General features: G+C 41.5%; 2 protein-coding genes and 1 long non-coding RNA gene across 3 annotated transcripts in view; 2 read left to right on the forward strand and 1 right to left on the reverse strand.

Moving 5' to 3' along the window:
• Nucleotides 1–11483: 11483 nt before the first annotated feature.
• Nucleotides 11484–49337, forward strand: MED14 (mediator complex subunit 14). Its single transcript, XM_062626056.1, has 31 exons — nucleotides 11484–11823; nucleotides 13905–13931; nucleotides 19430–19535; nucleotides 20210–20383; nucleotides 21156–21285; nucleotides 23103–23231; nucleotides 23600–23707; nucleotides 25176–25308; nucleotides 25839–25989; nucleotides 28210–28321; nucleotides 28951–29076; nucleotides 29925–30003; nucleotides 31569–31728; nucleotides 32132–32326; nucleotides 32903–33037; nucleotides 33429–33505; nucleotides 36235–36395; nucleotides 36670–36816; nucleotides 36904–36995; nucleotides 38141–38293; nucleotides 38516–38785; nucleotides 39810–39965; nucleotides 40526–40637; nucleotides 41276–41407; nucleotides 42417–42599; nucleotides 43250–43485; nucleotides 43975–44154; nucleotides 44355–44462; nucleotides 44900–45025; nucleotides 45628–45817; nucleotides 49188–49337. Exons 1-31 carry the CDS (start codon nucleotides 11642–11644, stop codon nucleotides 49259–49261), a joined length of 4344 nt encoding a protein of 1447 aa, XP_062482040.1. The 5' UTR covers nucleotides 11484–11641; the 3' UTR covers nucleotides 49262–49337.
• A 12887-nt stretch (nucleotides 49338–62224) lies between these two features.
• On the reverse strand, nucleotides 62225–72716 carry ATP6AP2 (ATPase H+ transporting accessory protein 2). Its single transcript, XM_062626057.1, has 9 exons — nucleotides 72587–72716; nucleotides 70083–70213; nucleotides 67697–67825; nucleotides 67473–67568; nucleotides 67153–67290; nucleotides 66863–66916; nucleotides 65351–65500; nucleotides 64168–64284; nucleotides 62225–63308 (listed from the first exon to the last, which is right to left on the reverse strand). Exons 1-9 carry the CDS (start codon nucleotides 72654–72656, stop codon nucleotides 63114–63116), a joined length of 1080 nt encoding a protein of 359 aa, XP_062482041.1. The 5' UTR covers nucleotides 72657–72716; the 3' UTR covers nucleotides 62225–63113.
• A 61597-nt stretch (nucleotides 72717–134313) lies between these two features.
• LOC134167414 (uncharacterized) overlaps nucleotides 134314–144179 on the forward strand; it is a 12502-nt gene continuing 2636 nt past the window's right edge. The window contains exon 1 of the long non-coding RNA XR_009966176.1: nucleotides 134314–134414. This is a non-coding gene — a long non-coding RNA (uncharacterized LOC134167414). The remainder of the gene's footprint in view (nucleotides 134415–144179) is intronic.

Consider the following 144179-nt stretch of genomic DNA (forward strand, 5'->3'; position numbering starts at 1 on the left):
AGTGGTATGTCAAGGGGCCAGTGGCTCAGCTATTTAATTAACTTAGTGGCTAGGGTCTTCCTCGGAGAAAAGGTTGTACCTGAGAGGGTACAACCCATATCAACTCTGAAATTGCACCTCCATCCTTGCTTTTGCAAGAGGGAAGTTTCTCCTGTGTTGCAGCATCTGAAAGACAGCAACTCAGCTGCTCTTGAGGGTCCATTATTTTAAAAGGCTCCACGAAAGATAATTATGAAAAAAAAATCGTTACAGGGGAGAAATCCTCAGGGACCTGCAAACTAAAAAGAAAAAAGGCTGAAAATCACAGGTTTAGGTTGTTGCCCTCTTCTTCCTTCCTTGAGGCCCCTACTGGCAAGGTATGGAAATGCTTTCAATCATCTTCCAAAAGGACAGAACATGAAGACACTCGGCACCTTCCACAATCAGATAGTTAACGTCCTTACCCTCGCCGGGGCTCTGCTGCTGCTAGCAAATGAACTGATAACTCCTGCTGCTCCCACCAGCCTGGTTCTCTGTGTCATCCACCTACACACAGTCACACATTCATTCTCTCCCTCATGATTTATTCATTCCATTTATTTATTTATGTAGGTTATTTTCAGTAGTAGTTTTACAAACAATGGCAGAAGAGAAAAGAGCAAGAGAGAAACAAAGTTAGGAAGAGAGCTAGTGGCACACAGGGAACAGCAAGGGATTCTCTACTGAAAACAAGATGTAAGACAGAGGATTATGCCTTACTTCCTCCTTGGGCAGAGCCTGATCAAATTCCAAGTCACACCAGCTTCACCAGCCTTTGCTCAATACTGACTTCACACAGTCAATTCACCTGATGCTCACGTTCTGGTCTCTGGACTTACATGGTCTTTCAAATGGTACTTGAGGCCTTTTAGAGCTCTCCAAAGACTAATTCTGCATCTAGAAATCATTATTTTGGTTTTCCATGCATTTAGGCATTAACAATGTTTTAAAATTTTAATCCACAGGTGTCTTTACAGTAAAGCATATAAAGACATGCTTATATTGCCTAATCTAATTTAGATTTTTGTTTCCTTTTCAGCCACCCTTTACAGAAACTCCCTTTTCTACATTGACTCCACAGGAACTCTAAGGAAATTATCTTCCTAAAGATGTAATCAGACAAGGTGAGAACAGTTGATCTTAAGGCTATCTGTCATTGAAAGAAGCAATCTTGGTCCTTCACCTTGCATGCTTTCCCCTGTCTTTTTCCTCTTCCTTCCCCTAATTCCACCTCTATGTTGGACACCCATGCTTCCTTACAGAAGCATTGACACCCACCTGACCCCTCACTGAGCTGACTCAGTTCACTGGACTGGCAGAAGATATATCCAGAGAAGTAAAAAAAGGACAGTTTTCTAATGGGTTAATGAGCTGAATCAGCCCAGTGAATATGAAAGTCAGCTCGAGGGTGAGTCAGGATCATGTAGGAGGGAGTGTGAAGAGCAAGGAGGATTGACCCTTTTCACAGCAGAAAGTGATTAAAGGAGCTCAGTTTGTCTCCACTAATGGTATCACTAGTTGGGCATATAGATGCCTGGAAATAGAGAGAATTCATCCTCACTGTTCTAGCTGTGCAATAATGAATATATATTTCATTTTCTTTCCATTCTATGCTCAGCTGGTATGTTCTACCACAATTCATAGCATGAGAGACCTCTTTCAAGCACAGCATCTCTATAAATCTCATAAGTGGAGCCAAGAGCAACACAGTTGTCAACGTGTGAAAGTGATTCCTCTCTGAAACGAAACCATGGCTGCTCCATCTTTTGATATACTCTGACTGAGACTGGACACTTTCTTGAAGATAATGCTTTGTCAAAAACCAGGTATACTTCATTGAACATGTTATTCTCAGTAAAAAGGTTAGTTCAGTGAAAACAAAGGGATGTAATATATAGGAGGTTAAAGGAGCTAATCTTACACTCCATAGATCTGTAAAGTACAGATTACACAAAGGAAAAAAGGAGACTAAAGCAAATCTTTTGGGGTAATGAGCACAACCAATTCCCACTGTTCTTCCAAAACAAAGAGGACTTCTGCCTATGCAGTTTGGATTAGTAGTTTGTCCCTACTGACACTGCCATCCTTCCTTACCTAAAATGAGAGCTCCCTTTCTTTTGATCTATGGACACAAGCACCAAACTAGCAATTATGGAAACTGCAGGTTCTCTCTCTGTTTAGAAGAGTAATTTTTGAATGTACATGCAGCATCTCAGCATTCTCCTAACAATGTACCGGAAATGCTTTTGTCATTTCTGCTTCTTCCATGGCAGTAGGAAATTATATGCTCTGCCCCAGCCTTTCACACTCAGTATGTGACGGAAGCACATTCAGAGTGCACACTCCAAAGGGTGCAAGATTACATACTAAGTGGAGACCTTTGAATCCCACAGAATGTAATCTTTATTCTGATTACGAAGTTTGCGGAAGATACTTTATTTCAGCAAGGCTCTCAGCCTTTCTCCATGTGCAAGCAGAAATACATTCATTTCATATCTTCATTACAACCTTTTACATTCAGAATGCATGCAGAAATATATAGGCTGAACTACAGATATTAAAGCCATAGGTGCCTGCCCTAGCAAAAGGTTTGATAAAAAGCACCTTCTTGTAAGACTCCTTAAACCAGAGACCTCCAGTGGCCTAATCAGTACCCTAGTAAGCTCACATTCCCGTCATTCATGACAAGTTATGGATCACATGTCTCCTGCCTCGATTCAAAAGCAGTCTGGCTGCCTCTGGCTTCCTACACTTGCTTCATTTCTCTAACTTCTTCCCATTTTCCTATAACTAACATTGATTTTTTTTTTTTTCTGAGTCAAAATTTGTCACGTTTCTACCCATGGTCCAGGACTACTGTAAATAGCTTTCTGTAGCAAGTCTGTTTCCTGTTGTAGCATCACACATGTTAAGGCAAACCACATGTGCTCAGAGACAGACCCATTTTAAGAACAGTTATTTGTAGGTTGTAGATTATCAGTCATTGACAGAAAGGGCTTTGATGACTCCTTAAAAAATTAGGGAAGGCCTTTTTACATACTGAGACACTGGAATCAGATAGGAGAAATACCATTTGCAGGTTGCCTCTGCTTAGGGGAGTTAACTTCAATATAATCAGTAACCTCAAGGTAGTTCAAGAGTTTTGTGCCTGAAAAAGAAATGATGCTGTGAAAGGGAGGACTAAACAGATTACTGAATGAAATTTCTCTGGGATAGAAGGCAGGCTTTCCTACTTTGAGGGTGGAAGGGAAGGAAGGATGACTGCCCCCATCTTCAGTGTTCTTTACTACTTCTGCATTTCTTTTATTTTTCTGAATTAATTAAAGAAATAAAGAATTGTTTACTACTTTCTGAGTATTTAAGAGCAAATAATGGCCCTGGTGAGGTTCAGCTCTCATGCTGCTAAGTACTGTGTACACAGTCACCCACCTCCGGTACCTGTGCCTGTGCACGTGCACAGGAGCTCCAGTCACACCAGCTCCTTTGGGCATCAAGACTAAACACAGTTCAGAGTATGCGAAAAGTCTAAGTTCCTCCATGCAGGAGTTGTTCCAGGCAAGTGTTTATCAACTCTAAGTATTTTACAGGCACCCACGTGCAATACTAAGAGTTGATAAACACTTGCCATGTCATTCACCTGTCCTTTTACCTCCCTCTCCAAGAGGAACATATACAAGTTACCAGCACAGTGAAGTCCTAGAAACAATTTCCTCATGTCACATAATGTTACAAACAAAGCAGTGATATAATACAAACATAAGTTGTGAATCTCTTCAAGAAACGTTGGGGTAAAAATGAAGGGAGAGCTCCAGATGAGGGAACTCAGCACTGTCTGGGGAAGTTTTCCTTGTTTTCTTGTCATATTTTAGACCTTTTATGCATAGAGATTTGTTGCTCTTTTCTTACTCAACTAACTGCAATTAAGCTAGCATTTAATTGCATAGACAAATGGGTCTGACCAGCTATCCTGCAGCAGGTATTCTGCACTACGGGATCCTGTGGTCTCTTCACCTTTTAGAAACAGATTAAGCTAAACTGCAAAAGGACATTCAGTACAGAATGAAAGGAACTATGCAGAGAAAGGTGCAGAATGATCATGTTTTAAGTAAATATATGTTGGCTGATTACCCATCAGATATCCCATTTACACAAACCCATTCCTAGAAAGATTGGTTTTCTTTTCATTTACATTCCAGCAAGCTGAAGGAAGAGGAACTGGGTTTGGTTTGTTTCCCTTGTTTTCCTCCAGAAAATGTTCAGTGGGGCATTAGCTGTGCTAAATTCTTACCTCTTGCTATACTGGTATTTTATGTACTGTACCTCTGACTACATCTACAAGATGATGAAGACAGAAAAAGGTTGTTTTGTGTAAGTCTCTAAGTAAGCACATTATACATTTAGAAAAAAAAAAAAATCATTAAAAAGACCTCTGTAAGTCTCTCTCTGGTTCACAGCAGCCTTAACACAAACTACCTGATAAGTCCAGTTTGTATGCTTGTACAGAGAACAGGTTTCCAAAGGCCTGTTCTGGGCAGCCCTGATTAGATAATACATAACAGAGAGAGACCATGGTTTAGAGGACTTTGTTTTCATTTGCAGTTCATTAGAGGCAGCCCAAAGCTAACTGAAGCCTCCTGGCTGGGAAATACTGGATCAAGATAAAACCAGGCACAGACAAAATAGGACTGTTCAACCTTGATACAGCTGTATCCTCTGAGTTTCCACGTGATCAAGAAATAATAACCAATGAAGGAAGAGGCATTATCTTCAAAAGCCTCAAACCCTATACATTCAAATAGCTGTGATCCCATACTTGCAGGGGTACTTTGCACTACAAAACTGGTAGCCCTCTAGCAAAGCGCCCTAAATCTGTGAAGGTGACTTTATTCTCCTACAGTTTCCAATCGCAAGAGGTTCAACCAGACCAAACTCTCTTCCAATTGAGAAGGAGCAGACAGACAAGTGGTGAAGGCAGGGCTTTATCAGTTCCAAAGATTGCAACAAAGGACACTATTTAGCCAAATTTAGAAGGCCACATTAGGGGGAGGAGAAGGAAGAGCATGCATGTTTAACTAATTCCATTTATAAATTCATTTAGTTATATCAGTGTAACTTTTTTTGTGAGCAAGCCTTATTGTCGGAAAACTAATTCTAAATTAAAAAGAGAAATAGAGCAGTGTCAACCATTACAAAGACGACATGGGTTGAAAGTACTGATGAATTGCATACTGGCTTCTAAAAATATCAGAATGCAAGGATTAAGTACAAGTGAGTTAATAAGGTGTTACACTGCATTCTGAAGGCTGCTTAAAATTAGCTGTGAATGTGCTTTTGCTTGTCCTAAATACACAGCAGAAAGATGGCCTTTTTTTATCTGTTCTAGTCTTCCTTTGAGCTGTCATACTCTGAAAAGTCTGGCTGTGTAGGCACTAGAGGGAGAGGGATAGCTTTGCTGCTGCTCTTGTTTCTGATCATGCTCTCAAGCCTGAAGGAACCAATTTTAATACGTGACGTACAGAGGTGAAGCTCAGTCATTTCCCTATGCGATTTACTCACTGTGCATACGACACCATTGTACAGTGCTGTGCTTGCTGGTGTGAAAAGGCATTTTCACAAAAAATGCCCATTTTCAGGATCAGATCATTTGCTCAAACAAACAAAAGACAGAAGAGAAGGGGCTATGGCTTTGCTGGCTGATCCTCCAAATAAAATGTTGCTGGGGTTTACTGAGATTCTACTATGTCTTCTGCATGCTACGGCTGTGCAGAATGGTAACAATTTTTAGCATTCTGCGGATTCCTACAGCATTGCAACAAGCCACAGTCTGCCAGTTACCTTTGCAATCAGTGGGGCTGGGAACCTTCTCCTTCTAAGCTAAAACGTTGAGTTGTATGAATTGTGGGCTATACGCAGATCTCAGTATGTGGTCTGTACTCCACAAAAACCTCTAAACAACTGCTCATCCAGGTGCTGCCTGACCCCACACAAATCCTTCTTGCACAACAGGCTGTATTTAGCTGGGAGTAAGAAGGTTGTGCTTCCAGAAGAACTAGGACCCTTGCACAGAGGTAATTCCACCCTTAACCTACATTGTCTGATCTTCCAAAACTGGCACTGCTGGAATTGCTGCCTGTGTGCATGCCTCTATGACATCTGAGAGCAATCTGCTCCTCTTGCCCATATTTTATAATCCATCAGAGGACCAGTATTCCCGCATTGCTACAGATGTAACATCCTGGCTTTTCACTGTACTTTTCTTTCAATTTTAAAGGACAGTGTGTAGTCACTGGATTTCATTAAGTCAATCCAGTTTGCAATCACACACGAAATCATGTAATCAGCTCTTCAGTTCCTGGAGCCAAACCTACTCTGGCATCCTCTTATGTCAAAGCTGACATCTCAGAGCTTTGTGACCCTAGGTAGGGTTTAGAAAAGGTTCTCCTAACTGCTACAAAAAGTGCTGGTTTATCCTTTCGGGGGGGGGGGGAGATAAATAAATAAACAAATAAAAATAGCATTCCAGAAGCTCTCAAGGAAACTTCTTAGAAATCATCTTAGCCCAGAAACTTCCTTCACACCCAAAGTGCGGTTGGAGAATGGCAGCACAGGAGCAATCCTGTGCGAGCTTACCTCTGAGAGTGAGGGTCGGCATTTAAATGTCCTCTGACCACAGCTGCAGATCGTATACAAAGTGTTTGCAATTAAGCATGTTCTGGTATCCACCCTTGTCTTTCAAAGAGTGTGAGAGTTTGCACTGTCTGAATATATTAGTCAGGAGCAGTTAAATACAATCAAGCTGTCCACTTCTAAGTTTAGGACAGAATACTTCACAGCTGCAGTCCCCTCTCCCACTGGGTATGACTAATCAGATCTACTTCCCTGATATTCTCTCCATCTCTTAGGTGTTTGCACAGATAAATCCTCTTGGCCAAAAGTACTTTGATGTTTTAGTAAGTGCTCACTTAGTATTTTTCCAGCATATGTGTATTTTTTCAAATTCTGAGTAACACTCGGGGACTGTTAGGGAGAAATCACAGGTTAGGGTTGGTGTTGTCAAGTTGTTCAAGTCACTGACTGAACAGTGTCATTCATCACTGCCATACGTTAGATCAGGGGTTCATTTTCCTTTGTTAGCTTTTCAAAGATGTGGGGTGCATAAAGGATGTTACTGTTTTGCTCCTATTTCAGAATTACTTGTGAACAATGCATGGGTTTTTTTTATTCACAGAAAAAAAAAAAATGCAGCTTGTATGGTTGAAATAGTAAATTGAGTTGTAATTAACTGAATCACATTAATAATGAAAGTTCTTTTGATGATAGCAAGGCCTTTAGCTAGCTTTAGTTCCAGTCTGACAGAGACAAACCACTTCAAAATTTACAGTGGATATCAACACAGTTAGTAAAGAAGCCCCAAAGTAACTTCAGACTAATACGGCTATAAACCATTTTGCATTATTATAAGAAAAGGGACTTTTGTAAATTCAAATAAAATCAAAGATTCTATTTTATGACTTGGAGAATGTTTCTTAAGTTGTTCACAACATATAATTAGAACTGTAGTGTACTTTACTACACGCTGCACAAGAGATTCTCTGTCTCACAGTAGCATGCTGTCTCACACACCATGAGTGACTGACAGAGAACTCTCAATCTGTTACTGTATGTTTTCCACCATTCCAAAAAATAGTTGCCAAACTTAATCCTGTGAAGAAAGTAGATCAAAAAAGGGATTTAATGTATCAAGCGATGTATCATTTTAAAACTTATAGGTTGGGTTTTTTTTAAATTGGTTCCCTTTGCAGCCTTTTTAATAAATAGAAAAAAAAAGAGCACTTGTGCAGTAACAAGCTACAACCCCCCTTCCTCTAACACACACGCATACACTTTTGCAAAGAATGCTCTACTGTAGGTACAACAGGCCTGTACAAATCACAAACCTGTGATTTGTGTAATGAAGTACAGAACTACCAACAAATAATCACTAATAAAGATATGGGCCATAAAACCATTTGTGAAGAGAAGGTCAGTGGTATTTTTCAACTGGGCTTGCATCATAACATTACAGAAAAAGTCTTATGTTCATGTGACTGCTACAATGGAAAACTTTAAATATTTTTTTGCTATTGGTATGTGTTTGATGTATAGTGATGCATGGTATCCCATTAGAATTTAAATATATACCTTAACTTTCATTGAATACAAGCTTGAAACTTCCTAAGTTCATAACATGCAGCACTGCAATAACTCATATTATGTGTAGGAGCTCTCCCCCACCATATCTGATTCTCTGATGCCTTCTGAAAAGCATGAATGATATAAAAGTTTTATTACTCATAATTTATATAGGCACTTGGATATAACATTGCAAAGTGTTGCAACACTTCATGGATCAAGTGATTGATAAGGAATCTATACACTATATTTGTGTATTGTTATCTTTTATTATTAAAAGAATGCTTAAATCCCAGGTCCAGGAGATGCCTGTGTTTTTAAACTGTTCTCCAATAAGAAAAAATTGACAGAGAAATGGAAAAAACATGTTCTAAACCACACAAACAGAGGATAGCTAGCAGGCTGTCTTGCAGAGTGCGATACGGTCTACCTCCCTCCCACTGAACATTTGTCCCACGGTTCCAAAGAACAGTAAATGTTTAACTTCTCTGGAAATAGAAAGTCATCTGCTGTCCTTCCCATTAGCTCTATTACACTATTAGCTCCATGGCTAAATATCAACAGGTTTTGATTGACCAACAAATTCCTACCTGAAAGTAAGCTTCCAGGCTCCCCACTACGGTAACAAAGAGGAGCCAGTTTAAAATATTTGGCTTCTTGGGTAAGTACTCATGTATGGAGGGGTGCAATCACTAATATAGCTATTTCACAAGTCAGGAAGCTGAGGCATGTGCCTGGAGTCACAAAGTATATTAACAACGTTAGAAGGAGAAGCTGATGTTTCAATCCTCAGTGCCATCTGCACTGGAAAAATGCAGCAGTACTCCCAGGCTGGGAATGCCCAAGCCTTTCTCAATCTAAACCCTCCTTTAAGCCATACTAAGCAGCACATTACAGCAGTACAGTCCTAACGTAGCAGAATACCGTGCTGCTTGTGCAAGCTGACAGGCATCTACCATAGGGCAGAGGACATGATGCATATGACGTGGAAATTTATGTATTTCCTTTTACACGAGTATTCTATAGGCCAGTCACCTGATTTTTGAACTCCTAATAGCTGTCTCCAGCTTACTGTTAAAACAACTAATCTTGCCAAGTCTCCCAGCAGCATGTTTGTTGTGTGCACACAAGCATAAGCCTTGAGCTTCTAAAACTTCCCTGTGGCTGCTCCTGCTTTCTTTGAAAACAGTATCAAGCACTTCTTCCCTATATAGCCATGTGAGAGGAGAGCTCAGCATGACCCCTGCCATGACTCCAGTTAACCTCTCCTCTCCCAGAGAAGTGGAGAAAAGCAGCCAAGCTGAGGACATCCCTCCTCCCCAGCCAAGGCTAAAAAATTCACCAAGACCAGAGCTTCTCCAATAAAAGACAACTCTAAGAGGAGCAAAGTCACATTCCACCACTATTTCCCACCTGCCTTTCCACCAACAAAACCTGAGCCTGTGCCATTAAAATCAATACGAATTATATTGTCATAGAATCATAGAACAGTTAGGGTTGGAAAGGACCTTAAGATCACCTACCATAGGCAGGAACACCACACACTAAACCACGGATAAGCTAAGAAATGCAGGGTAAGTATGTACTGGTAAGTTCTCAGAATGTTTTCAGAATGACTAAATTATGGACTAGATTGGAAGAGAAGAGATAGGAAGGAGGGAAAAGAACAATAAAAAAGTCTGCATTCTAAGTTAATAGTTCTCATAGATAGCCTAATCCTGTGCATGTAAGTCACTATTTTTTCAACAATGCAACTAGTTGGCCATAAAATGAGTACACTGCATTTATTCATGCGGGGGGGGGAATATTTTCATACATTTGGAAAAAACCATTTTTGCAATGGGGAGGCAAGAATTTACAATACACTAAGCAAATAACTTTTATTCACCTGTTTTGAAAAAAATTCCAGTAACCTAAAAAAAAAAGAGCAAAAATTAGGTCTACAGGTGGTTTCTACTCTCTTCTCTCCTCAGAGGTGAGGCAGTGGCTGGCAGCCCATACAGTAATGTGGGAGCAGCTGTGCCAATGCAGAGTTAACAGTTCATCTTGCTCAATGCACTGTTTTATGCTCCACAGAGGGTACGGAAGAGCCTCTCCTTGTCAGTCAGCTCATAGCCTGGGGCAAGAGACATGCTCCCCGCAGGTATATAACTGACTATTCTTGTTGCTGGCATAGATGCCATTATTATCATTCTACTATTATTGCCATCGTTAAATTGTTGATTCCACACTTCTCAGGTTGAAAAATTTTTTACTTTCCCCTTAGAGCTAAGAGGTTTTAAAAAGTCTACATTTAATACAAAACAAGTAAGACCTTTCCTTTTTTTTATTAAACTTTGAGGAGTTTGGATATTTATTGTCTACAATGTGCTTATTTCAGGGATTTCTTTGTAATCATATGGCAAGTATTTATGATTTAACACTCAAGTGAATCATAAAATTCTCAAGAGCAAAATACTGCTCCTTTCCTTACACAATCCACTTTGCTAACCAGTACACGAAAAAATCCATCTTATTTACAGACCTCCCTTCTCTCGTCAGAAGACAGAATACGCACAAGTTCCCATGGTTATGTGTTTATCACCAGATCCCACCTATCACTCTCCTGCCCACTGCTCCTTTCCCTTGCTTTACCAGAGACTTTAAAGGAGGATGCACAGAAAGCTACCCCTAACCTCGACTGCCCGGCATCGATCTGCACCCTTCACACAAGGCCGGCCCAGCGCCTAACGCAGACCATCGTTCCTTGCAGCCTGAAGAACTGCATCAGCCTCTCTGAGACGCTAAACCAGTCACCTGGTTCTCCTTCGCCCTGTATTTCACCACAACGGGAGAGCCATCCCCGCTGCGTCCCCTCCCTTGTCAATTACTGACACTTCAATCGGGAAGCACTGCAGGAAAGGCACCTTCCAGCCCTTGTCCCGACAGCTCGCTCCCGAGCACGGCGCCATTTCCGCTCCCCGCCGTGCCCTACGAGGAGGCAGCCAGGCTCAGCCCCTTCAGCGTCCCCGCCGCCAGACCGCCACAGGCCGCGCAAACCCGGCCACCTTCCCGCCCCTCGGCCCGCCACCTCAGGGACACTCTGCCGCGACTGACACCCCGCGCGCGCCCTCAGCCGCCGGCGGCGGCAGCGACAAACCCCAGCCCCCCACCCCCCCAGTGAGGCTGTTCCGGAAAGGTTCTCTTTCCGGTCCGCTACAGCTGTTCGCTTCCGGTTCCGTGCGCCGAACATGGCGGCGGCCCCTGCGTCCAGCAGCGGGGTTTGAGTGTTGCGGTTCTCCTCCAGTGCCGCCGCTGCCCGCCCTCGCCGCTGGGCGCCCCGCTCCCTCCGTCCGGGGTGAGTCGGGCTGCGGGCCGGTGCCTCCGGGAGCGCCGGCCGCGCTCCCTCCCCCGCCCCCCGGGCTGTCGAGCGGTTCCTGCCCGGGGTTGAGGCGCTGCCGCCGCCGCCGCCATGGCGCCGGTGCAGCTGGAGAGCAACCAGCTGGTGCCGGCCGGCGGGGGCCCCGCGTCAGCCCCGGCCCCGCCGGCCCCCGGGGCTGTGACAGCCGCCGCCAGTCCCGGCTATCGGCTCAGCACCCTCATCGACTTCCTGCTGCACCGGACCTACGCCGAGCTCACCGTCCTGGCTGACCTGTGAGTGCCCTAAACTACCCCGGCTGGCTCCCGCGCCTCTTCCTGTCTAGCTGCTAGGGCTTACCGGTGCCACCTCCCAGCATCCCAGGGGATGGGAGGCCTCGCAGGGGATCTGTCCCGGTGATGAGGAGCTGGTTGCTCCTTCCCCTTCTCCCACCCCGTGGAAATGCTCTGTTTGTGCAGGCTTGTATCTGTGTTGGGCCATACTCGGGGGGCTTAGTGAAAGTTGCTGACTGGGCTCTCATAAAGAGGGTAAATTCTTCACTGTGAGGATGGTGAAGCACTGGAACAGGTTATGCAGAGAAGTGGTGCGTGCCCCATCCCCTGGCAGTGTTCAAGGCGAGATTGGATGGGACTTGGAACAACCTGGTTCCTGAGGTGTCCCTGCCCATGGCAGGGGGGTTGGAACTGCATGATCTCTAAGGTCCTTTCCAACCCAAACTAAGAAAATGATGAGAGGGAGTGGAAGGCAGCCTGATGCAGGCTGTTATCTTAATAGCTTAACTTTGCCTCCAAGTTACTGTCAGAAAACCCAGTGGTGGTGTTTGTACCGATACCAGAACACACAAAACTGAAACAAGTGAAACAGAGATATTTTCAAATGCTGCAACTCCTTGAGTTACTTGTGTACTTCTGAAAATATCATCTGATTGTTTTGGGGAAATAAGTAAGTTATTTACATTTACTTTGTGATCTACTATGCTGATCTTGTGTTTGAAGTGGCAAAACAAAGGAATGTGTTTGGGCCAAGAAAAGCTTTCCTGAAAGCATCTGTACTTTTAATAAACCTGTTTCCCTTTTACTTTGTTTAACCTTGGATGTTCCTGTGGGGAACCTGTATGTTTTAAGAAGTGACATAGAGAACAAATAGGAAAAAAATAGGTATAGTTATTGTAAAATAACTGTAACGTATCTGGTAAGAAGGCAAACACAGTTTTGCTTGACGTGGGGTTGAGAGTGTTCAAACTCTGGAAAAGATGAGGAGTTTTAGAATTTTAGAATTTTGCTTTGGAAGAACTTCTGAAATGCCATTCAGGAAACATCCTGTGTGCTTGTGGTATGTGCAGACAGTAATTGGTACTGTATGCATTCTTCTAGGAGCGTGTGCCTGTGATGCCATTTATTCTTGTCTTAAGGTGTAGAGGAGGTCCTTTTGACTTCAGTACATAATTAAGGTACAAAATAAAATGGGTGGTGCGAACAACACAGGAATTCCTTGGGCGCTTTGATTCAGCAAGTAGTTTGTAAGCTATGTGATGTCCCCTCCAAAGGCAGAGTAAGCTAGATTTTTCCCGTAAAGCATGGACTTGGCTAGTAGAAAGGCCAGCTGCAAAGTCTTCTCCTTATTTCCAGCAAAATGATTTCTCATTCTTTTACCAGCACCAGCTTATTGCTATTTTAGTCCTACAGTAAAAAAATAACCTTTTTAATGAGATGCCCGTGATACCTGTGGAACATTACAGTAATACAGTACGCTCTCTGCAGTAGAATCAGTCACACAGGTCATTGATATTTCTGAAGGATGACATTTCTCCACTTCTAGATTAGTTCAAAAGAAAAGAGAAACTCATTTCAGACAACTCAGGAAACAGCATATTTTGACACTTGCTGCAGATGTTCTGGGATTACTACCATGAATTATTTAACTCTAGTTATGGATGCTTAGTGAAAGTCATCAGTTACAAAGCATGGACAGTGGTACTGTGTGGCTCATTAGATTAGTACAACTCTTGTGATTTCAGCACACTTCATCAAGCTTTAAAATTAATTTGACCGGTTCCAGCTTGCCTGGCACACAGTAGCAGCAGGTGCCCTGTGGTGCTGTTCTACACCTGATTTTATTTCCCCCTCCCCCCTTTAATGAGGCTGCTTTCTAGAGCTGCCAAACTACTTCCTTTGTCAAACATGTAATTTTACTGCATTTAGGAAACGTTTTCAATCGTAGAAATTTTGACATGCTCTTTATAGGTATGTAGAATTTCTTCTTGTACTTAGTTGAAGGGTACTAACGAGATTTCTAGTAGTCTGAAATGTAATAAACAATTTATAATATGGCTTTTTTTTTTTTTTTCCTTATACAGGTTACCAAGAAAGACTGACATGGAGAGGTGAGTTACAAAAAGACAATCTGTAATGCATGTTAAAATATGGAACTTTCAGGATATTAAGATTAATATAGAGCTGTTTAAATAGAATATTTTTTTCTCCTACTTTTAGACTTTGTGCAAGAAAATAAGCCTTGTATCTGTGGCTGTCACTATACAGGTTCAAGAGTTTTCTCGGCATCGATGCCAATATTAGTTTTTGTTGGGTTATGGTTTTGTTGTTGTTTGGCTTTTTGTTTCTGTTGCACTGTTCAGTAACATACTGTTGCTGTTACAGTAGGTGAGCTCTGTTACAGGCATTTTTCTCTTAATGACTCTTGAAGCAATTAAGTGACAGTTAAATTGATGTGAAAGGGAACTGAAGAACCTAAATAGATATTAGTTAGTGTGATAAAGAAACTTTGTTTGGAGGAAGCAGTTCAACAATGAAAACAAGGTAAAAACCTCTCTTCTGCTTTTTTCCATGTTACCTGATCTTTCTTATCATGAGCACTGTTTTCTACTTCTATGTGGTTTTGGAGTGTGAAGATTATTTGAGAACAAATGCAGGAGACCAAAACAGGCCTTTCCCTCACCCCTCCCAAGACGAAATATCCTGATTTACTTTTTTGTTTATCTGAATAAATTTTATGGAGCTTGTCAGAAAATTGTTTATTTATGTTGACATGCCAATTGACCTAGCTTTCTTCGGAGACATACAGCAGCTATGATATTCTGAGGAATGCTAATGAAGAATATAAAAAATTCTGTGCAGCATAATGATCATTAATACAGTTATCTCAAATCTTCCAGAGCTCTTATAACATGTTATGGAGTTAATCCCATTTTCAGGGAATCATAACCTGGGATTCCTTGTGCCCCTTTTCTTTATGTATCTCTTACAAAGAGAAACAATGTGTGTGGTGTTGTTTGTTTTTAATTATCACACTATTTGCTGAGGAAATTACATTCAACTTGGGTCTAGAGCTCCCTCGTACTGGTGGGGAGGCTTCTCCCATTTGGATGTTTAGCATTTCTTCGTAAAGCTGGAATCTACTTTGTGAGTCACACAGGTCTGAAGCAACAATGTATTACAGATAAAGGAAAAAGGCAACCTTCAGTAATTATGAAGAATGTTCTACAGTTGAGATTGTCTTGAAATTAAATATTCATATGCATGTTAGCTTTGACTTGCAATTCTTCTTCGTGAAGTGGCTTTTCAGCTCTTGGAGGAAATCTGAAAGGAACATAGTTTAATTATCCAGATTATTCTGGTTTTCCTAGCTTTGAGAGCTGTAATGGCAGCAGTAGTTCAAGCCGTTTCTTCAGGCTAGCCTGGTGACATGGCATACATACTTTGGTGAAGATGTGATGGTATTATCCTCTAATAAAGTTCACATAAAATCTAAGTTCATTACTGCAGTGCCTAGCTAAATGCTGTGGGGAGAAAAACTGACAGGAAATTATGCATCGTAGTGTATTTTTTCTCGTCTTTCTAAAGGCACACTTATTAGTTATCAGTGTTAGGAGTAAATAACTCTTGCAACAAGAAGGAAGTGGTTGGGTTAAAAAAAACCATCAGTGCCATTGTGTAAAATCAATAATGCTGAGTCCTGAAGTAAATCCAGGGACTTTTCGATAATGAAGACCTTTTTCTGCTCTGTATTCTTTCTTTCCCTTTTTATTCTCCAATAAAATGTAATATGTGGGAAACTCATATAAATACAGCAATGTATAATATATATATGGTTGGACTTGATGATCTTAAAAGGCTTTTCCAATCTAGTTGATTCTATAATTAAGTAAGATTTAACTGGAATTTGGATTATAACGACTTTGCAAGGCCCTGTCTTCTGTTTTAGGGAAATGTAAGGTAAAACTTTCCACCTGTGTTCCTGAATGAACAGTTCCTGATGAGAAGTATTTAAAAGAGAACTGTGGTTAAAGTACTTCCAAGAACTATATAAGCATACTGTTTTCCTAAAACCAGACAGTTTCCCTGCTGGTTTTGCAGTAGTTAGTTACTTCTCAAACTCACAGTAAGGACCCTATCATCTATGCAAGATTAAAAAGAAAAAAAAAGCATTCAGAGCTGTTATAAAAACATGTTGTTCATGACTTCAGTAACCATGCAATTACAGAGACAGTTTTTGGAAACATTGAGTTCTGTTCTTTTCTAATGACAAAATGACTGTTATTTCACTCCTTCACAGACATGGATAATAATTTTGGTTCGAATAGTACTTTGGAGGTACCTAGTCCAACCCTCTGCTTAAAGTAAAAGACACTTTCAAAGTCAGGGTCGCATCCAGTTGAGTTTTAAGTATCTTCAAGGATGGAAATCATGCAACCTTTCTAGCCAACCTGCTTGAGTCTTTTACTGCATCACTCTGTGTTTCTTTGTTTTCCTCATGTCTAACTGGTTTATTACTGTTTTAGTTTGTGGCTGTTGTCCCTCAGCTCTTTGCACTTCTGAGAAGAGTCTGGTTCTGTCTTCTTTATAATGCCCCTTTTGATATTTGAAGATGGCAGTAGCATCTCACAGTGGCCTTCTGAAGCAGAAGCAAACACAATTTCCTCAGCCCTATCTTGCATATCGTGTGTTCCAGCCCCTGACACACTTCTGTAGGGTGGTATTTTTCTTGGCTAGGGAGTGTAAAACCCTAGCTGTCGTGCTTCAGATGTAGTCTCAAAAATGCTGACTCAAGGCAAATAATTGCCTTCCTTGACTTAGGCTGCACTGGTGCTAATGAAGGCTGTCATTGTTGCAGGGGCACATTGCTGATGCCTGTTCACCTATCCACCAGGATGCCCAGGTCCACTTCTGCAGAGCTGTTGCCCAGCTGCACCTTAGTACCCCTCTTGTGCTGTTACATGAGATTGATTGTTTCCAGATGCAGGACTTTACATGTGGTTTTGCTGAGCATCATGAGGTTCCTGTCAGCCAGTTCCTCCAATCAGCTGAGGATTGTTTTGCTGTTTGCTCCTACCTGCACACTTCCAAGGGGTGCATTCCTTCGCATCATTCAGGTTGTTGATGGAGGTGTTAAACTGTATTAGTCCCAGTATTGACCCTCAAGGAACACCGCTAGTAACCAGCATTAAAGAAACCCAAGTGGCAGCTCTTCACAGCCTTTTGTTTGTGGCAGTCCACATAGTTTTTTACTTACCTGCAGTCCACTTACCCATACCATATCTCACCAGCTTGGCTTGAAGGATGCCACGTGAGGTCTGGTCGAAAACCGTGCAGAAGTCAATACAAATGTGTTTTCTGTTCTCCCCTTGATCATCCTGTTGAAGGTAATTGCGTTGATCAAGGATGGTTTGCCATTGGCAAATCTGTGCTGGCTGTTCCCAGGCTCCTTTAATGTCCATTATTTATGTGGACATAGCTTCTGGAAGGATTTGTTCTATAAATGTTATTAACTGAACTTAGGCCAACTGGCCCATAGGTCCCTAGATCCTTCTTGAAGAAGGACATGGTGTTTGCTTTGTTTGCCTTTTTTCCAGTCATCAAAACCTTAGATCACTGTTGCCTTTTCAAAATGATAGGGAGCAACTTTACAGTGGCATGGGTCAGCTCCCTCAGCACCCTTGGATGCATTCCACCCAGTCTAATGGCCTTTTGTATGTCAAGCTTGCTTAGGTGGTCGTCAACTTGTTATTCTTCTACTGTAGCTAATACTTCTCTCCCCTTGTTTCATATTCCTTGAATAAAACCTTTTGTGCAGCCCAGCATAATGTCCTGTATCTGTAATGAAGGACAAAGGAAGGCAGTAAAATTGATTCTGCAAAGTAGAAGTAACAAATCTTCCATAATTTCATACATGTGGTATTAACAGAACAGTTGCTGAAATACTGTGTATAGTTTTATCAGTCGTTTTCATTATTAAATTGCTATACTTTTTCTGTTTGTTTGGTTTTGTTTTTTTTTAGTGGGGGAGAAAGGAAGATATACTTTTGATTCCTGGTTACAGAACAGCAGTTTGAATTTTTCTTGTTATTGTGCAATTTTCACCACATTGACTGATGTAACTCCTAGAATTTAGCAACTTCTGTATGAAGTTTGTCTGAGAAATTAATGGCTTTCTTAAGTCTCACTGTAGAAGTCTTTCAGATCCCATAAAGTCTTTCTGAATCTGTTGCAGTTCTCAGCATCTTGTTTTCGTAGCTGGTTGAGCAGTATGTACACACAGCGGTGCGTCCACCACTTGAAAATTTAGTATCGGGCTGAATGCCATTTTAAAACTCATGCTGTAGAACACAGAGAAGTTAATGGCTTAATGCCCAAGTTCTTGGATGATGTTTGTAGTATGTAATGCACGAAACTGGACCAGATGGTATTAGTTGTGCTTCTGGCCTAAATGTTCATATGCTACAAACAGATCATGCTTTACTTACTACACAAAACAGTTAACATCATTATACCAAAACTTCCAGCAGAAGCAGGCTCTATCTATGTTACGAATATGTGTTTTCCAGATTCGGATCAGAAGGTGTGACTTCTGTTTGGTAGATGCGAATATCTGTTGCAGTGATTAGTATTATTTTTGCCCACATTTTTGTTAGTGCAGAAAACCCTGTCAGGAAAAAAGCTTCGGTTTGGGTCTTTTTCAAAGTAACTAGAAAACCATGGTGATACTAATAAATTGAGCATGTAGAAAGGGAGGAAAACTTCTATAAACGGTAGATGAAATCGTATTTCAGAGTGTAGGGTATTACAGATCTACATTGTAGATCTGCATGTCTTGTCTAATGCATCTACAATATAGATCTGTAATGAAGGGGAAAAATCTGGGTGTGCTTCCTTCATGTTCTCTTTTATGAAAACTAACTCCTAAGACATGCAAACATACATTGCCTCATTTTGACTGCCTCATAAAAAGCAGGTGGGAGGAATATTGACTTTAAGTGATTCATTCTTACCCAAATTTCTTTGCAAGGTAGGAATGGAAAGAAATATGGTGGAGGTTTTTTTGTGGTCTTCCCTACCACTCCCACCCCCCCACCCCCCCTTTCCTGCCAAAATGGTAGTATATCGTAACATACTGTGTAAAGACATTCTGAAATTACTAGAGTGATATTTTGTACAGTATCTGATTTATTTCTGGGCTTTTTTTGTGTCATTGTAGTATTACTACCAGGTCCGTTAACCCTTAGGTATATTGCTTTGTCTGCTTTAAACTCAACCATAAGCCCTGGTGAAATCCTGTAAAAGGTATAAAAATAATTCAGTTGAATTCACTATGGAATTGTTTCTCTTAAAATTAGTAATTAATTCATGTGAATATGCTTTTTTGTTTCCCCAGACTGTCTTGGTTGGTTAGAATCTATGTATGTTGTTAGCATTTAGATATTCAGAACACTGAGCTTTTTTTCCATGTTCTAATCAAACAAACCATATATTAGTGATGCCTTCATTAACACAATTAGCAGTTATCATTGCAGCTTTTTCTTGACATAGTTTTAGTGCAGCTTTTTGTATAAATTGAGCACTGATTTTACATATGCTTTTTTTCCAGAAAAATAGAAATAGTGCAGTTTGCAAGTCGCACTCGTCAGCTGTTTGTTCGTTTGTTAGCCTTGGTCAAATGGGCTAACAATGCTGGAAAGGTGGAAAAATGTGCGGTAAGTTTGCAGCAGAGCTTGGTATGAAATAATCTCTAAGTCATATGGGATTTTGGTACACCCGAACTTCTGCTCACTATAGAAGTTAAAAAGGAAAAAAAGACGATTTCATAGGCAAGCAAATATTAAATTATAACCAGTTTCTTCCTATTTAAAGCTGTGTAATCTTTTTAACAGTTTGTGTTCCTAAAAACTCATGAGTGGCAAAAAATGAAACGCTTGTCTAGACAGAGTTTCAAGAGTGCTTTGGGGTTAGGTAATAGCACAGGGAAGATGATGATCAGTGTGTTAGTCACTTTCATCCTGTTCTAGGTTAAATAAGAATAAAGTCCAGAATGTTGCAAAAAACAAACCCGTAGTGCTTACAAACAAGTATGGTTGCATTCCAGTAGTAATCATCAGATGAAGAGCTGTGAGGCTTTACAGATCCTCCACAGAATCAATAATGGCATGCAGATTTAAAGTGTCCTTGTATATGAATGTAAGAAATGGCCAGAATGTTAATTCTGTATTTTAAAGGTCCGATTACTTGAATTGGAAGTGGCAGATAAAATCATCTTAGTTAATTGCACTAGATGAACTGAATATAAAGGGGCATTGATTTCTGCATTCTTTTTTACCCACCTACTTTTTTTTTTTTCTTTTAATTTCTTTTTCCTCCTTGCCCTTGATAGATGATATCAAGTTTTTTAGATCAGCAAGCTATTCTGTTTGTGGACACTGCTGATCGTCTGGCATCGCTAGCTAGAGATGCTTTGGTTCATGCTCGTCTACCTAGTTTTGCTATCCCATATGCTATTGATGTTCTGACGACTGGATCATACCCACGTCTGCCTACCTGCATTAGGGTAAATAATGCTACCATACATTGGGGGTGGGGTAGGGAAGTTCCTTGTACAGTATTAAATGCATGTTACTGAAACTAATTATCTATGTGCAAATGGAACTGTAGTTTAATACAGGCCTAGTGCCAAGTCTCTGTAGAGGCAGTTTTCTCATGCAGAGCACTTCCTATTTGAACAAGTTATGCTTTCCCAGTAAAACATTCTCTCCATTTAAACTAGTTCTGCTCTAGGATGAGTAGCAACTTTTCTTCCTTGGTTATTTAAATATTTGCACATGCTAAGCCACCATCCTAGAAAAATGAAGTGTGAAAAGGAGATACAGACATCTGTTGTTCTTAGAGGTTTTGCCTGTATTTAGAGATGTACTGAAATTCTTAAAAGTTCTCTTTAATGCTTCTGTCTTTTGTTACTGTTAAAATGCAGAATGACAAGATTTTGTGAAGTAATATAAGTAGTTGTGCCTGTGACTTAGATCTATAGCTACAGGTAAGGATTGACTTTCAAATCTTAGTATCTGAAAAAAGTTTAGCCTGATGTAAGGCCCTGAATTTATTTAATTGACCCAAGCTGATCAATTTTATTCAGTGGTCAGTCTCAGGTAAAATGTAATCAACTAGAAAACAAATCTGAGTGTAAGATACGAAACATCACTGTGTGTAAGGGCCTGTAGTATTTATATTTTCAGACTTCTAGTCTGGTTAGTTTTCTCCATTGCTGTTGTTGATGTATAGCACATGTTTGAGATATGCAGACTTATTTGTGTTTATTTTAACAGGATAAAATAATCCCTCCTGACCCAATAACAAAGAGTGAGAAACAAACCACACTTCATCAGCTAAACCAGATACTTCGGCATCGACTAGTGACTACAGATCTCCCTCCGCAGCTGGCAAATCTTACAGTTGGTAAGAACTGGAATTACCTTTTGATGAACACATTATTGCAGGCTGATTTAAAATTGTTGCTTTAGTGATAAAACAAATACAGCTTCAATGAGACCATTAGGCATGCTCATCTATTAAGGCTTCAAGCCTGTTTCTATATGACATCAAAATATGTTTTCCTCTTTTGAAAAATAAGAGCACTGATAATACTGCTGAAATATTATTTACTTTCAGGAAGAAATCCTGTGCAGGTAATGGCAAAAGGTTGTAGACATGCTCATGCTCTTTCAGCAGATGTGTTATGGAAGGGTCTTAGGCCTAACAATGTAACTGCTTTATCTTATTTTAAAATACAATTTAATTAAACTGTTAAGTCTTTATTTGAACTTTATCTTAAACATGTCACTCTAGTGTTGCTTTTTAAATCTGTTTCAGTGTTCATCTTCATGCGTAGAATTGTTGGTATTTATGCATGCCTTTTGTTCTGTGCCTCCCTACAGTGCCACATCTCTTAATCTGTTCTCAGATCCCTGTTTTCATTTAGCCCAAGTAGTGATAGACATTAAGATGATCCTTTTTACAGGAAGGATGGCTATGAACCGGACTAGGTTATTGCAGAATCACAGAGAATAGGGCAGGAATGGACCTAGTCCATTGAACTAAGGAAAGGTTAGCCATGTGTAAACTGTATCTCACAGACTTAAATTGATGAATATAGTTTTCATTGGTCCCTATGTGAATGTTTGCAGTACCACCATTAGAGCCATTTTTGTCTAACAAAACCGTAAATGGATATATGTCTGAGCTCTTCAGATTTTTCAGTTGACTAAGTACTTCAATGACTATTAGTTTTTGGTTTGGGCTTTAATTTGTTTTAAAAGCCTGCCTGGGGTGCTTTTGAAAATGAAACTGTGAGTTAAAATGTTTAACATTTCTATAGGAAGATTTCTATATGTCTGTAATTGCAGATGTATATGGCATGTTTTGTTAAGTGACTGAGAAGGCAGCTGGCCCATAGGTTATAATAAGGACTTGTACTAAATAGTTTGCTTTGCCACTCATTCTCTTTATGACCTTGCTCATGTAAATTGGACAAACTTTGTTCCCAGCTCTTGAAACTGGTAGCACTGTCCACAGGTGTGAGGATGTATATATTGATTAGATAGCATGCATAATCTTTGCTTGTGTGCACATATATATGAATTACGCAAAATATTATCTTCCTCACATGAAAATTGAGTTATACTGTTGTAATGTTGAATAAATGGTTTGCAATGAGATGTGCTTCCAGGGCTAGATTTCAGCCTAGGCTGAGATCAGGTTCTGAACATCTTTTGAATAGTGCTTAAAGTATTCATTATTGATGTAGCAAAGAACTGGAAAAATTAAGCCACACATTTTGTTTGTGTAATTTGTCAGGCTGGTACTCAGCTCAGTGTTACTCTGTCTTATAGTAGTACAAGTGTTAACAAGTTATTGTGACTAAAGTACTGCTGTTCAGGACCTTTTGGTACATGTGTCTATGCTGCTTATTGACACAGATTCTGATGCAGAAGCAACTGTGAAATCTTCAGAGTTGCACAGAAACAGGTGCAACAGAGCAGAAACCATAGGGCAGTAATCCATTGTGAGTGCCGGAAACTACCACACTGATGTTCTGAGGCATCTCAAGGCCAGGTTGAACAGGGTTTTGAGCAACCTGGGCTAGTGGAAGGTGTTCCTGCCCATGGCAGGGGGTTGGAACTAGATGATCTTTAAGGTCCCTTCCAACCCAAACCATTCTATGATTCTGTGATCTTAAGAGACTGAGTGAAATAAAGCATTATTTTCTTCCTTAGCCAATGGCCGTGTGAAGTTCCGAGTTGAGGGTGAGTTTGAGGCCACCTTGACAGTGATGGGTGATGACCCTGACATCCCCTGGCGCCTTCTCAAACTGGAAATCTTGGTTGAAGACAAGGAAACTGGTGGTAAAAAAAAAAAAATCAATTGTTAACACTTCCTTTTCAACATGTTCATCTCTGATATTGTATAAATCTTGCTTATACTGGGTCTTTTGCATATCACAACTTAGATAATAAGGCTGTATATACTATTCTTGTTTTAACCTTGTTCTATATGCTTTTAATACCTTAACAAAGGTAGACTGTGTTAGTGTTGTAGTCTGAAATATCTAGAGTAAACCTAGGATTTTGTTATTTTATTAGAAATTCTGGTATGGAAATTGTTGGATTTTTTTCTTTTCAATTTATTAATTCATTTAATTATTTAAAAGCCTAGTTTCCTGATGTCTAATGGTTTGGGGTTTTGTTTGTTGTTTTTTTTTAATTCGTGAAAGATGGTCGAGCCTTGGTTCACAGCATGCAGATCAACTTCATCCATCAGCTGGTCCAGTCAAGGCTGTTTGCTGATGAAAAGCCACTTCAGGACATGTACAACTGTCTGCGTATCCTTCTGAAAGCTGCTTCTGAATAAGCTTTTTAATGTAGCCTTGCTCTTCCTAGTAGCTGGAAGGCAAGGAAGATGGATTCCCTGTTAAGCTAGGGGGAAACATCTGGATGTGGACTAAAAATGATAGCCTTGGAAACAGTTATGCTCAGGTGCCAGCATGTAAAATTTGATTTCACACACTTAAATCAACAAAGGTAGAGGTTTGGTACTCAGGACAGCAGGTTGTGGTAAGTCAGTCCACCAGCAGCTGGCTGGCTGCATGTCTTGTTTCAGAGACAGAGTACAGTACTGACTTGGAGGGCATGGGAGCTGACAATTCTTGCTGCCAAGAACTGCACTGAGGTGATGATGATGAGCTAACTGTGTTGCACCTGTGTGAAAAATAAGGTGAGATGCAGCATGTGCAGGAAGTTATTTGCTACATGCAAAGGGCATATTTTTTGTCAATGAGAAACAGTTTTCAGTGAAACAGCTTCTGCAGAAACAAAACAGAATCATGTTATTCTAGGGTGACCATGGGAGACGGGTTAGTGGTAACTATAGGGTGAATTAAATTTCTTTGTTAGTAATCTTCTTTTCCCTAAAAGATTATCAGAGCTAAAATCTATGAATCAAAACTATTGTGACACTCTTGTCTAACATCCTGCCTTAGATAAGAGATTTGATGTTTACACACACTGGATTAGTATCTCTGGATAAGTACTTTAGTGTGTTTTCAGACAGCATCCTGTCTGACTTTTATGGAATGTCTAGGGTTGGAAAGGACCTAAAGATCATCTAGTTCCAAGCCCCCAGCCATGGGCAGGGACACCTCACACGACTGTCACCTGAAGCCCTGTCCAGCCTGGCCTTGAACACTGCCAGGGGTGAAGCATTTTATACTTCTTTGGGCAACCTGTTCCAGTGCCTCACCATCCTCACAGTAAAGAACTTCTTCTTTATATCTAACCTGAACTTCCCCTGTTTAAGTTTAAACCCAATCTCCTTTGTCCTGTCGCTGCAGTCCCTAATGAAGAGTCCTTCTCCAGCGTTCTTCTAGGCCCCCTTCAGATGTTGGAAGGCTGCTATGAGCTCTCCATACAGCATTCTCCAGGCTGAACAGCCCCAACTCCCTCAGCCTGTCTTCATACAGGAGGTGCTCCAGCCCTTCTCTGGACTTGTTCCAGCAGCTCCATGTCCTTCTTATTTTGGGACACCAGAACTGTGTAGACCCAGTAGGGTCTCCTGAGAGCAGAGGGGCAGGATCACCTCCTTTGACCTGCTGGTCATGCTTCTTTTGATACAGCCCAGCATACAGTTGGCTTTCTGAACTGCGAGCAAACACTATGGCTTATGTTGAGCTTCTTGTCAGCCAACACCCCCAAGTCCTTCTCCACAATGGCTGCTGTCCATTTTTGTGACAAATGGATTTATGTAGTGTACAGACCTTTGGAAAGTCTTACTTTCTTAACACAGTTCATTAGACTCCTTCTGCTTAGCACTTCAGTTGGAAGTCTTGCATTCACAAACACTAATGCTGATTCGGGAGCGCTGGGGCGACCTTGTGCAAGTGGAGCGGTATCATGCAGGGAAATGTCTCTCACTCTCTGTTTGGAAGTAAGTTGATTTTAAAAGGGCTGTTAGCAAACGATAAATTAAATAAAAGGAGGGTTTTCATTTGCTAAGCTTGAGCCTTAATTTCCAGAAATGTACTTTCTTTTTGATGTGAAACTCCTAAATTTTGTAATTAAGTAGCTAAACACGTTGTTTGACTTGCAGAGAAGTGAGTGATGTACATTAACATACAGTAGAAAAAAAGATACACTTACAACTCAGCTTGTATTTACATGAACATCTAAATTAATTAGTTGTCAGTCTTTTACCATTGCTTGATTGCACTTGATAAAAAAAACCACCATAATCCTAATGATCTTCTGACTGTGTTAAATTTGCTGCCATCTAAAACTTCTTTATGTGACTACAGTTTACCAGCAGTTCTGCATTAAAATGTAAAATTAAACAAATTTGGTTTTTTTTTCAGTTCAGTCTTATATTCAACCAGAATTCTCAAAATCAAGTATCAGCTATTGAAAAGCATGTTTTCTACTGTTTCAGTTACATGGTTTAATTATTATCTTTAATTAAAGTCAACAGGTGCTTGGAAGGAAAACAGGGACTGCATCTGTTCATAAGGTCACTATTAAGATTGATGAAACTGATGTCTCAAAACCCTTACAAATATCTCATGAGCCTCCACTGCCAGCCTGTGATTCCAAACTGATGGAAAGAGCCATGAAGGTAAAGCTTTGCTTTGCAGTAGGCATCTAGTTTTAGAAATCAAAACCATAAAAATCCTTTGCACTGTCAGATTGTTTCTCTTTGATTCTATTTAAAGAGGTGTTTCCAAGAGTTCTAGTGAACAGTTCAACTAGGTTGTGTTGGTTAGTGTTTATATTAGGACCTAAAATTGCTGTTACAAATTAATTGGCCTTTACTTAATCTTAAAAATTACACCTACTTCACAGTGTGTTATATACCACTTATGAGACAGAATGCAGAGGCTGGGGGGAAAGAGCAACAAAATTTCACTTATGGTTAGTTTTTGGCTTGAAGTGCTTTATAGACAGAAAAGGGAAGAGCTGGCTCTAATCTCCATCTTCCTGGAGATGCTGCATAAACTTCCTCTGAAAGTCAGCTTCCCCATGTCACTAGAGTTGGCAACCCAGTAGTGCTATTAGCTTTCAAAAATCTTGCATTATGATTTGGAAATCTTATGCGGAAAAGCTTATCATAGTTTGCTTGTTGCAAGTGTTAGGTGAAGGTTGGGTTTACGCTACTACTAACTAGATTACATCATGCGGCCTGTCTTACAGAACTTTCTACTGACAATAGCCTTTACCTGCTGTACATACTTTGTATTTGAGCCTCTTGGCCCATCCTGTTTACCAAGTCTGACAGACAAGTCTCTATATGGTGTATGCAAAAACTTCATATGTTTGGGCTGCAGAGGCATGTGGGAAACTTAGTGGAGCATAGTAGCCTTTTACTATACTTGTAGAGTGGAAATTCTACTATTAGTATAGTAAACATACACTAAATTTACTCATTTAATAACCTAAATTAGCACATTTAGGCTGCTAAATACACAGTTAATTTAGTGAAGATGCTGTATTTATGCCTAAATCTAGGAAAATATGCTTTATCTAGAATATCTGCTGCAGTTCTACTGGAGCTGATGCAATCAATCTAAGTCACCGAATCAGGCCTACAGTCTGTAGTTTAAGATATGAAGCTATTCTAAATTTGAGATTTGTCGAAGTTAATGCTGACTCCCTTTATAACTATTTACTCTGGGCTTAAAAAAAATATCAGTTATGGTATTTACACTTCTGTTCTAGTGTTTGAAATATTATCTCAGCTGTGATGATGTAGATAGCACACTGTTTCTATTTAAGATACTGTATAAAACAGTGACACGAATAAATGTGTTTGTGTAAGGAGGTTATTATACATTAACCTACTGAAAATTGTATATAGCTATAGAACGTGTAGTTGATAGTGAGGAAGATTTAACTCATAGCAGCTGCTGAGTTGAAATGCTCTTGTGGGTGTAAAACCACTCGATTTTTAGGGCCTTGCTTTGGAAAGCTAATCTTCAGGGGAAGATCATTCTGCTATATGCAAAGCATGTACTGAAATTCTGTATGATTCTGTTGTGGTGTAAACTTCTTCTGCATGTATCTTATGCTAGAATAAAATTCAAGTTTAATTCACCTTAAAAAGTTTCCAAAGCAGTGTGATATTAACTAGAAAAGTGTTTTGTAGTAATCTGTAGCTTTGTTTATTCAAAATGTGTAAATAATATGACTGTCATATGAATGGATTTAAATGCAAATGCTTTAATTTAGGTTGCACAAGTAAGCTACAGTGAATATAAGTGGTAGCATAAGCTTCAGCACTGACAGTGCAACAGCCTCTAGATGCAAGCCTTTAGAAACTCCTGGGTTTAGTAGTGGCTGCTGCTGCATCGTTACCTTGTTAGCAGGACTAAGACTAGTGTGTTGTATTTCATGTTACAGCTACATATTTGTTTGTGTAGAGGCAACCATATTCTAATAGAGTGTTGTTTTGGGGGGGTGTGGTTGCTTGGTTCTTTTTCTTTATCTTATAACTGGATAAACAGATGCATGCTAAATTGGAAAATACTCCAGCCTTAATCCAGAACAAGTATGTCTACACATGCAGCTGTAATAGCATAGTTAAATGTCTTTTCTTTTGCATTTTCTTCTAGTCTACTGTAAAAAAGCCTCCCACTGCCTGCTGCACAGACACAATCTTATGTTAGTTTGTTGTATTTTTATAGTGATCCAAATACTCAAGCTAGTAGTTCGCTTGGTTCACCACAGTTCTAAGCAAATTCTTTCTGAAGTGATTCTGAAGTAGCTTTGTTCCAGCATGCTAGTGCATAAAGCCTACACATCAAATTCGAACTTGCTCAAGTGCACTCCTTTTTTACAGATTGACCACCTATCAATAGAAAAACTCCTAATAGACAGTGTCCATGCAAGATCTCATCAAAAACTCCAGGAGCTGAAAGCCATTCTTAAGAGCTACAATATTAATGACAACTGTATGTGCTTTCTACTGAAGTTGTTTCAAGTGTATTTGTGCCTAGGAATGGTTTCCTTTTTTCTTACTGTTTCTTGTTTTCAGAATTTTTTCATGTTTTTTATTTAAACTAAAGGGAGATGTGTTCAGAATAAACAGGACAGCTTTAAATTATTCTGTATTGATAACTGTAAAATAATTATACCTTTAAATGCAATATAATAGATGAACCTGGGAGAGCATTATAGCCTGAGTTGAAGGGTTAAAAGTTGTCTACTGTAAAACTTGTACATGTTCATAATTGAAAGCATATCATGAACTGTCTTCAGCTAGCTTTGGATGAGACTTTGCTTAAACTGTTGTTGGAACTGTTGGGATTTGAGTTGATCTTATATCTTTAGTATCCTTTAACTCTTTGAGTTAAAGGATATTAAAGGATTAATAACCTCCTTCAAATTTTGTCTTTTGTTGGTTTGGTACTAGCACTGTTTTCACTGAAAAATTCTTGTATTATTTATGCTAACAGTGTAATAATGTGCAAGCGAAGATTGCTTCTATAAAAACAAACCGGGTTTGTGATTGTAATGGACTAATTTTTATTATGATGAGCTTGAATCTTGTGTAACCTTATTTGCATAAATTTTTGTTTAGCGTTCATTGAGACGGCTCTTCCAACTCTTGTAATTCCAATTTTGGAACCTTGTGGTCGATCAGAGTGCCTGCATGTATTTGTTGATCTCCACTCTGGAATGTTTCAACTAATGCTGTATGGTGTTGGTAAGTAGGTATAAAGCAGGATGTGTTTAATATCTCACAAAAATTTTTCCTTCTGAAGTAATTTGGTGTGAACAATTCTGTTAATCTGCAAAGTTCTGTAAGTAAATAACAATAATGCAAATGAACATCCCATTGGGGTCATCATCTAGCTATTTGAGTTTAAGGAACCGAGAAGTGAATCTTTATGCTGAAGAGTACCGGTTCAGTTAGGTATGTTTTACAAGAACAACAGGCTAAATATTGTTAGGCATCATTGCAGTGCATATTCTTTGTGACTTGGGATTCCTGGGTTGTGCTGGTAATGAATGCAGTCATTTCATATGGGCCTGATTAAGGATTGTATTATGTGACCTTACACATCTTGAGTTAACTATTGAAGTCTTAACTTCAGGTTTCATATTACTTAAAAAAAAGAAGGAAAGTGAGTTCTTTCAGTTTATTTGCCTAATAACATACTGCTGTGGTTTTACAATCATTATGGGTCATTTGTTTTATATTAGTCTCTCTCTTCACAATGAGCCACATAGAGAAGAGACAACAATTACAAGTTGCACCAGGAGAGGTTTCATCTCAATCTAAAAATTTTTTTACAGTGAAAACTGTCATTCACTGAAACAGCCTCCCCAGGGGTTTGTGGAGTTCCCATCACTAGAGATTGTCAAGGTGTTAGATAATCTCTCATCTAGGCTCACTTTCCCATGAAAGGTTGGACCACATGACCTTTCAAGGACCCTTCCAGCCTGAGCTGTTCTATGATTAATTGTTAAATTAGGTAAGGCACATTAAAAAAGTCAGGTGTTTTTTACCTGCAGATGTTAAGACCGTTCACTTACCTGATGTTCTTGCAGATCAACTGACACTTGATGACATAGAGAAGTCTGTTAATGATGATATGAAACGTATCATTCCTTGTCTCCAGCAGCTCAAGTAAGTGACTTGTTCACTTCGTCTTCATAAAATGACCTACCATATTTGTAATTGGGATGATCACGCTTCCATGGCTTTGCATTTTACACAATAGGGCATATACTTTCTCATTATTCTAAGCAACCTTATCTTCCATCTCTTCTAAGTGGGTGGGGAAATTCTGGTTTTGCTTGGAGGTGATTCCGTAGCCCTCCTTTAGCCCCTTTATGCATAGCCTCATGCATTGGTATGCACATACTCTGCTGAAGTCTTTTCACTTCAAGTCAGTAGCAGATGACTTGCTTTTTGAGGATCTCATTTTGTGTTCATGTTTATTTTCTATCTCCTCTACCCTGTTTCTACCACTGAACTGCTTGTTTCTCAGCAAGAACATCTCCCTTCTCACAATATAGTGGAAAAATAGGAAGTGGCCTAGGATGATTTAAATAATATCTGTTTATCTGCTAATACTTCAGCCCTTGCTGGTTTAAAGCTCTAATCTTCCTTCTATACAGCCCTGAGATTTAAGCAGAAGATACATTTGGCTCCCAAAAGAGGTTGTAGCAAGTAATACTAATACAGTTTGCATCTGCATGAAAACTTAAGTTCCACCTGCTCTGTCATTTTGGAAATTCCCAGCACTCTGAGTTAATTGCAGGGTGAAACCTCTATTTGAAGAATTTGGCTTCTAAAAGAAGCATGATGACGCATGAAGTGCTGGCACCCTGGAGAAACTAATCAACCTCCCTTTGTTATAAATTATGTACTTGAGATAATTGCTTGGGTAGTGCTGCAGTTTTTGAGGAAGCTAGACAGATCCATGAAATGTCTTTTAGGACAGCTATAACGTGTCTACAAGAATAAACATGGTGTGTCATGATGGAGGGATGCTCAGCACCCACACTTCCCCCTGTTGTCTTCAGTGGAAGGTTAACTGAAGAACCAAGCCACACGTTTCTGTGTGCCTTTCAAGCTTAGCTAGGCTTTCTGGCCTTTCATTATAGCCAAAATCCATTAGAATAGAACAAAGTTTAGTTCCAAACGTTAGAATAATTTGGTGTCTTGCATGTGGTTCTTCATGTCCAAACTTACTCAGGTGAATGAGTTTGCTGATAACATAATGCAAAGTGACGTCCAGCTTTAGTTACTTTTTACTGTATTGCTTACCAGTGTATGAGGGCAAAGATTTTCCTTTCCATACCAAAAAGTAATTAAAGATCTCCAATTGTAAAATAACTGTAATCTGCATGGGTTTTAATTTGTCACTTTGTTTTCTATATTGCAATTACATATTGTAGTGTATAAAAATTTATGCATTCTTTCAGCAAAAAAATTCAGGGCTTTTCTTCTTATATTAACAGCTATCTTTTACTCAAACTGAAGACAAGATGTGGACATAGTAATACAAAAATGCAAACTCTTCTTACAAATGATCTGTGTGATTTTTCTGTGTATAACTTATGCAGCAATGACAGATGTTGACTTAGAATATGACTGACTTAATTTGACACTAATGCTCTAAACAGCAGTATACTAGAATAATTTAAAACAGCCTCAGGGTACTAATGCCTTTCTTTCAACGCAAGGTTCTGGCTTGGACAGCAACGTTGCAAGCAGTCTATAAAGCATCTGCCTACAGTGAGCAATGAAACTCTTCAACTAGCTAATTATGCTAGCCATCCAGTGGGAAACCTTTCCAAACACAAATTGTTTATCAAACTCACTCGCCTTCCACAGTACTACATTGTAAGTAGCTGAAAAATGCTTCTGTCTTTTTCTTCCAGTCATGGATATGCCAGACAGTTTGTCTGTTGCACTGTTAACTCTGTCATTAGGAACCAAGTCACCAATGTAATCCTCAGTTCTCCTCTTTCCCTCCCTTCTCTCATTCTGTGGGTTTTTTAAGGAGTCAGGCTTATAGAGAGAAGGGGGCATAAAGTTTAATTACTCAGCAACCTTCTCAGCAACCATTCTCTTTATGTTTCCTGAAAGTTTATCATCTTTCTCTTCTTGGATCCCTTTCCTAGCCACAGTATTAATATCTTGAAAAAAACTTGTGTCTTTTCTCTGACAGGGAAAGGATAGGAACTGATGTAGACACACCCTCAGCTTCAGGGTCTTTTGAATTTGTTGTTCTGTTTTAATATAGGTTGTAGAGATGTTTGATGTTCCTGGCAACCCCACAGAACTAGAGTATAAGTACTATTTTCTCTCTGTGAGCTATGCTGAAGGAGATGACAGTCCTGCTACTGCACTTCTACTACAGCAGTTCAAGCCAAACATTGAAGAGCTGGTATTAGACACAAAAAGTGGGAAACAAATGAAAAGTGGTGTCAAGCGCAAGGTATGTGGTTCAAAAGCCATTGAGCTAGTTGTAGAGCATGAAAGCTAAACGCATGTTCTGAGCATCAGTACCAGCTTTAGTAGTGGTGTTTCAAAAGTTTGTGTGGCTTACATCCTGCTTGTATTACAGCTTTTTTTTCCGGGCTGCTTCCCTAGGGAGACCTTGGGAAACTATTTTGAAACAGTTGTCTTTTAATTCATGCCAGGCCTTGTCAGCTGTTGTAAAGAGCCAAGGCAGAGCACTATGCAGAGGTAGCAAGAGTAGCTTGCATACAGAGTGCTGGTATCTGTGTCATATGCTTTGTGCCATGTAGGTGTAGTCTATGAAAGACTTGCAGGGGCTGATAAGTGTTAACTTCTGGGGTCAGCCTGACATGGGTTAGTGATATGTAAATACTGTTTTAAGGAAGGACATAATTTTAAAATTACTTCAACTGAATTGTTTCTATCCTGAATTACCAGATCCTTTCAGTAGACTGTGTTAAGGGTGTGATTCATTTAAAACTTGGATGAGAGAGATTATTCTCTGGTATCTTTTCTAAATGTGCAAGTACCTTTGTCTTTATTTTAATTCTAGCTATCTGGTGATCCATGTTCCATAGAACCTAAGAAGCCAAAACGGTCGGGAGAAATGTGTGCCTTCAATAAAGTGCTAGCTCATATTGTAGCCATGTGTGATACAAATATGCCATTTATAGGGCTACGTATGGAGGTATGTGTTAAAAGATACCTTGTTTCCTTCTTCCTCTCTACTGCTCCTGGTTCTCTTGTCTAGATGCCACTGTTCAGCAAACTTGTTCACTTTGGTGTTCCCCCACCAGCTGAGCCTGGCTCCTCTGGTCTTGTTAGAGCTAGTTCTCTAATACCAAGCATCATAAAAAGCTTGAAAAACTTAGAGAAAAGGAAAAATGAGAATGAAGGACAGTCGTGGGAGGGGTTGGGAGACAGCTTTATACCAGATTTGCATAGACTCTTTTGGATTTCTAATGCTTGAAAATGTGAAACATCTGTCACCCTTGGTGGTGATGGTGGTCGGGGAATCCTTGAAAAGTTAATTTGTTTGACTTTTTGCTTGGGATAACATTTTTCTTGTTCATTCCTAGTTATCTAATATGGACATTCCTCACCAGGGAGTGCAAGTAGAAGGAGATGGCTTCAGCCATGCAATACGTTTACTAAAGTAAGAGGATATGCTCCTGCGTGTTCATTTTATTACTGTACACATGCTTGAGAGAAGGAAAGGATTGTTTGGAGAGTAACATTAAAAAAAATCAGGCGGGATTTTGGTTTGGGATTTTTTGTTGGTTTTGGGGAGTTTTGTTTTGTGGGTCTTTTTTAATTGTGTGTCTTGCACTCTCATATGAAGCCGTGTTAGAGAAAAGAAAATAAGAGTAGACACAGAGCCAACTATAATTTCTTTTCCTTCATTAGCTTAAACTGGGAAAGTCTAAAAACAGTCTGGCAGTCCTCAATCCTAAAATCAAGGCAGTGCTAAGGAAGATACGGTGATGATTCTTCAACATGTAATTGCAATTTTAGATCAGATCAGAGGCCTACATACTCTATGTTATTTGACAACTACCAGTATGTGATGCTGCCAATGAAAATTCAAGGAATCCAAAAAAAGACATGATCTGGACCAACTTTCTGCTCAAAGCAGGATTGATCAGCTGTGTTTTCCAATCTTCAAGGGTGTTTGTGCCCTCCCTGGCCACAGCAATCTCAAATGCTTACTAGAGGAGAGGTAGTCACTTGATTGCCTGGCTAATACAGCCCAGGATGTATTGGCCTGTTGCAGCTGCAAGGGCATGCTGCAGACTCCTGTTCAGTCTGTATGCCAGGGCCCCAAGTTCCTTTTCTGCAGAGCTGCTGCCCAGCCAGTCAGTCCCCACACCGCTATTGCTCAAGGTTATTTGGGCCCAAGTGCAGGACTTTGCGTTACTTTTGTTGAACTTCATGAGGTTCCTGTTAACTTTTTCTTCCACCCATTTGAGGTCTCTTTGAATGGAAGCCTTATTCTTCAGCATGTTAAGTGCTCCCTTCAGTTTGGCATCATCTACAAACTTGATATTCTTTTGCATTGTGCAGGTTATTGAAATAGTTAAGTATTGGCTTCTGGTAACCCTGAGGAATGCTAGCCACAGCCAGCCACTAATTGCATCTACAACTATTGACCACAGTGCAGTGGACCTTGCTGCCCAGCCAGTTTTTCATATTTCTGTGAGCCTGCGTCAAGCCTCATCACTTAAACTTATTATGTTATGAAGTAAAACAGGCTATATCAGTTTAAAACATATTAAAAAACAAAAAACAAAACTTCAAAGACAACTTCTAGAGTAAAATCCTTTCGTGCTATAGAAATGTATAGTGATATAAAGGCATCAGTCTCTAAATGCACCAGGCCCTACCTTTTTAATTTTGCATATGAACAGAGTAGTACCGAGAATTGTGAGCTGAAGTTAAGGGTGGTATGTGAAGTTTCTGAATAGATTCTCAAGGGACTTGAAAATGTGTGGGATGTTTTTATTTAAGCTTTATTTAGTCTGTCCACTGAGTTTGATTCTCACACTGGGATATGAATAAATTAGTGGGTACTAAGGTAACTGCCAGGTCATTCATTGCACTTGCTTGTTCTAGAAGGCAAACATTCTTGAATTCAGGTTGCCATAGAACTTACTTATTTTAGAATCATAGAATCATAGAATAGTTAGGGTTGAAAAAGACCTTAAGATCATCAAGTTCCAACCCCACTGCCATGGGCAGGGACACCTCACACTAAACCATGTCACCCAAGGCTCTGTCCAGCCCAGCCTTGAACACCGCCAGGGATGGAGCATTTACAGCTTCCCTGGGCAACCCATTCCAGTGCCTCACCACCTTTACAGTAAAAAACTTCTTCCTTCTATCCAATATAAACTTCCCCTGTTTAAGTTTGAACCCATTACCCCTTGTTCTATCACTACAGTCCCTAATGAAGAGTCCCTCCCCAACATCCCTATAGCCCCCCTTCAGATACTGGAAGGCTGTTATGAGGTCTCCACGCAGTCTTCTCTTCTCCAGGCTGAACAGCCCCAACTTTCTCAGCCTGTCTTTATATGGGAGGTGCTCCAGTCCCCTGATCATCCTCGTGGCCCTCCTCTGGACTTGTTCCAGCAGTTTCATGTCCTTTTTATGTTGAGGACACCGGAACTGCACACAGTACTCCAGGTGAGGTCTCACAAGAGCAGAGTAGAGGGGCAGGATCACCTCCTTCGACCTGCTGGTCACGCTCCTTTTGATGCAGCCCAGGATATGGTTGGCTTTCTGGGCTGCAAGTGCACACTGCTGCCTCATGTTCATTTTCTCATTGACCAACGCCCCACATCCTTCTCCACAGAGCTGCTCTGAATCTCTTGTCTGCCCAGCCTGTAGCTGTGCCTGGGATTGCTCCGACCCAGGTGCAGGACCTTGCACTTGTCATGGTTAAAATTCCTAAGGTTGGCATCTGCCCACCTCACAAGTGTGTCAAGGTCCCTCTGGATGGCATTCCTTCCTTCCAGCATATCAACCGAACCGCACAGCTTGGTGTCATTGGCGAATTTGCTGAGGGCGCACTTTTCATCTTTTTTGTCTTGTTTTTCTGTTTAAAAGCTTTATATTGTTGTGCTTTTACTTCACCAGGAGATAAGGGCAATTCAAGAGATCCATATAAAAACTGGTCTTAACTCAGAGTGCTTTCCTAACACGCTTATTGCAGTCATTGAAGAGGAATAGGATATCTCACTATGCAGTCTAGCCGTCTTTGCTGTTGATTTGTTCATTCTCTCATGTCCAGACTTGGAAGTCCTTCAGGAAATGTTGGAGGGTAGTATTTTTGGTTTTGGAACTGTACTGTGTCTAATTGCGCTTTTTTTTTTAAATCATAAATAGAATTCCTCCCTGTAAAGGTGTAAACGAGGAAACACAGAAGGCTCTCGACCGATCTCTTCTTGATTGCACTTTCCGATTACAAGGTAGAAATAATCGCACATGGGTGGCTGAGCTGGTGTTTGCAAACTGTCCACTTAATAGCACTTCATCTCGGGAGCAAGGCAAGTTTTATTTAGGAAAACTGGTACATTTTGCTTCTTTGTAGTTTACGTTGTCTGTTCCAGTAATGTTTTGGAGTTATTGGACAGCTGTCTGCTCCTAAGATTTCTAATAAAACACAATGTACCTGAAAAAAAAAATTTTGACTGCTGAGTTGATGCACTTTCATTATTTAAATATACTTCTTGGTCACTTGCTGCAGTTCACTCGTAGACTATAAACCACAGTTTAGGAATCTCTAGTTTAATCAGTATTTACCATCTCCTCACACTGCAGGACCAACTCGTCATGTTTACCTGACGTATGAAAACCAGTTGTCTGAACCAGTTGGAGGTCGCAAAGTTGTTGAGACATTCCTTAATGACTGGAACAGTATCGCTCGGCTGTATGAATGTGTCCTGGAGTTTGCACGGTCCCTCCCAGGTACAGAAATCACCTTCTGTTTATGAAAATCATGTGTTTACAGATTACTGTGGTTTTCTCATTGTCTTTTGCCTCCTTTCTTCAAAGACATACCCAACCACTTAAACCTGTTTTCAGAAGTTCGTATCTACAATTACCGGAAACTTATCCTTTGTTATGGAACTACCAAGGGGAGCTCAGTAAGTAACTCTTAAGTGCACCTAAAATGTATGTGTGAAAACACAATGGGTAGGGCTAGAGTTCTCAGAATTCTGCTGCAAAATATGTCTTTGTAATATGCGACTGTGGAATTAATATTGATGAATGTAGAAGAGAGCAGGAGAGTGTGCCAGCTTGCTAATTTGCTAGGTTACAACATGTTCAGAATTTTTGAGGGTTTGTGTAAGATGCTTTAAATTGTGGGAAGGACAGTTGTGTGCCCCTGATTGATGAAAGCTGGTGTAGCAGCCCTTTTCTGATAAATTTATGGTGTTGCTGCTGGTCACTGCTGTACTGGGATATATGGATATATATAAGCTGAGTGCCTAATTCTGCTTTAGAAGAAAGGACTTTTAAATGTAGTATTTTGCTTTCAAAAGAGAAGATCCTTCATTATTTTGTAGTGGTGCTGTTCTCTTGTTTAGAACTCTAGCTTACTCTGTAGTATTTGAATTTACAGTTTATTAATTACTTTGTAATTAACTGACTACTTGCTCACACCCTTGCATTGAATGCAAGGAAGAGGAGGAAGTAAATGCAGATGTGTTAGACTAAGGATATATTTTTGTGTGCAACTGACGCAAAGTAGCTGATGCACCTGAAATTTGCTTCCTGGAAGGTTTTTGTGTTCACGTTCTAAGCTGAATTTTTAAGAGTATTTCTGTGTGCATTTTACTGGTACAGTTAATAACTAGAGTAGCAGTGTGGGTTCTGCGTGTGACTTCCTTACATGTTAGCATGTCTAGTTCTGATTTTTGTGTGATATGACTGAGAAAACCTGTCCACTCCCAGCAGCTCATTAATCAGTTCTCTGCAGCATGACTCTCTCAAGTTTAATTTTCTGTATCTTGCCTGTGGCAGAAAAGGCTTTTTTTCTTTCTGTTTGACTTTCTAAAATAGTTCTGCAGTTTTGTGGTTGCCAGCAATCCAGCTAGCTAAATGGTTGTTAAAGCTAACAGCACTGGTTTTTTCCCCATAACTTCAGCAACTTTTGAGGAAGGTAAATTAGAATCTGTTGAGGTTTGATGAAAAATGGGAGGAAAAAAATTAAAGCAGACCAGCTTTCTTGTTATAACCTCATAATTGTTCTGGTTTCCAAGACCATTTTATGTTTTTAATATTGCAGATCAGCATTCAGTGGAATTTCATACTCCAGAAATTCCACATTTCACTGGGAACTGTTGGCCCAAACTCAGGTTGCAGTAACTGTCACAACACGATTCTGCACCAGCTCCAGGAGATGTTTAATAAAACACCAAATGTGATGCAGTTGTTACAGGTAAGGTTTTAAAACTTGTTTCAATCAAAGTGCAATATAATTCAGAGCTGAATTCGGATTAAACTGTTCTCTTTGAAATTACATGTGTGTGTTACTGTTTATGGATCTCACTTGCAGAAGGTGGCGTGGGAAAGATGTATTCCCCCCCCACCATGTCTCCATTTTCCCTGACCTTTACTCAAAAGTAAGCTGCTTGATCTCTCAATATCTGTTCTCTCTCAGGTTTTGTTTGACACTCAGGCTCCATTAAATGCCATCAACAAACTTCCAACTGTGCCCATGCTGGGTCTGACTCAGCGCACCAACACTGCCTATCAGTGTTTCTCCATTCTGCCACAGTCACCCACGCATATCAGGCTGGCGTTTAGGAATATGTACTGCATCGACATCTACTGCCGGAGCCGTGGTGTTGTGGCGATACGTGATGGGGCATACAGTCTCTTTGACAACAGCAAAATAGTTGAAGGATTTTACCCTGCGCCTGGATTAAAGGTGACCGTTTCTGTATTTTCTGGCATATTGTAAGCAAATGAGCTTCCAACAGGAAGTATGGGTCTGATGTGAAGAGCTTTGTGGAACTTTTTTTTGTGAAGAGCTTTGTGGAACTTTTTTTTTGTGAAGAGCTGCAGTCCTAGACAGAAACTTCTCTTTTAAAATAGCTTCTGTCATTGTGTGGCAGGAGCCTGTGGCTTTTCTTCTGAATACACTACTGGTTTGCTTCTCCTGAAAAAAATCCCATTGACAGAATACCTTAACTGGGGACAGCTTTTGTAACAGTGCTGGTTTTACAGGACTATTGGAAAGTGGCACCCATTGTGAAACAGTATAGTTTGCTATTTTTTTTTTGATAACAGTTGCAACTGAATATTCATTCTCTGATAATGCATGTAGCTGATCTTAAACAGCTTTTTGATGAATTCCAAATGGAAGGTTAATGGGAAGAGGAGGGGGATTATAGATACCAGTGGAAAGCATAAGTGAATGAAATTGGGAAAGTAAAGGCAGAAATATTTCAAGAGGATGGGGAAATTCCTCTGGATACAACAGAACACTATGGAGGAGGCACCCTGGACGTTCTTACCCAAACAGGGCAGTTGTAGGTTTGATACAAAAGGTCAGTAGGTTCTGGATACTGCTGAGTTGTTCTGAAACAGCTATTTTTGGGGGTAGGCTTTTCCTTATTTTTCAGGAAAAAATAAAAATGTTGATATATGACTAGAGATAATTCATATTAATGAGCAAGGTGTCTTGGTTGGTGGTGATGCAAGATGGCCCCTTAATTAAAAGAGTAAGGGAATTAAGTTTAAATATCCACTGAGAAGCTCTGTTTATGAACTGTTTTGTAAACTATTCATACTGCATATAATGAATGCCCCCTAGTAGTTAGTTCTAGGGACCTGCCTGTTTCTTACATGCTGTAGCTGATAAAGATAGTATTAAAGCTCATCAAATACTTTGCTCATTTATGTAATAAAATTTAAATGGGGAGTTGCTAACAAAAGTGATTTTTCTGCAGACATTCCTGAACATGTTTGTTGACAGCAATCAGGATGCACGAAGACGATCTGTAAATGAAGATGATAACCCGCCTTCTCCTATTGGAGGAGACATGATGGATTCTTTGATATCGCAGCTTCAACCCCAGCAGCCACTGCAGCAACCACAACAACAGGTACCCTCCAGCCAAAATAAGCAATGTTTGTCTTCCACAACTGCAGGTTTCTAAGAACTTCAGTTCTAAAAAGATTAGGAGTAAAAAACAGAAAGGGAGACTATAAAACTGCTCTGCTGTGGAATTCTGCTTGCGGCAAAACGTATTAATTTATTTTGCTATTTCTCATTCCAGTGTAAATAGCCCATAGCATATGAGCAGCAGCTTTGGAAGGTCACATGAGACTTGTTGCTTTAGAAGAAAAGGACTGAGGGAGGGAAAATGACTGTTTAAAATACAAGATGGGAGGGGGAGTCAGGAGGCTTTGCTGTTATGGGGTGGCAGATAAAAGAAGTGAGGTGTTAGAGGTGTTATGTCTTGAGGAGAAACTGCAAAAATTCACTGGCAAAAATAGTGAGCACTGAACAAGGTGGTGTAGAGAATAAAGCTACTATGTTGATGGACCTGTAAGATTTCATAGGTGGGGACCAAACTCTCATTAGCATTAGTGTGCATGTCCTTAACTTTAGTTGTAGTACAAAATGATCAAAATTTTTGTTGTTCTGTGTTGACAATTTCAGCCATTTGCAAAACAGGCAGGAGCATCAGGAGCATACCCTCTTACTTCACCTCCCACCTCCTATCACAACACAGTAACACCATCTCCATCTATGATGCACACACAGTCACCAGGTAAGGTGGCTGAGAGTTTATATGCTAATCAGGTGCTGGAAATGTAAATGCAGCTCTTTGTGCATGCCTTTTTTGTTATTTGAGCTGTGTTTGGCTCCAAGTTAGCCAAGAGAATGCACCTTATATTGTGGAAAAATAGCAAAGTCTTGCCATACATGTTTTGGAAAGTTATATTTTGAAGCTAAAGCAAACAAAAAAATATCCATGAAACTGTCATCTTTAAATGTGTCATATTTGGGACTGTTTCATTCTTACAGCTTACAACTTGCTCAGATCAAAAGCTGTTAATTTTAAATACGTGCTTCTCCAGAAAAGCTTTTCAACACCAAAGCTTTCTGCTCCCAGCTGTTACACACAACAGCTGAAAATACTTAAATTTGAGGAATGGCTGGGCAGGGGGAAATGCCATTCTTGAAGCCAAATATCTTGGAAGGTTTCCTTTGAGCAGTGAATCAGTCTGGACAATATAACGCTTATGCATGTACAAACTAAAGCCTTTGAGTGCAAACTAAATTCTTGTGAATCATGTTTGCTATCTCCAAAAAAGAAAGGAGATAACTGTGGCAATTGATAGAAAAGAAAAATTACACATTTCCCATTTTTCTGTTCTAATTTGAGTGATATGATGTCTTGGTTAGGAAATTTGCATGCTGCAAGCTCACCTAGTGGAGCTCTAAGAGCACCATCACCAGCATCCTTTGGTCCAACTCCTTCACCTTCCTCTCTTGGAATCACAATGGGACAGACAGCTAACTTCGCCAGCCCACATGGTGAGTTTTTTACTGACATGTTTTTTACTGGCACGTGTATATATTAGTGACAGGGAGCAGATTTGCTTCTTGAAATTAAGTCCTTAAGAGCAGACTTTGGTTTTGTAATTAGCTTAAGTAGTTGTTTTCATATGTGTGGGTGTAAGCCTTAGCAGTAATCAAAAGTGGCTGCGTGGCACATTAAAGTGTTCCTAACAGTTTAAAAATTGACTATCAGTCACTCTTTCCTGCTTACTAAGGTGGGGAAATTCCATGTGATCTTGTAGCAGAGCAATGGCTGCAGCTTTTAATCAGCCTCTTGTTAGATTAGTTAATGTGTTTTCACTGCTTACATTTTCTGGAAAAGTTACTGAAACAGGTTAGAAATTCAAACGCCTTTTGAAAACATTGTCAGAGTCCTGCTGGTTTGACTGTATGTGAGTAACATGCTTTTTGGTTGTCGCCTTTAAGTTTTTTTGGAAAGTTGCCAAAACAATTGTTTGTTATAATCACAGTGCATTGGAAACCGTTCCATAGATCACAATAAACGAACAATTCAGACTGTAATTTTAGAACACCAGTTTAACTGTCAGGGTGAAGAAAGTGAGATAGATGTACAACAGACTGTTTAAGAAGCTTGTTCTGATCAGTCTGTGTAGCAGAGTACAAAACCAAAGCTACTTCTGAGGAGATAACTGCAAGATACTGAATAGATAAGGAATGGTCTAGCTGAGGCTTTCATTTGCCTAAGGAGCAGTTGAAGTTCAGGTCTATAGGCAAGAGCTCTTTTTAGTTTAGAACCTGTTACATGTTGAACAGGCCCATTTGCTGTAACATTCAATTATATTTTACTTTTTAAAAAATACAACCAGAAAAACCTTGACTCTGTATTTTGTGGTTTTTTTTATATCACTTTTTTTATATATATCACTTCCGTGCTTTACAGATTTTGATAAGCCTTTTTTAGATTTCTACATTACAAAACCTTGTAATTTGTTAAAAAATAATAATAGTTTTGTAACATCTGTAGGTACGATAGACCCAAGCTCACCATACACTATGATGTCGCCCAGTCAGCGTGCAGGGAACTGGCCAGGATCTCCTCAGGTCTCTGGTCCATCACCAGCAGCACGGATGCCTGGAATGTCACCAGCCAACCCTTCCCTTCATTCGCCTGTCCCAGATGCCTCTCATTCCCCACGAGCTGGAACAAGTAAGCTTTTTTTATTAGTGTTAAGACTGTGAAACACTAATGTTTAACATTTCTAGTTCTGTTCTTTTTGATCGTTTTGTGCATCAGCCTAACAGCCCTTACTGCCTTGTGCAGTTAAATATCTAATGAAATGAAGCCTTAATTCTGTCCTAATTCAAACTGGAAAACTAATTAAATCATGCAGCAGGATTGATACCTCTTGGTGCACTGCAGAAGTGAGTCTTAAGCTACTGAGCTCTGTGATTAAGAGAAAATTCTTTGGAATAGAAACAATGATAGGCTTATTTGCTTACCCAGATACTGACTTTTCACATCACAGAGTTATGCTGCTTTTGCGTGACTGATTTAGCCATCTTTGCATCTCATTGAGTTTGTTGTACAAGCCTGCTATCTGCTGGCATTTTGCAGAAAGAGGAAAAAGGAGTAGGATTTTTGTGTTACTGAGATTCTCTGCATGGGTGGAGGGTCGAAACACGAATTCTTTGTCTGTCTGTTGGATATCACTAGGCAGCCAAATTCTTAAATAGGAAGGATTAAGCTTTGGCTGAGAGAACTCATTGCTTGTATAGTGATGGCAAATAAAATGAACACTTACCTTATGCTATGGCTGAAATACTTCCTTACTACAAGTACCTTTTCCTTGTCAATAGGTTCCCAAGCTATTCCAACCAGCATGCCTCCACCTCGTAAACTACCTCAGCGCTCTTGGGCTGCATCCATACCTACAATCCTCACCCACAGTGCCTTGAATATTCTGCTATTGCCCTCTCCTACCCCTGGGCTTGTACCGGGACTAGCTGGCAGCTATCTTTGCTCCCCTCTTGAGCGATTCCTTGGATCAGTTATTATGAGGAGGCATCTTCAGAGGATCATACAACAGGAAACGGTATGATTTAGGTTGTTTTAATATTGACCTGTGAGTATGATTTCACAGCTGTTCTTCATGCTTCTGTACTCTGTCTTTCAAATCAGGCACAAACTGAAATGCTTCATATATAATAAGTATTTGCTGTATGTCCATTGGGAGTTAACTAGAGCAGCCACAGGGTTACTGTGGATGACATTACTTAGCAGGAGTGTCAGTGAAATTAGCTACTAGTTGACACTGACTGAACTACTCAGTCATAAATGTTGCTTTTAGGATTTGGGACAGACAGTGTGAACCTCTTCATTTCTTTGGCAATGAATCAGTGACAGAAAAGGAAGCCAAATCTTGCATAAACTTTGTTCTCAAGGCAATTTTACCTGTATACAACTATCACCTGTTTCTCTCTGTAAAGAGGGCAGATTGATCATTACAGTCTTGGACATGAATGTGTGCATGTACATGCTATTTACGAATGACTGATAAAATGTGATGCTTCCTTTTATGCAGCTACAGTTAATAAACTCCAATGAACCAGGTGTAATTATGTTTAAGACGGAGGCACTGAAGTGCAGGGTTGCTCTCAATCCCAAAACCAATCAGACCTTGCAACTGAAAGTAACACCTGAAAACACAGGACAGTGGAAATCTGAGGAGTTACAAGTATTGGAGAAGTTCTTTGAAACAAGGGTATGTACTCAAATCATAACTGTTTCAATTTATGTGCATTACTTTTAATCTCTGGTGCCGTTTTGAGTGGTACTGTTGATTTTCATTGACCATGTGTAAGGCCTGCAGAATATAAAATGAACAGCTGTGCATGCTGGTTACCATATCAAATGATACAGCTATTATCTAAATAGGCAGTACTAAATAGTGTCTTTCTTTAGGTTGCAGGACCACCTTTTAAAGCAAACACCCTAATAGCCTTCACAAAATTACTAGGGGCTCCAACGCATATCCTCAGGGACTGCGTACACATAATGAAACTTGAGCTGGTAAGTTAACTCCTCTATTTAGTTCACCCAACTTTGGTTAATATATTTTAAAATAAAAGGTGCAGTATCTTTATCTATAAACACATACATTACTCTAAATTTATATATATGTTATTTGGTGTTAATAAAGAAGTTTCAGTTTCACTACTAGCCTTCCTGGAAACTCTCAGAATTTCTCCTTTAAACTGATGATTTTGAGAAACCTCAGGCACATGACTGCATGATAGGCACATACATAAGCTGGCTGGAATCTTTCTGATTGTATTCTTGTTTACCCTATGCTCAGTTCTTTCCGAGTCATTCTGAAACTTGGCAGCATCTGCAAGTTTAGCTAGAGGGACACATTCTACTTTCTAACACTCCCCTAGTTCATCGCCATGTATGTCACTGATGTGAGACCTTTGCTGGTCTTTCTCTGTGCTGCTGTTTCTTAACAGTTCCCTGACCAGGCAAGTCAGCTGAAATGGAATGTGCAGTTTTGTTTAACAATTCCTCCCAGTGCACCACCAATTGCTCCTCCAGGAACACCTGCTGTTGTGCTGAAATCCAAAATGTTGTTTTTTGTAAGTAGAGCTATGTGTTTTGAAATTCTGTGGGCTGCGTGTCTTTGAAATCATCATGGGTTAGTAGCCAAACATAAGCATGCTATGTCTGACAACTGCAATAGCTAAAAACGGTTTGCCATTTGGAAGCATCTCTTTTTTGAGTTCAGTTAGTATTCCTCTTCTCCCTCCTATAAAAGCACAACTACTCTTCATGTTTTGTGTTCTTGGAGAGATGTTGACAGTATATAAACTTCAGTTCCCTCTGGGCTGCGGGTACCTTCAAATGTTCAACTGCTGGATATGTTTTTCTTCTTTGAGGCTCTAACCACACAGATTAAGTGATGCACAGATCTGCAGTGATAGGAAAAGACAGGAAGAACAAGATGTTTGGAACAGATCTACCTTAGTGCCATCTCTGAGGCAGTACTCACTGTGGGGTGCTTTTGAGAAGAAAATAGCCTACACCTGATTGATAACTTTCTTGTTACAGAATCAATGTCTGAAAACTGAGGGGGTGGAAGTGCATGCTGTCTGTAGGCCTAGAGTGTTTAACTGTATAAGAAGCCGCACTGGAGTATGTGGTCATTCAGTTTAACACACTTTTTGATTCTTTCCCACAGCTACAGCTAACACAGAAAACAACAGTCCCACAGGAAGCTGTTAGTATTATTGTCCCAATTATTTATGATATGGCTTCGGGTACAACGCAACAGGCTGACATTCCCAGGCAGCAGAACTCTTCTGTTGCTGCTCCAATGATGGTTAGCAATATTCTAAAGAGGTTTGCTGAACTGAATTCGCCACGAGCAGGTACTGTACATGTCCAGTAGATACATTCTCTTCACCCAGGCATCTGTGACAAATCTCCAGTGTCAAACTAAACCTCTCTTAAGTCTGAATTCTTCTTGGTTTCTATCATATTTCTTTAGTGATTATAAACTCCTGATGTGACAGGCAATATGTAACTTAATAGCAAGTGCTGGCAACACATCAGAAGGTTACACTGATGATGTAGGCTGAATTTTGCTGTTCTGCCTGAGTGATAAATGCATCTCTTGTTGGCCCAACTCTTGCTGCACAGCAGGAGTCACACTTTTTAACAAATGGGCCCAGAGTGAGTCACAAGAAATATGCTATGGTCAAGTATTAGTTTTCATGGCCAATTCTTAAGTTACTGAGCTTAACAGTAGAATATAAAGGGACGTTAAAGAAGTTATTGGAACTTGTCCATGTGCTGTGAATGATTAAAAAGTAAATGGAGTGATTGTATACACCTTTGTCGGTGTGTGCACTAACAGAGGCGCATACAGTTTTGTCCACCAAACGTGCTGTGAAGTGTTTGAGCTAAAGAGGTTGTTCTGAATGTTCATTGGCCCCTAGGTAATGCACTGTGAGCAATGTTGTGCTTTGATTTCCCTCTTGTTTGTCATGGGTTTTGTTTTTTTTGTAGTATCTGAAACATTGAACAACAATAGCAGGTTCTTTGGGCAGCATGTTGTCTGTTAGCAGTGGCTTGGGGTCTGTTAATACACAGATAGCTCATAAGAACAGTAACTTTCAGTTCTGCTGTAGTTACATGCTGATGAAAAATCTTTTTCCAATAATCCAGTGAACAGATAGAAGTTATGAATCCAGAGGCTGAATTCTATTTCTGTATAATTACTCATCTCGTTGTTATGCAGTAATTTTAACTATGCTTGATGGTTTATTTCGATTGCTAGAACATGAGCAATGTTCATCTCAAGTTGGTGTGGATATGCGTAAATTTCTTAAAATTGTGAAAAGATTTAAATTAACACACATTTTCTGTTTAACATATAGTAGTAGTGTGGGTAAATAGGAGAGAAAGTAGACTTGAGAACATGTGAGCTCACCTGTAGGAGTTCTGTATGTGGTACAGAACTGTTGTTTTTGTATCACTTTTGTGTTGAGATAAGTTAACTAAACTTCAGGTGTTTCATTTGGAAGGTGCTTCCCCACCGAGTTCCCCTGCCGTGGGGAAGGGTAGATACTGGATTTGCTGTTTGTTATTGCACTAAGTTGTGTTTTAAGTAAATCCTCCACAAAATGCTGCAGCATAGGGAGTAATTGCCAAAGCTGCTCTTGAGTAACCCAGTGAGATGTAGTCTGATTGTTATAGAGATCAGGACAGACAATTTTTGTTTGTCACATGTAGTTTGGGATTGTGGTACAGGGAGCAGAGAACAGACAAGGAAAGAAAAGCGTATCTAAAGAGCTTGTGGCCACAAGTGGGACCTTATCCAGGCAAAGAAGAATGTAGCTAACTGAGCAGAAGACTTCTCTAGTAGTCGTTCCTCTGACTTCTAAAAGAAAGAACTAGTCTGTATGGATTTTTTAATTTATTTCCAACACCACCACCCAGCCAAGAGTATCTTCCCTGAGGACACTTGAAATGCATTTTCCTGTGTTCTTACTGTCAAAACTTGTATTATTATATCTGCTAAAAGAGAACAAGATACCTTCTTTTCTTTGCCATTGAAAGAGGATTGGAGACAGCAGATGAATGTAGATAGTTGGGAGACTTCTGTACATGGGAGATCCCAGATGCATATCCTTTCTCTTCTGATGCTATTGTGCTGTACCCAGGATTTTCCTACCTGTGTTAGCTCTTCTGTTGCACTCATTGCGTTTTGCTTGGTTAAGTGAACTTTGCACTGTTTGAGTAAGAAAGGACCAGGGCTTCCCATCATGCACGTATATTACTGGCACTTTCATTGTAACCCGTAATCAGTGTTGCCTCATTTTGGCTGTATCCTTTTTACCTTTCTCTCTTTGTGAGAAAGTATTTTGTATTCAGCTTAATTTTCCTCTTAATAAAATAGTAGTGCCTGAAAAGTAAGTTCTTCTGGAAGAGTTTTCTTTTCAGATCTGTGGGCAAACACATTCTGCTGTGTTTAACAGTAAAACGTTGATTCATTGTGAGTGCACTGGCTTTCTGAGATCACTTTACCTATGCCTCCATGGGAAAAAATATTTTATTTGGGGGAAATAATGATATGGACTGAGATAGAATCAGTGCTCTGAAATAATAGGGTTAAACTTGAGCTGTAAGTCTACAAGCTGTGTTACGCAGTGGACATCAATCTGGTAAGGAAATTAAAATCCCTGCAGATGCTGAAGGTGACCCTTAAGAGAGGAGCTCAAGGGTCTTGTGATGTTTCTTAAAGCACTTCATGACTAAGCATTTTTCATTGTCTGATTTTCAGTGATGCAGTGGATGGTATTTAACCCAGATGTGTAGCTTGGGTATGATAATGACTTGTCCAAAATTATCTTGGGAATCCCTAGTTTGGCAGTTAGGATTAATGCATCCCAACAGGCTCTGCTCCTATCTCTTTGCTCACACTGTTGCTCCTTCAGCAATAAAATTCAGTGTCTCCTCATTGCTGTTTCTTGACCTGTGCAGGAAAAACTCAGCCCACAGTGACCAGGGTATGATAGAAGCTATTAATTGTATTCTCTTACCAGGAAACAGTAGATGAAAGTCACACCTGTCTAATACTTCACCTTTTATTGTTCTAATTAAACCCTCTTGATTCTATTGGTTTTAACTTTTTTAAGCTATTTCAGAATGTCTGTTTTTGTCAAAAAAAATACTGGTATTCAAAACATGAGACAGCTGTGGCTGGGTTTTCCTCTCTGTATTGGATCTCAGCTGTTGGAAACAAAAGTCCATTTGTATTTTATTTTGCATTTGGATGTCAAGGGTAAAGCCAGAATAATTTGGTAGAAAGAAACAGTCTTCTGACTTTTGCCCAGTCTTGGAATTAGAAATGTTTCCAAAACTAGGCTTAGGACAGAAAACATCTTCCAGCTGTTTCAGACTTGAGTCGTTTGAAATGTTTACTTTCTGCTCTTAACCAATACAAATAGGACTTGGAAAAGTGTTTCTTTTTCTTTAGAAGGTGTATGTAATTTTAATTAATAGCATGCAGAAAAATACGGATTGTAGTGCCGCATACGATAAATCCCAGTATAGACTCAATCTGATATTCAAAAGTGATTAAAAGTTAAAAGCTTCTTGCAATTTCATGACCAGCAAGAGCTGTCCTGCTGGGAAAGACGAAGCTATATCCCTTAAAATCATTGCAGATCCTGCTTGTTGGGGTGAAGGCCTGTGTGTGGAGTGATGCTAACCTGTTTCTTTTCCCTGTTCCAGGTGAATGCACAATATTTGCGGCCGTTCGTGATTTGATGGTTAATCTTACGCTGCCCCCTGGTGGGCGTCCGTAGACACTTTTAAAAGAAGGCTGAGAGACAAAACCGCAAAAAAATAATAAAAAATAAAAAATAAAGCCTTCAGTTAAAAGAGGACGTTTTATTTTTTTTTTTTAAGAGCTAACTATAATAAACTGGCAAACTTTCAGGGATGCACTTTCATCAAATGAGTATCACCATGACTTTTGTATAGTGCTGTTGTATAGTGTGTTTTAACAGGAGACACTTCAGACTAGGTAATAGGTTGAAGTATCAGCTTGCTGGTAATAGATTTAATATTCTGTTTTATACTATAAAGATTATGAAAATGCCAAACTTGTTTGTTTTTCTGTTTTTTCTTATGTTTTGGTGTAATAGTCTTTTTTTAAGGCAGGTCTGTCATTTTTGAATACTGTAAAACTGTGACAAACTTTATATTGAAGCTGTATTTTAATATGACTGCTTTGAATCCTTAAACAATTTATTTGGGCTTGTTGTAAACATGTCCCCAAAAAGCAATATTTAATAAACTGGATTAAAAAAATCTTAAATTGGATGTTGTATAATCTTAAACTTTATTCCTCTCTACTTTAGCTACTGGCCAGACCTTCTGTATTCACAATTACCTAGCTGTGTCGGTAGGTGTTTCCACACACATGTGCTGCTAACTTAAACCACAAAACAAAACCTTATTTATTTATTCTGTGGGTTTGATTTGTTCCAAGTCATAGGATGCAGAGATTGTTCATTTTCCTGGTTGTATAAATAACCAGTAATTAGTTAAAACAGTGCTTTGTTTCTTACAGACATAAGGAACTACATATGTTCTATCCCAAAAGGAAAGGTTAGTGGAAGAAAGGACCTTCTTTCATCTGTCGCGGAGTTTGTAGCTGTAGACACCTCTGTGTAGATTCTTATTTGGTTTATTGTAAAGGCAGGTAAGGTAGAGGCTTGAACTGTGTACTATGAAATAGAGGCTGATCCAAAAAAAGCTGATCCAGAGAAGAAATAACCTCACGTATAACTTTTTGAATTGGATGTATGTAGAGAACTTTGTCAGGGATGAATGAAGGCTCTTGTAACTGAGTAAAATCTCCATCCTTAGGAATTACTTGATCATTTATCCATTTGTCCTCATGGATCAGTATTCTCAACTTTTTTATTGTGTTCAAGTTGGTCTCCTGACTTCCTGCTTTCTGCTGTGCTGCCTCTCTCCCTTTGCAGGACTCTGTCGGGTACCTGCTCAGCTGAAGGATGCTTTAAACTAATTTTAAAAGCCTTTTGGTGGATGTATCCTAGCCTGCCTTGTTGGCATTAAGGCTGCCCATTGCCCCTACAGCTGTTGCAGCTCTTCCCTCCTTGTGAATAAATGAACCTCTTTCAAAGCTCTTGCCATTAGAAGGAATCTTTTAGTTGGTGTCCACTGCAGATTTCAGCCTTGAACCTGTGAGTTTGGGTATTGGTACTGTATCACTGCTTCTCTGACCTGTGTGTATCTAACAGGTGCTTATGCAGTTTCTGCTTCTGATATACAAAACCTATCCACTGGAGAGAGAGCCCTAGGACTCTTTTAAATGTTTAATCTTTAACTGCTGCTACTCAGTTGGAAAAATTCTTTATTTCTACCATTTCAGAACTAAACTGATGTTTTAACATCAAGAACTGATACGAGTATATCTGAAAACGTACACCACATCCTAAATAAGTTCCTAAGGAAAATGCTACTAGTAAAAGGAAGCATTTCCCACTGATACTTTCTCCTCTCAAAGAAACAACTGTATGTCATACAAGTGCAGTTTTAAGTTTCATTTTTCATGTGTTCAGGGTAGGTTTCTGGTAGCCAGATGTTATATCCATCTGCTGCGTTGGGACTGTTTCGTAGATTTTCATCATTACAAGAGATTTGGTTCTCCATTTATGTCACTAAGAGTGCCAGAGTGATTCTGCATCCTCTGGTACGTGTAGATTGTTTCTGATAAAACTGCCTGTGGGACAAGAAACATCTAATTACATGGAGGAATATAGCAGTCCTGAACTGATCCGCATATCTGGCATAGCAATATTAGCCAGTGTCAAATGGGAACACAACTGTCTCACTCTCCAAAAATCTCCCCATCTGACAGCAGGGGAATGATGCATTCTGCATTGAAAGAGACAGAAAAGCACTCCCATCCTCTGAAGCTGATTTTGCAGCGGAGTGAGGGACGGAGGGGGCAGCTCAGGGGCTGCAGGCCAGCGTGGGCCCTGCTGTGCTTTCAACACACACCTGTGTGGTGTCGATCCCCCAAAGTGGGGATGGAGCCAGCTTGGCTCGGGGCTGAGAGCTGATGGTGGCATCTCTGATGCTGCTCTGCATGGGATCTCCTACCTTGCTCTTCAAGGTAGACTAAACTAGATTGGTCTATGATGTTTCAGTTGGAAGTGATCTACAACAATCATCTACTCCAACTGCCTGACCAGTTTAGGGCTGACTGGAAGGTAAGGGCATTGTCCAAGTGCTTCTTAAACACTGATGGGCTTGGGGCATCAAGGACCTCTCTAGGAAGCCTGTTCAGTGTTTGACCATGCTGTTAGTGAAGGAATGCTTCCTAATGTCCAGTCTAAACCTCCACTGGTGCAGCTTTGAACCATTCCCATGCATCTTGTCAGTGGATAACAAGGAGAAGAGCTCAGCACCTCCATCTCTCATGTAGCCTCCTCAGGGAGCTGTAGAGAGCAATGAGGTTGCCTCTCAGCCTCCTCTCCTCCAGCTAGAGAAGACTGAAGTTCCCAGCCGCTCCTCACAGGACATTCCTTCCAGCTCTGTCTCTGGCTTTGTTGTCCTTCTCTGGATGCATTCAAGGACCTTCACAGCCTTACCTTGTGGGGCCCGGGACTGCACAAAGTGCCCCAGGTGAGGCTGCACAAGTGCTCAATACAGCGGCATAATCCCCTCTCTTGACTGGTGGGTGATCCTGTGTCTGATGCACCGCAGGATGCGGTTCACCCTCCCTGTCGCCAGGGCACACTGCTGAGTCCTTTTGAGCCTGATACCGACCAGCATCTGCAGCTCCCTTACTGCAGGGCTGCTCTCCAGCCACTTCTCTCCCAGTTCATACTTGTTATCAGGCCTCTGCTCGTGAAGTGCTGTAATGTTGTAGGAATGCACCATGATTTTCATACACAGCTGAGAAGCTGTGGTGTTCATTGTGTACCTCCACAGAAGCAATTCAACAGTACTAAATGACGTTGCACTTATCACGTCCTTGTGCTGTTAAATAAGACCTAACGCTTTAACTTGCTGATCTGTTAAAACACCAGCTAGCAGGACAGACTACATCTTGTTTAATTACATCTATCCTTCACCCTTCTCCCATCAAAAGCTGCAAAGAAAATAAGTGTTTGTATACATGTGGAATCAATGAGCATGTAAAACAAAAGGGGTAAAATGGATGTATGCCTGAACTATTTGGGCAGCCTGCAAAGCTGACTGTTTCCTAGAGATTTAGCTATGTTAAAATAGCTATTTTAATAACATTACTATGTGAGAACTGAAGTGTAACTTCAAATACTGCTGAGACAATGTCTCCCTTTCCCATCCTCCCAAAGTGCTTGTTGAGCCCATCTTAGCCACAAGTCCTGCTTAGCTGTCACCCTCAGTGCCCAGAGGAGAGCTGCCAGCTACCAGCTGAGACCTAACCTGTATTTGAACCCAGCTGTAACCTACCCACCTACTCTGCACTCTTGGGTTCAAGCTTTCCAGTTCAACTCTCAGCGTGTCAGGGTAAGAAGCTGCTCTCCCAGCAGCACACTCCCGGTGGCTGCTGCCATGGAAGAACACCTCCTGTGTACACCGTGTTGCACTGCACCAGCGGCAATGCGGGAGTCAGCTGGGAAGACTGAACCTCAGAGCTTGGCTTTTGCTAAGCAGCTTTTGGGACCCTGCGGCATCCTGCTGTTGGATTTGCTCCTCAGCAGGAATCTCCAGAGGGTGGACTCTCTTTAAGCATGCTTTCCCCTGCTAAATAAAAGTGGACCAAACTCAGGCTTGCTGTGCTGACCTGCAGAGCTGGCAGCTCACAAGCTTCCCAGCCCTGCATGGGACTGCTCTGGCTAGCTCTCAGCAAGCTGAATTTGCTCAGGGTCGGTATGCACATATATGGGTGGGAGCCAGTCAGGGCTGTTTGTCCTAGGGGCCAAGGCCAAGTTCTGCCCTGTTTATGTAGCAGTGTAAATGGAATACCTCACCTTCATGGCACTCCATGTTGAATGGACAGGCATAACTTGCCTTTGTGATAGGTCTGGATGCTTGGAAACATCAAATTCCTTTTGATTTTTGTGGGCTGGAATTTACCTTACTGTTGTGCTGGGTAGTGCCTTTCCTTTCATGGTGTCTTACAAATGGGGACCAGGGCAAGCTTTATAAATAAATTCGTTCTTTTCTATGCTCCATGTGCCTGGGTCTATACATAGTTGGTCAGTCAACTTGAATTCATCTTAGATTTGAAAGCACATTCACTGGTCCTGAAATCAGGTTTGTAAGTTGCTTTCCTCTCTACATTTCTGCATTTGTTTTTCTGTGTTCGTTTTGTTGCAGAAAGGTGTTTTGAAAGAGAAAAGATTGCCCACGCACACCCTGCCTCTTGCTCACTGCACAGTTTGGCACAGTGTGGTACCATCCACATTCAACTCTTACTGAAGAGTCAGGTGCCCAAACAGGGAAAGATTTAAGTCTGAAGGAATCAGCCTTCAAACACACCATTGACTAGGAAACAGCACATTATGGGCATCCTGGGAGAGTTTTATTTCAGTTTGTTTCATTCACTTCAGATGACATGACCTTGAAACATCAGTGGCATTCATGGCCTGGTAGTGAAGCTGGACAGAGAATGCAGCTGAAGCTGAAGGTCACCAATCAGCCCTGTGTGTTTTGTTCTGCAGGTTTACCCAGCTCATGGACAGATGAAGGTTTCTGGACCAGCTTGGTGGCACAGACCTTTTATCTTTAACAGTTGCCTCAGAGACAGCCACCAGCAGAAAGTCACAGAGGTCATCCTCCTGACCAGAGCGTTTCCAGAGTCCTCTTTTCTTCCATAGCATGTAGTGCCATACAGCCCTATAGGGGCAGGGTATTTGTGGGCAGCAGCACTGCTGGGCCCAGAGCGGCTGTGGCCCTGTTGTGACGCTGCTTCTGCTCTTCACCTTCTCCTGGGGGGACTGGAGCCCTCAATGAACTGATGCATTCTGCAGAAAGGAGAGTTTCTTCTTCCTGCTGCCTGAAGGTGTTTGGAAGGGAGACACGAGATTCACTGTGCGCTTTGCAGAAGGTGCCAGAGGTCTGACTGCTTGTACAGCTATAAAAAAGGTAAAACAAGGGGTTCTGCTTTGCATTTAATGAGAAATATAGGGCTGGGCTTCCTGTGTCTCCAAACTGAGATCTGCTGCAGGCAAACATGCTGTAAAATGCTGTTTGTAAACTTGGCAGGCTCCATTTTAAAGTTATGTGCTCTTGCCTAAACTGAGAGTGAAGCTCTTGGAGATCCTCACTGCTCTGAGCTTTGTGGTGCACTACAGAGATTATGTCAGCCACAAAAAGCTGTGAGCATGAGGTGATATTTGTAAGCATCCAAGGAAGAAACTGCCCTTTTTCCATCTTGTTTCTGTGCTCCAGTCCCTTTGGGCACAGTTATGACCACGGTCAGGCAGCAGCTGTTGAATCATGATTTTAGAAGCATCTTGATTCATTCTCCTGCAAGAACAACAAAATCCATCCGGTGACACCTCTCATTCAAAGACCTATATTAAAATAACTGGGAGGAGTGGAGGGAGCTGGAGGAAGGAGTGCAGCACAGACTGGCCCAGGGGTGTTCAGCATCCTGTGGAGAACCTGCCACATGCTGGTTAGAGGGACTGTCCCTGGCTTCTTCCCTCCTTCTGCATGGCTGCTCTTCCAGCTGGAACCTTTCTCAGTGCTGGACCTGGGAATACACAGAGCCTTTTTGAACTCCATAAACACTTTGACTGTGGGAAGGACTTTTTCTTTTTTCTCTTTTCCTTTTCTTCTTCTTTTCTTCTTTTAATAAAAATATGGCTTTGAACACAGGAGGGAAGGAAGATGTGTTTAACCCTTAAGTTTCCAGCTGTTGGAGAGTGCTTAAGATACACATACACACACTCCTTTTACCTTAGGTGAACCCAGCTGCTGGACCTCGCAGCGTTGTTCCAAATTTGGCTGGTTTTGAGTACTTTGATAATGTTTTGCCCAGAGAAATGGGTTCCTTTGTCCCCCACCCCCCCCCACCCCCATAACTCTTCTATTTCATTCTTGCACCCTGAAGTCTTTGGGCAGAAGCTGACATGGAAACCTGGGGAAGAAAAAAGGCTGGGGTTCAGTTGTGAATCACTGCCCACACTGGTAATTTCTGACCTTTAATTTTGGATAGGCACTTACAAGACCTGTGCTGTCAGAACCCCATTTTTCTGCTCTAAATAAGGCTCTGGTTTTCACAGTCCCTGCTATTGTCTGGCTAACAACTTCCTCCAGCCCTCCTCCCTGTGCAGCTCTTGGTTGTTTTCTTCCATAGATCAGGAGTTAAAATAAAGCTTTTAGCAAATGCAGCATTTCTTCCTCCTCCTCCACTCTCCTATTGTCACAGATGACTTGATAGAACAAATCTAATTTTACTTTTTGCAAGTGGGTTTTTGTTGTTGTTGGGTTTTTCTTCTTGTTGTTTTAAACAGTTCTCATAAAGACAGTGGAAATGTTCTTTTAAATGAAGTGTTGATATTTTCTAGGGAAAAATATCTTCCAGACTACTTCTGTCTGTGTTCCGCGTATTTCCCCATAATTTGTAGCAGGCTTTCAATTTCTGTGAGTACTTTTAACCTCATGGCTATTTGGACATACCTGGATCCATAAGAAAATGAAAATGAAAGTTTTCCCCTTTCTCTGTTTAATATATCACAGTTACTTGCTATCTGACTCTGCTGTGTACTCAGTAGGAACATTTTTGCTGTTCCACAGAATCACAGAATCACAGAGTGGTTTGGGTTGAAAGCGACCTTAAAGATCACCTAGCTCAAACCCAAGATTTAGTATTGGAGGAGTTTTCTGCTTCTGTTCTCGTTGTCCGCTTTAAGGAAGATTGCCCAGCCTGTTTGTGGTTCCCTTTCTCCATCCCTCCAAATCCTGACCTTCAGTGCTCCGTCACCAAAATGTGGCATTTCATAGACTGTAACATGAGAACCTTTATTCTAGCATAGATTTGCTTCTGACATGGAAATCTAGTGCTCTCAGCACCAAAAAAAATCCTTCTGGTGTTTCAGTGTTGGACATGGCAGAAATTTTATTGACTCCTTGTTCAAACTCCCATGGAGTATGGAGGTGTGGTCCAGCACGTGTGCGTTGCACAAGCTCCCAGGAATTGCCCTGGTAGTGGTAGTTACCGAGTAGTTAATTTAGGCAGCAGCAACCAGTGACTCCTACACAGTGCAGGCTATGATAGCAACTGGGACTTGTTTTGCTGCTGCCAACAATCTGAGTACTTCAGCAGCTGTGGAATTTGTTAAGAACAAGGTCTGTGGTGTGAAAGTAGCTAAACACAGGGTGGAAAGAAGAAATGAAGGTGATTCCTGTGTGGATGAACTTCTGGGAACTGCTGGGATAACAGAAAAAAAGAAAAAAAAAGGAAACGTTAAAAATAAACAGGAGCAGAGGAGGAACTGAAATGCAGAATGGTTGTTTGGGATATTTAAATCTGGACTGTCTGACACCCTTGTCTTGACAAGGAAGCTGGTCTCATGACAATGATCCCTGCTGCTATTGCGACATGTCCAAGGCTGCTTTCCCAAGTGAGATTCCTGGGATGGAGGGGTTTGTCCGGCAGCTACCTCCTTGCTAGGAGCACAGGAGGCTTTGGCTTTACCCTGAGATGTCAGGGAAGACAGACTTCAAGAACTGCTGCCCTAAAATGACTTTCTAAAGCTTCAGTCTTTGCTTCTCAGCTGGGCGGTGCAGAAGGGAGAGGGCTGTGCTCACCCCCGGCTCCCTAAGTCAGGAAAGGTGACTTTGTCCCTTTTGTCCCTTAACTACTGCTTTTTATCCAGGGAATGGAAGAGTCTGTACTAAAGGGACTGGCAGCCACAGGCTTGGCACACATCCTGTGGCATCAGCAGCTGCCTGCAGGAGATACAGTTTCTTTCAGTTCTGTGCCTGGCCCTGTAACTCCCCCTGTATTCCTTTAAATACAGACTCCTCCATTCCCTTGGATAAAAAAACAGTAGTTAAGGGACACAGGCAAAATTAAAGTGTGCTGCAAAATCAAACCTGTGATGCATTTGCCACTGAGGCCATTATGCTTTGGTGATGCTATTTGTGCCCCAGCATGATTATATTCCTGTTTCGCTTGTGCTTAGTTTTGAGATGCTTATTTCGTTTTTCTGCAAAGGTAGCACACATTAAAGCCGGTTTCTGGTAGTCAGCATCACCTTCGCGATGTCAGTTGTGTGGGCACCATTTTCCTGCAGATGTTTTACTGGGCATCTTTTTGAGTCGATTGAAAACAATCGGTACAGCTGGGCTTATGTATTTTTTCCTCTGTTGTTTTGCTGCAGCAGAGACTAAGAGTGACAGCTATAGGAGCTGAAAGCTGTTTTCCCTTTCCAAGCTGATGCTGTACATTAGTCAAGATTTTGATTGATGAGCTACTGTAGGATGCAGTTGTAGCTCCCATGTAGCTCTGCTGTGTTCCAAATGCTGTAATTGATTACACAGGTATTGTAACAGACTTCTTTTTTATCAATTCCTTGGGTACTTTGACCATGGCATTTTAAGGAAGTACTTCAGATAAGGGGCTTGATCAAGTAGGTAGGCAGCACTGAAGTCTTTGAAGTCATTGACCTTACAGCTACCAGTTAAATTACTATGAATTCCTCTGAGCCATACTGCTTCTATCCCCATTGCCTCATGAAAAGCATATGCTTGCTAGATTAAGGACATGTAAATTTGTCATCATAAATTCATGCACTCGAGCATAATTAAAGTGTAATTTGACTGCCTTTATAAAAACATTTGGGGAAGCCATGAATTTTGTTTCCCTTATGAAGCATTCTAAATATTTTATGATGTGTATTCATGCCAAGAACTTAGCTATGTATTTTTGGTGATGCTGAATGACATCAATGTCACTTTGATTTAGGATTGATTGCCAGAGTCCTTTAGTGTGAACCTGCTCTTCAGCAACAGAAGAATCTCTTTAAACTCTTGAAAGCATGCTGGTGGGTAAGTCCCTGTTTAAGGATGGGATTAATATTCTAAAACCTGTCCTCAATCACTCCCGCGTACTGATGGGGTCTGCATGCCTTGTTGACCTATTCTAGAAAAGAACTGCTGATAATTTTATCACAGAATGGTTTGCATTGGAAGGGACCTTAAAGCTCACCTAGTTTCAATCCCACTGCCACAGGCAGGAACACCTTCCACTAGAGCAGGTTTCTCAAGGCCCCATCCAACCTGGTCTTGAACATTTCCAGGGATGAGGCAGCCACAACTTCCCTGGGCAACTTGTGCCAGTGCCTCACCACCCTCATAGTGAAGGTTTTTTTTCCCTAATACCTAATTTAAATCTACGTTTTTCAGTTAAAGCCATTCCCCCATCTCTTGTCACAGACATCTGTCAGAATCTCTATGGTTTCAGAGCACCACCTATCCATTCCTGGGTTTAGACAGCCTTTCAGCAGATCCATCTCCTGCCTGTTCCTCGGCAGACACCATCTGTAGTGGCTGATTTCCAGCAGCTTAGGTAGGTCAGAGCACTGGAGCAGAGTATTTGGATGCATGGCTTCATGCCATCCATCAGTTTCTGCTCCATTTATTTGAAAGGAATATGGTCACTTGGGCTTTCTGTACCCTGAACCTCCTCACTGGTCAGGCAGGTCACGCTTTACACAAGTCTGAGTAGAAAGAACAGGGCAGCAGTTTCACTACAGTTGCATTTTGCCAGGGCACATGTCTCTGAGCAGTATGGGAAATGTTGCATTATCTGCTAGCGCTCCACATCTCCTGAGACGCTTCCCCCCAGAAACAGAGGGACCTGAATTGTCACTGGACCAGGAGATTGCAGTCATTTACAGCATGACCAAAGAACAGCCTGGGTCTGAGGTCAGAGACCTGCTTTAACCTGTGCTTACAAGCTGTGCCTGGAGAGGGTTTGGCGGCAGCAGTGTCTGCATCTGTAGCGCTGCACAAAGGGAGTTGTTGGAGTCCTCACTCTCTGATCCAGTGACACACCACATACCAGCCCTGCTCCTGCAGGGAAACCACTTCTGTGTATGGTGGCTAGCTTTCACTCAGTTCCACCCTTCACACCGTGAGCTGTAGAAGCCCTTTATCGTTAGGTGCCTTGCAAGCGCAGCTCCTCTGTAGCAACACCTTGTGCTAATGGCAGAAAAGGAGAGGAAATAAACTTCTGGGTTTCCTGCTTATTCCAGTTTCTTTTGTTCTGAGAGATTTGAGATCCTATAGCTCCTCTTCTGCCACCTTTGACCTGACTCCATTTCTGTCCTGCTGTACTTCTGTGGATCCCCTCACCCTCTTCTACAAAGGTGAAAATTCATGAGAATATGGTTTAGTGCCTGCAGAAGAGAAAATGAATAACACAGGACAGTCCTCAACCCTTTCTTGAGCACAAAATTTCTTTTTTTTCTAGAGAATATTTGTAAATTTTAGCTCAAATCCCAGCACTCACTTGCAAGGTTGCTCAACATTTGCATTTCAACACGGTTTCTTCATTTCCACTTCCTTAGACTTGAACGTAACACACATTTCAGATCTGCTTTAGGCTTATCTTGCCTGTTGCAACAACAGTGCACTGGCCAGAACTCTGAAATTTGCCATGCCTGCAGCATGGTGAAGTCTGGACAGTTGAGGCATAGACTAAGCCTGGATTACACCTCCCTTCTGCCAAATTTGGACTTGGGGGGATTACCTAGAAAGACCAGCACACTGACTCTTTTAAAAGCCCTTTATTGTATTTCTTATTTCCTCCTTTCAATCTAAATATCAAAATCAATGCCCAGGCTTCAATTCTGACTCAGAATTCTCTCCTTTTTCACAAATATCAGCACTTCATGAGAACAGCTACCTGGGCTCCAGTTATTCCCCAGTATATATATATACCAGACAATACAGGACTACGGTCTAAAGCAGACCCAACCAAATACTTCTCACCCTTTTTGCCAAGGCCAAGCTCCCCAAGGAAAAGCTCTCCCTGGTGACCAGGTCACCACTCCCTGCAGCAGTTGCATGGCAGATCCTACTGGCAGCACTGTATCAAGCCTTTCCCAGCCTGGCTGAAAGTTACTTCCTTCTAGATACTAGAATCATAGAATAGTTAGGGTTGGAAAGGACCTTAAGATCATCTAATTCCAGCCCTCCTGCCATGGGCATAATGACTGTCCTACACTTCCCACTTCAAGCAGACAGGATCCTAGTATAGGCTCAATTTTCCTCACATCCCTCTCCCTTTCCCAGCCTTGCAGGAATGCCTCAAAAGGTGGTGACTTCCCTCTGGAAAACGTTGTGGGTTTCTGCTCTCACTCTTGCCTTCCTTCACAAAGCAAACATAACAGTTTCACTGCTTTCCTGGCAGCACTGTCCACAAAACCTGCAATTTCTATCATATCACAAATCTTTTCACAATTTCTGTTCTTGGGATGATTACATTTAAAGATCAATAGCAGGTCTAATGGTGGTGATAGCACTTTCATTCAAATTAACTGAATTCCAAGTACAAAAATGCTATTCCTGGCACACAGATCAGTATTGTAATTGCCCGTTTGATTAGCAGTTGAGGACCAGTACTGTTGTACAGTGTAATGTGTCTTGCTTACCTAGCTCAAACTAAAGCATAGTGGCTTTACAGTGGTTAAAAAAAAACAGCTTGTGCTGCACAAAGCACCTCATATTTAAGAAACAGCACACATTAGAGTGCTCAAAAGCCCCTTCAGTAGGAGCTGGAGGTCCTACAGCCATGAGAATGAACAAATATGGTACTAACATGAGAGGCAGGAATTCAAATGCGCCCTTCAAAGTAGTTGAAAAAGTAAAACTAGAGCCTACCTACAGCAGCAGAAAGCAGCTGGAAGGGAGCCAATAGGGATGACCATCTCAGTGGCAGGTCTTGCATTTAAAACTTTCTGGATAGAGGGGTGGAAAGAACTACAGAAGTCCTATCTGCCCTAAAGTACAGGTGTTTTAATTGGATGTGGCCTTGAGCAACCTGGTCAAGTGGAAGGTGTCCCTGCCTTGTGGTAGAGCTGTATTTTAATTGGTTTCATAGTGGTCCATCAGAGGGATTTGATTCTCAAAGCAGTGCAGGTGTGTTACAGGATGTTCAATAATTAGAGAAACTGGCACAGCAACTCTTCTTATCTATTGAACTTACTCAAATTAAATGCCATTCCAATTAATTTCAAATTATTGCAACAGACAATAAACTGGATTTCCTAGACTTGGGTAAAGCTGCAGCATGTTAATCAATTCAACATGAAGCAGTATCCAGGATCACCACAATACAAACAACTTCAATCCCTCCAAACCTGACATTCCCAGTAAACAAGGCAAATTAATTCAATGAGCAGATCTTTTCTGGTAGTGGAACAAATATCTCCTAACAGTAAGGAAAGTTAAGTACAAGATGAAAAAAGCAGTTTCCATTCACACTGCTGTAGTCCAGAAGAATTGCTTTTACCACAAGAGCAAATGAGTTTCTAAAAAAGTAGGTAGTTCTAAAAAAGATTCAGGACAGAGATTAACTTGGTTTAACTATACTCATTATTTGGTTTAGGAAAATTAGTCCATACAAGGTGCTCTTTCAACATTTGCTTCTGAAAGACAATTAAAATTAAACTGTTACAGACTTTGGCCCAGTGTCACATGTAGGAGGCTGCCAGCACAAACTCTATTCAGCTGAGCTAACAGTAAATACAAGTAGCTACACCTATGAAGCCACAAAGAATAAATGGATTCAAGAACAACTGTTCTCTGTTTTATTGACTGGTTGAAGCAGGACTATAAGGAAGGTGTATTTCACTCAAGTGTTGGTCCACTCTTATCAAAAAGAATTTTTTTTTATAATAACATCAACACAAATGGAAGGAATATGAAGAGTCATAATAGGAACTTACAACTGTACATGACATGAGACCATTATCAGACTGTTGCTACTTCAATATTTATAGACTCTCCACTGTATAGTCCAGCCACACTAGTGTTATTTACTTCCAAATTATTCAAGTTCTAGGTAAAGGATCCTTCTGACTACAGCTCACATCTGAGCCATCAACATGAAATCAAAATGCCATTTGTGCCACTAGGAGTGTAGTCTTGTAGAAATATTTCTATATTTAGTATACTACTAAAGAATAATTACTATCCTCTCTGAAGTTACATATCGCCATTATAAATATTTACATCAAACATTTACAACTGGTTCATAATATACAACACAACAATTCCGCTATAATTTCTAATCTTCCAGTGTAAAAGTTTCAAACAACATGTTGCTATCATAATTTCATCTGGTTTGCACACAGTCACAGGCAGTACATGGTATTTCAAAAACTCATGTTACATGATAAAAAAATGGAATGATGTTACTTTAATAACAATTACCTTGGGGATTGTTTATTGTTGGTTTGTTGGTTTTTTTTAACAAGCAGTTTTCAATTTCTAAGCCCCATCTGGTGCTACTACTAACATTTAAAATAAGCTTAAGAGGAAAAAAGAAGTACTTAGAAATAAATACACCTTTAAAAAACTCCACAATTAACCATGTCAGAATATTTGTTTTCCAGACAGTTTAAAGGAGACCTTACTCTTCATTTCCTTGCACTGAAATAAGAGTGCAGCTCAATCCATTCTTATCTTCTGATTTGTCATCCTATAAATAATGCTGTCGTAGCCAGGATCCATGTTCCAGAGGTTGTAGGAGATAACTATCACAGCTAAAGCAAGACCTATCATCATCCACAAAATAATGTTGAAGATTACAGAGTAGTTGTAGTTATATGGGTAGGCAAGGTTATATGGATTGTCTGGTTCGCTCTGAAATAAAGAGAGGATGTATTACTTTAAAGTTAGCTTGCATACAAAACACATTCTGACTACACCAAAAACCTGAGCAATCCGAATATGTGAAATGCGGTTTTGTCTACGCAGTCCTGATGTTAAGGCACAAAATGCAAAAGTGATTACGGTGACTGACATCAATGGAATCCAAAACAGGCTGACAGAAGCCTCATGAAATTTTGTTAGGACAAAGTCCTGCACCTGGGACAGGATAACCCCACAGGCTGGTGGGGACTGACCACTGGCAGCAGTTGTGCAGAGAGGGACCTGGAGGTCCTGGTGGACAAGGTGCACAGGAATCAGCAGTGTGTCCCTGCGATGATGCCAGGCAACTGCACCCTGGACTGCATCTGGAATGTAGGCAGCAAGCCAAGGCAAACAATTTTCTCCCTACCTGGGAGACAGGTCTTACATGCACTACTGCACTGGGGAGAAAGGAGCAGACATGTAAATTCTAACAAGACATAACGGAAAATATTTTGACAGTGACAATGGGTAAAGCTTTGGAACAAGCTGTCCAGAGAGGCTCTGGGATTGCTAGCCATGGACTTTTCAAAAACTTGGCTGGACAACGACCTGAGCAGCCCAATCTAACTCCTAAATTAATCCTGCTTTGAACAGTTGGTTGGACTAGATGATCTCCAAAGGCCCTTCTTCAACCAAAATTAGTATCTGATTAAGTGAAGATCAAAACAGGGAAGCTGACCTCTTCACACCCATGCCTAAATCGGTTAGTAGTCTAGTCCTTACAAAAAAAAGTTATGCTCAAGTGAAGCAGTGATGCAGTTTGGATCACTTCTAATAAATGAGATACAGAAAAACGTGCATCTACTACCTGTGAAGACTGGAGAATTGAGCGAGTCTTCCTTATGTTGGGAGAATTAAACGCCTTTACAGCTACCACTTCTACTACTGCATTCCCACTATACAGATTAAACATCTCATCTGCAAACTGGAAAAGCAAGAATGATTTAATTTGAAACCTGCACTGTAGTCAGGAATTAAGCAGAGTTTTGTTAGCAAGATGTCTTATGGTTTAGTACATCAGCTTCAGGAATAATGCTGGAAAGTTATAAAAATTTACACTATTTCAGAATTGCACTCAGGAAGTGCTGACTCACCTGGTTTACAGCATCTCTTTAAACTGCCTCAAACACTGTCCAGGAAACTGGAGCTTATGACTGCTTTCTGGGCTGAACTCATTCTTTCATCCCTTTCACAAAAGGCCCAACAGCACATAGCTTCCCCATTGTATGTCTATCATCAGTTTCAACAAAATATTTCAGTTCTCAACCTTCCACTGGGAAATTATAAACCTGAATAATTTAATCTGGTCTGAAGACTAAGATGTCTAGTATTTAAATACATCTGCTTAACTGCAAAGAGGACAAAGAGTAATGTTTAGAGAAAAGAGTTATTTGACTTATTGGCCAAACTTATTTGGCATTATTCACACTTTCATGCTTTTCCATCGTGCTTTTGAAAATCCCAAGACTGACTGGTCATAATAAAGATTTTATCTAACAATTACCTGACAAAAAATTACTTTGAGACATTGACAGATGAGAGCAGTTATTTTAGAGGCTTGGAAATACAGATTTGTACAGCTCTGTGGGCAAGGGGAAACTAACCACTGTACCCTGAGATAAAGAGATTTCCACATTTCTGAGAGCAGGTTTTTGCAAGACCTACTGCTGGTTTTAAATGCATGATATTTATTTAGGAAAAACAAATATACCAACTCATGTTTCAATATAACCCTACTCATTTACACAAAACATCTAACACATTGTAAAATCATGTCAACGCTTTCCAGAGCGACAAGTTGCAACATTCAATTTTGTAACTGAACAACAGCATTTTTGAAAACCAAACAAAAACAAGCATCAGGCAAGCCATCACTAATGAAGTAACATTTCAAAGCAGAAACAGTCAATAAACTAACTCCCTTGTAGTTTACACAAAAAAATATCTCCTTAGTATTCCTGTGAGTTTTGCTCATTAGCTAGAAAGCATACCTTTTGCAAAGAGTCTACCAGAATTTGAGAAGCATCCTTGAACTGCTGAGAGTCTTCCCCGTATCGTTTTCCAACCTCTTCCAAACCAGACAGTTCCAGAGAATACAGGTCTGGAGAGTGATCTTTGGCTAAGTGCTTGTGACGAGACAGCTTTGGCACACCATTGAGGGCAGAAAGAAATCAAATCATACACAGGTTACTTTAAAAACATATTTCACAAAAATCAGTTTACTACTGGGACTAATCCAGCCTCGCTTTCCAGTCACATTCCATATTGATAAGGAAGTGGAATTTTTTGCCAACTTAACTAGAAGTCCACAATTTTTCTATTCTACAGAAGCAAGAAGATGATCATCATGCAGCCTCTATTCCTAACATGCGGTTATATACATGTAATAGCGAGCTCTACTAAAAGGAAACATTATACTTATTCACATCAGAATCCTTGTTCCATAATTGTTGTAAAAATAAAATTTGGAGAAAAAAATACAAATACATAACTCAGATACTACTAATCCCTCTGCTGAAGCTGGCCCTTGCAAAACTGACTAGGTTGCAACTTCTACCTTGCTGTAACCCATGTACAGAAGTATTTTACTTCAGTATTATCCCATTGTCGTAAACCGCAACCAATATAGTCCAAATTATCTCAAAGGACAGGAGTGATGTTCTTGCACTTCTACAGGTGTGAAGCTGCAGCACTGACATTTGCCTGCACAAGAGAACAGTCTCTGAAAGCAAGGCATTTAATCTGCTCATATCTTCCCATCTACTTTAACTACATGATTTCTAATTTGCAAGACACCACATTGTCCTACCTCATCTTCTCAAGAGCTCTATTTCTCTCCATCAGACCTTCAGCTAAAGGGAACTTCAAGCTCTTAATGCCTCTTTCATTTTAACTAGCTGAGGACTGCAGCATAAAGAAAAGCAAAAACCAACCCCCACAACCAACCTCAAAACAAACCCTAAACCACAGCAACAAGACAGTAGCTTCTTAGTAAAAAGACTGTAAGAATTACAAAGTTTGCCTGCCCATGGGAACACTTCTATCACCATCACTATTCATGCTGGAAAAGTTACCCCAGCCTTTTCAGATAAAATGTTATGGTGATCTTCTGAAGTAAAATTGTGGCTAGGGCAAAGAACATGTTCTTAACTACCACTATACTTATCAACTAAGAAAAGAAGGAAAGCCCTAGCAAATTCTTCATTAATTACTTCCTATGTCTTCGGGTATGGAGAAATACCAGCTCAGAATTCCCACTGTTCTCACTGAACACAATACAAAAGAAATTACAAACGATTAAGGGTCTCATTTTCTTCCACAAGTGAAAGGGCTGATGAAAACAGCTTCAGAATGCATTATTTAAACTGATGCAGCCAACTGATGACAAACTGGAATATATGTATCACTGGTTGCCAAGTATCCTGGCTACAGCTTCTATACCTTTAAAGGAGATCTCTGAAGTTTTTGACAAAAGACAGGGAAAGTGTTTCAAAAAACCTTACCAGGCTTGCAATATCATGTAGGACTTGTACTTCTGACAGAAAAAGCAAGTCAACCTGGGGAAAGAGGCAGAAAGAAAGAGACAGGTATTTCCTTTGGTGAGACCAAAGTTCGGGAAGTCTCATTTTGTTGAAAGGCTCTGTATTTTACAACAGGTTAAGTCAGTTATAGCATCAAAATACGCTAGAAGGAAATTACTCTTTCAAAAACTTACTTACAAAAACAAAACCCCAAAACCTAAAAGCTTAGTTCCTTAGAGTTCTTAGTTCCCACTGATTAAAAAAATTTTTACCTCATTGTTTCTGCTGAGGGAGTTGAGAGGAAGGGAGCCGAGAATGGAGTTGTCCTGGAATAAGCGGTTTCGCAGTTGGCGCAGCGTGACAGAAAGATCTTCAAATACGGAGTTTGCCTTACCCACCATGTACACCCTCTGCAGGAACAGCACCAAAGTAGTTTTCAGTTTTTCCAGTCACTCATTAATAACCAATCACACTTGCAATCCCTCTCCAATGCAAAATATTTCATAAAATCAATTGGTTTTGCTCCAGCCACACAAGTGGAAAGCAGTTTATTATTTACAACATCTGGAATCAGAAGTGAAGCAATACTCACTTCCTCACTGGGGGCCAGCTGCAAGACCACAGGAGTTTCCTCAGAGAACAAAGTATGAATGGCATTTGCAACACTGTCAAGACTGAAAGGAACGGCCTGGAAGACAATATCTAGTTAGATTTCTGATAAAACAGGGCCTAATGATACAAAAGGAGATAATTTGCTTAAGTACAGAGGTCTGGAAAAATAAGAAAACCTCTTTTTGAGCAAATGTGGATACTCACATTCTCAATAGGGTAAGAAACCCCTTTCACAGGCAGAGCCAGCTTGTCCACTCCCTTCACGGTTACCAGCACAGTAGCTCGTGGTCTGTGAAACAGATCACCCACTGCAAGGCCAGGCCAGGAAAGGTCCTATTAGAATATAGTAAAAAAACCACTTGTATTTCTAAGGGAGAAAGAAAGGACCCCTCCCCAACAATTACAGCAAAATAACTATCTTGTTAATATCTCTGTGCAGGACAGTCTGTTGGAAATTTCATGGGGGAGCAAGTTAATACTAGAACTCCCCTAAAAAAATGCTGTCTCAAGTTAACCATGGAGAAACTGCTGATTTAAAAGGTGCCAGTAACTTAATAACAAAGTTTACACTGAGAAAGCATTACACATACTGGATAGATTAGGAGTTATTTCCCATAATTAAATTCAATATATCATAGTCTGTATTTAATAAATGAAAGCTCAATTAAAAAAACAACCACACATCCCCCACCTTTTCCAAAACACCATAGAAAAGAATTTAGGCACATTAAAACACTAACATCTTCATATTTTCAGTACTAGAAAGAAATGAGAGACACACACACACAAAGGGAAGGGAGCATTAATCATAACAGCAACATACTAATCTAAACCATACAAATTTGCATGGAAAACATAGAAAAAAGATTCCTTAGTAGCTTCCTGCAGTTATGTATTGGTAAGAGCACAGTGAAGGCTAGCTGGCTGGTTTATTCAGGCACAAAATACAAATTCATCCATTTAGGCTGATTTCGGATTTCTTCATCTGTGTAAAAGACATACCTGCTTCTTTAAGTTTTATGAAACTGTTTTATTTGGATTTATTTGGATTTTAGAACTACATGTCATTGACATCACGATCTGTACCACCTCAAAGAAACAAAAGAAAAATCTTTTAAAGAACCATCAGGGACAAAAAAGAGGTTCCATTTTATCTTGCTTTAGCAAGAAAACCATTTTAGGGCTGTTGTTCAGAATCCCCAGTGTAATGCAGCAAGAATTCTCAATTATATATAGTACACCTACTGCACTGCCAATTTATGTTCCCAGACTACAGCCTTGATGTAAAGCTGAGTGTTTGGGCCCTTTGGTATCCTCCATACCAAGGTACGTTGCCTAGACAGTGATCAATGCCTTAGTGACAATGCTGGTAACTTTCAGTTTCAGAGCTTCACTGAACAGAGAAATTAAAACACTTCCTTTCCTGCCTGCTTCTAGGATTTGAAATAATACTAGTAGAGAACTACTTCTAAAGGATGCTATGGGCTATGGACTCATCACAGCAAAAGCACGGAGTGAGTACTGAAACACTTTTTTCCATAAACATATCATACCTCTGGATGACCAGTATGCCAAAAGTCAGGTGTTCAAAATGGACCAAAAACCTCAATGTTTTCCTGGGTGTCTTTACATGTAATGCACACAATACCATCTGATGTATTGTTTTTTTAATTTATAAAATAATCAAAATAGACTTCTTGGGAATACTACTCATGAGAGTGTGTTACTAGCTTAATGACAAAAAAGCATAATTAACTGACAACAAGATATTTTCAGACAAATTCCAAGACACAGACCTGCATTCAAACCAGACTTAAAGGACCTTTCACCAGCTGTAGTATAGAAAAAATGGGAACCAGCCTCCACCACCCCGCAGCAGTGTGAGCACACCCCAGCTTGTAGCTTTGAGGATCTAGAGACACCTGGGTATCACACTTTAAGATTCTGCTTCAACAGCTGATCATCTCTGCTGAAGCTCAGCAAGAAATTCAGTAGGCAAGAAAGAATCAATCCAAGGGCTCCTACTCATGTGCCCCACTTTAAATATCACTACAACTATATTCAAAAACCTGATCTGGGAAAATACTACCCCAAGGTGAGTTTTCAAGTCTCTGGGTTACTTCCTAAATATCCAGTCTACTTGGTTCTTATTATCTATGCTCAGCACACAAGCTTGCTGAACTGACAAAATGCCTGCCCAGCCAAGCCATTTCTTACCATCTTCAGTGTACCCAGGCGCACAGCCCTATGGATAGCTTGTAGGCAAGAAGTGACTAGTTTCAACAGATTCCCAGTACACGATCATGGGTGGGGGGGATACAGCATGGGGGTGGCTCTCAGAGGAAATTAACAACAGCACAGTAAAGACTCACAGGCATGCTTCCTTCTATAGCTGATGATTCAAATTAGCTGGCTAGCACAGCCTTTTGCTGCTCATATGACTTGGAAACCACACTCTGACAAGTCACACATTCCTCAAGAGAAACACAATGATATTTTATATATTCCAGCACATGACAGAAGATCTGCATTTTAAGTGAGCAGGTCTGTTGTTTTAGAGGCATTTCAAAAATCAAGAACTGAAACATACCTCTTCAACAGAAAAGCCCATGGACAACGCAGCTACATCTGGGATCCGTTCGCCAGGAATGGGCCAACTTCCATCTCGAAAAACAACCGACTGAGGTGATCGTAAGACACTAAATTCATCTCCACTTACACCTGAAAAACAAACATAAAAAGCCATCAGAGTTCTTGAAATCTTATACAACACAGAAAAAAACAGATTTCATTCTTTCTTCTTCCCTCTCACACCTACCAGTTTATGTAATGCAAGTAATGCGAACCAATCATTTTAATGCTCTAGCATACAAAATAAGATTTCTATACAGCAATGACTAAGGACATACAAATCCACACTAACAAAAGCAGGACAATTACTCAAGCAAAAGCACAGTACACTTCTGCATACTTACTAGAAGCTTGCAAGCAGTGTTACAGTTCACACCTGGTAGAACTAACCCTTAGCAGAGCCAGGCAGACTCCAACATCCTGTTAGCTCACAAGCAGCATCAATACAGCTCTGTTTGCTTCCAGGACTGCTTGGTTTACCACCTCTTTTCGTGCAAACAGTCTGAGCCACTGAACCCAGAGCCAGGAGGATCAAGCATTTTGTCAGTGCTGGCTTGAACAGAGCACTGCCAGGAACAATCTGGCATCTGCAGCACAGCTCCAGTGTCTCTGCTCTGCCTTCTCAACCACATGACGTTGTGAGACATTCTTCTTCCTTGGATGCAGTACTAGACCTAAGCTAATTGTGTGAAGCCACAGTCTGCAACACTTCTCTTGCTGGGTTTTCACTTTCAGAAAATCGAGAAAACAATAAATATTTGCAGACTGTTGTAGTTCTAATTATACAATCAGTCTGACTGCATACTTCAAAAAAGATATATATATAACAGTATACAGGAAATAAAAGTATTTACTCATACGATCACTGAAAACCAGTTACCAATACAAGCAGCTACATATCATAGTTTTCCAGGGCATCTGCAAATCTAAAGGCTGTTTATAAAAATAATGCAATAGTAAACTGATGTGTTGTGCAGTTATAACCTTCCCTAAACAATAATTTAACGAATGTGACCTTGAAGATGCTGTTTTAAAGCCTGGCTCATGATCATGCATACAAATGTTGACAGTAAATCTGAGCTATGTTATGATAAACATACTAAAGGAACAAAGTACTGCAAGGCAGGTCAGGGAAGGGTGGCAAAAGGAAACAGAAACAGGCCAAACCACTAGATGTATATGGAGCAGATTTAAGCATTCTGTGGTTTAAACCGATGTGTTTATTGGATCATCTGCTATTAACTTTAACAGTGCATCGACCCGCATTTTGAAGGGCAGAAATTTGGTTTGCAAACCAATTCAAGAAGGAATTTACAAAATTGCTACAAATATTTTTGCTCAGCCTGTAGGATTTCAGTCCACTCCCCACAGGGCTGTAAGAAAGTCCCATGTGTTACTTAGAGACTTAACTTAGTGGCTTAACTTAGGACAAAATTGCTTAGGTGGATGGGTAAAATTAGAGCATTACTTTTCTCAACAAATTCGCCTTGCTCGACTTGTTCAAGATCTCAGTGATCAAAACGGAATTTGAACTTGGGAATACAAGCCTTTTCTTCAGGTACATTATAATTGCTTGACCACAGTACTAGGCCACCAAAGTGGTTAAGTCTAGAGAGTAAATGCTGAGATGCATTTAATTCTGTACACTGTTACACACATACACAGAATATACATAATCAGACTTTCACCTTGCCAACGCTGTACTTCTAGAGAACTTCACCTCTCAAAAGCCTTTGTGAGCTTGGACTGTAGAACTAAGGCAAACTGACTGAAAACTATTTGTGGGGCCTGGAAGCCTTAAGTACAGACAAGAAGTCCAACTCAAAACAAGCAACAGAAAGCCTCCAGATCAACAAAACATGAAAAGTTGTACAAAGTAAGGTAACAATGTCTTCACAAACCATGTAGGTAAGGCCCTTACTGACATGGTTTAGTGGTGGTTTGGCAGTCCTAGGGTAACGGTTGGACTTGATAAATTTAAAGGTCTTTTCCAACCTCAACGATTCTATGATTCTGTAACACGTTTCATAAAGCCCTATGCTACAAAGGGAATGCGAAGTCTTCAAGCACAGTCTCTAGAAGAGCAGGGGTGGGTGTGGAGATAGGAGGCAGGGAGATGCAGCAAAAGACTGCCCTCAGCTCCCACATCTCAGTTCTGAAGCTGGCACAGCCAAACAGACATACGTGTGGGATAAGTCCCGGGTCTTTTCCCACCTACAGCGGCCGGAAGGGGCTCTCCGTCCGTGCTCCTTCCCCTTTCTTCCCCCACATAGCTCCCGCACCCCTTCCCCACGGCTGGGTCAGTCTCGCTGAGGCGCGCAGCCGCCCCTTTCCCTTCCGCGACCCCTTCCCCCGCAGCGGCCAGGCAGCCCTTCCCGTTTCCCTCATCCTCACCCTCACCCCCACCCCCAGCAGCAAGCTAGGCCAGCGCTCCCCCACGACGGCCGAACGCCGCTCACTCACCGGCAAGAGAGGCCGATGTGACCAGCACCGCCACCTCCAGGGCCCAGAGCACCCCCCCGCGCCACCCCATGTCCGCCGCAGCACCGGCTACCGCCGCGCTAGGAGACGCCGCTGAGGAAGATACCGGGCTGCACCGCCGGACCGAGACCACCCGAAGCCCCACCCCCTGAGGAGCGCTGACGCAGCCAATTAGCAGGGAGATTGATGGCGGCGAGGGCGGAGTCCTAACTTGAATGACGCTTACACTTGGCCAATCAGATCGTGAGAGATCTCTGCGCCATTTTCCTCTCCGCGCTGGGGATTCCGAGCGAAGCGCTGAGAGGCGGAGCCTCGCCGGGGTGAGCGGACAGCTGATTCGGCCAATCGGAGCGCGAGGGATCGGGGCCGCGCCCCTCCCACTGCCGTCTGTTTGGCGGAGGCGCGGTTGGATAGGGCAGCCTCGGCGCGGGGGCGGGAGGAACCTCTGATTGACAGGGTACGCGCCATTCAGAGAGAGAGCTCCGCCTACTCCGCACCTGTGTAGCGGGGGTGCTGGGGGTGGGAGGCTTTGACTGTGAGGGGAGGTTTGGGTTCTTTGTGGCTCCGGCTCCGGCTCCGGCTCCGGCTCCGGCTCCGGCTCCGGCTCCGGCTCCGGCTCTAGCTCTAGTTCCAGTTCCAGTTCCAGTTCCAGTTCCAGTTCTTTTCCTGTGCCCTTCAGGTGGTGTACCTGAGAGGGCACAGAGGGGAGGAGAAAAATCCATGTTGAAGGGGGGTTAGTATCACTAGTGAGAGCGCTTGTTTCAGGAGGATGAGAGGGGTTTCCGTTGGTTTGCTTTTTTGTCTCTTCAATGAGGTTTAAATAATTTTAAAAAGTAGCCATGTGTTTATGGCTGTCATGTGCCTCAGCGCTTCACCCTTGAAAGAAGTTGCATCAGTGAGTTTGGTGCCTCTGTGCATCTGCGGGCCTGGATGTTTGCAGGTGAAGTAGCCTTCAGGGGCTTGATTGCATCCATTAAGCTAGTGAGGGTTTATTAAGGTGAAGGAGAGGGGCCAAGATGGCGTGTTCAGCTGGAAAATCCCTGCCTCCTTTCCGGAAAGTTTGGTCGTTGAGAACAGTTACACTTGCTGGCCAGGCCCTGCTCATCTCACTTCAGCTGTTCTTGCTTGTGATAGAAATAGGCAGGTGGGTGTGTGCTACTCACTGTATATGTTGTACAATGCCATGATCAATCAAGTTGTGAGTAGTTCTTGTGGTCTTTGTACGTTTTTAGGCTCAGGAATCTTGATGAGTTATATGATTCTCCTTTATATGCTTTCCTGGAACACAGCGACTGTGTCACATCCAGATAGCAAGACTATGTACTGCACGTGTCAGAGATCACTAGCCATACAGTTTTCTGGCCAGAGCTGTTCTGCTGTGTTTAGAAATCCCAGTCAACTATAAGAATACTTTGAAAATTGCCTGAGCAACATTTCTCTACCAAAAGAGGAGCTTTGTCTAGGAGAATCAGTGAATGAGTTGTGGAGTGGCAGGTAGCAAAATGAAAAGTGAGTGTACGGCAGTTGAGCAGTATTTAAGAGAGTGAAGTTATAACCCTGCATCTGCCACATGATAGTGAGTGAAGATGGGCAAATCACCTAAACCCAGCTTTTCTTAGGTGGCAGTAATAGCCTGTTCCTTGTATGTGAAATGATTTGTGTAAGTGAATAGGAGCTGCTGCTCGCAGTGTTGTCAGGTGGAAACTAAATATGATAACCATGCATGATGTGTAGGGTACTCTAAAATTTAACAGCTATGCAAGTTAGGAGCACTTCAAATTAATACTTACTCTTTACTCTGAATTGTGCATCACCAGCACAACAGCTTTTATAGAATGAATGCAAATAAATGTTTGTGAGATTAGCTGGATACTGTAGCAAAGAGTATGATCAAAACAGTTGTTTCCTTATAGGCTTTTCTGCCTTCAGAACAGGATTAGACAAGCACACAGGAGACAAGGCCTGGATCACTGAACAATGAAGATCTTGAATGATTGTTTTTCAAGGAGCTCAGACTGTTTGTGCACTGAGAAAGGCAGGATGATATTAAAAAATTAATATCCTATTTTGTAAGATGAAAATGATACCACAACCCATATGCCCATGGGCTCTGTTTTAAGTTTATGTGGGTTAACTTATTTTTGACATTTACTAGCTCTTGGATGCTTGACTTTGCAAGTGCAGTGTGCTATTTACTGTGTATATTTTAATGTCATTTCACAAAGTTTTATCTATCTGGGAAAATATGTTTCCTGCACAAAGGAGCTTGTAGTCTGAATTAAGTGACCATAGGATATCAAAGACGGGTATAAAGTGGGTTGTTTCGTCACAGCAGCAGCTGTAGTGCTGATTCATCCCACTTACCCTTCCCCCCCCCCATGTGGTCTACGCCCAAAATCTGTATAGGAATAAGGCAAAAAGGGTGGCTCAAAACAGTAAGTTTGGAAAGCTACTAGAGGGCATTAAGTGAATGTGATGGTGTTTCAGATGGGAATGTAGTGGGAGTGCAGAGCAGGGAATGGAGCATGTGAGGGAAGACATTTGACCTAAATCAAGGATTTCTTACAAATAGGATGTGTAAAAGAAGGGGGCAGGGTGAATAAGACTGTTTCAAAGAAGTTGTTTCTTTTGTATCTGTTACTATATCTGTGTTTCATATCTATGCATGTTAGCAATCATTTCAAATTCTGTTATGATTACCTTCACACTATCTTCCATAAAGTGTTCATTCTGGAAGTCATGGTACCACTGAAGTCTGTCATCTTATTTTTTCATATTTGGAGAAGGAATTGTATTTTTGAGACTTTAGAGTTCATGTTCGCCCTTTTTTCTGAGCTTTTGGTGCTGGCAGTACTATAATTTAATTCTAGAAATAAAAGAGAAATCAGTTCTGCATTTGGATCTTATTATATGTCTTCTCTGCTACTTGAATTGCTTTTCTTCTGGAAATCACAGTAGAAACATGGTTTGTGGAGAATTCTCAATTCTTCTGTCTTATGTTTGCCTCTTCGGAAAAATAATAAATAGAAGCAATACATTTTATTATGAAATAGTAAGTCTCACTAACTCTCTACACTGGTTTTTGGTGCCCGTTGGGTATATCTGTATGTCAGTGAAGCCCATATATACTTATACTAAAGTATAACAGAATGACACCATTGCTTTACAGGCTGGCAGAGTTCTAGCTATTTTCTCGAGGCTTAATTTAGATCCCAGCTGTGCTTTGAAGTGAGTTTTGTAATCCTGTAAGCAATACTTGTGACAAAACCTATATGCAGTAAAGTTATTCTGTTAAACTGATTTCATTCTGAGCTTCCACTCAGGGCAAGTAAAAAATGAGACAACATGCACATGAGGTCAGAAGTAATTTTCATAAAGGTGTATACTGCTAGCAGCAGTCACAAAATTGGAGTGCCAGCTATAGGGAAAATACGCACATTCACTGACCGGTTTAATAGCACGCTGTGCAAAAATATCTTCGGCAGGAGTTGCTAGAGCCCTCTCTGAACTAACAGCGTTACAGGTGGAATGATTGTAGGAGAGGCACTGTGAGAAATAGGCTAAATCAAAGAGCCAGCCATTTGTCTGTACTGGACTATGTTATCTGGTTTCATTCTGCCACTATTAAATCTAGTGTAGTTACTCGCAGAAGTAATTGTCTCAACCATCATTTCCAAAACGGTGCTTTAATTGAAGAGTTTTTGCCTGGCTGCTGCTAACACCAGGCCAGTCATAGCCTATGGGAAAAAAATGAGTTCCCAGTGCCGGTACCATTTGGAGTTAGCAGGTCCAGAAGAACATGGGGTGAGCAGTATTCCTTTTTGTACTGGGATTTAAAGTCTCATAGAAAATACATGCAGAGAAGCAAAGCATAAACTTTTAAAATAGAACTAAGAAGATAAACCGCTGTTTTCTGTGATGCTTTCTGACCTTGATATGCTAACAGAGCATGTGCTTAACACATTATGACTAGTCAGACACCCCATGACCTGGTGTGGTGGGGGAATGGGATGACTTTGAAAGACTCTCTTTTGAGCAGTTGGTTTTGGGGTTGCTGACATAGTGGGAGACTGGGATGTGAGAGACAAGGCGATTGTACCTGGCTTGGCAACTTATACTGGCTGCAGCTGACAGACAGGTCTCATGAAAAGTTGTTAGTCCTTGCCGCTGAATTGCTTTGTGGTCTCAGTTTTCCTGTCCCCATTTGCAGACTTCATCTGTGTAAGCAGAAACAGTTGTAGTTCCTGCAGATGTGGACACCAAGGCTAAACAAATCAAAGGCAACTTAAATAATTTCTAAAGGACTTGAAAAGAATACCCCCAAAACAAGTTAAAAAACCCAAACCTGTTTTTGCTGAGCTAAGTCTTAGGCTGTGTCAGAGCTGATTTCATGAAGCCTCAAATCATAAGCAAAATGTTAGTGCTGCCCTTTCTAAAAGGTGGAGGTGTCTTCTATACTTCTTTGTGAAAGGAGAAGTGCCTTTCTCTTTTACTTCTGTCAGTCAATAGCTGACTTATTTGGTCTTAAAAGAGGTTTGCTAGCTTTCTTATCTGTGGGACAGAGCTATAGTTGAAGTCTCCAAATAAGCATGAGAAACCCATTTTAGGGTTCTTTTTGCTAGGTTCTATATGCACGTCATATAACGAGAACTCTACATCTTTTTTGTCTGTCAGTACAAATGTTGCAATGTCAAAATTGTGATCTTGAAATGCAGTTCCTGTAGACTCTTGACACTTTCTGACAGTTCTCTCCATGGCTTTGTCTATGACTTTGCCAGCAGCTACGGTCTTACTGGAGGTGAGAGTGCTGCTGTACGTGTGTTTTGTTAAAGGCAGTCCCCATCCTGCAGCGTTTGCAGTCCAAGTAGCTGTAGTGGTGGAACAGAGCATCATGAGGTGACTGGCTTGCCTGAGCTCCTACAGTAGATCAGCAGAAAGACAAGGAAGGACCTTGCGTCTCTTCCCTGTATTTCAGCCCATGCTGCCCTCAGTCCCTGAGGGATCTCTCCGCCTTCAGTGAGCATAGTTGTTTGTAACATACACTTTTAAAAATCATTTTGTTCCAGTACATAACACTGCAGGCTGCTAAAAGCATAATTCTGATGTAACGGTTCCGAAGAAGATGGTTGTCTGTAATCCACATTTTAGTAGTTCCAAAGTCACATTAATCACTATCTTTTAATTAAGTCAGCTTAATCAAAACACATTTTTAATGTGCTATCTTAAGGGCATTGAAGGTAGGAGGAGAGTATGGTTTTAAGGATATTTGATATAATTAAAGGTACATAGCTTCTTCTGTGTTGAGGTTGTAACACTAATGAGGAAAGAAGCCTGGGAGAAAGAAACCCAGTCTTTTCCTGAAATTTTGAAGAAGAATTGAAGGGGGGGGGGGTGTGATGCATATGAATCATAGCTGCTTTGTTCATTATGTTTTCCTTCAACTTCTCTTCATCATTTTAGTAGTAAGTAGTAAGGACTTGAGCAAAGCAGATTTGCCGGCGGCCTTTTCGTGGGTGTTTTGGGTGAGCATCCCTAGATCGCAAGCACTTTCGGCACCATCTGGTGGTCGAAAAATACGACTGCAGCCTCGCTGGGTTGGTATACCCATGCTCACACGGAAAGTTAAATGAAGCGCATCCTCTCTGGGACACTTCATGTAGTGTTCCCTCTGTAGGTTCCTGTTCTGCGACGCTACTCAGCCTTTTTAATAAACTAGTGATGCTAAGAGCATCACTGAAGTAGGTGAGAGAAATTGAGCGAGAGCAAAGAAACAAAAACATTTGGTGGGGCCTGGGGTGAAGTAACCATTCACTGTTTCTTTTCAGGTCAATGGGGAATTTAAGTTATTCTCTCCCACTTCTTTGAGTTTATGTGGTAAGAGGTAAGAAGGTCATTCACAACAATTTACTGCCTTATTAGGAGGAACTTGCCTTCAGTGGTGCCAGGCTAAATTTTACAAACAATCTGCAAAATCTCATAAGATGCACCAGCTTAGCACATTTTAGCTGACAATACTTAAAGCATCTCGGTTCTTAATTCTTGTTAAAGACCAAAGCTGGGACTTTAGTCATCCAAAAGCTAAAAGAAAAAATTAGACTGTGTTTTTATTTGACATAAAGCCATTCTTAGAGGTTCTGATCACCTTCTAGAAAGGTCTTACATCCTTCCTACATCCTTTCAGTCATGGCTCTGAGCTGTGGAAAGAAAAAACCATAAAGCAGGAGTGAGACCTTGGTCATATGCAGTAGGGAAACGCTGTTAATCCTCTTCTCCCCCAGAGCCTCTCTTCTACTCCAGTTCTTTCTCTACTTGGTTTCCCACCTACAACTTTGATATTTGGGTTGTTTCTGCATTTCCCCCCAATTTTCAAGAAGCCCTAGAAGCTAACTAGCTACAGAGAGCACACTGGCACATTGGGTGACTGGTTTAGTTACTGGCATTACTCCATCCTGTCCTAAATGCAGAATATACACAGTGTACCAAGAGCGTTATCTCTTCTCCATTACAGCTCCTAACACTAACATCAAAACCCAGCCTGAGCTTGTAGGTGTCACACAGTAAGTTGGGGAGTGGTTCTCCAGCTCAGCAGCAACTGCCTGTGTGCATACTCATGCACACCTTTGACAGCAGGGTAGGGTGCTTTGGCTCCATTTCAATGAAGGGTAAAGCTAATTCACACTTTCTCCAGAGGTAGCAGGTTTAAGAGCTGGCTTCTGAAACATACCTGTGTCACTTCCCCAATTGAGAAGGACAAATGTGGTCTTTTATACTTTTGGTTAATGAGGCCTTTCTTGTCTGACCTCTCATGTATTGCGCTCAAACTTAATATGCTGTTGGGACTACTAATCCTTTCTGGAAACGCACCTTTTCTTCCAGTTTGAGATTTAGGATGTGGTGAGAGAGAGAGTTAAATTTGACATTCTTCCCCCTATGCTCGAAGAGATTTAATTGAAGATCACCCAGGGGAGGAGTCATTACCAGCAGATAAACACCTTAGCTTGCTATTTCTACCAAAATGGTTAACAGTGGAGTAGTTAAGACTTAGAATATAATTTGTTGTCATTAAGCTTTTATGTTATCTCTGTCCTGAGCTCAATAGAAACTCCTGTTGAAGAGTCCAGGTGCTTTAGATATGTCCTATATTTTGAAGGTAATCATTGCAACCATTAGTGTGAAGGTTGCTGAGCTAAGCTTATAGCTTCTTGCTTTTGAAAGGGGTGATGATATTTCTATTCTCCCCCAGATTTGGTTATCCACCCCTCTGTATCGTATTGGCTGTGGTCTCCTGTAAGTTTACTATGTGATTATTCTGACCCAGCTCTTTTGTGGAGTTGGTTTTCTTAAGTTTCAGGAACGTGAACTGGCTTACTGAGAGGCCAGGTGAGCATCAAAGCTAGGGCAAGGGAAGAGGCAGGAGTGTGTGGATGGGAGCAGGGGGTGTGGGATCCTCCCTATTTCAGTGCCCTGATAGCATTCAGTGCCCAGATTAGCACAGGCTGCATCATGCCTCTTGGCCTTACGTCTAAGGTCAGGAGCCATGATTAAACAGTCATTTTAATCCAGTTGCTGCTCTTGACAGAAAAATTCCTGATTCTCTCCTCTTGTTTGTGCTGTCTCTATCATGCTAAAGCTCAAGTCAAGGGATCTTTACTTCCTCTGGGGTAGGCACTTTCAGTCATATCAGATCTGTAACCATATGAATATTGATATTGCAGCAAGTAGTGAGGCAGGAGTCACTGGCTGGAGAAGGGACCATCTCAGCACCCGTGTGGATTCATATTGGAGTTAAGTGAATATGTATCTACGGCTTTAAGCCAGATTTTTCTTTTCTGTGCCCTTCAAATCAGGCTTCCAAATGAGATGCCTAAACACAAACATGCTGACCATTCTCCTGTTAATCTCACTTTCTTTAGTAGTGACTTAATGTTTAGGAAAATCAGGCCAGTTCTACTCATACACAGTTGTGCTGCATCCCGGGTCTTGTTTATTACTGATACTTGTGGGAGGAGAGAGCATGCTTGAGAGCTGAAGGGATAGTTAACATCTGTAGGGCAAAGCAGTGAACTTAAGGGAGATAACAAGAATGTTTTTGATAATATACCATATGAGAAAATGACCCCTTTCCCTTTGCATTTTACCTCATAGAATTTGAAACCAAAGTGTAGCTACATACACATTTAAGAGGGTAAAGGAAGATTCAGCATTTTGGGGGTGGGTAAAAGATGTTTTAAACTGACTCATCTGATTAAATTTTGCTTAGTCTGTTTCTTTAAACAGACTAAGTCTACAGTGAGACCTATAAAAACAAGGACCTTTCTGATAGGAAGTTACTTCTGGGGGGACACTGCTACATAGGCACTGTATACTATTTTTGTGTATACTAATCATGTAACAGAGAATGTCTGTTGTGCACTTGCAGAATTCAGTGTCTTTTTCTCCAGCCTCTATACTTTCTGTTCTTGGAGCCCATTACAAATACCTCCTTATAAATAATTCAAAACATGAATAAAGCCCAGAGAACCAATACATCCATAAGGAGCGGGGTAGAAATGTCAGCAGCAACGTTAAGGTTGATAGTCTGTGATGCCATAGACACCTGCCTGAAAGAAGTGAGGTCAAAACAGAGGGTCTAAAGTACGTCACAGTGATTCTGGTGCTGAAAGTTTTATAATTGCCTACTTAAGTTGAAGAACTATTCAGGTAACAAGAAATTTTTGTCTGAAATTAACATATGGGTAGAGACAGTGTTGTGAGGGGTGTCTGGAGGACTGCTGCTTTAGTGCATAAATCAAAGTAGCTCTGCTGTGTTTCTCTGCCACCATGCAAGAGCTCTGGATTTTCAACCTATTTCCATTTCTTTCTCCCATGTAAGTTTTCAAGGGCTTGGTCTTACGTCGTCTCTGGCGATTCTGCTGCAGACATCTTAATGTGGTCCTGCTGATGCTCACCCAGCAGGTTGGTAGTAGTCAGCATGAGCTTTGCAGTATTTCCCTGAAGCAGCTCAGCTTGCCACTGCTGCTTGCTCCAGCCTGTTTTACTGTCAACAGTCTCTTCATCAGAAAAAGTCACTTTCTGTTGACACTGAACAAGGAACTTTGTTCAAGTAAAGGTTGCCCCCAAAGCTACACTGTCTTTTTCATTGGAAAAACTCTGCAATAAACATGGCATTCCAGTGTAGTCGTGCTGTTGTGACACTGCATTGCACTGCACTGCATTTGGCTGTTAAAAAGAGACATTGTAGTGTGGATAAATCACAGTACTTGTCCCAAACACAAGAGCTCATAAAATTCTTGCAATGATGTCTTAGGCCAATGCTGTGGAACACTGCAATGATTTTTGAAAGTTGTTGTGGTATTAGCTAATCTATAAATTACTTGTTCTGAGATGGCATTTTTGTAGAGTTTATGTAATCAAAATTAAATAATGATAATCTTTTTTAAAAGAGAGGTATTAAAAGTGCCCTATTCTACATACCAAAGCAATAATACATTGGTCAGCATGAAAGCGTTAAACAAGATGGTTTGCATCATTAACACTAAATGCAATGGCTTAACAAACCAATAAATGATGAGACTAAAACAAAGATATCATACAATACAGCTTTGGAAAGTGCCAGAAAGAAATTTTCTGAAGGAAATAATTTTCCAATAAAACTAGATGGAGTTTAAAGGAACGTGTTTTCCTGATTACTGAATGCAAAATCAAATATCACAGCTAAATACTATTTTGCATATTCAGTGTGCTGTATGCATGGTCTTCATAGCAATTTAATGAAATAGAAAGGAAAAAAAAACATTATATTTCTTATTTTGTAAACCCGGCAAATGTAGGAATTGCATCAGGAAGACTGGAAAAATACTTGCCTCATTCTGAAAACCATATGGTAGTTAAATCTTAAAGTTAGGCACTTTTTTTTTGCCATTTTTCTTTTTCTTTCCTAAGTCTGCAGAAAGTCTTACACATTACATTCCAAAACCAAGGCTATGCATAGAACATATAGAAGTGTGGGCCATTTCAGAATCTATAGTATTCCACTACAAAGACTGCAGGTATTTTACAGTGTGATATATGTGTGCATTAGGCTTTGCAGTTATAGACAAGAAGATAAGGTTCATGCTCCACAAAGCTTCATCTAGGGCAAGGATGAGAAATACTAGCCTTTGGCTGGCTTTCACCCGTGACTTAATTTCACATTGTGGGATTCTTTTCATTTTTAGATAAGGTGAATGGTAATGGGGCTAGATGGGTCTCTTTGAACCTCAGCAAGGGAAAGATTTCCCACCCTTGAGCTAACATGCAGTTGGTCAGATTAACATGCTTCTATAGTTCTACTTCATATCTGCATGCAGGGCTACTGTTCTGGGACCTAAACATTTTTCAGATACAAAATTTATTACTCTTGCTTTGGAAGATATTTTTCTCTGTGCCTCTAAAAAGTACAGGGTGGCACAGATGAACCTGAGAGATTTTATCAAACTCATTACTGCAGAATCTGTGCACAGTGTTCTGAGATGAGAATATCTGTAAGTATACTAATTCTGTCCTTTTGACATTCTGGATCTTGTGCTTTTTAAACAAACCCTTGACATGTGCATGTGCTGAACCAAATTCAGCCATGGTAGGTATATAATGTGCTATATACCATTTTTTCTTCCAAACTTTGATTCAGGAAAACATTTGAGTAATTATGAGCATCTGTTGAAGTCCATAGTATAAGCCCACAACATATTCTCCGTAAGCAGAAGGGTTTGGGAATATATTTACTAAAATAATTTTCTGGGAAAGAAAAAAAATATTTTTGGCCCATTCTTAGAAGAGAAAACTGGGAATAGATTAAGTACAGTGGTTTCATGAGTCAAATAAACAATAAATCCGTGCGAAGAAGTAGCTGAAAAGACTCATGGAAAGTTTGTGGATTATACTTGCCTTCAGTTAATTTTTAATATATATTTAACTTGACATTAAGTACCCTCTTAATGTTTTGCTGAACTGGTGTTTCCATCAGATATTATCTCAACACATTGCATTGAAAGGAATTTTGATACAAACCCTTCATAATTCCCCAAACTCCTCCAAACACTGTTCTTAGGTGATTTGACTGATTTAGATTGCTTCCTTCTCACAGCAAGCCCCACCCTCCTTTACTGATGGCCCATAGAATGCTCTGGAGCCCTTTCCCCTGGCAGAAACAGACCTTAGAAAATAATGAGTGAAAATTCTTTCTCTCACTCTAGCTGGTGTTGAGTGGGCAGCCTGCAGCCCTGTTGCTCCAGTGAGAGATGGCTTGAAGAGAAGTGCAGTCTCACTGCAGAGAGTTTGGTTGTTTCTCTTGCTGCAGGGGAAATTCCCATGGTGTTGATGACTTTCCCTGTGGAGAAGCCCCAGTAGAAACTGACAGTTCCCCATGGATGAGTTCAGGCAACGTTCTTTTTCTTCCTTGCATCTTGCTCTAAGCTGTCATCATGTTGGCAAGCACTTTTTTCCTCTTTCCTTATGAGGGTGAGGCTGCCGTCTTTCTCTGAGGTGCCTAAAATACAAAGAGTTGGATTTGGGCAAGGTTGGGGGCTTGTCTGTGGTGGATATTCCTTGCAGCTGAGCATAATGATGCTCCATTGCGTAAGGTCTAGGTCATGGATACAAGCAGCAAAATTTCAAATAGAAAGAGCTACAAGCAAAATTAAAAGTAATATGAAAAATTAAGCTTTAGAAAACAGTTATCCACACAAAATTTTGCAATTTATTTTGTTTAATTGATGTTTTCCCAAAGATACATTGCAGACCTACATCACCAAGCCCTACAATAATAGCATTTTCTTTCTGATTACAGGGGGCTTCGAGTCAGGCCCTAAATGCTTTGAACCTGTTCTTACCTGTCTTTAAATAATGGATTGGTTGTCAAAATGAAGAATAAAACAACTGGGACTTTTGGAGGTCCATTTCCACCCTAAGCTAATTGTCCAGAGGTGCTCAGATCCTGTTGGTGCCTGTCCACTGTGATCATTGTTTTCATTGCAATGTCCTCGCTCTCATCACATTTCAAAGTGATTTCGCTGTTGATGAGTACAGTTGAGCTGGATTTTGTAAATGCTTTTAGGAACTTGGAGCATTGTTGGACAGCCTTCAATGGTATGTATGTGACAGCATGAGCATCTGGAAGGTTTGTGTGCAGATAAAGCATCTGTGATGTTGGGAAATCACTGTAGTGTTTTTGCCAAACTGAAGTTGAAGTGTCCATATCTAATTGAATGGCAGCTTTTGAATCACAAACTGGAACTTTCCATGCTACAACTTTCCAAATCAACACAGGGAAATTATGCAGCTAACTCCCTAGCACAATTAGAGAGTACTAAGGGCATGTGAAAACAAAAGTAATTTTTAAACTTAACAAAATAATCACAGGTTGAGGTTTTCTGCAGCTTTATAAAATGAAGCCAAGGATCATTTCAGTGCCAGGTAAGTTTCAGTCCATAAAGAGCAGCTGTGTTGTGCTACTTTATGCAAAACAAATAAGCCAGTAAAGTTTTACAGGACATGGGTATACTAGACTCAACATGCCTAACAAAGAAGCCCTACTAAAGAAAAAAAAAGAACTGTGCTTCTGTGCTTTACAGAAGATGATTTAAGGGCTGATGTCTTCTTGGTTATGCGACAAGTTCAGTGCTCTGAGAGACAATCTAGCTGGAGAGACTGCATGTCAGCTGATGGATGAAGCTGATGTAATTAAATCCAAGTCATCATAATGTAGAAAGGGTTTCATTTAGATAAATACTGTCTGCATACCTCAGCCTTGCTGATTGTTGATTGTGCGTCCCCTAAAGTGCTAATCACGCTTGTTCTATCTGGAGCTGTGTGGAATGCCTGAAAAGGCAGTCATACTTAAAAATCTGACATCCTTTGTGAATTAGTAATGGTTTGGCCATAAATCATCCATAGGAGCTTTCTGCAAAATTCCTGGCGCTTTCCAGCTTTCATCCACAAAATACTAAAGTTTTAACCTGTTTGGTAGAAATGGGGTATATGGAGAAGAATTGCAGGGGCTGCAGTTAATTCTGAGTTTTCCTTAACTTTAGCATTTGCAATGCTCCTGTGTTTAGAATGGAAAAAAATGGAAAACTCCCAACTGTATCTGGTTGTTGTGAGTCCTAAACAACAATCAAGGCTCATCCTCAGCTGCTTGCGGGCTGGTGGTCTGGCAGTGGGGAATTCTCAACACGCCAAGGGAAATGAAGCTGGAGAGGGAGAGAAATGCTACTCTCCTGGCACTTATCTGGCTCCAGCCCTGCAGGGACCCTGTCCAGTTCTCACAGATTTAAGCACCCTGTAATGAGAGAGCCTGGGTGAGGGCCAGCATCGTCCAAGAATCAGCATGGGCTCTCTAACATCTCATCCCTTCTCCTGGGCTCAACATATCTTGGCACGGGGAACAATCTGACCCCCTCCTTAGAAAGCTCATGTCACTTCTTGCATGTCCTGGGTTAGCTGAGTCCCTCCCAAGTGAGCAGGCAGGTCAGCTTCTCACAGTGCAAGACATTTTCACTTGGTTTTGCAGAGAGAGACTGTGTTTCAGCTGAATTCAAAGCAGCTGGATAGTCAGGAAAAAACATTTCTTCTCATCCCTTGTGTCTGTCTAGCTCTGGCAGTCAGTGTTTTAGCACATTATTATCTTTTAATTCCCATAGTTATTGGGCATTGGCCAATTCATAAAATGAAGGCCTGCTTGGATCTGGGGTAAGTGTGGTGGAAATATAAGGGGAAAGGTTCTCGGTTTTGCTAAATTGTAGGCAATTATTTCAAGTTTGTAATAAAAGCTTTGGTTATTTCTTTTGTTATCCAAGTGTTGTGGACAAAATCAGTCTTGAGTTGGGGAATTTCACAGAATTTAGTTTATTGCAATTAATATAAACTTTTAATTCTTTATTCCAGTATTGAGACATAAAGAAGACAAACACTTAGGGAAAATACCACTTCCCTCTGAGAAGCCTGTCTTCCCCTTCTCCATCACCAGTCCCCTCATGTCATGCTTTTGATGAGACAAAGGGTATCACAGGAGAAGGTGGTCAGTGCATAGTTTTCCCTTTTACTGATCCTTATTTCTTACTCAAATGCTCTGATGAGGTTCCTCTATGGGCCACTGTCCCCTCAAAGACATACCTGTTCCAGAGACTCCTCTTGCACCTGCTTTATCCCAGATCAGGCTCCTCTTGTTCCTCCTTTTCCTCCAGTGTCTCCGCTGCTCTGGTGTCTCTCTTGCCCCTGCTTGAGCACCTCCTCTTGGTCTGTGCCTGCTCTGGCACCCCTCCTTCTTATTGAGTGGTAACCACCTTTCTTGAATATGTATTTGCAGAGGCACCATATGCTCCTCTTATTGGTTTGGTCTTGGTACACAAGTGGGTCAGTGTTGTCCATTGCGGAGCCAGCTGGAAATGGCTGTGACCAACATAGGACAGCCCCTCATCTCCTCCTACATGGTTCACCTCTGTAGTCCCTTCACCTACCAAAAGTTTGCAATTATGGCCAATATTGCAAGTCATTCAAATTATCTCTGATGTATATTACACTAATCTCTGTGAGCACATCCATTCACTTGACTTCAAGTGCATCTGGCTACAGCGTTCAGCACCTTTCCAAGATAAGCCCTATACTATAATTGTATACTATAATTGTATTGTAATACAATACATATTGTAATACTATAATTGTAGCAATTTGGTCTAATAATTTATCTTGCATGTACACGTACCTGTATGCTTTATTTTCTGGCAAAGAAGCCTTAGAACTACCCATAGATAAGACCAAATAAATTAGAATATGTAAAACGGTTTAACACAAATGTTCATATTTTTTCAGATTCGGAGAAACCCAGCTGATTTTCAACATAAATTTTTTGCAATCCTCTAGTTTTTACATCTGGTCATGGATTTAGAAGACACTTCTAATTTAAACAACAATGAGAAATATATGGGTATATGTATTAATACACACATCTAAAATACCAGTTTATAAGGTGAAACTCTAGGATATTTGATCAAATCAAACTTGAATGTCTATGCTGAATGCAAACCAGATTGCTAGGTCCATATCTAAATAAATACCTAAACTATTTCTGGAGGACAAGGTAGCTGGGTGCCAGACATACATTCAGCAACCCTTGCTCTCATCTTCAGTTGCTAAAAGTCTACCAGTTCTAGTCATCCTGTCTGGTGGCCTTTTTTCTCACTGATTATGGCACAGTCTGAGGAATGGCTGTATCTGACAGGGAAAAGCGAATTTATGCAGACCTTAATTATGGCAAACAGCCAAATGCTCTCTATTTTATAGCTATATATTTCAAAGCTTTTACCTTTTATCATTCAAAGCTAGGTATAAAAAGTTAGACCTGCAGGAGGGCGTAAGCCACCACTTAGTGATTAAGTCTGCTATTTAGAGCCTCAGCCAGGAACTTACTAAAATGAGACAGCATTACTACCATGATTGCTTCTTCACCATTCCACTCTGGTCCTACACATGGCACTGGTGTTCACCTCACTGTCCCTGCATGTGTGGGTGCCCAGGGTACACCACCCGCCCCAGGCACTCACCAAACCACTGTTCTCTTCTGTGGACATCACCCTTAATGCCATAATGCTTGAGCTACATGACACTAGCTGATAGTGTTGCCTATGCCATTTAAAAGTGGAGGTCAATAGCTGCCGTGATTTCTGAATGCTATTACCTGAGCAGTCTAAAACCCAAAACCATTTACCTTAGAACACAACATACAAGACTATACTTTTTTTTGTTTGTTTGTTAACTCCTATAGATTTCATTTCTGCGGTGGTGGAGGCAGTTGCATGCAAAGCTAGCACAGCTCTATTGTCCCAAAATAGCCCTATCCATGCTGCTACTTATTTTGGGAACACATATGGCCTCTCTTTCTTTAGCATCTGAGCATCTCACAGTCCCTGTGAGACTTCTTTGCTATTGTCTCCCATTATACACATGGGGGACTGAGGCGCAGAGATGGAGTGATTTAAAATAGTGTGAGGTACTTTGCATTCCCAGTGAGGAGTTCTGTAGAAAATACAAGTACCGCTCTCGTGCCTCTGGGTGACATAAGAAATGGTCCCTGGACTTCCTGAGTCTGAACTTGCTGCTTAATCACTTGACCATACTTTTTCCGTAACAAACATTCTTTCATTTTAAGGAAACATCACAGCTAGCCAGAAGCCACCTTCTGATTAATTTTCACCATAATAATGTGTAGGAGCAAAACCAGCTTTAACGTATGTATTGCAGGAAAAGCATCCTAGTTGCCCTGGTTACTTTCAGTTTAGAGAGTAATAGACCCTTCCTGACTAAGAAGTAATAGGCTGATAATTCTTGTTCCTTCCCTTCTCCACACACATTTGCAGCTGAATGCATATAAACACTTCAATCCTAGTTGAAAAACCTTGGTCCCACCTTGGGCTTCCCATCTTTGGCCTTGCAGCGGAGTCTCAGCTCCAAAAATCATGTTCTGTGTTAAGCCATCTGATTTACGGAGCTATAGTCCTAATGAAGTACAAGACCAGCCAGAGTTTTTGACCTCTGCTTCCCCTTCCTTCAAGGTACATGGGGCCCCTGAGCTCTTGTACAATTCACTGCCCCTGTGTCACGTTTGTTTCCTAGCAGGACAGCTGCAGAGCTCTCAGTTGAGCAAGACCCATTGGCTTGCATATGTATTTTCCCATTTGCTTTCTGTGAGAGAAGTGCAGCTTTGGTTGGCAAGTGCTGGCCAGAGGCCTGCTGCTCCAGTTCCCTCCCTCTGTGCGCAGGAGGCCTGGCATGCAGCCACATTCTCATTCCCCCAGCAAGGGAGGACCACTGACCTGGGAGCAAATGCTGGCTGCAGACCTGGCTTCCAATGCCTTTTCCATGACAGAAGATCGCTTGAGGCTGGGTCGTTCCTATTCTGTATTAAAAATAAGACCTAGAAAGTACAGTTTTATTTACTTACAAATGGTCTAAAATAGAATCCTTTGGATATGTGTAGCACTTCCATCTCTGGATCAGAAAGCACTTTATAAAGCATTGAATTAATTAAGCTTAAGAAACACTCAAGGGATACAGAAGTCTTATTACCCATATTTTAAAGATGAGGAAATGGAGACAGAAAGAGAATAAGGGATTGGTGTGAGAATGCAGGCTGAGTCACTTGTAAACTCAGAAATCAAACTTAAATTCAAGTTTTTATATTCTTTCCTGCTTGCAACCAGAATTGGCTAGAAAATGGTGATTTTCATCTGTGAAAGCATGTGCCCTTTTCTATTCTAAATAAAGAAAAAACATTTTTAATCTAAACATTTCCCAGGCTGGATTATACCTAATTTTTTTTATAATGGTCCTCATAAATATCATTCAGTTGTTTAGTGTCCATAAATCTGAAGTGTGTGTTCTTGGCTAAGTGCTGAGAGGAGAGTTGGAGGTAAAACTTCTGCAGTTCTACATAATAGGACCGTGTTCCTAGTAATGAAACCAAACCAGATAAAAGTTTATGTAGGCCCAGAAAATTCAATTAAGATCTGTCAGTGGTGAATATGAGAACAGTGATGCTTATTTTCACTTATACCTTTGAATTCTAACTTGCTTACTTCCCAGGAGGTACCTTCTCCTAATGACTTTTCTTCTTTGCTCCTGCTGGTTTTGAGAATTAAACTAAGCTCTTTTTGGCTTGCTTATCATTGCTCATGGTAAAAACCCCCAGGGGCATATAAATTAAAGCTAGAAAATAGAAGTAGGTTTCCAGTCATGTAAATAGAGAGGTTCTGAAAAAGTGTCCCAGGAAGAGTGGTGGTGGCAAAAAATATTATTAGACTATGCTTGGTAATTTTATGAAAGAGATTTTGTGATGTAGTTTCTATGATAAAGGACCTCAAATTCAATGACCCATGAGATCTTTTCTGCTCCAATGTTACTAACAGAAAATGTTATTGATTGATAATGCAAAACTCAAAGTAGAAGTTAGCTCTTTTCTCAGAGCTTTCTCAGTGGGTTGGGGGTGCAGTGGCAAGCAGCTGCTCTTGTCTATAAAGTGGATAGATACAGGCTACATCTAAACCAAGAGCAAATCCTAAATTCTGCCTCTGAATGACCAACTTGGCAATGCCTTGACTACGTGTGGAATAGAATCATAGAATAGTTAGGGTTGGAAAGGACCTTAAGATCATCAAGTTCCAACCCCCCTGCCATGGGCAGGGATACCTCCCACTAAACCATGTCACCCAGGGCTCTGTCCAGCCTGGCCTTGGACACCACCTGGGATGGAGCGTTTACACCTTCCCTGGGCAACACATTCCAGTGCCTCACCACCCTTATTACAGTAAAGAACTTCCTCCTTATCTCCAGTCTAAACTTCCCCTGTTTAAGTTTGAACCCATTACCCCTTGTCCTATCGCTACAGTCCCTAGTGAAGAGTCTTCAGCATCCTTGTAGGCCCCCTTCAGATACTGGAAGGCTGCTAGGAGGTCTCCACACAGCCTTCTCTTCTGCAGGCTGAACAGCCCCAACTTTCTCAGCCTATCCTCATACAGAGGTGCTCCAGTCCCCTGATCATCCTCATGGCCCTCCTCTCACTTTGTTCCATCAGTTCCATGTCCTTTTTATGTTGAGGACGCCAGAACTGCACACAATACTCCAAGTGGGGTCTCAGGAGAGCAGAGTAGAGGGGCAGGATCACCTCCTTTGACCTGCTGGTCACACTCCTTTTGATGCAGCCCAGGATACGGTTGGCTTTCTGGGCTGCGAGCGCACACTGAAGCCGGCTCATGTTCATTTTCTCATCAACCAACACTCCTAAGCCATTCTCCACAGGGCTGCTCTGAATCTCTTCTCTGCCCAACCTGTCGCTGTGCCTGGGATTGCTCCGACCCAGGTATAGGACCTTGCACTTGTCACTGTTAAACTTCATGAGGTTGGCATCAGCCCACCTCACAAGCATGTTGAGGTCCCTCTGGATGGCATTCCTTCCCTCCAGCTTATCAACCGGACCACACAACTTGCTGAGGGTGCACTCAATCCCACTGTCCATATCAGCGACAAAGATGTTGAACAAGACCGGTCCCAACACTGATCCCTGAGGGACACCACTTGTTACTGGTCTCTAGCTGGACACTGAGCCATTGACCACAACTCTTTGTGTGCGGCCATCCAGCCAGTTCTTTACCCACCGAGTGGTCCATCCATCAAATTGATGTCTCTCCAATTTAGAGACAAGGATGTCATGTGGGACAGTGTCACATCCTTCCCTGCGTGGCTTCCATGGGAATAGGGCAGGGAGGGATTCATTTATGGTGCTCTGCAAGAGGGATCAACTGAAGAATCACAATGTGCACTTCAGCCATGAAGCTTCCCTTGCCCTGCTGGTTTGGTGTGTGAGGAATGAGAAAATAGCATTTTTGCATAGTCACTTTTCTGTACTGCTTTTATACTTGAAGTGTTCTCACTTTTTGGACACCCATATAGAACAGTAGTCAGATTAGCATCAGGGGGCCCTGAGCAATATATGCATTGGAGAAGTTAGGTTCAATTTCCACAAACAAAATTTAAGATTAAAGAAAACAGCATAAGAAACAATGATGTTGAATTTTTAAATATTCATATTGCCTTAGACATTTTTCTTTTCATTTACTAATTAATTGATGTTCCTGCCACTAATGTGTCTATGGAAATCAAGCACATATCAAAGTAAAGATTAGGAGATTATTACCTGTTTTAACATACAGTGCTGAAAGAATTAATTTCAGCTAAAAACACTGCTACTCTTCTCACCTTCATTAGATTTGTTCGTTTGACTTAGCCTAATGTTAAAATGAAGTTAGTCCATGCAAATGACATCATTCTATAATCAGACTTTTACTACTTTAAAATTAATTTCAATTAACTGTTGGGAAAAGGCTTTTTAGTGTCTTCTTTAACTGTGGAAGTATTTCATTAGCTCTGAACTATGTATCTCTATTAGAAGAAAAAGTGTTGCCAAATGAGTTGGACTGTGGGCTAGACCCAACCTGTAAAATATGAATTTGAATCCAGATTTTTGAACGCTATAAAGTGTCACATTCCTGTCTCTCTTCATAAAAATTCTGTTAGCTTGGGTCTCTTCAATGGAAAAAATTATACACATTGTGAAAGGTATCAGAATCTGGCCTGAGTGGTTAGGCTTCAGAATTTGATCCAATGCGTAAGAAAAGTAAGTACCATGCAAAATGCAGAGCTAGGTTTAAATATGCCAGAGGTTTGAGAGCTTTAGTGTAATGTTTGGGTTTTGAATCTAACCCTATGGGTCCATTAGTAAATGGCTTTACTTTTCAGTTTCAGGACCATCTGTGTTGTGATGAAGGGCAGGTGAAGGTATAAATGACCTGTATTAATCTAAAGTTCAAAGCCTGAAATTCACAAGTAGGGCAGAGCGGAGATGTATTTTTCTCCATGGTAACATGGATGTGTACGCACCTTTTCATCTATGAAATAGAGAATGGCTTTAAATGCTTTGGAGAATCCTCCTTACTTTGGAAACATTTGGGCTTTCTTTTTGGAACAGTGGGCACAGATCTGTTGATTGAAACATCTTCCACCATTTCTCATTGTTAACCCTTCGTATCTTCAATCCACACTGGGGGTGTAGAAGCATCTCCCTCTGAGTCACTCCACATTTTTTTCCCAGCTGGTAGCTTATGTAGCTCAATGCTCCAAAAGTAAATATAATTTCTCTACCTAGCTGACCTTTCCCTGAGCGAGATCAGAAGAGGGACCATGCTGTTACTGTGCATCCTGAAGCTCAGTTAAGTATCCTTTTATCATATGCTGAGAACACAATCATCAACTCTTTGTCTCATTTTGCAAATAATTCCACCTCTTATTTGCAACTTTCTCTGAAACTAAAGCAATTGTTGATGTGCAACTTGGCAATTTTAAAGATGGAAAGCAATAAAGACTTACTGCTAAATCTGGATGCAAAGTTTGTGTCATATATACTATATAGTGAAACAAACATACTGTTCTTTAAGTGCTTTCGGGTGGTTTTTTTGTTCTGTAAGGTCTTGAGCCACAGTACTGCATGCTAAAGAACCCAGAGAGTTTGTGTGTAAGATGTGTTTGTTACAAGTTTATTTATACAGTGTAGAAGTGTCAGTGCTTTTGCAGTTACCTATAGTTGCTTCATTTTTCTGTAAACCAAGGAATCTGTGAATATAGCAGCTCACCTACACCAGGCAGACTGGTTAAGAGCAAGACAATCTTCCATTCAGATCCCTTTTTTGCCCAAGTAGCCCTTCAGTCTACTGGAATGTAAGGTAGGCTGGTATTCATGCTTATTCCCAGCAGCGGAGATGCTATCGCAAGAAGAGCTTTGTTTCTAACAAAGTTAGTTGCCAGTGCTGTCTTGTAGACTCATCCCTGCAGCTCAGGCTTCCTTTCATTATGTCCCACCAGGTACCTTCTTGAAAATCCTGGCTGTGCTGCTGTTGACTCCTTGCTCTGAATGAGACCGACTGAAGCCGCTGGCCAAGGGGAAGCCTCTATTCCTGGAGTCAGGGGTCCCAAGACTAAAAATCCCAGCAGCACTGCCAGCTCATGACAAGAGGCCTGGCATGGACACTGCTTTGGATTATTCCTCATTTATGCAAAATCTGTTCCAAGAGATGTCTGGCTACCCCACCACACGCTAGGAGCCAGCCACTTCTTGGAGAGTCATTTCAATAGAGCCACCATCATCTCTTTTGAGGGGAATATTCCAGCTCATTGGTTTTTTGATTTTAGAATTCAGCTGTTACTTCTGGATTCTCTGCCTTCAAAGAGCTATGGGAGAGGGGCTGGTACATCACATATAGAGACAAAAAGGGGGCATTCATATTCTTCAGCTGTAAGTCTTTTAATAAACCAGCATCATGTGCTTTCATATTATTTTGCCATTTTTGTTCTATTTTCTGCTTCTTATGTATGTAGCCCAGAAAAAGCCCCAGAAAATGTAGTTCACTTATATCAAAGCTGATCCTCCCATGTGCTGAGCACTTACTAGCTTACAGGATTTTTTCCAATATCACTGAAAGATTAATATAGGGATATTAGTCTGAGGTGTTCCAGGAGCAACACTCAGGCCCCAGTAACGAAGACATTACAGGTGAAGCAGGTAATAACTCTTTCACTTAAGGTTACCTGACACTTCCTGCTGTAATTCTTTTTTCAGACCTTTACCAAACTTTAATTGTTGAGGCTGAAATTTTCAGTTCTACATATCCTAAGTTGGTTGTAATTTTTGTGGGAGGGAGACAGGGATGATGAGGATTCATATAATTTAATTTTCCAAATGAGGCTGGCTATAAAACTTTTCCTTTTTCCATGTCAAATGTCTTCTGTTCAGTTTATATAAGGAATTCAGTACATCCATAGCAAGGACACAGTATTAAATGGGGGTAAGCTTTTTTATTTTGATGTAACAAATAGTCACATTTGGCCAATTTATGAGCCCCTAAGTATTTTATATTTCTGATCTGGGGTGTTCTGGAGTGTGAAAGAAGATACAAAGCTGAATTTTTCATGTAAAATGTTCTGTGAAATTACTTTGCTTTTTCTGTGATTGGGAGAGGTAAAAGGCTTTTTTCTTCCTGCTGAAAACTCATGCCTCTGATGTCCAGAAGGCAGGTGAGAATTAGAGGGGAATGTAGAATATGGAGATGTCAGTTTTTTCACTTAATCAAGGTTCAATACTTGCAATCAGTGTTTGAATATAGAAGTGTTGTATTTGTATTTTCAAATATCATAATATTTGAAAATAAGATGTCATTTAATGTTTCTTGATTAAAAATATGAAAGATTTTACTGCTTTTCCAGGATGGAACATACCCCACTGAATTAGTGATAAATCTGAAAAAATAAACCCAAATCTAAATTAGTTTGTCAAATACCTAGAAGAAAATGTTCCGGCGACCCAGTATTGACTGATCAACTAGAAGGATGACTGTGGCTGTATGTTTATAGGGCTGTCTGGGGAGAAAGGAAAAGGGAAGAGTAGAGGTGATTAAAAGTCCTCTGAACTGTAGTTCCCTCATTTGCAAATATGAGCAAAACCCTAGGTTGTGTCTGTCTTGCCGTTGTCCCATCCACCCCTTTACCAAAGGGGAATTTATTGTGTTACATGGAGGGACTCCTCTTGCGTACTGTAGCCAAGAAGAGATTTCTGTCTCGATACATCATCTCTCACTGCTTCTTCTACTGCTTTCCATCTCCACTGGCAATCACATATCCAAAAGAAAGCTCAGCACCTCAGCTTCCACAGGTAGGACAGCTTCTTCACTGTCATACAAGCTCCCATCAAGAGACCAGGACCTGCTGCTTCAGTTGTTGCCTGCCATCTTCCATGTGCAAAATGCCAGAGTTCATGCACGGCCATCCAGCTGAAATCTGCTTAATGACTCAATCTGTGCATGAATGTTTCTGGTGCAGTTTTAAAGGCCATCTTTGCAAATGTGCTGTATGTATTTGTTTACTTGGCATAATGCTAGGCCACACAGAGACACACAAAGTGGTTTCCAGTGAGGCTAATGGGCCCAGGTGGAGCTTTGCAATACTGCAGCTACACTGCTGGTACTACTGTGCTAGCTCTCTTAAAACTAGTCTGGTGTGATGCAGGGCATCGTGTTGTGTGGCACACTCAAACCCTTCATGTCTGGATTGACATTCTGTATGTCAGAATGACTGGATTAGCAAAAAAGGGACCTTTAAAAGACTCATGACCTCCTGTAGGTGGTGGGAAGCACGAGGGGTATGTCCTTCTGCAAAATGTTCTGTTCTTATGGAGAGCAACTTAAGTGGATTTCAGCACATTCTGTGCAAGGCCACTCGTTGACACAGACAGATGTTGCAGCAGGCAGGGCTGGACAATAATCTGCCTATTAATCTTCTGCATGCTTTCACTGTGCTGTCTGAGGTCTGAGACAACTAGTAGACAAGATCCCCATTTCACATGGGGATTAATCTCTTTTATTCTGGGTCAGTTTTCTGCAATCAGATGCAGTCTGACATTCTTACTTCCTCTTTTACTGCTTTTTTTGCAAGAAGAGATCACTCCGGCTTTCAGAGCTGAAGCATCAAAGAATGTGAGTTGCATTCTCCCCAGTTATGCAGCCTAACAGTTAAAAGTGAATTATAGTTCTTTTTAAAATAAAACAGATGCTGCTATAAGGTTGAAAATAGAAGCTGATTTAGGTGCATGCTTCCCCACAAAATGAACTGCTCCTCCGTAGTTGTCTGTCTCTAGTACCTGCAGCTGGGACTCAGAAAACACATGCATTGGAAACTTAGCAAGGTAAAAGTAATGCTTCTCCTGGACTCTATATTCACAAATGGTACTTTTAGTGCATTGTAGCTTTATTATTTCAATGTTTTTAAAACTGAGATGTTCATAATATTTTGTGTGTCTTAAGCTGTTTCTCCTCCCTTTAATTCTACATGCATTGCTCCCCTGAAAATAAAAACATGTAAAAGTCAGTGCTGTGCTATATAGAGAAGTGTTAACTGAGTGTTAATGAGCTGCCTCATCAGCTCCAAGCCGTTTCTGTAAGCCAGCACAGTAAAACAGAACTCAAAGGCCATCAAGTCAATTTCATGGCTATGAGTCCTGACCATGTTTTGCAGTAAAATATATGTCATTATCTAGTTGCCAGTTAAATGCTGCCAGCTTAATGTGTGCATGGGAGAAGTTGCTTTTCTGTGTCTGAGGTGATTATTCTACTCTACAGACCTCAGTTAGGCACTGGTCACCGTGTGGACCACATCTGCAAACTGGAGAACAGTAAAAGCTTTTGGTTCAAGAGGAGATAACAGCAAGTGCAGAGACTACTGGGTGCTTAATGTGAAGTAGCTACATAACACAAAGAGAAAATAGCTGGCATGTGATGGTGGCTAACAGCCTTCAAACACACCTAAAAGGCCCTTTTAGCTCAGTGTGGCAGAAACATCTCTTCAACTAAAAGTGAGCCATGGAAATTCTGGAAACGATGATAGTGAAATTAAAAAGAAGCCCCATTTACAAGCAGTGTCCCCTCCACATTACGTTACTGACTGCCATGTTCACAACGCTGCCATTCTGCAAAGCACTATTGAAGGCAACCATGTCTATGTTCTTGTGAATATCTTTTCACATTTTTAATCAAAGTTGGAAAGATCGTAGTAATAACTGCACCAGACAGGAGAAAGATAATGTAAGGTAAGGCAGTATAAGAAACTAAGGCCAAACAAGTTGCTGTTCCTGGCAGCAGGTGTTAGGTCATTGAGGAAGGTGTAGTAACTGCACTTGGATTTCCTTGCAATATCTCCTCTTCATCTTTCTGGGCAGTGCTCAGCTAACATTGTGATAAGCATGTTTGAAGAACCTACATAGGACACAATTCTCTCTCTTTCACTACAAGAGTTAGAAAAAGATGAAGAAGTCATCTTTTTGGACTCTTCTCCTTGGGAAAGACTATCCAAAATACAGACACTTGGTGAATCTAAAGTACAGAGCTGTCAAACCTTAGTTTTGTTGTGGCCATCAGGTGGACATCACTCATAACTGCATCACTGCATTGGGTGGACTGTAAGTATCTGGTGGTGCAGACATAATCTACTTCTACCCATACCCATTCTAGTAGAGGAAGATCAGGTGAAGATGCATGAGTCAGCCATACCCGTGCAGCTTGTGTTCAAATCTGTACTGTCTTGCTGAGAGGTGAAGAGTATTTACTTGGGCTCAGTGCCATGAAAATGCAGCTGTACTGGTTCTCTATCCTAGGATACAGCACATCTTATATGCATCATAACATCTCAGTTCTTTAGCATCTTGGAGATTGCTGTCCTATGTTCTGTTGTACTGTGTGAATATGGCTGTTTAAATACCAGGGGGAGCTGAAGGAATTTGTATTTGGACAATGAGTTGGATGGATCAGGAGCTGAGTTGTGTTGCTCGTGAGCTGACTTTTCCAACCCACTCTGAGTAAGTAGACGTGGGATGTCTGCCTAGGCTCCATAACTCTGTAAACAGCCTTACTGGATCCATGCCTAATTTAGTTGGCTAATTTTATCCTGGAGGAGGTGTTTTTTCCTTAGTTCACTTTAGGTAGCCAGCAGACAGCTTGCCACTTAATATACCTTTGATGCTACATTGCTAGTGATAATAATGTTGTATAGTTTTACCTCTCTGCAGTGAAGTAGTTAAGCACATACGTAACTAAGATTGAATATTTTAACTTAAATATGAAGAAGATTACTTACTAAGACCTTGTTATAAAGCTCGGGGTTTTTCTCAGTTTCTTGCTGCATATTGAGCAAGAAAATAATCTAGATTCAAACACTTTGAGTACACTTTGAAGTAAGGGAGCTTTCAAAGAAAAGTTGAAAACTCTGAGATATACTAGATAAATGCAGTTGCTGAAATTCATCTTTTCAACTGGGAATGGATAGGGTGCTGTGCCACTTTGGGTTAAGAAAACAGCATTCCATTATGAAGTCTTCCCCAAAAATGAAGGGTTAATTTTCTTTTCGCCTTTTAAGGAAAAAATAATTCCAGCCTGAAGAACCAGTTTTTAATTCTGCGTCTATCAGATTTTCTACAGAAAACAGCGATTGGGGATTTCTTGAACACACACTGGAGAAGTTGGTATCATCTGGAGGACAGTAAATGAAATATATATTTATCTGCCTTGCAGCCCTTTGGGCTATGATTTTTCCTTACCACCAAACTGTAATTCTCAAATGGTTTAAGACTATAAAATAATTAAGAATGTGATTTGGGAAAGTGTGTAAGTACCTATATGCATTTTATTGAAAACAGCTGATTTCAAAGATATGCTTTTCTGAATAGGGATAGTTTTACACCTGTGCTTGGACACAATTTTGAGTTAGGGCCTCAGGCTCATCAACACAGGACATTCAACTTAATTAGTCCAAATTCACTTAAAGGATTATTTGAAAATGGATTAAACTTTATACAGAGCTGAATTAAGACTACTTTAATTTTGAAAAGTCTTTACAGGGTTAAATGCATTTTAACTAATCTGCTTTAAATTAAGCCTTTAGTTAATTTGGATTAATTTTCCTAAATACCTTTGTGAAGACCAGCTCAGAGTTAGGATTCAGTCTGCAAATATTCACAGAAATACTTCATATTAAAGGAATTATTCCCATGCTTAAGGTTAAGAATGTGCATAATGTTAGGTAGGCGGTAAGGTCAACATGTATTTTAAGAGCCATGCACAGGTCTGCAGCGTGCACTGACTTGAGACCAACTCAAATGTTTGATTATGAATGAGTTTTCACCATGACTGATCAATTTGTGTAGGACCAGCAAAGAATATATGGCCAGATTGCTTGCTTGCTTGCTTTGCCATTTGAACCTGGGGGACACAGCCCATTTATTATTGTCTCCATCCTCATTCAAACTGGACCTGGAAAGCTATACCATAATATTTACTGTATTTTAATTTTGTATTTCCATCTGAAGTTCTGATGTTTGTGATAATACATTTTGTTTCCACATCTTTGCTAGTGATAAGTTTATTTTAAATAATTAAAAAAAAAACCGAAAACAACCTTGTGCCCATGCTTTTGATATGATTGATATATTTTGGGCCTGTTTAATTAGTTGGATGGAATGGATGAGGTCTGCTTCATTCAAATCAAATAGTCAAATATAAAGTGTTGCTATTGAAAGTGTCCCAACAGAAGGTTTCCCATGAATAATGCTCGGTCCACACTGAGGAGCTGACGTCAAAGAATTTGCTGCTGGTTAGTTTTGCTTTGAACATGAACACATTTTCTTGCTTAGGCTTAAAAGGGATACAAGTTCTGCAGTCAAGTGTCTCAAGCAAATAATTATTTCCAAATTCCAACAGATGACATAGGAGTTCAGTAAATGAGTTTGTTTGCTGGAATGGGGGAAAGCTTTCCTTTCCCTTCTTTGGAAACATTAGAGAGTGAGGACTCATTCTCTGCGCCCACCTGAGGAGCCCCGTGCCCTGAAAAGGGAGAATGTGTACCTTTTCTGAGCAATACATTTCCCTGACTTGGAGGTTTGAGCTCATCAATGTTCTCCACACATACGTTCGTCATGTACGCTGTGAAAGTGCAAAGCTCATGGCCATCTTTAGTAAATCATCACCCCTGCTCTTCAAGTGGCAGAGAGCTGCGGCACTAACCTGACAGTAGGGAAGTTTGCTGTTCTATGACCTTTGTGTCAAAGTATACCCCAGCCCTCCTGCTTGAGGCCACGTAGCCTTGCAGTGCACATGCTGCAAAACAGGTAGTACATACAAATAGAGATGGAGAGGGATCTGAGGGAAGGACATGGCAGCCCAGGGAAAGAGAGCTCCAGTGTCTCCCAGCAGTGAACTTGGTTCCAGACTGGGAAAGGTGCACACCGCATAGGCTCTGGACTTACTGGGTATATCATTGCTTATCTCTTGAAAGGGACCCTGTGCAGGCTCACATGGTCAGATTTACCTGTTAGTGCTGAGGGTGAAGATGGAAACATAACCTCTGACAGGGTGGGAGGGTGCCCTGCTGCACTGTATCTCCAGGTGTTGGAAGCCTGTTATCCAGCGGACACCCCTGAACAGGCTGCACATCTTCATCTGACAGTGATGCTGTCTCAGTTTGCATTCAGCTTACAGGTTTTAAGTTACCCTCACAGTGAAAAGGCTAGAAGCACAATTAAAAGCTAAATGGAGATGCCAGAGCACAGTTGCATAGGAATGATTTTCACAACCATGGGACTGCAGAATATATATACAACACTCATTATAGTGAAATTGTAGCTAGCTGTAGTTCTCAGTTAAGATGCCTGGGGTATTTAAAGTCCTGTTCTGGCTGACAAACTCAGTGCAACACTGGCTCTCTGGCATTTGATGCACTTGAAGTGCTGCACGGGAGAGACAACCTTTTGATTGTTTGGATAGTTCTTTGCTTTTCTGCCTGCAGTTTTAGTGAGCTCAACACAGAAGTCATATGCAGAGAAACCTGTGCCGGGCAGGGCAGCCAGGAGCAAAGAGGAACAGAGAGAAGGAAAAGTCTTTACCAACTGTTTGACGTAAAAGAGAGGAGGATCTGTGGAACCTCATTGTCTAGTAAGAGACAAGATTTGGCTCTGATTGATCTTCGTTGTGTGGCTGCCAGTGTTACACCAACTATAACAGGAAAGATCTTGCTTTGTTCCTGCAATGAAGAGGCAGGCCTGCTCCTGATTCAGTAAAGCTCAGGATTTTCTCTCTGGGGTGAGGAGGGAATGAGGGCAGCAAAAGGCAGTTTGCCACAGCATGCCTCGTTTTTGGCCTACCTGTTGAGAACCAGCATTGCCAGCACCTCCTTCTGCAACTGCTTACAGGTGCAGAGTCAAACAACCCCAACGACTACTTCTAATACCCAACAGATCTCAGACCTAGACAAATTTGCACAATCTTTTAGGCAAATATTGGCAAGAAAAGTATTATGGGATGCTTCAGTTTATGCTTTCTGGACAAAACCATATATATTTGTATCTATAGATATGGTGATGGCTGATAAACAGCATGCATTGTTTCAAAGTGAGGGTTTTCAGGGTGTGTAACAAAATCTGAAGCTCTTCTTTGAGAGTCCATACTGATAAGCTGCTTAGTGTTGACAGAATATGGAGATACCCCACTTAGAGGTGATAGTAAGGGTATTATGATGTTTCTGAATTTCTAGACCCTACCAAATTCCCACCCCGCAACCTTGTAGGCCATATGTTTTTGACTTGGCTTACTTAAAGGCTACAATTTTGCTACATTACTTCCTTTAAAAAGACTGAAGTGTTCACACACTGCTTTTTTTTCTCTAAGTGAGAAACATTTTTACTCTTGTGGTTTTGGAAGGCCTTTTATGAAATTGATAATATAGGAGAAAAGATTATTTTCATAAAGACAAGGTCCCTTGTGTTGCTCTGGTTTTGATTAGTCTGTGTACTTGGAGACAGGCTTCATGGTGAGTGACTCGTTTAAATGCTACTTAGTTTTTAATATTTCATTTGTTCCCTTTAGAGAAAGTGAGATGTCCACCTCACTGAATAGGAACTACCATTAACGTCCTTTACTGTGTTCCCGAAGGTTGCCTTCTGTAAGAGAGATTATTGATTGTGACTCTTTGAAGGAGAATTGGCCAAAATAATCCTTCTTGACAGGATTTCTTCTTGGGATAGGACCTGAGGGGGGAAGTTTAACAAAAATAGCAAACACAGTTACAAAAGAAACAGAATTTATTTCAATCTCATGAAGGAATTTTGTGGGTTTTGCTGTTTCTAACAATACATCACTTTGCTGTGCAAAATCTGCTTCTCACCACAGAGCAGTAGAGGAAAAACTGCTTTTTTCATACCAGAAGCTTTTTACATCAGAAAATGGACACTGTTACATTCCTTAACAATTAGTGTTTCAGTGTGTTGATGCAGGAGAGAGGCAAATTAGATAATGATAATAATAAAGGCAAACTTTCATGAATCAGAAATTGTGGTAGATTGGTAGAATTGGCCTGTGAAGCAGAGACACAATGTTCAGAGCATTACATTCATTTTCATATGTCATTATGTGCCTGCACTGGAGATTGTCTTCAAGGATCTGTTCAACGTAGACAGAGTTCTTCCTTCAAAAACCTGCACTAAAAATAGTGGCAGGTACAAGTGGGGTTTTTCCTTCAAAGGACACAGAGGACTGCCAGAATGGTGAAAATGGAAAGCCAAATCCCTTGAGACAAAAGGAGACACAGCTTCCTAATTTCTGCGCATTTCTAAAACAGCACAATCAGAGACACTGTGGAATTAAAATCTGACCTCTGGATCCAGTAGGTGGCTGATCCTGAGCTAGGTTAGCACCATTATAATGATTTCCCTAGGCTTATAAATACTGCCCCTGATCTTTACCTCCCTGCCTCTACCCTTTTCAAATATTTGCAATAGGTAGTACTAGAAAAGTGCTGCAAGTCACAGGCTATTTTAAGCCTTTTATGACACCCCCAAAAGCGAGGAAGAGAGGAGGAAATCCAAGCAAATGTGGAGGAGTAGGTTCCTCAAGTTCAGTTTGTATAGCTTCTGTAACTTCTGTGAAGAGAGGAACAGACAACTCAAAATATCAGTCCTGGGCCCAGGGCAGAGTTTGGTCTCTGCATTTGACTCCACAGTCCCTGTATATGTGTGAACTTGGGCACCACTGAAGTTGTGCTGCAGGAACCACAGTTTTCTCAGAGTAGATCATAGAAAGGCGGTAATAACAGTGTCAAACTGCTGATTGTAGGGTCTGAGATTCAGAGTCTGCAAGGATCAGCCTCCCAATGCAAAATACTCTGAGTGAAAAAGCTGTGCTATGTGGGCTCCTCACATTGTCCTTCCCATGCAAGGATCAGTTTCCAGGAGTTCCCTGAAAATTACAAACAAATCCATAATTCAGAGAGCTTGAGAGATAAAATGTGTGACATCTTCTTCATAAGCCAATATTTATTACTGGGACTGTATACAATTAACTTAGTTTATTGCAGTCCTGCCTATTGCAGGCACTGCTAAAGCAGTTTTATTTAAAAGCATTTTTCTGGACACATGTTTTAGGTAAGAAACTGTCCTATGACCATCACCTAGTAGTTACCATAAAAATGAGTCATTACCACAGGTCTAGTAAATGCAGAGATTTCCAAACTCAGGCCTGCAGACATTTTGGTTTTTTAATGTAAATGTTTGCCTCTTATTTGCATCAAATTTGATTAATATTTACTCTCCCTTAGCATCTGAACACAAAGAGGAGAAGCAGATTCCATGCATGTACCCAAGGTCATTTTATTCCAGGCACACCAAAGGGAAAAAGAATCACTAATGTTAAAAAGGACAGCTCACTTCCAGCAAAGGCTTCATAATGCCATCATGTCTCTGTTCTTGCTCAGGAAGAAGTACTTGCTTCACCTGCCCTCACATACTGCTTTTTTAAGTTGTTTCATGGAATCTCAGATCTCATTTCTTTCTCACTTTTTGTGATTTCTCCCCCTCATTCCTTCAGTGATTCACAGAGCTTTTCATCCAAGGTAATTTTTGTTTATTTTGGATAAATAATATTCAGCTGTTCTGCCCCCAGAATCCTGTCTCATTTAACCTTTACCTCAACATGATGACTTCCTTCTTTTCAGCTTCATATCACTCCCTGAATCCTGTGGAAAAATCTGTGGCAAAGAAAAAAAGGAATAGTTCGTTCACCAAATCTGGGCTGGGGTGGGCAGGATGTAAGGGCTTGAGATTTTAGCAGCAAAGACTTCCTCCCAGCCTTGTGGCCAGAGGTCAGAACAGCAAGCATTACAGGAGATTACTTAGGGAGGTAGGTCTTAAAACAGAGACTAAAAAAAACCATGTCAGAAATGTTTGTAATTTTGCCTCCTGGTCCAAGTATAGATCTCTTGTGGTCTTTTCCTCAGCCCTATTTTCTGTAAATCCATAATTCATCCAGAAATTCTTCTCAGCTTCTTCTGACCTGCTGTATCTTCTTTTTGCTAGGTTTTCCCCAATACCTTTTGACTTTTCAGTGCATGTTTGTGTCATAGTAATTGTATCTATATAGTCATATGGATTTATTATTAGAAATCATTGTATAGCGCTAATACTTGTGAAACAAAGCATTTGTAGCTGTGAGTAGGACATCTTTGACTGATCGACGAAATGGCAAGGTAAGTTACAGAAAGAAGAAAGCCTATCTTTTGGTGGAGATATTTCTGAGGGTTTTTATAAAATATTTGAGACTTTCCCTCATTGGCAATAAAATTCTAATCTACTTGTCTGCTAAAAAAGCATTTTTAAGTGATAAAAGTAACAAAATCCTCTTTTACCTTCCACTGACAACACTTTTCTTGAAACTAAGTAATTGCTTCAACATTTCTCATATTCTGAAGTCTTCACCTAAAGATACTTCGGAGTATTTATCATTAAAATAATACTAGAATTATACCAAAGTATCAGAGGAGCAATTTTATATGTGTTTTGTGTATATATATATGTGAGTATTTTATATGCATTTGTGCAATTTTTAATAGTTATGTGTAGACTGTATGACACTATTGTATGACAACATGGCAAGATGATATATCGTATAGCAATTGTGTAATGTATTATATTTAGCTATGTTACTTTATTACATTTACAGAATATTTGTGTAAAGATGATAATACCTATTTGATTTTTGGGTTTTCATCCTTTGTGCATCATATATTGTGCAAATACCACTTGTCCCTGTTGTCATTTATACTTGCTATAAATATAAGCCTTACTTCACTGAAAAGAAGAATTTTTGCTCAATTTTGTTCAGATGTTTAAAATCTGTTTTCACTTGGACTCAGGATGAAAACTGAACTAAAATTAATTTCTCAGTGGGACAGAATATCCTAAAATATTTCAATTTAAAGTGTTTAATTTCAAAAAGTCTTTTCAAAAAGTCTGGATATTCCTGGTCTGAAGTGGTTGGTTTGCACTTGGTGAAAGGAGAGGACCCATTGCCCCTAAGTTCACTGTGACATTAACCTCAGCCTGTCTGGCAAACTGTGGCACCCCATGGGACATGTATCAGGTATGGGATAATTAAATTCTCTGTTACCTGTCTGGCTCTTGGCAGCTCCTTGCAGTGTGTCGGTCTGTGGGACAGTGCAAAATGAACATCACATCTCACATTGCCATGCAGAAGGTGTAGCCTGGCCAAGCTGTAACAGGTTGATGTGTGGTGGCCCTCCTGGGTCAGGGAACCATTCCACATTCAAAAATACTACTTTTTTTGTCACTTTGACTATTTTTAACTCACAGCAGTTTTCCTGTCTGGTTCACAGCATCCCCCATAAGCAGCCCTTTTAGCACAATCAAGATGTGACATGTTGTAGGGGCAAGCAGCAAAGTGCAGGAGCTGCCTGTGTTGGCATTGAGGCTGAAGAAATGGCCATCAAACTATGGCAAGGGTTTTATTTTCTCCCTGACTTTGCTGCCAGACAGCAGGGAATTGGGTCAAATGATGACTTTAGCAGTCTGCTGCCAAACTCATGCCTAAAACCATGTCCAGGTACCGAGAATAAGCACTGACACTATGATGGCAGTGTAAGTTTACAGTAGATATTTGTGTAATATGTAGGGGGATGGAGAAAGGTTAACTTGAACTTCAATAAAGGCTAGCGTAAGCTCTAAAAGATGACAAAAAATAAATAAATGACAACTTCTGTGACATGCATAATCCCAACCCATGTCTTGACTGGATCTAGGAGCTAAGAGCAGTGGTGGGGGTGTTCTTTGTTTCATCACATTTTTACGTTCTTGACACCTTGCAAAACACAATTCTCTCACCAAGTAAGAGGGTGTGGTGTGCCAGGCACAGAAAAGCATACATATAGTATCAGCAAGCTTCCTGATCCTGTGGTAAATGTTATAAGATCAGCATTCCCTTGCAGTCTGTGTAGTAAACTATGAGAACAATGCAAGCCAACTCTAAACCATCTGCAGAAGATGGTATTTCTCTCATCTTGCTTTCCTTTTGCTTCTCAGTGTTGCCTGACAGCTGTGGAGCCAAGATGATCATCCCACAGGATCAGAGGGAACTAAAGATAAAGTCTGTGCTCCTAGTCCTTGCCTATGTTCTTTCCAAAAGGTGGGAAGCAGAGAAAGGGAAAAGCTTCCCAGGGAAGCAGCAGTAAGGAATTGCCTTAGAAAAGATAAGTCTCTGAAGTCTGGAAGTTTAGCAAATATTTGGGTTTGTACCTTGAGGCCAGCAATGTTTAAAATGCTTTTTCACTCAGAGGCAAAAGAAGTTTGTGCTTTAATTTAAGCGTTCATTCTGGCCTGTATTTAAGCTTCCACAGAGTAAACTGTCAAACAAGTAAGGCTTTCGAGAATGCTCATTGTGCATGCACCCTCTGGCTTCTATGTTATCACAAGCGATGAAGGATTGAAATTTAATAACAGATGAGCTGTAGAGCTGGCCCAGAGGGGTAGCACTGTCATCTGGGCTCTGAGTGCCTGGTAAAGGACTTTTGCCTAGCATGTTTCTTGAAGGACTGGAAAGCCTACTTCACTGTGCAGCACTCAAGAAGTAGCACAGATAAGCTCCAGAGGGAGCCTCCTCCAAACCATCACAGCCAAGGCAGATCGCTGTAAAGAGAAGCCTTTGGGAAAAGGAAGTCTTTTCCAGCCAAAAGGTTTCCATCAAATAGCAGTGTGTGTGGCCATTCCATTGAGTCCTTCTACAATGTTTGAAGTGAGAAGATTATTTCTCGTGCACAGCCCATCTGCCTTTCAGAGGAGCTCAAGAGCAATGAAAGTGGGCTGCAGCCTATGGGACACTGGGGTTTATTGACCTTGAAGAGGTCACATTGACTTCAGCTGTGATATGAAGTGAGCGCTGTATCTTCAAAACCCTTTGCAAATGTACCTCTGCATTCCTAAGGTGGTAGCCTTGTCTAATGGTTATAATAAAACCCGTGTGTCAAAACTGAAGTGTTTTATAGGTCATCTATCACCAGCTCCCGCGTGACTGAGTCTCTTCCTATATCACAGCATGCCCATTTGTAAAATAGATCATACTTAGTTACATCAGAGAATGGGTTTGTGGGGCTGATAAAATGCCTGCAAGCACTGCAGAATCTTTAAAAGGAGATACTGCTTTTTTCTTGGTTAAGCTGTGTATCAACAATTATTCCAATTCTTTCCACAAAAACACCCTATCACTTCTGTACCACAGTTGTCAAAGCTTTATTGCAAAGGCAAGGCTGAAAGAGTTTGTCTCTCCTTCCATGGTGAATGGAGTAATACAAACATTACTATATACCTGGCTTTCAGTCTAACCACACTCACATTGCCAGCTGATTTTGGAAAAAGCAGATTTAGTTTCGTGAGGTGGAGTGCTCTCTGGCAGATGCCATATTCCCTGGTTGTTGCTTACCATTTGCTCACAAATGGAGCTTCAGGCATCATACAAAACCCTTTATTTTGATCAGGAGACTATCGGAGCTGGAAAGGGTTGCTTCTTTGAAGAACTTTGCTCAAAAGTGCCCAAATCTTTCTGTCCCTTTCCCCCTGATATCACTGATTTATTTAACTTTTTAATGTAGATTAGTGTTTACAGGTCATTTTTTGCCCTCCTCAGAGCTGAAAATTTGCTCACAAGTAACTATGGCAGTTGTGAGAGTGACTTTTTGCCACTGCTGTCATATTTATAAAAGATACACCTGGAGATGTTGTTATCTGTAAATAATCAGTGTCATAGTTGTTCCTTGTCCCCTAAGGGAGGTCTCTACCAAAACAAACCATGTCTGAACACCAACACAACTATTCCTCCAGTAAGGAGAATGTACTTCTTTGCAAGTCTCTTATATTAACTGGGGGAAACAGGGAAGCAAGGGAAAGCTCTGTGGAGGTGATGAAGCCTTTCACCATTGCAAGACTGAGATTAAACGCTACACAGGGTGGTATTGATGTTGTACCCCTTTTAAACCTGTGCAACTGGTAGATCACAGCTGGTCTTACACCACTTGAAAGTAAGTGCAGGAGAACCCTTATATTGTTTTTAAAGCCTTTCATAATATTTTTTTTAATCTAAGTGATTGCTGGCTTAAGTTAAATGAATACCAACCATTCCTGAATTATATTTGAAAATGCCTGTACTGGAGAGAAAAGCCAATGTTTGGCTTTTTTGACCACTGAAAAAGATTTGTTTGAGAACCACAGTAAGACATGATGCCTTTAAAAAAAACAGAAAAATATAGTTGTAGGGTGTAGCACCAACCAGCTAAGGCATTCAGGCTAATCACTCAAGCAACTGGATGAACTGAGAAGCTATTTCTGAGCGTATACACCAGCTGTAGGCGTGTTGCTGTGTGTGTGGATTTGGAGATTGCTGACATAGCCAAGATACAAGAAAATACAGTTCTTTGGAGTCAGCTCACCAGGAACTGAAGAAAATGGAAAGGCAGAGACTACACCACCTTACAGATTTCAGTCTTTATATATGCCTTATGAACTGTCATTTTGCAGGTTTCTCCAGCTGCCTCTCCCTGTAGCCATTCTTTTTTAAAATAGTATGTGGTTCTGCTTCTTTTCTTCTTGCTGTCCTGCAGCAATTCTAATGTGTGCTGGTACCATGATTTGGAGATTATATCTGCTGCCCATGAAACTTGTGGATCACAGGATCCGTCCTATACTAAAGAGTAATTTGTAAGGTAACTGGCCAACAGATCGATTGTTAAGCAGTGTTCAAACGCTGTACACGCCATTTTACATCAATGTTTAAAATAGCCAAGTACCAATTGCTGTGGCTTCCCTTAGCCACAGCTGCCTATTTTAGTGCAATTCAGAGGCATACCCAGTCTTCTAACGTAGATAACCCAGAGGTTCCAAATGTAAAGACATCACTGCAGTCTCAGATACCTACAAATATTTATAGCATGTGCCTCAGCAGTTTCCTTTCTTCCCCACAATTATTTGAGGGCTGTAAGCCAACTCCAGCACCCACAGTGAATTGATTTAAATCAAGATTTAAATCACCAAGCAGGAAATCTTGGTTTAAATAATAGATTTTATCTCTTTTTGCAGTAGTAACTTATGCTAGTTCTTTTTTGAAAGAAAAGTTCTCTTTCATGGGTTCATAGCCATTAGAACACCTTGATTTATAACAAGAGATAGTACTCAGTGAGGTCTTTCTTCTTGTTAACCAAAGTATTTATCTATGCACATTTATTATGATGATAAATTAAGAATCACTTTATCAGTTTCTTAATGTTGTCATATTTTTAATTGGAAAATGAAGGATGGTTCATTTATTTCCATATTTTTTTCTTGGTTTTATGAATCTATGAATGAAAACTAGAATTCAATCAGAATTTCTTAAAATAGCCAAATCTTCTCTGTTACTATAATATACCACCTCAAGTGGCAAAAACCAAACCAAACCAAAAAAAAACACCAAAACCCAAAACCCCATACTTTTTTGTAAGTTTAGAAGTAACTGGTTTTTCACTATTAATAATTAATGATCAGTCACTGAAGTAAGCTGTAGCTGAGAAATTGCAGGACTCATTGTATCTATTTTTGCTCATCGATTGCAAAAGGAAAAGCAAGTCCTCCCCCTTTTTTTAACTTCTCTATGGTTTCCTAACTCAAAATGAACTTACTGAATAAAACTAACTGAATAAAATTAAGTGATTAAATGTTCTGTATGAGCAGAGAGGCTACTGCTTCCAAATCTGGTTTTCTACTTCAGAAAATGCTTGACACAAGGAACCCACCTAATTCATCGGACTAGAACTTCAGCAGTAACAATCTGTTGCTGAGTGTTGCTTTAATAAATGCTATTGTCTTAGGCTCTGATATGAATTGGTTTCATTTTATATTTCATTTAAATAAGTCTATTTTTTGAAGTGTTTATTTCATGTAGTGTTGTTTAGGTTTGAGTGATTTTCTTTTTGTCCGCTATATCGGCTACCAGGGAGGGTAGAAAAGGCAGTGGCTTGTGTTCTGCATAGCTCTTCTAATTTAATTCAGGTTACACATGTTGTGAATTGACACAAGGTTTGTGCAGTCAGAAACCACAAACTGCATTAAAATGACCTGGAAACCTTTTTCTCCAGGTGGAAGAGAGTATTTTTGAGCTCCAGCTCTTACAGGTGAAGGGAACCAGCAACAGGTGCTCTGAAAGATTTTTGACCTAAGGATCTTGCTCTTCCAGGGTGGTGTCCCAGGAGGAGGATGGGGCTTAAAGTAAAGGGCAGAAACTGCTCTGCTCTGAATGAACCCAACGTGCAGCAGGTTACCGTAAGAGCCACAGAATTTCATGCCTATAGGAGCAGTTGTCTTCCAGCTTGTTTTTTTTTGCATGGCACATACTCTGTATCATGCAGCAGGGAAGATGCTACGTATCTCTTCTACTACCATTGCTGCTGCATTCAGCTTTGGAGCAGGAAGATGTGCTCATCTCCTTGCTCTTTCTGAGACCCCAAACATGGGACATATCCACAGCACCTCCAAAAAGGGGAAACAAGAACTAATTCTAAGAGCACTCTTCTGAGTTCTTCGTTGTTGCATTTTGATGTAGTGGTTCTCTGGTCCTTGCCCAGCTCTTAGAGCACTGACCATTGCACTCCTTGTGGCTCATAAGCTTATCCTTCAGAACAGAAGAATTCATTTCATTGTTATCTCTGCATTTTGGACAGACACACACTTTTTCAGGAAAGATCCAGAGAAATATTTCTGGCAGTGTTAAAGGCCAGGCTGGATGGGGCTTTGAGCAACCTGGTCTAGTAGAAGGTGTCCCTGCCCTTGGTGGGGGCTTGGAACTACATGATCTTTAGTATCCCTTACAGCCCAAACTATTCTGTGATCAGCAGTTGCAGCACATGAACACAAAGTGCCAGTAGTATCTCCTGGCCTAGCCAGGAATTCCCTAGGCTAAGAAATACCCATCTCTGGCAGTAGCAGCATCTAGCACCATCCCTCCTCAAGATCTTTTTTCCTCTGTATATAAAAGTTACATCAGGGATGAATTTCTGTAGCTCAGATTGTCTTCTGCTATGAGTGTTTTGTAGCTTCTCTTTCGTTTCGATAACCTAAATCCATATTATCCATTAGTACAAAGAAGGGGATGGAAGTCATAGCAGCAAATGACAGTTGAGGCATAGGGCATTTCCCAGGGAATTAGTGGCTAGCTGGGGTTAATGGCCCTTCAGTTTGCTTTGGGCTATCAACTCTCTCAGCTATTCATTAGTCCCTAGGAAATGCCCTGTGACTCACTTGTTATTGCCTAAGTGGGTTGTATGAATCAAAAATATTCTGTATCTGCTCTAGGTATTTAAGACAAGAATGGAGGGTAATAAATGTGCTTCTTCTATAAAAACATGCTGGATTTGCATCCAGAAACCTTTAGGTCTCCCTCTTGACATTGATCAAATGTACCAAGAAAGGATTCCTCATCAATAAAATTATGCTAGAGGCTAGCAGGATACAGATGAAATGTCTCACCTCTTCAAGATCTTTTTGCTATATATTTTCCATCCTCAGCATCCCATTTGCAGATTGTTTTATACCTTTCACTGAGTAGACTTTAGAACATGGACAGCTCTTCATGTTAACTTGTAAGAAGTCGCTTACCAGGTAGCTGAGTATTAAATTCTGGGCTGGGGTTGCTGAGTAAGAGTCACACTTACACCGCCTCTCTGCTTTGCTGCTGGAAAGGCCTGGAAGTGCTACAACATTAGCAGAAAACTCCTCTGAGACAAGTCAAAAGGAAGGCGAAGAGTGATGTGCCTTTCTATTGCAAGAAAGGAAATTATCTGAATAGGTATAATCAAAACTCTGAGTTGTTTATAGAGCAGCTAATATATAGGTAGAAGGACTTGATACATCTTTGTTAGGAAAAACACTTTTTATTTTGGCTTTTCACTTGTCATACATTTATCACAATTTTGAGATGTGCATTGCAGGTGATGGACACGTAACACCCTGAGCTCCACTGTAACATGCAGTCCCTTCTGACTGAGGTAATCTGAACCTTATATGTGCATATTCTAAGTTTGGCATGCACTGATTCTGCACAAAATTTACCATGATAAGAAATTCCATAACATTGCTATGGAAGAGCTGATTTTTTATTAGTTGCACACACTGCAAAAATCAATTTTTTCCCCCATTGCTCTTACTTATAAGAAGCTGGGTTCTACCTGAATCTGTACCCATCCTTGTATGGGTGGATCCTTAAAAGTTCTGTGGCTTTGCTCCGAGACTGTGTATTTCATTTTAGGTGTGGTGTCTGCAGGCATCCCCCTTGTCCCTGAGCTGAATAGCAGTGTACCTCAAAGGAACAAAACATTGGAACTGACTCACTTCCAGACCAGAGAATGACTGGCTTGGTCTGAATGCATGTCAAAAAGAATTCAGAAGAGGCTAGTTACACACAGATAGCTGCTGGGAAAAGTGTTTACAGATATGCTCTGAACTACCTCCATGCTGGGATAGAAGACTAAGTGTTGCAAATACCTGCTAAGAAAGAATGAAAAGCAGGTGCCAGGTCTATCTCCTTTTGAAAAGGATTTGGAAAATCTTTGTTGTTCCCGGCACACTGGCACTGGTTGCCCAGTGTTCTGTCAGACCTCAGATCAAATCTAATTTATTTTTTATTTCATTTTGTAAGCTGATCTAGGAGAACAGCATGGCTCACTGTCTTTTTTGGCAGAGGTTCCAAGCCAGGATCTGACAGCCCAGTTCTGGCTCACTGTTGGGTGTTGTATATTGCAGATAGATCCTAAGATAAAGTGCTCCCCATTCTGTGCCTTGTGTCACTCTGTAGAGGGGCTGCAAGCCATCAGGCCTCCAGGAACACTGTTCTTCAGGAGCTGCCTGCACTTTATTACCTACATCATGATCGTTTTCCCACCTCTACTAGCCCAGCGCATTTAAAAACTCTTGTGGATTTCAAAAGCCTCACAAGATGTCTCTGGTAGCTCTACAACAGAGTAGATGAGGGAGCTGGGAAAGAAGGAAAGTGAAGCCACAGAAGTTACATATGCAAGAAGAAAGCTGAATTCTGATGGAAGAGGTATTTGACGTACATCTTACACAAATTTGTCTCAAATACCAGCAGTTTTAATATAAGTTCATGGACCCCCAACTGAGCTAGACAGACTACTGGTGTTTATGAGGCCATGCATGACCACATCCCGGTTACCATGTTGTTACATAGAGTGTTCTTAAAAAGCAGTGTCTGGTGGATTCTGAGAAAATGAGAAATTTGGTACCAGCCTATAGTCAAAATTTTCTTCAAGCATAGGGATATGGTACCTGTCACCCTGTTGGGAGTCCTGTAGTATCTTGTTTAATTTTTTGATGTCACACATTCACAGTGAGCCCATATGCAGAGGAGATAATCTTGCGGTAAAGAAAAACTTTTCATTTTAAAGACTAAACCCGAAACAACCAACATTATTATCCCCAGTGGTTTCCACGTGCTCAGTGGTGGACTCACCTTGAGTTCTGTGAAATCAGATGCTGTGCTGGCAACATGGACAATGAGCCTTTGAAGAACCTCCTTATGGTTGCCTTTGGTTCTCACGTAGATTCAGTGGCAAAACCCACATAAACAGAGAAATGGTTTATTTTTCTGTATTTCACTATGCATTTTAGTAACTAAGAAGTAACAACTCTCTTTACCTTTTACTTTTGAGGTTTGCACCTCTTGCTCTGTTGCTGTCATCTTCTACTTGTAAACACACCAGGCTCTTGCAAGTCTCCATGGGTTTGGAAAGGAATAATCTTCTTTTCATACTACCCTAACAAGCCTAGAAGAATCCTTAGGGGCAAGTGTGTGGCTGTGATATAGGCCAGGACTTAACCTGTAAATAGGGAAGGAGCTGGAGCACTCAATGGCCAGCAAAGTAACAGCTCCAAGTTGTTTCCTTGGTCCTTGTCTCTTGCAAGGCAGAACAGATGACTCTGATTTTGGGGACGCAGAATGCAAGAGAAGAAGGGGAAGAAGCTGGAACCTGTAGCTGGCTCCTGTTGAGCCTTTGGTAAGTCCTCCTCCTGGCTCCTTGGGACAGGCAATTGTAAGTAATGGTGCATGGTCCCTTTCTTTCAAGACCATCATGTCTTCACAAGGTGCAGGTAAAAGTAAGGCAGTATTGTTTTCCCAAGCCTATCGCTCTGGGTAGGAACATCCTCTTGCTCCAGACCCTCTGTCCATGTGTAGAGGATCTCACAATGGTGAATGCTGTATGGAATAAATATCGAATCCACAGCCCCTCTGCCAGCACAGTGGGCTCTTCCAGTCCACCTTATATTTTTCTACAATAATGTGGCTTCAGTAGTTAGAAATATGTGGTATATGTGTTCTGAGGAGACAATTCCAGGACAAATCATAGAAGAAAGGCACTGACTGTTAGCAGTTCACTGAGTTTACCACTTTTCACCTCTGCTTCCCTATATAAACAGAAAAGCTTTAGCTTTTCTTTTATATCAGAACATAAGAGTACTTCCATTTTTAAAAAAAATAAATTATTTAAAATTTCTCTGCAGTCAGCATTTTCACTAACTTAATAAAACATGATTTTCTCTCTGCTCATCTCAAATCAAAAGCTGTTCTTTTGCCCTGTACTTCTGAGCTCCAAGTTTTAAATAAAAATGAACATATTGAATTCAAAGTATCGTGGATACTTTTCTACAAGGCTTAGACCAACACATACATGATTTTAATACCTGGAAATATGTGGATTGATTTTATCAGTTACGTTACAGCATGTTTCTACCTATGCCATTTCTGTGCTAGACTGGGATGCATTTATGAAATTCCCTAAGGTGACCTGGAAAAAAAAAAAAAAGAAATATAATGGACTAAAATATAATGGTTGATGCCATGAACAGCAAATTAGTACACAAATATGAATCTGAGAGTTTAAAAAAAAGGCACACTATTTAGAGATACATTGAGTATATATTGATGTGTGAAAAATGTGTGTGCATGGCCCCGACTTTGCTGTCAGGCACACAACATCCTCCAAATGCATGCTTTCAGATTATTACATTTTCAGCAGATATTCTTTCATGTGGAAGAAAAATCAAAAATAAAGAAAGTCAAGGAGACAGATTTGGGTTCCTGTTTATTTAAAGAAAGATGCAAAAATACGTTTCTATAGAAGCCATATGAATTTTATTTCTACACGGTCCCCTCCCAAGCATCGCCTGGGCTATAGACAAAGGGCTGTGTTGCTTAGCAACCCCCCTAAAGCTCATCAACACAGCCTCAGTATTAATATTTATCCCCCCCTTAAAAAAAAGCTTTACTCTGAAATTTGAAATAGGATCTGTCCTCCCTCTCTTTTGTGCAATTAAAGTGATACTGCTCACTTTTTCCAATTAACGTTGGCTAACGCAAACAATTTCCGCCAGGCAGGCCAAATCCAGCTCTTGGGTAACCAACTGAAATAAAAGTTACATCAGGGATGAATTTCTGTAGCTCAGATTGTCTTCTGCTATGAGTGTTTTGTAGCTTCTCTTTCCTTTCAATAACCTAAATCCATATTATCCATCTTCCCAGGCTTTCTTAATGAGTCCTCCTGCTCTGTGCCTGTATTGTGAGGGCATCCAGACACCACGGAAAGAGCTGAACAAAACAAGGTAAAATAACCCCAGTAAACAAGACTAGGAGCTCAACTATCTACACTAGAACTAACCAAGACCCAGCTGTTACCTGGCAAGATACTTCTCTGCACCAGCAAGACCCCTTTGCATTACAAGAGTCCCTTTAGAGACCATTTTGAGAATTCCAGTGGAATGTAATTAGAGCGTAGGCTGAAAACAGGAGTGAATGAAACTGCCTCTGGAGGGAACAAAGTCAATTATCTAATGCCATGGAAATATTCTGGTTCAGCTCTGGCTTTCTGTTTATGTTAAATGGTCATGAGATCCATGGATATTCATTCTTCTGCCTTTCCAGTAAAGTACCATGACAGGATGCAGAAATACAGATCTGAGTCTACCAGGCAGTATATGCTCCTGTCATTGTATCAAAGCTTCATGGGTATGTTGGGACTTGGTGTTAAAAAGAGGAGAAGATTGAAGAGAAGCCAGGTGGAGCTACAACACACTATGCACTGCTGAAAAATGGGCTTGATGCTTGAAGTTTTGGTTCCTTTTACTTTCTTCAGAATCTTGGCCATGAAATGTGATGCTCAGCAAGGCACAGATTCTCTCTGGAGTAAGCTGGGATGTATGAGACTGCCTGCCAAAGCCACTGAAGGATGAGAAAAGAACTGTGATTCTGAAAGTAATTTCCTTTGCGGGTGGAGGGGAAATTATTTTAAGGTCAGGAGCAGATGTGTATGGAAAGCTAATTGCAAATGTGATAAAGGAAGAGGCACAGGGTCCTTCAAACAGAAGCAGCAACTCTGTGAACAGCAGGCAATATTGATATCAGGCTCCAGCAATATCTAAATACTATGTATATTCTTTTTTTTTAATTATTATTTTTGCTTAAATTCTCCCCATTCTCTCATGCTGAGCAATAGTAAGAGCTGCTTGCTTTCATCAGTGAGACAGGAGCCCACAAACACTTATGGTTTTTAGGCTAATCCAGAATGGGGAGAACATCATGCAGATGCCTCACAGCCTGGTCCCATCTGCCTTTCCTATCTGTGAACAAAGAACATATCTCAAGCCATCACTTCCCCTGGAAGGTTACACCAAGATCTCTCAGGTGGACTTTTCTCTGCCTGTAAACTCATGCAGGGCTGCTCCTCAGAACAATGTTAATTCCACTTGGCCAGATCCTCAGCTGGAGCCAGTCAATACAGCCATGGCTTTCATCATCTACACTGCCTGTGACAGCCTGGAATGATCAGTTCTTTATATCTAAAAATTTTCTTTGTTAGAAGTCCTGAAACCTGGAGGCTTCTTACTTTTGATTGGATTAGCCTGCATTCGAAAGGAAATCAGCTTTCAGCCTCTATATATTGGACCTCCTTTCAATTCCACTGATTTTTTTCACTGGTTTTGCCCTTGTGAATCTCCTTTAGGATTACTCCTGAATTATATTGATATAAGAACAAGAAGGTACAGGACCTCTAAGTGCATTTAGAGCCAAAATACGTGTATCAATTTAGGCGCAAATACATCTCAGCACAGTGGGTACAAATACAGGAAAGAAGAGAAGGGGGATGAGGCAGATGTGAGCAAGCTGAATCACAGCTATGCAAGGGACTATGCCATTTAGAACACAGCAGAAGTAGTGCAACACCTGTTGCATCTACTGTTTTGCCAGTTATTGATCATCCAGCCTCACCTTTTCTAGCTCTCACATCACTCAGGCTTTAAGCAGACACCATCTTTTGGAACCAGTTGTGTCAGTGAGCAAGTACTCCTTAGCACCTCTCTGATAGACATTAAATCTTTCCTTGACAGGTCTTGCAGGAAACAGCTTGCATAAATTCCCTGTTTTACTTTAGGAGAAATAGGTAGGCAGCTCAGCCTATTTATGCCTGACCTTTTCTGCTGTGGGATAGAAAGTGTGCATATGGGGTACTCCTTCATAACGTCTGGAAGGACCATACTGTGGTGAGGAAGTGGGCCTGAGGGTAATGATGCCTCCCAGAGACTACTATATGCAGAAGAGACAGGCTGGTTGTGGCTGTAGGTACCCTGCTGATGCCCAAACAACTACAGCAGCTTGAGAAGCTGCAGAACAGCATTTCCAAGGGTAGCTAGTGTAATTGGTTTTGTCCTGCTAAGTTTACCTCTGTAAGTGGTAACCTACGAGAGCTGTTTGCTTTTCATTTACTTCATCCCTCCTATTTTGGGGGTTTGTTTTTCTTTTTTCTTGTCAGGAGCTAGTGCTGTTGCTCATCCCAAACTCCTGAGCAGATTCTCAACTTCTCTGTGACAACAGCTCCTTTTGTGTCCTGGGCATTTACTTTTGAATTCTTTTAATTTAATTTAACACTGGTGAGAAGCAGGAGGAATAACTGTGTGGTCCTGCCTTTGATCCCAAAGGTTGGATTCTAGCCTGAGCAGGGAAAGTGCAAATTCATCTGCCCTTCCTTGCTCTCTTTCAGAAGCATACCTGAGGCAGCACTGAACTTGTTTGCTCTTCTGGAAGCCCAGATGGGATAGTATGTTTTCCAGTAAGGTCCATGCTATGGCTGCTGCCGGACTGACTGGATTCAGATGTCAGCAGACAAGCAGGATAGCTGGCTGCTGATTCCTTTGGGCTTGAACCAGGAACAAAGGAAGAGATCCTACTTGTCTACTACATGATGCTCATTTTCACCTCATCTGATTTGCAAAGGGATGAAAGGTTTTGTGCTCACAAACCTTTCCATGTTGCGATGATCTTCCTTCCTCAGTATTCCCACATCCTGCAGGTTTTAAGTTAGCCACTATCCTCAGCTCTTCTTTGGTTTTGAGCATTTGAAATTAGCTGTGTAAAGTGGACAGAGTTTTTTTTGCCCCAAAGAAACAATACTTAACATATGTAAAATGCTTTTCACCTTTCAAGCAAATTTGGGTATGTAATTAATCTTTGCAATATCCCTGGGAGGAAAGTAAACATTATCTCACTTTTACACATGGGGAAACTAAGGCAGAAAGGTGAACTGAATTGCTCAAGGCTAGTGAAAGATTTAGCGCTGCAGTCAGGTTTATAAACATAGGAGTTTTCTGGCTCCTGGTTCTGCATGCAGGAAATTAGACCAAGTCTCCAATGGATAAAATAGGCTACAAGGCATGACCTTCACCTTGATGCAATAGCATTGCTCTGGGGTCTGCAGAAAGGCTGAGGCTTACAGCTACAGAGACATGAGGTGGGGCAAGCACGGTCCTGGTTTGAGCTTTATAACTGTGCTCTGTTACTGCCCCAAACTAAAATGAGCTGCATAACATGTATAGCAAGTGGAGCTGCAGAGTGTAGCAGGAGTTGAAAGGAATTTGCAGCAGCTGTGGCAAATCAGGAGCTGTGATACAGAAGCAGTGTGGAAGATGAGTGCTACATCTCCTGCAAATGAGTCTCCATACGGTGGAGGTATGATGTGTTATGCCTGTCATCCAGGGGAATAAATAAGAATATTTGTCTGCTATTTTATGGGTTTTCTATCTCAGGAGAGGGTGCGAGCAACTTTTCTGATAAGTATTTTGTGCTGGTACTCTGCTCACTCTGCTTAAAGCAGTTCCACTTGTTCCAGCACTACACCTAGTGAGAGAGAAACCTTATCATGGCACTAAACAAGGAGCCAGATTCTGGTATCAGTAACAACGGTGCCAACACAGAAGCTGCCTCAACTTCAGAGGAGCTGCAAGAGCTTTCTGCTGCTGTATCTGAGCACTGGACTGGATGAAAGTATCCGTCTCTGGACCAGCTGAGAGGAAAATTAGAGCATCTGTGCAGTACATAGCAAGGAAACTTTGCTATGTCGTCAGCCAGCGCTGTCAAAGGCACTGCTCTAGGGAAGCTCTTGCACTGGTGCTTCAGTCTTGCTATTAGTAATGACCGTTCCTGCTTTTTCTGATGAGGAGGATCGGTGACTAAGGAATTAACACTGCCCCTCCAAACTCACCAAATTTTGTTTCTAGTTAGGGCGTCCATACTTTGAAACAAAACAAAAAGAGCACCAAAACTATGGCAAGTGAGTGCCAATAATTTTTATTTCTGCACTGAAGCAAATTGTGCCAAGCATTTTGTGAGAGAAGGACAAGAGAGGACAATCCATCAGTGTAGAGTACATCAGCGTATTAAAAAAATGCAACTAGTGGGGAAAGCTTTTAATTTGAATGATATCAGTGCCTACAAGCACGACAATAATTAAAGGTCTGCCAGCATGGCTATTACACATTCTGGTTTAGTGCATTTAATATCTCAGCTGCTTCAAATCACATCAGCCTGATGGCTGGCAAGCATGTTTCCACTCTGGATGCAAATCAAACTCTCACACACCATTCTGAAGCCTCTCTTTAAAGGTAGGACTTTTTTGCATCAGGACAGGACAGGCTGTCCTTTGTCCTTGCAGTTCTGTGATGCTGGTACACTTCAACTGCCCAAGACAGAGGAGAATAAATTATGCTCCTTAGGGTTAGACTGAAGTGATGCTGTACTCCAGAGCAATTTTACCAGTTCTCAAAACTTCCCTTCTCCCCAGCAGCTGTATGTTCTGTGAACTGGCTGGGATGCCTCCTCCCTTTTGGGTTGTAATGAGGGTAAGTGAAGGGATGTAGCTCCTCCCTCCTCTCCAGCCCTAGGCTGGTGGCTGACAGGACACATCGGGCTACATGGTGTTCAGATTGCTCTTAGTGGCCTTATTGCTAGACTGCAGCCATCTCTTATAGGACATGTGGGCAATCAAGTGTTTTCTCTTCATCTTCTGGTGCTTGTGTGCTGTTCTACTCCCACAGAGCCTCAGGACCTCCTCGGGATGCACAGCCCGGAGCAGCACTGGCACAGGACCAAGATGGATAGAAACAGATGATCACTTTTGCAAACAGTAATTTACAACACTCCCAAAACAAGCCAACTTATTTTACTTTCATTTCAAGTGGAATGGAGGAAAAAAAATAAAGAGAGACTAACAAACAATGTGACTAGCATCACCATGAATACTTCGCCTCCATGTCTCCCACTCGCCTTCACTCTGCCTGCTTTCCCTTTCAGCCCATAACCTCAGGAGGGCAGGAGCTGTCTCTCACTGGGTATTTATGCAGATCTAAGCACAATGAGGCCTTGATCCTCCCTGGGTCTTTCTAATGCTACTGCAGTATAGCTGATGAGGAGGTTTTAGACCGAGGAGGCTGCTAGCTTCAACTCATAAGAGATTGAAAGTGCTCTGGAGGTCAGCGGGGAGGTGACACATCCTGCGACCTCAGGAACATTAAGGAGTTGAACAATTAGCTGGCTGGAGGTCAGCAGGGAGAGTGCTGGATCTGAAGCCACCAAGCAAAAGTGTGACCTAGTTAGGATTTAAAAGTGGAGAGTTCAAGAGTGTACAGGAGGGAGAGTGGGAGGTCAAATGAAGGATATAGGCAGACAGATACAAAGGTTAAAAAAGATCTGGTGGCAGTTTTCTTTGCCATTTTAGCATCTGCTGTTGTACCAAGTCAGGCTCTTGGAAATCACATTTGAGCAGGTTTTCCCCTTAACAGACATGGTAAACAATGGTGTATACATGTCTAGACCATTGCAAATGCAAGGTGAAATATAAAAGCTTTTCAAGCAAATGTTTCATTGTGTATTTGCAGTGAACCAGGAGAGGATGTGTCACAGGTTTGTATCACATCAGCTGAGGGGCAGGAACCCCCTCTTTCAGGGGTCAAACATTTCTTATCCTGTGCTAATTTGATCACTCAAGGCAGCAGTGTTTGAAGGTGCTGTCATGAGTAGATTCACTCCTCCCAGAGGAGTCCAAATTCACTCTGCAGCCAGTGGGGACATTAGTACAGCTCTGTCCGCCTGCCCCTTTGCCTACACGTTTTGAAGGCTGATTAACGCCTTTCATACCCTGTCAAAGTGATCAAAAGTTATTAGGAGCAGGTGTCTACCTTAACAATTTAATGTGTTAGAGGGGTTCTTGGTATAAATGCTTCCTCACTTTGAGTCTTGCAGTTGCACTCAGGCATCCATCTGACCACAGCAGTGACCAGGTCAGAGCCGTTTCCCACCAGCTGGACCCAAGGCTGGAGGCACACACTGAATTGTCACCCAGGGTGCTCCACTTGCAGAGTAGACAGGAGGTCTGCCAGCTGTTAGCACTCTGGATTTGTGTGGTGCATTTCATCACAGACTACACTAGCACAGACTTCGTGGCTGGTAAAGATGTGACATGAATGCATGGTTTTTGAACCATAATGGGAGGCAGCAAAATGAACTAGAGTTCCTTCCCGCTTAGCATGACTCCATTCTGTTTTGTCGATGTGTTCACAGAGAGTTTGAAATCAGGTAAGCTTTGTCTCCGAGAATACACAGAACTAAAACCACCCCCAGTCATGATCGAGTGCTCTTGGCTGTATTTGGTTGTTAGCTATAATGAATAGCTTGAAACAGCATCAGTTTTAGTGACTATGTTGTTAATTTTAACAAGAGTTTCGTTTTATGCTGGTCCCCATAATGATTAGTTTAAATATTGCTGTCTGCTATTAATTGGTGACTGTGCCGTCTGCCTGGCTGCATCCTGCCAATGCAGAGTGTGTGACGCAGCGCTGGCTCCCTGTAGGACGCCCTGCCAAACACAGCCCGCGTGTAGGCAGGCTCTTACAAAGAGCTGCAGTCTGAAAGGAAACCAGATCAAACACGCTTTCATTTGCGCTGTGCCCCTCACCCACAGGATCCTGCTACCCAAACCCGGGCAGCATTTGCCGTTACCTCTGTTTTCCGGTGTCATACCACACTGGCCCAGGCTTATACTCCCTGACCCTTTCCATTCCTTACTTGCATCCAGTGTGCTGGGAGCTACCTACTGGCTTTTGCACACTGGAGATGCCCTGAGCCTGCTTTCCCTGAGGCCTGCTCTTTTTCCACAGCATCCAGCTCTCATCATGCAGGCTCTGATAGAAACTCCTTTTCCCCTGTGCTGCCTGTTGGCCATGGGAGCACACCAGATTGCTGATTAATATCTGGGGAGAACCAAGTGTGAAACTTGATTTGGGAAATTGCATCCAAAAACAATGTCTGGATCAGAGCACCTGGAATAGTCCATCTAGTAAAAGCTTCAAGTCCAGCTGGACACCAAGCTGGCTTACCACCAGCTAGATGATGATGATTGGAAATATGGCAAATTCTACTCTATCTGCCCTCCTGTAAGGGTTTTGATAAGATGCTACCCCATAACCTTGGTTGTTTCAGCTGTGTGGGCATCCAAATGGTTTTGGAGATGGTACTATGCTCCTTCATCCTGCCAAAAATGCCACTGCTCTGCAGCCACTCTCTGTAATGAAACCTTTCTCTGCCAGTCCTCTGAGGTCAGAGTGCTCACCACTGGCAGTGTCCTCAAAACCAACAGAGGGAAAGCACAGGGTATGAGGTGAAGTAAACACCAAGTCCTGTCATTGCCTGGTGCATCCCATGCCAGTGTTCATGAGCGTGCTGTTCTGGCCAGGCAAGCTCCGTATGGGAAAGGAAATACATGACATACTTCTATGTTTGGCAAAGCCTGAGCCCACAGGGATGACAGAGAACACTCCATCAGTGTCCGTCACTATCTCAGCCACATCACTTAGATCCTCTGGGCCAACAGAAGTATTGGTGACCTCCAAACCTCCCTCAGCACAGGTTTTATTGCTGCAGGCTCTGGCAGGGTGCTAAGGAGCCTCTGTTTCAGGCTGTGTGTGGGAAGCAGTGATGGGGGCTGAGGAGGAAGTGGAGCGTAAGACAGATGGCATGGGAGGGGTTTTATCCCAAAAAGAGGGATGTATTAGAGCAGCCTGGGAGGGGATCACAGTGGCAAGAGCAATAATGCAGCTTTTTTTTTGCTACAGAATAAGAAGAGAGAGTTAGATTGACACGCAGATATCACTGCTGGCAGATATGGTTCCCAGGGAGTTCCCAGCAGTGCTATTAATAAATAACATTTTTTTATTATACACTTTGCACTTCAGAACCATTCTGATTCTCACTGCTTGCTTGCTTTTTTTTTGAAGGAACACTGTCACAGAAGTGGCACCTTGGTACTTGGGCGCCCGTCTTTCTTGTCTTACTCTTGTCTTCTTGAGCTATCAGGTTGCCAGTTGGAGGTGGACAATATATTTTAGGGGTAACTTCCATATATTTCAGCATTTAAACATTGCATGCTTGCGCCCACCATCAGAGTCAGGCCGTTAGAGGAAATACAAGGGGCTGGGGAAGCTGAAAGGTGCAGATTCTGCTGGTTCTTAAGTGGTATGGAGAATTTTACAGTCCTTTTGGGCATAAAAAAGAGCAACCCCCAGGACAGGCCAGTCCCATCCCTGTCTGATCTATGTCTTCCCATAGAACATCAAAGCTCCCCAATAGCTTTCCATTCTCCAGGATAAAAGAGGTGACAGATGCGCATGAACATCTTTGAAAGAGCACACCATGTCTTCCCAGTTTGTTTTTACTCCTGGGGTTCCTGATACCCAAATTTGATGTTTAGAAGCAGTAGGATGTGGATGGAGCAATGTACCCAGAGATTCTACATTTAGGAAATATTTGGGGAGCCACAGAAGAGCAAATCTAAACTGCAGTAAATCTTACCTGAATGCTGGCATCAAAGTCACATCAGGACACCACATTTGTGAATTACATGCTTGCGATCACAGAGTAACTTTGATTATTTTAAATGTAATGATGAAGCCAAAGGGAAGCACAGCAGATGAATGGGAAATTGATCTTCTCTGGACGGATCCTGCTGTATCCCACAATCCATAGGCATGGCCCAGATACTGCAGTGATAAATGCTTTGGAGACATTTATACATTAGCTGAGACTTGTGTTGTTTAGGACATTGTGGTTGAAATCTGGAGCTATGCCTTTGAAGTTTAGGACTTGCACTGAATTTTCTGACCAGCACAGTTTGTTCTTTTTTTCTTCTTTTTTTTTTTTTTCCCCCAGGGATTTTGCTCCAACAAATAGCTCTAAAATGAAGCAGCTTTGAAAGTGCACGCATTCAGATCTAGTTGCATAGATTGGGTTTGCTTCTAAAGGTCACTAAATAAAAATGCAGATCACCTAAGATCAGTTACCTTTGGCCAGGCATATTTAAATATTTGGTACACAAGTCAAAGTACACAAGCACTGGCTTTAGACCAGCTTCTTCATGCCTAAGCCTACGTAATCTACATCTTTGTTTTTCACAGCAGTGCTAAAAAAACCTCTACAGATTCGGTTTTTCAAAAATTAGCAGCAAGCTCACACTGAAGTCCAGGCCATGCTCTCCAGGACAACTTTAATCCAGCTGTACCCAAGATTAAAATGGTGTTTGCTACCTCCCTGAAGACATCTTGTACCATTTTTCCCATGGAACTCAAAAGCTGTTCAGTTGGTGATGAGGCAGGCTTGGTGCAGGTGAAGCAAAGCCCTGTCCAACCAGCACACAGGCTTCATTCCACACACCATTTTGGGACCCACCTCCCAGCTAGACATCAAGATGAAATACCAAGATCCTTGGGGGAATACTTATGGTAAAGCAATATAAAAGTCTAATCCTCAAATTCCTGACGTTTTGTTAGATAATGGCACCATTATGGTGTAGATTAAAAAGCATTTGTTACCTTTATTGTTTATTTTATGGGCTAGATTAATATCACTATGTCAGTTATTTTGCCAAATTGAACTGTCAGTTCAAAACTCCAAAACAGGCATGTGAAAAATGTCCAGTAGAGTATTTTCTAAGTAAAATTAAGTTCTACCCTATCATCCAGGGTTAATTTAGGACCATCAATTATGCGTGGGTTGGACATAAGTTTTCAGGCATGTATTATTTTATTACCTGATCACGTAATTAAAATGTCACTTATCAAGGGACAAATTTTAATGAAGTTAAAAGCACCTTTATGACATATTATTATCTGACCTGCTATATAAGAGGATTATTTCTTGCCTGTTACTGATTGAGTTTCTTTGACAGCGTGAAAATCACTGTTTTTCAACCAGCTTTTTCTTCAGAGTGGGGACAAAGCTGTACACTGCATCTTTCATATTACCTCCAAGACCTTCTCTTGCTCTGGTACACTGAGAAGACCCTCTGTTTTTCCACTTTGCACGCATTTTCTCGCAGACTAACAACATTTACCCTTTCTTTAGCAGCTGAACAAGCTAATGTGCTCAAAGTGAGTAAGGAGGAGGAGGAGGCTATAATTGTAATGATATCTGCTGAAGTTCACTCATATTGAGCTCACTTCAGCTGGGACTGGAGGCAATAGAAAAATGTAGATTTCAACAAAGTGACAGCTAGGAGGGTGACAAAATAGCCAACAAGATGCTTCTGAAGTATGTAAATACCACTGGACAGAGAAGAATCTGAAGTGGGGCAAGATGCTCTAGTGAATGATAATGGAGAGGAACCAGAATAACACCAGTTTACTAGCAGGTGCTTCCTGCTAGTGGCACTGAGGCAACTAGGAGAAGAACTGGGCATGAAGAGGTTTGCTGAAACTCAGGTAGTCACAAACTGGATGGGTCATTGCAATTCCAAGTTCTGAAGCCTGGCAATTGGTTTTGTTCAGGTACATGCTCAAAGCATTCCTGGTGAGTTTACTTAAAAGCAAACCTGACATAATTTACCAGGATTTCAACAGTATTGCTAATGTCTATCCAGTTTGCTTGCTTGCAGCACTAGCAGGCTGTGCTAGATGAGGCCAGAAAGAATGGGGCAGCTCCTTACAGCAACACACATTCCTCACTTCCTTCATAGACTCATCCTGGCTGAGATCACTCTCAGCTTCTTCTGAAGATGCTGATAAGAATTCATCAGTTCTTGTGAAAGGAGCAGAATCCAAAATACAGTATCTTTTAGAGTGAAACAGGAACTATGGAGTTAATTCTAAGGAGAGAAAATGTAATACTAACTAGGAACAGCTGGGACTGGCTCTGTTCAAAATCTTTGCCAGCGACATGGACATTAGGATTGAGTGTGCCCTCAGCAAGTTTGCTGATGACACTAAGTTTTGTGGTGCAATTGACATGCTGGGTGCCATAGAGAGGGACCTTGACACGCTTGAGAGGTGGACCAATGCCAACCTTACGAAGTTTAAGCAGGTCAAGTGCAAGGTCCTACACCTGGGTCAGGGCAATCCCAAGCACAAACATAGGTTGTGCAGAGAATGGATTGAGAACAGCCCTGAGGAGAAGGACTTTGGGGTGTTTGTTGAGGAGAAACTGAATGAACCGGCTTCAGTGTGCACTCACAGCACAGAAGGACAACTATATCCTGGGCTGCATCAAAAGGAGCTTGACCCACAGGTCAATGGAGGTGATCCTGCCCCTCTACCCTGCTCTCGTGAGACCTCACTTGGAGTACTGTGTAAAGTTCTGGTGTCCTCAACATAAGAAGGATGTGGACTTGCTCAAGTGAGCCCAGAGGAGGCCAGAAAGATGCTCAGAGGGCTGGAGCACCTCTCCTATGAAGACAGGCTGAAATAGTTGGGCTTCTTCAGCCTGGAGAAGAGAAGGCTCTGGGGACACGTTATTGCAGCCTCCTAGTACCTAAAGGGGGCCTACAAGAAATCTGGAGAGGGAGTTTTTTACATGGGCAGGTAGTGACAGGAGAAGGGGGAATGGCTTTGAACTGAAAGAGGACAGATTTAGATTAGATATTAGGAAGAAATTCTTTCCTGTGAGGGTGGTGAGGCACTGGAACAGGCTGCCCAGAGAAGCTGTGGCTGCCCCATCCCTGGCAGTGTTCAAGGCCAGGTTGGATGGGGCTTTGAGCAACCTGTTTAGAGGAAGGTGTCCCTGCCCATAGCAGGGGGTTGGAACTGGCTGAGCTTTAAAGTCCCTTCCAACCCAAACCATTCTGTGATTCCGTGACTTAAGAGGGAAAGATGCTGCAAGGAAGGGAAGATGGAATACAATATCTAATATTCTTTTTTATGTCAGTTTATGATCTTCAGACTAGGCGGACAGCATTACATTCACATAGCCTGCAAATTAAAAAAAAAAAATACATTATACCAATCTGGTTCACTTTAGAAAGGGACGAATGCAGCAACTTTGATCAGCCTTAAGTGAGACAAGGCATTAAATACTGCTGCTGCCTTCAGTCTCATAGCAGTGGTGGGTTCTTTACGGTGTCACCATCCTACCCCAGACTGGATGTACATCCTTTCTAAGAGGGACAGGGATAACTCTGGTATTTGCCGCAAGACCAATGGTTCCCAGAATTTTGTTTCTTTACTAGATGGAGCATTGCAGTGTGGTAGCAAAAGTTATTTGCAGTGCAGTAAGTACTTATACGTCTATCTGACTTGGTGTCAACAATGTAAATTCAGAAGTTTTTCTGTGTTTATTCTGGATTAGAGTTCATCCTGGGGGTAGCACTACCTCAGTCTGACATGTGCTGCAACTTGCAGAAAAAGCCTTGGCCACCAAATGCCCCAGCCTCTGGACAATTCAGCTGCTTGGCCTACTGAGTGTTGGGCTGCATGTCTCCCAGTCCTTCCATCCCTGTGAAAGCACAGAGTCCTCTAAGCCTCAGTGGTGTGGTACCCATGAGGCAGGCTCTGCAATGGTTTCTCATTGCAGGTAAAAGGTACCCAGGATGATGGAGGAGCACACTGCTGCAGGATGCTCTGTGCTCTAGTAAGTTCAGGGGTGCAGGCTGCTTTCAGCTTGAACCAGTTTATAGCTCCGACCTGGAGCACCAGGACACTCATCCCAGTGTAGCCCCTCCTCTGTGGCTGTCAGGCAGAATCACTGCAGCCTCCAAGATCAGCTGGCTCTCAACCACCGATATGAAATCCCTCTGCCTGGCTGCACATAAAGGTTTAGTGGGGTACAGCTGGCCAAAAGCCAGGCTTCCCCTCTGCTTACCAGTCCCACTTTGACCTCACTTAGACTCAGCTCAAGCTATTTTGCTTCTGCACGTCTCCTCTGCTCATATAATATGGCAAAATTTGGACGCTATGTTATCCACAGTAGTACAAAGTTCGATAAAAGACCTCACCCTGTGTTCCAGTTCCTTTCAGAGCCCTGAGACCTATATTGCACAAAAAAAAAGCAAGGGCAGGGAACCACCTACAGCCACTTATTACACATTATGAATTTCTTTCCATTTTGAAAAACACTTCCTTTTTCAAAAAGCCACCTTCCACCCCCTCCCTGACAGCTATTGATTCCCTAGACCAAAACAATAATGTGCACCTTGCTGCAGTGAACTTATGAATGCCTAATTCTGAACAGGAAAATGTCACAGACCTCCACTCACAAGCAGGGCTTTGAACTAAAATGTATATCCTGTCTCTTCATCTGTGGTTTCCTGCAGGGGTACATTTACTCCCTCCAAAATTCACTATTAATTTAAGCATTGTTAATGATACCCAGCTTCTTGCTGGCAGAGAGAGGAGGATGCAATTGTCCATTTTGTTTCCCAGGAGGTCCTTGAATGGCTGTGACAAGCACCAATAATAGGACTTAGATAAAAAGAGAAGTTGCTAACTTTGTCCCAATGAATCACAGTTATAATTTCCTTGAAAGATGAAAGGATTGTTAAACTGACTGGGAATACAAAGCAACCCTCCTCAGATTGAACTGAATCATCTTTGCCCATTTCAACTGTATTGTTCCTTTTCTTCTCTGTGTATGAGAGAGTCCTAACATTTCTTGCAAGTAGATGACTCTCAAACCGTGCCTTAAGTGACACAGATGCTGATTTGTATGAGCATTAGGTGCACTGAGAACCTGATCCTTGAAGATGCATAAAGATGCAGAAATGCCTAGTGGCATTTTTCTCACATGTCCAAGGTTACAAATTCTCCTGGACTATCATTTCCAATATATGAAAATCAAACTGTCAGTAAGATTCTGACCACAGTGGCTCTTACAGAGGGCTGTACTATTCTACGAGAAAATCTCTATAACATTACATTCTTATTACGCATTTCTGGATAAGTCTGGATTTTGACCTGTCTAAAATCCCAGGATTCCTATCAGAAGATAAACTCCTCCAAATTATAGACCTTTGCAATAGGACCATTATGTTTCTTTTAGAAGATTACAAGAAAAGTTGATTCTGCTGAATATAAAGAACCTGTGTTTGTGGAAAGGGACACATTTCCCCTTAACAGCTTCAACAATTCTTATTCTATAATGATTAGGAACTTTTTAATGGAGCATATTAAAGAAGTAAGAAAAATTTTAGATTTGCTACTACTTTCCATTTTCAGCTTCAAACAAAGGCTTTCTTGGTATAGGAGCTTTCAGCCACAGGGGATGTAGCACCAGAGGATGCTGACAGGAGAAATTGCCAGAGTATGAAATAATCTTTCCCCAGGGAGGAGAAACCAAGAAAAGAAGTTCACGTTTTTGGTCTTTGCGATAGTAGAGCAAGGGAAAACTTGTACTGGGCTAGAGAAATTAAACGAGGCCTTAAAAGAAACAGTCTAAGGGCTCTTCTTGGGGTGCTGAGAAAATCTGTAGCCTCTGCATAACAAAATTAAGGACCTAAGCAACTGTCAGGCAAGAGCTTGGAAAAAGCAAGAGAAATAGGGTGAGAAGATGTCAATGCAGGAGAGTAAATTCGTTTAACTGCTAGAAAAATAAAATGTGGAAGGTATTCCTGGGATAAGAAGCACTTGAAGTCAGAGAAATTCACTGTAATGTGAGATTGAAGCCTGTAATAGGTTTTGTGTTCCCATGAAAGACACATGATCAGAGCAAACTGCTGTAGGCTGTCTTGCTTCATGGATAATTTCTTTGTATTTAATTGCTTATTTCACTACTTGACGACACATTTTCTTTCGCTGGTATTGGTATGGGATTGTTAAAAAGTTGTATGGATTTCCAAGAGGAAGCTGCATGCACATTGTGTTTATGGGTAGTTACACTTATCAGGATTAATTTTGTTATCATGCAGACTTAATTCAAAATACATAAGAGGAAGACATTATTCAACAACTAATAGATGTTATACCATCAACATATTCTAATGGGCTGATTAGCAATTTTATTGTATTCAATTTGCAGCGTGGCAATTCCGTGTCAGGTGGAAGAGCTATCAAAATGAAAAACTGCATTAAAATTAAAAACCAATAGTCCAAGATTCAGTCTGAATGAGCTTCCTAGTGGAATGATGAAGTGCCGTTATCTGTGAGTCTGCCCTAGATACCTGGTAAAAATAGACTGTGGAAATCCTTGGATAAAGGTCGATAAATTAGTTGGGTTTGGTATTTCACACACAAAATTAGTAAATATGCCACTGGGGTTTTAAGGTTTCTTTTTTTAGTCCTCTCTGAGTAAAATATTGAAGAGTTCAACTCAGTGCATTTCTGTTTGGAGGACCTTTTGCCCTGCATTTAAAAACAGACTGGTTTGTCTACTTCTTTCTAAAATACAGAGACGGAAGTAATAGTTTGTTGTCCTTTGCTTCTTGTATTCACACCTATAAAGCAGCCACTTCACTTACTGGCAAAAGAAAGAAAAATATAAGCTGAAAATACAACCAAACTGTGCTTCCTCTTAGAGCATTAGTTTTTCTGTCACTGGGGAAAACACTAGGATTTTTCATGTATCCTCCTCAGTCCTTCACAGAGCCCAGGCAAAGTCAAAGCTCCTGCCTAAAAGCCAGCTTGAGTCTTGAAGGGAATGGGTAACACCACACTTACACACCCAAATGTGACAGGGAAGCCTCTTCCCTCCTAAACTTCTTCAGAGCCCCTGTGTGCTTCCCCTGTCCCCATGTCCTCACAGCTTGCTTCCACCTCGTTTGCACTAACACAACTGTTTGTGAAGGTGCACTTTGACATCTTGGGTCACCAAGACGATCCAGTTAAAAATAGCGCTCCCGAAGGTACAAGAGAGAAGATGGATTTGCAGCAGGTGCAGATACTGCTACCATCCTCTGCCCTTCTTGCCCCTAGCAGAGGCACTGGCAAGTCTCTGTGGCTGTGGCACTGCCAGCCCTGGTGCTAAGGCAAACCAAAAATTGACAGCAGCTTATATTAGCACTCGAGCTGTAAACTCAGAATGTGACTTTGCCACCATTGAACTAGTAACTAATGGACTAATGAAAGGGACAGTGCCCACTGCTGCCAGTCATGTGGCCCTGCCACCTCTGCAGACCTGGTGGAAAAGGACTTTTCTCTCTTTGCAGGATGAGCTTTAAGCTCCATCAAGGCCCAGCTCCCACTCCCTGTGTAGCTGCAGGGTGAGCAGGGCCAGGAGCAGCAGAGGGGCACCAGGAACACGCAGCCGGTCGAAGGAAGGCAGGATCATCCCTTTGGGAGGGAATGTGGTTTTAGGTCAGTTTAATTCAATTGCACAGCTGTGGAGAGGACACTCAGCCCATCGTCAAGTCCTCCCTAGTGACAGTAACTACTAGATGAAGGCCGCAGCAGGCAAGAACTGCCTCAGTCCTGGGTATTAAACCCATCAGGGGTGATAAGACAGACCCCCAGGCACGCACAATGTTGAGAGGCTGTTTGTGTGATCAAAATTTTTCCACTGTATGTTTTTGCATATACTTTGGCACTTTATCTCACGGAGGCAGTGGAGAAGCATCCTGCCTGACACAGCCCTGACTTCTAGGAATGAAAAGCTTTTGGAACTGATGCCTGGATGAGCCCTGCTGAGCCAGGCTCCCTGCAGCCTGCTGAAGGCAGTGTGAAATGCTGCCCAGCATGAGCAGTGCTGCTTTACACCCCCTTAGCAAAATCGCGGTAGAGGATGCAGTGCAGTGAAGCTTGAGGTGCTCTGTGCTTGGAGAAAGCCTTGGATGAAGAGGGAGGTTGCATGTCTGAACACACACAGTCTTGTTATAGTCCCGTATCCACAAAAGAGATGAATTAACTAAAACAGAAGCTGCAGCAAAGTGGAGGACAAATTCTGAGAGCCAAAGTGCTCTGAACATCATCTGACATCCTTTTAAATCTTATTTGGAACTAAAATATTCTCTTCTTTTTTTTTTTCCTCCCAATAAAAAACATGTTCTATTGTTACTTAAATAGCGTATATTTCTGTAATAGCCTTTTAATGCAGAGCTGTTTTTCTTTAGGGCCTTGAATATATGCAAATGCAAATGAAGAAAAAAGCTGAAGTATAAAGGAAGCACGGTAGTCTGGAAAAAACGGAGGGGCGAGTAACTGTAAAGATCAACTGGCAAAGCAAGCTTATTAGGCTTTGGGGGGAGGAAGTGGGGGTTATTAAATGCCTAGTGTCTCATCCTACGTGAGTATAACTACCTTATTGCAGTGGCTCTGCAGAAGTCAGAATATGTGAAGGAAGCAACCTCCACTGAAATCAGTGATACAAATCAGAACATTTCCATTCCCTCAGCTGTGATGCCATCCGACTCCAAAAGCGCTGTTTAAATATGAATGGCATTCTGTTTATGTGCGTATTAACAATATGTATACCCATAAAGGCTTGCAGAAATGCAAATATTCCTCTGCACATGAGTGTCTCCCACTGAGGCTGCCTAGAAAAATAGCATGGGGACACAAATTGGTAACAATAAGTACAGCTGAAGCCAATAATGAGGTAAAATACATATGCATGTGTGAGGGGAGTAAAACCTTGGCTCTGAATCACGTGCCTCTTAGCGTCTGGTGATAACAATTCCCCAGTGCCTCTGCCCCTCTGTCATCGGCTGCACTTGTGACAGGGGATCCCTCCTTCTACTTCTAACACCTCGGGTGAGTGTCCATTTTACATGACAGAGGCTGCCAAAGCAAATGGGCTAGGAACGGCTTTGCCGCACATGCGCAGGTTTAAGCAAATACAGTGATTATGCTGAAATTTGCTTAAAATGAAGATGCCACTGGAACATAGGAAAGGGTACACAAATGGAAAACCTGCTCTGCAGTGTTAAATGGACAGATCCTGTCTGATCAATAAATGCATTAGCGCTGCCCAGTTTACAGCAACATCCTACACGCTCGCTTTTAACGAGAGCTCAATAAGAGACAATTCCCAGTATGGAGGTTTACTGGTTTATGTGCTCTGTTATTTCTGCTATATTATCACTAGGAGGGTCATGGAAGGTCCCCATGACATTTCTGTATGTAGGGTGTGCTTTTTCCAACTCATCTGCTGGTTTAGTCTAGTGTCCCTAGCTGTGCTGGAAACTCTGACTAGATAGATTCTGTTCTAGCCAAGAGCTCTCCAAAGCATTATTTGTGAACATTCATTCAGAGAAAACTTTAAAATCTGCCTATAGTTGTTTTTCACCAGCATTTGCACAGTGATATCACTGCTTTTGCCAGAACATTGGTGGAAAACACAAACCTTGCAAGGGTTCATGTGAAAGTGTCTGCATGCAAATTCTCAGAGGAGGGATTTTCCTTCCTCTAATTGCTTTTGCTGGTTTTGCCATAGAAAGGGTAGAAATGATCCCCAGTGAACACACTCAGCAGGGGATTTCTTCCTATCACATATCTCTGAATTCTCCCCACCTCTCAGACTGCAGCATATGACTAGTCCTATGCCTTTGTGCCAAATTTCTGCTAAAGTTTACCCAGCTTTCAGAAACCAAGCTGGAAACAGGTCATTAGACTACTTTTGTAAGGGTGAGACACAGCTTTTTGGTTTAGCTGGAGAACAGTTAAACAGAAGAAAGTCTTCTGAGTGACATTTCACTGGAGAACTCCCTGAAATCACTTCTCTTCTGAGCATGGGTAATTTGAGCCAAAAAACTGAACCTCTGAAAAGATGGGATTTTGTGTATAAAGAGAGAAATTAAACTATTTGCAGTTTAAACTGCAACACTTACAAGCCAAACTAGTTATGGAGGATACAAACAGATGCAATACTTTTTAATTAGTCTTTGTCTGGGTTAGTTTGTATTTGTTCCCTGTACAACAGGCCATCATCCCACCTGCAGTGAGAAATATTTTGGTCTTTGTAGTGACCTGAATCTTTCTGCTGTAACCTGTGTTTAACTCTGAAATTCTACTGGACTGGAAATTTGGGGTGTTTTTGCTTTTTCCCCTGAAGTGTTATCTTACTACCTTGTGCTTAGAAAACTTCCAAATTGTACATATCACCTAAGAACAGAATTGATAATTATGTGAGCTATCATGGGGATTTGACTGTTGCTTTGACAAAGGAGATATTAAGCTCTGCCAGGCTGTAGAACTGAGAAGTTCTGGTGCGTTAGGAGGTACAGAGTATTACCTTTGCTTTCTTCCCCACTCTTTCTCAACCTGACCTCCAGAATGTCCAACCAAGCAGCTGTGAATCAGGCAAAATGCCCATGCAGTTGAATAGGAATTTTGCTCAAGAACAACAGGATCAAGCATCTCTAATGATGCAGGCTAACATTACCTAGGATTCAGAGAAATGTCCAGCTCGAACAGGGGCCAGATATTACAGTTAAGATGCTGACTTATAACAACAGATATGTTGCCCATTCTGACATCCTGCCTTGGGCAGGTCCCTGCTTTTCGGGATGCACAGAACCTGCTTGACTGGGTACTCCTGAATCAGAGGACAGCCACCTCTCATACCGCCGCTGTCATTGCCATCCCGCCCAAAACTTCACCTAATTCCCTAGCAGCCTGGTTACATTTTTGGCCAAGAGCACACCAGGTAACAGCAGCAGTGAATGTCTCCAAACATGTACAGAACTTGACCAATGTGTCTATCTGTAGCAAAACCCTGCTCTGAGGTTTAGCTTCACCTATTTTTATTTTTTTTTTTTCAATTTCCATAACTAGTTTGCTGATTTCATGCCATTGTGGGGTGGTTATTTTGAATTAAAATGTGCTTATGTTCTTCAAGGCACTTAGTAAGAAAGATTTCTAGATTCCCTGGGGAAATGTAGTTTTTCCAAACCTTTTTTCCTCAAGTTTTGGTCATGGATGGGATTTCTTAATCTGGGTTTATTAACCAGCAGATGTGGCCAGTGGGCACATCAGTAGCAGGGAATGTTGCTGTGTGTGGCTGTAAGGTGCAGCTGAATCCTTGCTGGCAGCACCAGTGCAGTGAGGCATGCCTTGTGTCCTGCTTTGCTCTTCAGTTTTCTGGAAGGAAGTAAACTCTCTTGCTGCTGCAGCTAGTGATTTGTGTTGACTGCTTTCATGTGGTGTTATCTCTTTCCAATTTGGGGTATGGCTAAAACTCTGAAAGCTGGAGTGATTTAATTACAGCTGTAGAGAGAGCAAATGAGAGCATGCTCTCAGTCACAACCCCTACAGTTGGGATGAGAAAAGGATTTCCATTAGCCCCTTCTTTTCCATCTCAGTAAAGTCAGAATAAAATCTTTCACTCTCTTTGAATAGTCTTAATTAAACCAGTGCAGCTTCCAGGATTTTAGCTGTAACCCAAGTTGAGGGGCAGTCCCTGCAGAGAGCATTCTTGCCACTGAAAGCTACTATCATCAGACTAAGAAATAGCCTCTGAAAACCAGAATGATCAATATACATTGGCATAATTTTGCTCTTCATGGAACAGCTACATGAAATGCTGAATCTAATTGGCCCCTGGAATACCGGTATTATACATTTGTGTCTAGGCTGTAATCAAGCCACAGAATCACAGAATCCCAAGGGTTGGAAGGGACCTCAAAAGCTGATCTAGTCCAGCCCCCCTGCAAGAGCAGGGTAACCTAGAGTACATCACGCAGAAAGTTGTCCAGGCGGGCCTTGAATATCTCCAACGTAGGAGACTCCACAACCCCCCTGGGCAACCTGTTCCAGTGCTCTGTCACTCTCACAGTAAAGAAATTTTTCCTGATGTTCACATGGAACCTCCTATGCTCCAGTTTACACCCACTGTCCCTTGTCCTATCACTGGACATCACTGAAAAAACCTAGTTCCATCATCCTGACACTCACCCTTTACATATTTGTAAACATCAATGAGGTCACCCCTCAGTCTCCTCCAAGCTAAAGAGTCCCAGCCCCCTCAGCTTCTCCTCATAAGGGAGATGTTCCACTTCCTTAATCATCTCTGTAGCTCTGCACTGGACTCTTTCAAGCAATTCCCTGTCCTTCTTGAACTGAGGGGCCCAGAACTGGACACAATATTCCAGATGCGGTCTCACCAAGGCAGAGTAGAGGGGGAGGAGAACCTCTCTTGACCTACTACCCACACCCTTTCTAATGCACCCTAGGATGCCATCGGCCTTCTTGGCCACAAGGGCACATTGCTGGTTCATGGTCATCCTCCTATCCACCAGGACCCCCAGGTCCCTTTCCCTTTCACTACTGTCCAGCAGGTCAGCCCCCAGCCTGTACTGGTACATGGGCTTGTTCTTCCCTAGATGCAAGACTCTACACTTGCCCTTGTTGAATTTCATCAAGTTCCTCTCCACCCAACTCTCCAGCCTGTCCAGGTCTCGCTGAATGGCAACACAGCCCTCTGGTGTGTCAGCCACTCCTCCCAGTTTAGTATCATCAGCAAACTTGCTGAGGGTACACTCAGTTCCCTCATCCAGGTGGTTGATGAAAATATTAAACAGCACTGGTCCCAGCACCGACCCCTGAAGGACTCCACTAGTCACAGACCTCCAGCTAGATTCTGCCCCATTGATCACAACTCTCTGCCTTCTTCCTTTCAACCAGTTCTTGATCCACCTCACTATCTGATCATCAAGCCCACACTTCCTTAGCTTATCTATGAGGATGCTGTGGGAGACAGTATCAAATGCCTTACTGAAATCAAGAAAAAACACATCTACCGCTCTACCATCATCCATCCACATAGTTACTTGCTCATAGAAGGCTATAAGTTTGGTCAAACATGACTTCCCCTTGGCAAAGCCATGTTGGCTGCTCTTAATGACCCCCTCATCCTTGATATGCCTAGAGATGGAGTCAAGAATAAGTTGTTCCATCACCTTTCCAGGGATGGAGTTAAGCCTGACCGGTCTATAATTACCCGGGTCCTCCTTCTTGCCCGTCTTATAGACTGGAGTGACATTTGCCATCCTCCAATCCTCAGGCACCTCTCCTGTTTCCCCACGACTTACCAAAGATGATGGAGAGTGGCTCAGCAATGACCTCCGCCAGCTCCCTCAGCACCTGCCGGTGTATTCCATCCGGACCCATCGATTTATAGATGTCCAGATTGCTTAACTAATCCCTAACCCAATCCTCATCCACCAAAGCAAACTCCTCCTTTATCCTGACTCCTTCTGCGGCTATAGGAATCTGGGTCCCCCGGGGAGAGTCTGCAGGAGTAAAGACAGAGGCAAAGAAGGCATTCAGCACCTCTGCCTTCTTTATATCCTCTGTCTCCAGGGCACCCACCCAGTTCAGCAGTGGGCCTATATTGCCTCTTGTGTTAGTTTTATCAGCTATGTATTTGAAGAAGCCCTTTCTATTGTCCTTAACCCGACTTGCAAGATTAAGTTCCAAGGAGGCCTTAGCTGTCCTAATTGCCTCCCTACATCCTCTAACAGCTGTCCTATATTCCTCCCAAGTGGCCAGCCCCTCCTTCCATAATCCATAGATTCTCTTTTTCCTCACGAGTTTGCCCAGCAGTTCCTTGTTTAACCATGCTGGTCTCCTGGCTCCCCTACTTGACTTCCTACCCATTGGGATACTCTGATCCTGAGCTTGGAAGAAGTGGTTCTTGAATGCTGACCAACTATCTTGAGCCCCTTTACCACCTAGTACCCTTTCCCATGAGACTTCCCTTAGCAATTGATTGAAGAGGCCAAAGTTGGCCCTTTGGAAATCCAGAAATGTGGCCTTGCTAGGTATTCTGTTCCTCCCACACAGGATCCTAAACTCCACCATCTCATGGTCACTGCAGCCCAGGCTGCCATGGACTGTCACTACTTCAACCAGACCCTCCTTGTTGGTGAGTACCAGATCCAGCAGCGCTCCTCTCCTAGTTAGTTTGTCCACCATTTGCATTAAGAAGTTATCATCAAGGCACTGGAGGAACCTCCTAGACTGTGAATGACTGGCTGTGTAAGTCTTCCAGCAAATATTGGGGTAGTTAAAATCCCCCATAGGGACCAAGGCATGTAGTCGTGAGGCTGCTTTCAATTGCCTGTAGAAAGCCTCATCAACTCCTTCGTCCTGATCAGGAGGTCTATAATAGACCCCCATAACTGTATCACCCGTACCAGCCTGTCCCTTAATTCATACCCACAGACTTTCCACTTGGTCCTCATCTGCCCCTGGACAGAACTCAGTACAGTGTAGTCTTTCTCTCACATAAAGAGCAACTCCACCACCTCGCTTTGCTGACCTATCTTTCCTAAAAAGGACATAGCCATCCATGGCCACATTCCAGTCATGTGAGCTGTCCCACCATGTCTCTGTAATTGCCACCAGGTCATAACCTTTAGACCGCACGCAGACTTCTAACTCCTCCTGTTTATTCCCCATGCTGCGTGCATTGGTGTACAGGCATTTCAGGGAGCGAGCAGAGCACGCTAGTGGCACCCTTGGGAGGCGGGAGGCCTTCTGGTCTTCATTAATACTAGAACACTGCCCCACTAGTTCAAACCCAGCTACAACCCCCTCACACTTTGAATCTAACCTAAAGCTCTGTGAGTGAGCTCTGCTAACGCTTGCCCTGGTACCTTTTTCCCCTTCAGGACAGGGTCTAAACAACTATCCTTTCCCTCAAATGAAGCAATAGATTGAGAGTCCTCCCTAGTCCGCCATCCTTCAAGCCCTAGCATGTTTCTCTTGGGCTTGTCTGTAACAGGCCCAGTTATCTCCCCTTCCCCCTTCATATCTAGTTTAAAGCCCTATCAATGAGCCCTGCTAACTCCTGCCCAAAAAACCTTTTCCCCCTCTGGGACTGGTATATCCCACCTGCCACCAGCAAATCAGGTGTCTCATATAGCAGCCCATGATTGAAAAACCCAAACCCCTGCCTTTGGCACCAGTCCTGCAGCCATACATTAATCTGCAGTCTCTTCCTATTTATCTCTTCACCCTGCTTGTAACAGGTATGGAGGCAAACACCACTTGCCCTCCAGACCCTCTAACCAGCTGTCCCAGGGCCCTGAAGTCTCTCTTCATTGCCCTTGCCCTGCTTGTAATAATTTCATCACTGCCAACCTGAAAAAACAGCAGCAGATAGTAATCAGAGGGCTGCACCAGATCAGAGAGTTTCCTTTTAACATCTCCAATCCGAGCCCCAGGCAGGCAGCAGACTTCCCTGTGGGATGGATCTGGTCAACAAATGGGTCCTTCTGTTCCCCTCAGAAGGGAGTCACCCACCACAATTACTCTTCTTCTTAGTTGAGGAAGTTCTAAGGCATGGGGGTGAGTGACAAGCCCTAGGTGACTCACTAGATGGATCTACCCCTCCATCTCCATTTACCTGGCCCTGTAGTTCCAAGACCTCACACCTGTTATTCAAGGGCAACTGGGAAGGAGAAAGGGATTGCGAGGGTTTTCACTTACCTCTCCGAGGAGGGACCTCCCTCCATACCTCCTTGTCCCGTAAGTTCACTCCTTCTATCTGATGGTAGGAGGGAAGGGGATCCATCACTTGTTCAACCACTTCCCTTGCCTTAGGGTGTGGCTCCACCACTCTATTTCACTTTCACACTCTCTGATGGCTCTCAGCCTTTCTACCTCCTCCCTCAGTTCAGCCACCTGCCTGAGCAGATCATTTATTCACTCACACCGCACACAAGCAGTGCCACTGGCTCTCTCCAGTACAAGCGCCGGGCTCAGGCATTCACTGCAGCCAGAGACCTGCACGGCAGCATGTCTGCAGGAAGGCTCAGTCTGGGTACCCAGGTTATTCAGCACTGCAGCTTTTGATCTTGTGGTGACCATGCTCTATGTGGTCGATCAGTCCATCTACGTCTCTCTGCACAAGCGAGCAGTCCTTCCTCCTCCTGCGCTCCAGGCGAGTCCTCTTGATCAGGCGGTCACCCCACTCGCCTGCCGCGCAAACTGCCTCACCACGCTCCTGGTCGCTCGCGCTCCCTGGTGCAGGTTTTCAACCACTCACAGCTGGCGCCGCTGCTCCTGGCTCCCCCCCTGTGAGTCAGCTGCTCGCTCTCGTCAGCTGAGCTGCCGGCTCCTTGGGCAAGGCCTGTCGAGGCCTTGAGGCTCCCTCCTCGGTGTCTCTTGTCGCTCTGAGGTGAGGCTCCTGCACGCTGATCTCGCCCCACTCCGCTCCGGTGTTGCAGGCGTCCTCTCTCATCGGAATCTAATTGGCCCCTGGAATACCGGTATTATACATTTGTGTCTAGGTTGTAATCAAGCCACATCTTCAGGTAACATGTTATGAATTTAAAGGCTCAAATCTGTTGTCAAATACCTGGTGAGCATGCTGTGATTAAGAAATAAAAAGTATTTGTTTACTTTCATCTGAACAACTCTTCTTTCTCTGCTGACTGTGTTATGTGCTGAAGAAATTCCAACCCAACTATCAATTTAACCCCCCAAATGTCACAAGTTTCTGCAGAACACTCTTTATGCAGACTTTGTCTTTCCAGTGCGGTAAGAGTTAAGGAGATGGGATGTGCTGGCTTCTCGGGTCCCAGCCTGCACTCCTGTTCTGGTGATCCCAAACCCCTCAGGCTACGGGGGGAAGCCCTAGAGACTGGGTTGTGTCTTGTTTGCATGCTTGTTTTATCCTAGATGTGGGGAAGAATCACACTGTTGCTGAGGGCTGTTGAGGGCTGGTTCTGTCTTTCCGTGGTGGCGCACTACCTGCCCCTGCCATGATTAGTTTATTATCCCAACACAGGGTATTGTTACTGGGACTGGAATATGGCTGCACAAACTTTATTTTTTCATTAAACTAAACAAATGATACTCAAAAGGTACATTAGGATCCAAAAGGGACATTACTATTTTTTAGCCAATTTTCTAAATTGTAAAAGTATGAGGAGATGCATTATACAGCTATAGCTTAAAACTGTGCTGGCAGAAGAATTTAAATGTTGTCCAAAATTAACAAATCCAAGCTGCTATTTCTTCCAGAGCTTAGATTGTATAATTTATTTTTCATTTCCAGCATGCATAGGTAGCACATTCTATGAACTTTCCTGCCACAGAAACTCCTGAAACATTTTATTTGTTATTAAACTTAATTCTAGAGACTATTATCAAAGCATGATTAACACATATACCAGGGTGAGGGTATAGTGCACTTTTATTGGGTAGCTAGGAGCTGGTGCTTAGTTTTCCCAGATTACAAGGACTCAGTCAGCAGAGGTGTCCATGGACACTTTTATTCCCAGGAATCTGCTGGCTTTCCTCTGTGGGGTTTCTCGTGTGTGCCTGCATCTGCAGAGTTTGGACTGTGGTATGTAATAGTCTGACAGAGGGAAAGCGCCACTTGCCTCAGTGTACTGGCAGGTGAGGATAATGGGCAGAAGAGGAAAAACCTTTCCTCAGGGCTGTGTGTGCCAAGGCAGATGTCCCCTTAGCTCAGCACTAGGAGAACCAGAGTGGTAAAAGCTATGTTTGTTCCCTAAGCCAGCACAGCAGGCAGTCACATGCTTTATTTCATTAGCAACACAAGTATTAATGATCCTTTGAACTAAGGCAATGTGGAAAATGCAGACAGCATGTGGGCACCAGGCTGCCAAACATGCAGATGAAAGGTCTGTTCATGCCCTCCCTGCCTGCATCCAACCCATGGCAAACTCAGCCCCCTCAGCATTCCGGAAATGCCCAGTTACCTCCTAATATTTGCTGCTAATATTATCTGCAGGGAATGTTCGCTGTGTACTCTTCAGACATCTGGGGACCATTTTATCCTGCCAGCTGTGCTACAGACCCTGCATGTCTGTGGATGCAGCATGCACAGCGGCTGCTGCAGCCTTCCTGGGAAGGCACTGGTGGCTCTGTCAATGGCAGGGACCAAGCCATGTGGCACCAAACTGAGCTGAAGAAAGGAGGAAAGGGAAGCAGGATTAAACACCTCTGAAAAGCTGGTTTTGCACGTGAGGAAACAGATGATGATACTTCTGATGCTACTTGTGCTGTTCACAGCCCTGTTTTCATTTAAAGTTTTCAGCTAGGTAGGTTGAGCAGTTACTCACCTCCACAAAATAATAAGGTTAATCTCAAACTGAATTTCAGCCTCAGTCTCAAAATGTTATCTTGTGTCAGCATGTGAATGACCAAAGCATTACTTCTTGTCACAGGACCAGAAAGGGAGGAGGATGGTAAATTTCCCCTCTACTTACCCTGTTTTGACAATGCGTGATTTATGTCAGCTGAAGGGAGTCTGAAGATACATCAGCATCTTACTTTTTTTCCATCCAACCAACTGTGTTGGCAAGTCAATTTGGAAAAGCTAAATTATAAGCAGTAGACCAGAGATGGAAAAGTCTTTATTAGATAAAATAGGCAATGCAGGGTACAGCTCTCTGCCTGAGAACTTATCTGATGCCAGGCTGACAGTATTCTTGCCCAGCGGAAATTATTAGTCTTTGAAAGAGATATGTAGTGAAACACATTAAAAATGGCAGCACGGAAGATGTCTGTCTGCTCATCAGTTATCACAGGTAGCTGCAC

This window comes from Pezoporus occidentalis, unplaced genomic scaffold (assembly GCF_034315485.1).
Source record: "Pezoporus occidentalis ecotype Australia unplaced genomic scaffold, CSIRO_AGI_Poc_V1 ctg288, whole genome shotgun sequence".
Lineage (NCBI taxonomy): Eukaryota > Metazoa > Chordata > Aves > Psittaciformes > Psittacidae > Pezoporus > Pezoporus occidentalis.

Coding starts and splice junctions, on each gene's coding strand:
- ATP6AP2 (XM_062626057.1), bottom strand. CDS start 72,656: ATGGGGTGGCGCGGGGGGGTGCTCTGGGCCCTGGAGGTGGCGGTGCTG. Junction 67,826..70,082: donor TGGGCTTTTCTGTTGAAGAG/GTATGTTTCAGT, acceptor ATATTCTAATAG/GACCTTTCCTGGCCTGGCCT. Junction 64,285..65,350: donor TGGTAGACTCTTTGCAAAAG/GTATGCTTTCTA, acceptor TTGCTTTTCCAG/TTTGCAGATGAGATGTTTAA.
- MED14 (XM_062626056.1), top strand. CDS start 11,642: ATGGCGCCGGTGCAGCTGGAGAGCAACCAGCTGGTGCCGGCCGGCGGG. Junction 23,232..23,599: donor TGAAGACAAGGAAACTGGTG/GTAAAAAAAAAA, acceptor AATTCGTGAAAG/ATGGTCGAGCCTTGGTTCAC. Junction 45,026..45,627: donor AATCCAAAATGTTGTTTTTT/GTAAGTAGAGCT, acceptor TCTTTCCCACAG/CTACAGCTAACACAGAAAAC.